The sequence below is a fragment of the Artemia sp. Qi Xiang Cuo genome, chromosome 14 (genome assembly GCF_049724085.1).
Source record: "Artemia sp. Qi Xiang Cuo chromosome 14, ASM4972408v1, whole genome shotgun sequence".
In the NCBI taxonomy this organism is placed as follows: Eukaryota; Metazoa; Arthropoda; class Branchiopoda; order Anostraca; family Artemiidae; genus Artemia; species Artemia sp. Qi Xiang Cuo.
Genome location: NC_142807.1, coordinates 15,545,975 through 15,690,153, shown reverse-complemented (window position 1 = coordinate 15,690,153; position 144,179 = coordinate 15,545,975). Strand labels below are relative to the sequence as shown.

Sequence of the window (144,179 nt, the reverse complement as noted above, 5' to 3'; positions counted from 1 at the left end):
AATTTCTAGCAAAACTTGTTGCGAACAAACTTATGGAAACTTTGAGAAAGAGCCTGAAGCCTCGGGCCATATCCAGGGTTTTGTTCGGGAGATGTGGAAGGGGGGGAGGATGCAAAACAAAATTATAACACGCATCAAAAATATGTTTAAAGGCATTTTTACGCTTTGTTTTAGCACTGAAGACGGCTTGGTGGAGGTCCTTGCCGAAATATCTGCTTTTGTCATTTCAGTTTCTTTTCTGTCTATTGGCTGACATTACCCTCGTTTTCTCGGCTATTTAATTTTGTTGTATTTTCTTATTTTTCGTATGTTATTAATAGCCAGTGTGGTCTTAAAATATATTTAAAACTTAATCAACCAACTTGATTGCGTTGAACCATCAAACGCACCCTTGACGTGCACTTAAGTCATTACTATTGTATAATGCTTGAGCCATGCTATAGTCTCACCTGTCACACCCTTGTCAGACCATACTATAGTCACACCCTTGAATTAGTAGGGCAGTTTGTTCTCTCATGTACAGAACCTAACCAGCTTTTTGATAGTAAATTTAATATTATAGTTCTTTGCTTTTTATAGGTCAGAAATATCTGGTCGTTCATCAAAATCTCCCTTGTTAGGATCCATTCCTGAAGAAGTACCTTCATTGCTCAGTTTTGTGATGCGTCATGCTCACCAATATCACCTTACCTCCCTTCCGTATCCAGATGAGGAATACAACTGGTGGCTAGAAGTTAGTCAAATTTAATTTATATAAATAGTTAGCTATTGAAACAATAATGTAGAGTCAATTAAAGCAAAAAATTGAAAACATCCATAGCTATTACTCTCTTGCAAGTAAGAATTATATGTAATAAAATATTCATTGAAATCACCCACGCCCCCCATAAAAATTGCACAAGGTTTTGATCATTTAGTGCATAGAAAATAAACAAATGGAAATCATGCTTGCGGCTTCAGAAGCAACCTAGTAAAGAACGATCTCTAGTACGTAGTAACCGGAAAGTTAAAAATGCATTTAAAAAAAACAACAACAACAACAAACTGTCAAGTGAGGAAGAATTGTCATTTGAAGCTGACTCAAGAATGGTAACTATTATTTCGATTAATCCCAATGATAAAAATTGATTGTGAGAATATGTATTTGCGAAAATTTCGAAAAAATAGTCTGCTGAAAATATATAAATAAGGGTGTTGGATCGAAATGGAAACTGTACCGTTGGAATCACCAAAGTCGAAAACCCCACATACCGTATGGGAATTACAGTCCCCATCTTGAGCAACAATGAAAAATCTCGAAAAAAAAGGTTTGAACAAAGAAAAGAAAAAGGTTGAGAAAGAGAAGAAAGTCCCGGGGAGTCAATTGTATGTACAAGTTATCCTTGAAAAAAAGGAAACCCAACCTTTTCAGCGCTTTCACTTTGATACAAGTATGGTTATTTTTAATTTAGCAAAACTTGTAATTGTTGGGTCGGAACAGGAGCGGATACAGAATTAGTAATTAGGAGGGGCACCAACGAAGTTAGGCTCCCCCAATGGTATTTTCTGCCCCCTACCCCTTTAATCGATTTAACTTTCAAACTTCTGGGGGGAAATGTCGTTAAAACCACCCCTGGATCCGCCATAGGGTCGGAATTTAGAGAACAAGAATAACAGGAAAAAATCCTTAGTAAAGATAACTGTAATACAGAAGAAAAAATAATTGTAATGCAACAAAATCAGTCCAAACGTAAAAGGGTGGGCAAAAAAAAGAAAAGAAAGAATCACAAAATTTAGAAGTTGTTCATTGTTATGTGAGTCCTGGATCTCTTCGTGGTGAAGAGAATAATAAAATTAAATGAAATGTGAAAATAATAATGAAAGAAAAGAATAGTAGTGAAAAAAAGAAAAGAAAAAGAAAATATATTAAGCAAATCAATCAAGCAGCCTAAGAAAATCAATTGCTCGCAGAAGTTTAGCAGTACTGATACAATTAAAGCAATTTAAAAACTCGACAGCCACAAAAAGCTGCATGCTTAATATTTCCAGCTGTTGCAAAGAAGTTTCAGCTGTATGTGATGAAAGATGTGTCCGCAATCCTGTTTTTGTTCTTTTACGGTGACCAAGATTTCTGGAAGTGGTGAAATTTTAGGCTGTTGCGGAGAATGAAGTTGAGGATGACGGAAAATGTGCTCATTGTGCTGTTTTTGTTCTTTCATGGTGATCAACATTTCTGAAAGTGATTTTCACCAGTGAAATTTTAGGCTGTTGCATAGTATGAACTTCAGTGTGATGAAAATTGTGTCCAGTGTGCGTTTTTGCTCTTTGATGATGGCAATTTTGGGGTGTTGCTTAGAATGAATTTAAGTTTGCCAAAAATGTCCAATGTTCTGTTTTGTTGTCTAATGATGACCAATCTGTGAAATGTCGGGTATTGTATAAAGATCACTGTGTTGCTGAATTGTGATGGTAAATGTTATCAATTTGCTTTTTGGGTCTTTGATGATGACCAACATTTCTGAAAGGGATTTACATCTGTAAAATTTTCGGCCATTGCGTAGAATGAAGTTCAGCGCGATGAAAAAAGTTTCTAATGTGCTGTTTTGTTCTTTAATGATGACAGACCATTCTGAAATTGATCTGTAATCTGCGGGGCCGTATCCAGGAGGGTTTATACAAAAAAAAAACAACTCAAAACGCAGAAGAAATTTGTTTATATCCATTTTTTTTATGTCTTCACGAGTCAGACAAACGTTTCGGGGGGGGGGGAGAGGGGTTTCAAACCCCCTATTCCCCCCTCCCTCGATACGGTCTTGGTAATCTGTAAAATTTCGACTGTTGTGCAGAGTGAAGTGCAGTGTGCTGCTCAGTGTGATTGAAAATGTGTTCAACGTTTTATTTTTGTTCTTTAATAATGACATACATTTTTGTAAAAGATTTTCATCTACGAAAAAAAGAAAATTTCTCCGTACAAAATGAAAATTCTCTTCCGACTGGATCATTTAGAGACGTGTTCTCAGCAATTTTCCGGGGGAAATTTTTCCAGTATTTTTGTCAGTACAATTTTTCAGGAGGAGGTAGGCAGCTTAGAAGATCGGCAGCTAGAAAATCACAATCCTCTGCCGTCTAGGAACAGTTGGAAGAACACACCATGAAAAAGTCTTTTTTCATGCAGATTAGGGCTGTAGTTTTTTGGGCTGTATTAACTCCTTCCCCTCTATTAAAAATCTAATTCCCCCAACCCTCCAACAAATAATCTGCTAAATATTTCACAAGATTGCATTTGTGTATTTCGTGACTCCCGGAGGAGAGGGTTATTATTCCGTGTTTTACCAAGTTGTTTATAAGAATATGATCACGCGGTTGGTGCATGAAACTGGCCCCAATAGCTAAAACATTGTTGATAGCGTAAGCCTGTTTTTAAGCTATGGAATGGATTACACAATAGATTGCGCAAAAAGTGTTAAAAACAAAAAGTTTGTTGCAATCTGCTTTTTTTGGTGATAAGCCGCATCATTTGCTACTAGATATTGTGATCATGGTCAGAATGAAGCACGCAAGCCAGAATTAAAAAGGAGGGAAAAACTAACAAAAATAGTCAAATTATACAGGAAAACCGACGAGCAAAATTAACAGAAGGAGAAGGGTAGTTGTGGTGGTGATAAATTTACAGGGGGGAAGTGGACAATTTTATGGTGAATAGGTCAGATGGTACCAAGGGCGTGTCCGGGAATTTTGGTCGGGAGGGGGTAATTTTCAGGGGATGTTTTTACGAAGAAACTTTAAAAACGCATCAGAAATTTATTTATTTTTGTTGCGTTTTTACGAATCGGAAAAAAATTTCGCAAGGGGAGGGTGGTTCAAACTCGGTAACCCTTCCCCCCTGAACACTGCCTCAGATGGTTATAAACTATAGTAGCCTACTTTAAGTATGTTAATAGGTAATAATAATTCTATTAAAATGAAAATGACTTTCATTTCGGGGGGGGGGGGGTCAGGCGTGTAGATCTCAAAATGATGTTTTTCATTGTCTTCTTTTTTACCATTAAAAGTGCAGAGGAAAAATCGTAAAATTATTCAAATCAAATAATGAAAAATGACATGGTATTTTGACTGGAAAGGTTTTAAACGATGAAAATATCTACAGAGACATCTAAAATGAGCTCTGGATAGCTGTCAAGGAGCTAGAACTTACCTGAGCTTGTCCTGTTATAGCATATATGTATGATACTGGATGTGAAGTTTTTGTCGAAGTGATGTGTATACCCGAGTCCCTAAAGCAAGGCGGCTTCCACTTTCCGCCAACTGATGTTTACCTCGGAACATTACATGTGCCGCACACTACCACCTGGTTTGGCACGTTTCTGCCAGGCTTGGCGCGCGTTACCTGGTGTTATTGTGGCACGTGCCAACAAGGGAAGTGGGCGCCCTCTTGCCCTAAAGTAAGCAAGTTGGATCGCTTGGTTGTCCATTTTGTAATAAATCTTCTTTTCCTCTAGAATACTTAGAGTGTTTGGCAAGGCTGTATCCAGGGATGGGGTTAGGGAGTGTGCCCCCCTCCCCCCAAAATGTTTGTCCGACTCGTAAAAACGTAACAAAAACGCATCAAAATAAAATTTTGATGCGTTAAAAAAAATTGTGCCCCCACCCAAACAAAATACATTCTTAGACCACACTGGCTATACATGACAAATGAAACTCAGAGAGGAGAGAAAGTAAAAAAAATGAAAAATAAAATCAAAAAGAGTGAAAAAACGAGGATTTTGTCAGCCTGCGAACCATGAAGATGACAAAATATAAACAAATATTTCAACAAGGACCTCCGCCAAGTCGTCCTCAGTGCTAAACAAAAAAGAGAAAAAAAAAACGAAAATCTAACCTTTCGAAGTTTCTGCCTTTGTTTAGTAAACTTCGAAAGGTTAGATTTTCGTTTTTTTTCTCTTTTTTGTTTAGCACTGAGGACGACTTGGCGGAGGTCCTTGTCGAAATATTTGCTTATATTTTGTCATCTTCATGGTTCGCTGGCTGACAAAATCCTCGTTTTTTCACCCTTTTTGATTTTATTTTTCATTTTTGTTACTTTCTCTCCTCTCTGAGTTTCATTTACCCGAACAAAAATCCAGGATACAGCCTTGGTGTGGTTCTTCTACTAGGATGTGTTAATGTTTGATGTTCTTGTTTGTAGACATATTAGGATAATGAAGCTTTTTATTTCAAAATAATTTTTTTACTGTCTTGGAGACCCTAGAAATATTCATTATAAAATCATCATTTTATTATGTAATTTTTCGATATTTTTGTATATATACTTTTTCTTGAAGATAATGATGAAATTATTTGGGTCAAAGCCCAACCTAAGCGACTCACTAGGCCGCTCTCTGCCGTAGCAGTGTGCGTTTTCCATTTTTCACCTTGTCAGCCCGCTGCGGCAAGAAAGGCTATTTGGGAGAAGCTGCAGGAATCGACAGATTACGTCCTGAGAACTCACCCATATTTGAAGTAGTAATGTTAGGAGATTCTAATGAACTCGATAGCAAATCGCTAGCCAGGTCACTAAAACTCTAGTCGATTTCCCAACAACTAAGGCGAATACTTCTCTGGATGTAATCCTGACAAATGTTTCGAAATACTACCAGAATCCAAGTAAACTAGCACCATTTGGTGGAAATTATCATTATATGCTACAGTGGAACCCCTTGGAAAAAGTAAAAATTAAATATTCAGTAACCGAAGTTACTTCAAGGCAGATCACTGACCATGGTCTACTGCAATTCGGTGACTGGGGAACGGGAGAAAATTGGGTCGCGGTCTCTTCAGCTAAAGACTTGGATTACCAAGTGGAAGAATTCCATAATAAGGTAAATTAAAAATTTCTCGATTGCTTTCCCGAACGTAATATTAATTTCTGTTCTAGTGATAAACCATACGTAAATTCAAAAATAAAGCGACTGATAAAACATAAATTGCCCCTAATACGAAAGGGTCAAGAGAACCAAGCAAAACAGTTGGAAAACCAAATAAAATGGAAAATTAAAGAGGCGCAAGCAAATTACTATGAAAATGAAGTTGACCATCTTTTGGAGTCCAAGCCTTCGCAGTTCTTCAGTAAAGTAAAAAGTCTGACTGGTAAAAGTTCTCAACCAGTTGACTTCATGAAGGAGGAGCCTCTAGAGAAAACTGTGAATGATTTAAATGCCCATTTTGCTTCAATTGTGCAATCTTACCACCCTCTTCCACCTGAGGATCCTCCAGTAAGTTTAACTAGTCTTTCAGATGATAATTTATTTGCTGATATTTCGTGGGCAATTATAGTCCGTAAACTCTCTTTGTTAAAAAGAACTTCTATTGTCCCTTTAGACATTCCAGTTGCTCTCATTTAAGCATTTGCAAAAAAATTATCATTTCCCCTTCAGATAATTTTCAATAGTGTAACAAAAACAGGATATTTTCCAAAGAAATGGAAGAAAGGATTTATTACTCCCATTCCAAAGAAAGGAGCAGCTAATGATTTCTCTGGTGTCCGGCCGATCACAATTACGTCAGTTTTTAGCAGAATATACGAAAGCTTTGTTGCCGCATGGTTGAAAAATATCTTTTGAAAGTAACTGAAGGAAAGCAATTTGGTAACATCCCTAAGTTTTCGACAGTTCATTTCCTCGTTAATTTAATTGATTTTATTTTAAAACACCTGGATGAACCTGAAAAATGGATAAATTTAATTGCAATTGATTTTAGAAAAGCATTTGACTTTGTCGATCACAAAATCCTTTTAGAAAAAAATGGCGGGAAAATATAAACCCAGCTTTATTATTAAAATCATCAGAGCTTCTTAACAAATAGAGAGCAAACTGTAAAGTATAAAGACCAATTTTCCACTTCTCTGGCAGTTTTTTTTGTGAAATTCCACAAGGAACTGTGATCGGGCCGCTGGGTTTCCTCCTTATGATAAATGAAATTGCTGCTGATCTGGAAGATAGATGGAAATACGTTGAAGACTTGTCCTTAACGGAAGTCGTGTTTGAGGATTCGAAGAGCAATGCTGCTGGTTTCATTGACCAAGTTACCTCAGAGGCGGCTGAACTAAACATGGTCGTGAATAAAGACAAATGCTCGGTCACGACATTTTCTTTTCTTCGGAATACTCAACCGTCTTTCGAACCTCCTATCGCTTCTGAGCTAATAAGTCATAAAATAACTTTGCTTGGTGGCTAAGCTAACGGCGCATTCCAAATGCTAAAAACGCTGAAAAAATTTCGAGTTCCTAAGGACAAGCTGAAACTGATATTTTGCGCTTTCATCCGGCCCTTAGTTGAATATGCTTGTCCGGTTTGGCACTTTGCCCTTACCCAGGATTTAACTGATAAAATAGAACGAGTTCAGAAGAGATCACTGCAAATCATTTATGGCGGTTCCCCTCTACCTTACTCCTTTAGCTCAAAGAATTTAAACTTGAATCCCCTTTTTCCCGCCGAGAAAAAATATGCCAAAGATTTGGCTCCTCTCTCCTCCAACATTCCATCTATCGATCATTCCTTCCCCCATCTTTTGTCCCTATAAGATCTCGTCCCCCCAGGGAAGTGGCTGAGAAGGTTCCGAAATTGACCCCCGTCCACTGTAACACCATCAGTAAAAGCTTTGTGCCAAGCTTTGTGAAATATTACAATGATCTCTAGTGTTTTTATTCTTTAGTTTATTTTATCCTGACGGAAGTTTCATCCGACAATTTTATTCTCAATCTCAAGTGTTTTTATCCTTCAGTTTATTTATCCTGATGAAGTTTTATCAGACAACTTTATTTTGCTATTTATGACTAATAGACATCATATTTAGGCTTTGCCCACGAGAGCTGTGCCTTGTTTTTGAATTAAATGAATTTGAATATCCTTTAATTTTTTTTCCTAATTAGACGTCGTTTGAATTACCTTTAGTAGCACTTGCATTTGAAGTCAAAAACCAGAAACAGCGAAGTATTCCACTTGATGGTTCCTCGAGATGAAACACCAGCAAAGATTATCTAATACTGGTTCATGATGGTATCTCATCGCATCGCTGTGAGTTTGACTGAATGTAAGGAACAAAATTAAAGAGGAAAAGAACAGAAATTATTCCGTAGGTGAGGGGGCTGCACCCTTCTTAACCCCTCGCTCGTTACGCTGAAGTTTTTAGTGCTTTAAAAAAGCTTCTTATTCCAATTCGACTGTCTTTTGTATTTATGCCGTTGTTCTTAAAAATTTGCCGTTGTTCTTAAAGTAAAACAATAGCGTAAAGAGCGTGGGGTTGTGGGAGGAGACAGCCCCTCTCATACACGGAATAATTCCCGTTCTTACTTAAGTTTCAATTCTGGTCCTTCATTTCAGTCGGAAAAACTATTTTTTCAATTTAATTTCTGAGGGTTTTTCAAATTATGCCCAGGCCTAATCAAGATCTGATGGGGGCTACCGGTCAATCAACCGCTGATTTCTTGCTGATAAATTGCATGTATCAATAGTGGTATATTCATGGTAGCGTCACGCTTGTTCAGTTTTTCTGCTTAAGAATTAAAATGTTAGATTGTTGTCAATATTTTGGACAAGATCGGAATTTTTGGTCAAAATTTTCGACAAACAATAGTTTTTTTGAATCAGAACTTGCCCCTCCTCTATGAAATTTTCGTGGTGAGGCTCATGACGCTCCGCGTTGCCTTTTAAATCTCTGTTCCGGCAAGCATATGAATGTAATATTTTATGCTACATAGACAAAGAATCTCTCAATAGGAGGGGCACTATTACCCCTCTCCCCAGCGCCAACTGCAAAGGCATAGACCAAAATACTCCCAGGATCAAGAGGGATTAAATATAAATTTCTACCTCCCCCTCCCCCAATACTAATTGTATCTGAAGGCTCAATGACAGTTAGGATATTTGAGCATTAACATGCAATATTCTCTGAGCCCCACTCAAGCCTACAAAAAGACCCACCACCAGGGCCGTATCTAGTATTTTTTTTTCTAGGGGGGGGGGGGTAAAAAGAATCTTTTCGGGGGGGGGGTTACAAAAAAAACTTCATGGGGATCAAAAACCCTACCCCCTGCAACTGCAACTTAGAATTGCCCTGCAGCTTGACACTTGAAAGTGAAATATTTGAGCTTTACCGATGAATCTCACTTTCAGTAATTCTGTTCACCAGGGGCTGCTTGCCATGTTTTGCGGGGTTTAGCCACGTGTTGTTCGCAGTATGTTATGCGTGGCGTGAAACAGAGCAGATCGGTAGAAGTTTACCACTTGTGTTGAACGGGGGGCGCTTCAAGATGTAAACTAAGTGGTGGAGTGGGGTCCCCCTCACTTTTTCTATCTATAAAATTTGTGCTATACAACTTAACGCAATGATTTATCGTAGCCACAAGTAATTATTATAAAGCAGAAATGTGCTATTGTAAATCGATGTAAAGTAAAACATCTAATTTCAAAACAAAGAAAAAAAAAAAAAAAAAACGCCATTGATAGTAGAAATTACGAGACGAAAATATCACCTCAATGGTTAGATCCTTGGCAGCTGTCAAACAGCTATAAGTTGCACCATAGAGAAAAAGAGAGTTAACTATCCTATACCACGTTAAAAGTTTGCTTTAATTGGATTTCGTTGTAACGTCAAGCGTCAAAATTTTTGAAACGATAGAGGTAGCTCTTAAGGTAACACCAATGAGAACAAGAACTGTCCTATACCTCCGTGTTAGAAAATGCGATTTAATTCCACTAGTTTATTGCAAGACAAGAGAAGTTAAGAACTTAATAGTTCTTTCGAATGCCTTCTTTCACTGTTGAATGTCGATTGTAAATTAAAAAAAAAGTGCTGATCACTTCATTCTGCTTTCGGTTAGAAAAAAAGAAAAATAATGTCTAATTCACCGTGCCTGAGCCGATATGGCTGGGTTTTGTTTCTGTGGTACCGTACAAGCGCTATAAATAATAGCTGGCCTGCCTATTTTAATGTGCAAAATATGTTTTTTCTTAGAATTAGAAAAGATGGAAGGGATAACACCAAGTCTTAACAAGTTTCAATCCTAAGTCCATGTCTTTGATTTAGTCTAGTTCCACACAGGATTCTACGCAGGTGGGGGGGGGGGGGCTACGGGCTCCTCCCCAAAGATTCTAAATTTCCCCCAATTTTTTGGCACTTCTAATTAAAATCATTAAATATTTTTTACCGCCCCTCCCCTGAAGAAAATTCCTGCGTTTGTGTATTGTGCCACAATCATTATTTTTTTTTTTCTTAGCGAACCACTTTACGCAATAGCCATAATGACTAATGACTATTTTCTAAACGTGAATTCTAATATGACATATAGATCCGGAGTTAAAAGTTAGCATGAAACGTTTTGTGATCAGCTTTATTTGACGTTTTGTGATCAGATTAGATTATCACATATCTTATCATAATATGAGATGTTATCGATCACAGGTCTTAGTATGTTATCACACTGTCTTATGAGTCTGGACATTACCTTTTGTTTCGAGAAAGCGATCTCAATCAAATTCGTCTTAACTATCTCCGGTATTTCAAGTTTCTTCTTTATTTGCCACGTTTTTGTCGGAACAGAAAAGTTATCGCTCAGTTTGGTGTTACTGATGTGGTGCCTTTTTTGTCATCATCAATGTGAACTTGCCTCTGGTGATTGCAAACGTTTGAACCCGCGTCACCGCTATATCCTGCTCACCTACATATCCATATGCTCACGGCCATATCCATATCCTGTCGCATTGCTTAATCCTGCTCAATTTTATATAGTTGTAAATTTTGTTGTAATGTCCGTTAAGTTGTTTTCAGGTCGTTAATTTGTACTGAATGTGTCTTTTCTTTTCTAACTTAACTATTCTTTAATTTTATCAGTAGATTACAAATATATTTTTAATTTATGTATATTTTATAGTCCTCGATTTTGAGGGAAATAGATAAATCAATATATATATATATATATATATATATATATATATATATATATATATATATATATATATATATATATATATATATATATATATATATATATATATATATATATATATATATATATATATATATATGTATATGTATATATATATATATATATATATATATATATATATATATATATATATATATATATATATATATATATATATATATATATATATATATATATATATATATATATATATATATATATATATATATATACTATCTTTATAAACTAGAAATAACTGTATATGTATTTGTGTATTTTTCTCGAAAACGGCTTCATATTTTTTCGGGGAAATTGGCCTCATGGGATATTCTGGCCTAAAAAACAATCTAGATAGGTCAATAGTTTGACAAAATTCGTTAAGAGCCTTAATTTTAGAAAATAAAAATTATGCTAGTGACGTCATTTTTATATACATCAGTATTGCAATGACGTTGTCACACATATCACACTTATGTGGAAAAATTGAAAATTTTCAGCTGTTGGGAAGTTTAAAAAGATTGAAGCTTAGTAGAAATCGTTATTAGAAATCGGACTTGCGGTAATAATCAAAGTATCTTTGAATAGACAACTGGTAATTTCAAAAATATTTGTATATATTTTAACAAGGGATTACAAAAATTTAAAAACCTTAAAAAAAAACCAAAAGTTTTAAGCTTACTAGAAATCTTTATTAGGAAAATATCATTACCAAATTTCTTTTCTTATAACTATAAACAATGTCTTTTTAAGACCTGACTGATGGATGAAAGATGAGATAATTGTGCTGGGGTTTGTAGCTTTGCTCAAAATTATTTCCGAAAATGCCCCCTTGTATTCAGATGCTGTAATTTTTAGATATGTCAAATTCTATGTGTAAGCACTTCTGTGGTTAAATTTTTTGTATGTTTCAATAAGACTTTGAATATTCTTTTCAAGATACGTCCAAGATCTGCATCGTATGTTGTTCCTCATTTTGGTTACAGATCTCATTTGTTTCGTCTTTTAATATCCCAAGATCTTGGATACTGGCTAGAAGTACTTGGGGACTGTATCAGTTGGGGGTCTTTGTGTGTAAGTATTTCTATTTAGCTTATTAGTAAAAACTTTTGTTATACTGAGCAGCCTCAATTTGCGAAGATGTGAGGGAAGGGGAAAACTTTATTTTCCAAACCCCTCCCCTCCCAAATTAACCCCATAAAAAGGTGTTTTTCAATGAAAGGGCATTTTTAAATGAAAATCTAGGTAAAGGGAAAATCGAGGGGGGGGGGGTAAACGTCCGTCCCGTTCAATTGAAGCCCCTGGTTACACTTAGTCCGTCATTACATAAAAGATTATCGCAACATCCTACAAAAAGAAAACAGCGTAATTTTCACCGCCAACACTTAAAAAATTATGCAATATTTTAGTGCCTGGTAATTGTGTACATATTTTATTTTATTTTTTTTTTTTTTATTTTTTTTTAAATAAAGTACTATAATAGTGAAGTTTCTTTGAATATAAATAAAACAAATATTGTACCTTAACGTGACGTCAAAAGAAACCTACAAACATTTGGAAGGTTTCAAGTTTGAATGCTCATTTGCGAATATATATGAATTAGGATGATTGAATATTTTTGAGTAACTTAAATTTTCACCCATTTGGTCATTAATGCTTTTACCGGTGTTTATAGTTAATGGTAAGAAAAGAAAAAAATGTTTTTTTTTCATTTGCTGTATTCTCTTTGTGATAAAGAAAGTTTAAACCCTCGCCGCTATTTCATCCAGACAACAAGAGTTTGGATACTGCCCCCTTCCTTAACTGTAAATAAAAACAAAAGCCTACTGCGTCATTGGCGCTTCTCTGAAAACGAATTATATTACAAATATTTTCTTTTCCAGCTCATACAGCATTGAAAATAAAGAGTGAAATAAATTCTTGAACTGAAGGATCTTTCAACAGCTCATATCATTATATATCAAATATTCAATTTGATGTTGTTTATAATTTTCAGGACTGTTCAAGACGCATATAGTTTTCAGTAAAGTGCCAATGATGCAGTAGGCTTTAGACTTTTACAGTGAGAGAAGGAGGCGATACCCAAACTCTTGTTTGTAGTGATTTTTGTTCTTTTCAAGCTGGATTTGCATATTCAATTTAAGTTTCACTCATTTTAAGATTTATTTATTCATTTACATTAATATCTTGAAAGAAAACTCATTTACATTAATTTCCTTTGAAAAACTTATTTTCGTATTCTCTTTGTGATAAAGAACGTGTAAGCCCTCGCCACAATTTTATCCAGAAGGGAACAGGCCTTTTTATTGCAGAGAGGGGGGGGGGTAAGAAAAAGTCTTTGTATTACCATTTTGACCTAAAAAGTAAGTATTTAGTTTTCCATATTTGGATGAATATATAGACTCGTAGACCACCCAGTGGTGCAGGCTACTGCTGATTTTGTGTTCTAGCATTATTTAATATCCTCTGCGAGCCCCCTTATATAACGAATAGTAGCTTTTCAAAGCCTGCAGAAAATTGTTTTCCTCTACTTCTTCTGAATGAAAAAAACAACTTTCAAAAAGGGTCAATAAATCACTACAAGAAGTATTGTCGAAGTGCTAAGTGTACCGACAGACGATCTCCCTGCCCTATGGTATCAGTCGCACTTCCAATGCTGTTACCTGTAATGAAACGCCGTAACTGTATATCAAGGTCTCTTGTTTTTGGTAATCAAAATACTAAGCCCATACTCCTTTGATACAGTCCGCATACAGTTTAAATTATGCGCAATCAATCTTATCCTGTAGATCAAAACTTAACGTACTTTTCTCGAAGCAAATGTCTTTATAATGTATTCATATCAAAGCTTCGAAGCCATATCATGTTCTTTTTGCTTGACCATCCTGTTTCAAAGAATTTTTAATTAACCCTAACTTGCTGAAGCTCCTACCATAGGCAGCGCAATAGCGCTGCCTACGTAAAGAACGATGTTGGCACAATTTATTGTTTATTTTTTTTCTAGACCAGGGCACTTGGTATTGAAGGAGTTGTCGTAGAAACTTCGGAAAGAGCTCATTCGATTGGAAATTCAAAGGACTAGTGTACTTTTTATGATCGAAAGTGATTGGAGGGCAACTAACCCCCCTCTCACGCTCACCTTTCCCCCAAACACATCCAATCAAAATTTTGAGATAGCCATTTTTTTCAACGTAGTTGGAAGATCTGGAAATTAGGTCTTTGAAGGTGACACCCCGCCCCCCCCCCACAACCCTCAGGACAAGGGTTGTAAGTTATGCCCTGGGGGCATATAAAGTTCTTATAGAAAGTTTTGTCATAGAAACTTCAAAAAGGGCTCATTTGATTGGAAATGAAAGGGCTAGTGCCCTTTTTAATAGTCGAAAGTGAATGGGGAGCAACTATCCCCCCCCCCGCTCACGCCCACCATTTCCCCAAACACATTCAACCAAAGTTTTGAGATAGCCATTTTTTTCAACGTAGTTGAAAGTTCTGGGAATTATGTATTTGAGGATGACAAACCCCCCAGAGCCCCCGGGGCAAAGGTTGTAAGTTAAAAAAGGGGTTTTGACCTCATGAGGGGCTCATTCAATTGGAAATTGAAACAGCTTGTGCCCTTTTTAATAGTCGAAAGTGATCGAAGGGTATTCAATCCCCGCTCTCACCCCCACCATTTCCCCAAATACATCCAATAAAAATTTTCAGATAGCCATTTTGTTCAACGTAGTTCAGAGCTCTGGAAATTAGGTCTTTGAGGATGACACTCCCCGCAGAGCCCTCAGGGCAAAGGTTGTAAGTTATGCCCTGGGGGCATATAAGGTTTTTATTGAAAGCTTTGTCGTAGAAACTTGAAGAAGGACTCATTCGATTGGAAATTCAAAGGGCTAGTGCCCGTTTTAATAGTCGAAAGTGATTGAAGGGCAACTAACCCCCCTCTTGCGGTTATTTCGGGCATGTTTCTTTTTTAAAATAATTTAAGTAAAACAGGTTACAGTCAGCATAACTAAAATAAAATATTCCAGTGTTCGAACCTTTTTAATAGTCGAAAGTGATTGGAGGACAACTAACGCCCCTCTCACGTCCACCATTTTTACAAACACATCCAATCAAATTTTTGAGATAGACATATTGTTCAACGTAGTTGAAAGTTCTGGAAATTAGGTCTTTGCCAGCGTTGTCGTAAAAACTTCAAAAAGGACTCATTAAATTGGGAATTGAGAGGGCTAGTGCCCTTATTCATAGTCAAAAGAGATCGGAGGGCAAATGCCCCCCCCGCCCATCATGTCCCCAAACACTTCCGATCAACATTATGATATAGCCATTTTGTTCAACGTAGTTGAAGGGTCCGGAAATTATGTTTTTGAGTATGACAACCCCCTCACAGCCCTCAGGGCTAAGGTTGTCAGTTATGCCCTGGGTGCATATAATGTTTTATAGAAAGTGTTGTCGTAGAAATCTCAAAACGGGCTCTTTCGATTGGAAATTGAGAGGGCTATTGCCGTTTTAATAGTCAAAGGTAATCGGGAGGAGAATCGCCCCTACTCCCACGCTCATCATTTCCCCAAACATTTCTGATCAACATTTTGAAATGGCCACTTTGTTCAACGTAGTTGAAAGGTGTGGAAATTATGTCTATGAGTATGACCCCCCCCCCCCCCGATAGCTCTCAGGACAAGGGTCTTAAGTTATGCGCTTTGGGTATAAAAGGTTTTTATAGAAAGTTTTGTCGTAGTAGCTTCAAAAAGGGCTCATTCGATTGGAAATTGAGAGACTAGTGCCTTTTTTATTTGTCGAAAGTGATCAGAGGGCAAATTTGGATACAGCCATTTTGTTCAGTCCATCAGAAAGGTCTGGAAATCATGTCTTTGAGGATATCAAATCCCCCCCAGCTCTAAGGGCAAGGGTTGCAAGTTATGCCCATTGGACATGTAGTGTTTTTATAGAAAGTGTGGTCGTATAAGCTTCGGAGGGGGCTCATTGGATTGCTAATCAGACGCTCTAGTGCTCTTTTTAAGAGTCAAAGTGATCAGAGGGCAGCTACCCCCTCCACCCTACACACACGTGATATTGTCCCAAAATGCGTCTAATAGAAATTTTGAGATAGCTATTCTATTGAAAATAGTCTAAATATCATATAACAAATCTTTTGAGGTTGAAACAAACCCCAGAGATTAGGGGTAAGGGTTTTAAATTATGCCCAGGGGTATTTAAGGCCTTTTATGGAAGGGGTGGATGTTTAACTTCAGAAGAGGCTCAATCTTTCTCCCTGAAAAAGACTAAGTCAATATAAAACGAACAGAAATTAATCAAAAAAATTTTTGCACAAAATTAGTTTTTCAAAAAAATGTAAAGAACTCCATTAAACCAAAAATGAACAAAAATAGAATCAAATAATCTACCAAGCATACAACTACCACAAATCAGTATCAATAAATAAATGAAACCCAAAACAAACAGAAATTAAAATAATTCAAAGTCAAAATCAGCAGAAATTAATCTGAGTATGGCTCTAAACCCTATGCTTTCTAAAAGCCTTGGTAGTAGATTGTTTGATTTTATTTTTGTTCATTTTTGGTTTAATGGAGTTCTTAACTTTTTTTTGAAAAACTTATTTTGTGCAAAAAGTTTTTTGATTAATCATTAGAAGGAACTGATACGGGCATACTTAAATACATTTTCAAGGCAAACGTTGGCGCGTTCCAGAGCTGAAAAATTGAAGTTCAAATTTTATTTAATCCGATCAAATAGTGGCTTACAAGCCGACGCCTCCCACGAACCAGAGCCGGGACAGGCTGCCCCCTTAGAGCTGTTCCGAGTTCTCAGGGACAAATACAACCATACTATAGATCAATTTTTAATGCAAATGGTTTAACTTAGAACACTAGTGACAAAATATCTGATTGGAAATTAGGTTAGTAACTCACGACCACTAGGCGAGGATCGTGATGAGGACTTCAATGATATTTTCATCAAAATCAGTCCTTCACTTGTTATGCATACTTCAGGGGCAACGGCCTCCCTGTAAGGCTTAGTTTTATTTTTAGTTTGAATCGATTCTTATGCGAGAGTTAACCAGAATACCCGGACCTAATAGAGTAGAAGTTTACTCTATTTTCATTCGAATAAATCGGAACGCAAGTTTCGAAAAAAGTGATTTTGCGTATCTCAAATAGTCGATCCGAATTTTATTCGGACTCTGTTATCAAAGAAATGAGGAATTAATAGTTTAATGATGAACCGAAAACACGCATTTTCTCCCTCGTTCTACTATGTTGCTGATCACGTCTATTCGCAAAATATGAGAACTATTATGTCTTCCAATTATAACAGGACCTCAATGCTTAAACTTGATAGAAACTGGAAAAAACAGCTTTGCAGGGGAGTGGGGAGTTCTGGAAAAGGGATACCCTGAAATTGTTCTGGGACAAAGTTATGTTCAGGGGGAGGGAGGGTTGGTGAAACTAAGCTTTCCCCTGATATCTCGAATAGGCACAAGGAAGGGTCCCAACTCCACGAATCCGAGATAGAATTACATCCCTAATTCAGCAGCCCGATCACACAATGAAAATTCCCACCCCTTCTTTGATTTAATTCCTGGAAGGCTGTCCCGCTGTATTTATAACGCGTAAACTGCTTTATATGGGGAGGAAGACAGTGATCAAGACCAGTGGCATATAATTAAGTTGTTATAACGTACTGAATATTGCCATAAAAATAATAAAAAAGAAACATATTAAGTTGCAAATTACTGTAGGCTTAATTATGATTTGGACCGTACCGGTGGAGGGACATTTTTCTATGATATTTAACAAAAAAATGTACTGAACTTGGATACCTTATAACAATATCCCCCCTTTTTTAAAAGTTCTTTTGATGCCTAAGTATTTCTTTCGTATATATTTTCGTTGACTAAAAAGCAAAAGAAAAACCGGCCGAACTCATACTAAAAATAAGAAAATAAAACAGCAAATAACTTCAATGTAATTTTTGCGAAAATAATATAAAAAAAACGACAAAAACAACTATACTAGTGAGAAAGCAAAACAGGAACACCCTAAGTGGTGAAGAGGCAACGAGAATCAAAAAGGGGAAAAGGTTGAGGATGAAGTACAAATTTGGTGGAACAGAGAAGAACATGTGTTTATATAATAAGCAGTTCCTTCGCAAATCGGATGGAGTATTTCCAATACCTTTCACTGAGGGCGTCAACTGCAAAATGTGAAACCAGATGGGGAAAGTTGGGGAGAACATTATCGTAAAGATCAAGGAAAATAGGCTAGGTGCGAGAGTTGTTCAATGCCAACTCGGTCAACCACACGCATTACTGTCTCTTGTGTCTTTCAAGGTGTGTGATGTTAAAGATAAAGGAATGAGTAATTTTGTCCTCTTAAGACTATAAAACCATTGAAGAAGCGTCCTGAACTAGATTAGAATAAGTTGGGCGATAGCTTGAATTCTAATTTCGTCTTTTCCCAATATTGACGAAAAGAAAATACATCCTCTTTTTTGGGCGAAACGCATTCTTTAATATTTCTTTATTTTCTCGTTACCTTCGTTCTCTAAACTCGGGCTGTGAATCGATGTGATTTGTTAAGCATTGGTTCAAGTGGAATTAAGAAAATAAGAAAAAAAAGTCAGAAAGGGGAGTTAAGGGTAATAAAGTTCAATGTAATCAATGAGCTCATTTTCTTCTACCGAAGTTTGCTAAATCTTTATAAATTAGCAAGATTAATAACTTTACATTAGTAACTCGATTGTGAAATAGGGCTATATACCCTTATTCCCCTTCTGATTTTACTTCGAAAATTATTCTAGTTCTTCTTTGTTTTTCAGCTTCGTCTTTCTTGATCTCTCCCCCTTTTCTTAACCACTTCAGATTTTGATCTTTTTTTTCTACACTTTCTGTTTTGTTTGCACCGATGACGTCTTGTTGCGTATACAGTCGAAATATTTGCGATACATTTTTTCTCGTAACTTCATTGGCCCATTTTGCTTCTAAAATAGCGTATCAGGAACGGGGAACATCGCCCTCACCATTTGTCAGTATTTAGGAGGATACTAATTTTTAAGAACATTAATTATGTTAACTGAATCATTTCCAATATTTATCTCATAATTTTGTGCATATTATATTAGGTTCCTTAGGTGATCATTTTTAATATCAGATGTATTTATTATTTACTTCATTTCACAATCGCCCGGTTTTTTATTTCATTTAATTTATTTATTTCATTTTAACATTTTTGTTTCAGAATCACCAAGGGGATTTGGATGTTGCCAAGCTTGATAGCATATTGGCATCAATGCGGTCAGATTCTGTTTGCACTGGAACTAGTGAAGTGAACACTAAAAGTAGAGACCCCAATGAGGTGAGCTATTCTCACCTTTCAGACCCTCCCCCCTCTCTACTAAAAAATGAATTGAGGTTTTATGAAAAGCAATTAGTGATCAATACGTCCAGACCCAGCCGTCGCTTTGGAGGGGGGGGGGGGGAGTTACCCAGTTTTAACCATCCCCCTGAAGTTTTTGGCTGACTCGTAAAAAAGTAACAAAAATGCATATAAACAAAATTTTGATGCGTTTTATATAATTTTTTGCACCCTTCCCCATGAACAAAAATCCTGGATAAGGCCTTGCGTCCAGACCTGGTATTTAGGTAAACTTAGTTTCGATACAAAAGACATAAAAAAAAGAACAACTCAAAAACACTTCATAGAATTGATTCAGGATAGCACAGAGTAGCAATAAGGTCTTTTGAAAAATTATTAGTGAATGTTTATTTTCAATAATAAATAATCTTGTAATTATCATTAGGGAATTTAACATTTATTTTCATATGTCACTAGTGTTATATTTACTAATAGGTATAGTAGGATATAGAGGAGGGCTTTTGATTTCTCCCGCATCAGACAAATAAGTATATATTATCGTTTAAATTACTTTTTTAAACTTTTTTAAACAAAAATTTTGTGCAGTGAGTTATGCGTGCCACACGGAATATAAAGTGTGTCATGGATGGCATAGTGTGGCGGAAGTGTGTCATGCTTGGTGGAACAAGACAATTTAGATTAAATAAGAACACTAGTTTATTCTAGGTTTATTCTAGGAACCCTCGTGTTTTTTTGTCTGAGGAATGTACTTTCTTTGTTGTCATTAATTAGTTCAGTTCAGTACAGTTCATTTTATTTAACATCAAAATACATTTAACTAATATGCCAATACCCGCCCCAAGAAAGATACCAAAAAGCACTTGCGACTGGGCGGGTACATACAACTCATTTACTAATTAATGATTAACTATAAACAAAAAAAAACTTAATAATAATAATAATAAAAAAAAAATCAATTTCTCATCAAAAAAAAAAAACTATGAACCTTGACCTAACAAATATTTTTTCAATTTATTTTTAAATAACCCAGCCGCCCGGGTGCTCAGCCGCCCGAATGCTCTCCGGAATAGAGTTCCACACATTAGGTCCTGAAAATCTAGTATGGAAGCCGGCCCTGGTTCCACTTCTGTTCGGAACAATGAAATCACTAGCATGACGAGTTTCATAATGGTGCAAAGACCTATTGTCATTAAAATAATCACGAAAAGTCAAGGCCATTTTTAAACTTAAGCTCAGCAGATACAGATAGATATGCTCGTATAAACTTCGGAGAGGGCTCATTTGATTTGAAATTGAAAGTTCTTGTTTACTTTTTAAGAGTCAAAAGAGATCGGAGGGCCACTAGCTCCCCCCCCCCCCCTTTTCTACGCCCTAAATGCATAAGATAAAAATTTTGAGATTGACATATTGTTAAAAATAGTTCAAAGTTCTGCCGGGGGTAGGCGTTGTAAGTTATGCCCTGGGGGCATATATGGTTGCTATGGATGGGATGCTCGTATAAAATTCCTAGAGGGCTCATTTGATTTGGAATTGAAAGTTATAATTCACTTTTTAAGAGTCAAAAGTGATTGGAGGGTAGCTAGCCTCCCCCCACACTCCATTTATTTTTTTTCCCTGAGGTACTTCATATAGAAGGGGTCGTCGTTTAACTTCAAAGGGGGCTCATTCGATTGGAAATGGAGATTTTTAGTGGCCTTTTTAAAAGTCAAAAGTAATCAGAGGGCAACTGCCCCCCCCCCCAAGCCCTTTTTCCCCAAATACATCTGATAAAAAGTTGGAGGTAGCAATTTTTTTAAAAATAGTTCAAAGATCATATAAAAAAAACTCTTTTACGTATGGTAATTTCGTTAAAAATAATTCAAAGTTCAGATAAGAAAAAAATTCTCTGTCGACACCCCCCCCCCCTCCCCGGGCTATATCAAACTATATGGAAATAGTTTGATTCTTTAACCAAGGTTGTGCTCGATTTGGAATCTGTGATCCCAGGAACAGTAAGGAAACATAGTTTTCAATTCTTCTCATATAATTTGTGTTGAAGAATAGATTTATTTAATTAGAGTTGCCTTATAACATTATTACTAATTTATGCTCCTTGCTTGGAAGCAAAACAGCGTCATCTATAATAATTCTTAATAGCGGATTTAAGAGTGCGTTCATATTATGATATATATATACAGAGTCTTTGAATAGCGAATTTTACCTACAATTAAGTGAAGATCTGGTGCTGGAGTTAAGAAACGTCTTCAGGACACGGTTCTCTGTTGTTCAAAATTAAAATACCCACCATTAACCAAAATTTCCAGTATCTCTACAACGCCAAACAATAACAACTTTAAGTACTTTTCTTCCACATCGAAATCATTCCTGTTTCATTCACCTAAGGTACACCGCTTCTACGCAGGCCTACATCGGAGCGTCATCTGGAGGTCAAAGCACAAATCAGTATTTTATTGTATTAGCGGGATTTAGGGTTTTTTTTGGGAGGAAAACGAGCAGAAGAGGGGAGAGCACCTGCTGTAACGGTCGGAGAGGTACCTGCCGGGTCCTTTGACTCTTAAATTCTTGGGACTAGGTAGTGGGGCTCAATGCTTCCCTCGTTTTCCTTGACGTAAAAGCTCCAAAGAATTTCTCCCGTGCGCAGGGTTGCCGGTGACCATTTTGAAATTTTTGCTGAGCGACGTTGCCGGTGAATATTTTACGAGCGACTTCTTCCTTGGCCAAGATGACCACTCCAAAAAAATTGGTCTGGAATGCTGTACTGAACTATGTGCTAAGATCAATGCTCAGTGGTGTACCAAAAGATGAGATAGCTAAGACGTGCACCGACTTCTTTGGGAAAGAATCGATCAAGGCGGCTAAAATCCTCATCTACTCTATTGTTCATCCAAACGTACGCCCCTCCATAAAACCTATTGAAAGTGAAAATGTTCTCGACATAATGAAAATGTTAAAAGAATGTGATTTGAAAAGTGTGGAGCTACCGACTTTTGTTATTGCCAAGCCCCAAGAAGTCCCTTCTTGCGGTAGCCAAATCAGCGCATTTGTTAATAAAAACATTAACGAGATAAATACTAAGTTAGATTCACTGATTGCCCGAAATAAGGACTCAACAACGCTTAGCCTACCATCACAGGCACCGACAGGTTCCACCTATGCTGTCATTCTTAAGAAGCCGGCAAACCCGCCACCTTCCGCTGCTGGGAGAAAAGCTTTTATTGACAAACTATGTAACAACGATTCAAGCATAACAGATCATGTTGGTGAGCTGAAGCAAACCCAAACTGAATGGCGTATAAACCTGAAAGACAAACAAGCGGCCTAAAAACTGAGTGTTGCTATTCTAAACGGTGATAATGCGACTTTGGACCCCAAAATGAAAACTCCTACCTTTTCTGGTATAGCTAAACTTGTACCCACAGAAATTGATGCTGATACTCTATTAGCCGTGGTCCCGAATTGTGTTAAAGCAGAGCAAATCCGAGCAACCAGGTCCTTCAAACTGCAGTTTTCCCTTAAAAGTGATCTGCAACATGCAATGCGGAACCCGCCCTTGATAGGATACGAAAGAATTCATATTGATGAGTTTATTAATGTCCCACGCCGTTGCTTCAACTGTCAAAACTATGGACACCTAGCGTCGAAATGTGAAAACTCTAAACGTTGCACTAGATATGGCGAAGAAAGGCATGTTTCTAAAAAAGAGAATCCTTGCAAAAATCCTATTTGGTGCGTACTTTGCAAATCCGATAAGCACCCCTGTTATAGCATCCGTTGTCCCGAAGTCCTCAAAGTAATGAAGAAACTGCAATAACAAGAGCCACCATTTCATCTCTTAAAGTAACATCTTGGAATATGAACGGAAATCTGCGTGATAAGGTGCCAATTATAAAACAATTTGCCAATGATCATGACATAGTTTGCATACAAGAACACTTCTTAAGCAAGGATAGTTTGGATTGTATCAAGTTCTCTGACAAGCATCGGTTCTTTATTAGAGAAGCGAAATCAAGCTGTAGAGGAAGGCCATCTGGAGGCATTGCTATTGTAATTAAAGATCACATCTTCGCCAAACTTGTCGAGCAGCAAGACAGTTTTATCGCAGTGGACGTCTATGGTATTGTTCTGATCTTTGTTTACCTTCCTACTAATTACAAGACTGATCGATCAGAGAGAACATTCAACCTATCCTGTGAGAAACTTGCTAAATGTGAGTTGAGAATAAAGCACTTGGGTCATGAATATTTAATTACTTGCGACTTAAACTGCGACCTTACTGACACTGAAAGTCCCAGAACACAAATAGCCTTAGGAGTCTTACCAGATGGCTTCAAGGTTGTGGATAAAGATATAAACTTCGGTTATTGTCATAACAGTGGCTCAGTATCTAATCTAAACCATGTTGTTACATCATTCAGTTTCCAGGATGAATTTTTGTTGGCATTAATAGGTGGTCCACTTAGAGATGACTTACCTATATCCTTGAGTTTTTCTTGCCCGTTCTCTGAAGTAAAAAAAAGCGCAGCTCCAAAGCTCAAAGTTGTGCAAGATTGGAAGCTCGATGATGTTGCGTTCCAACAGTATCAACAAGTGTGTAATAGCATTCTTGAAAAGATCCAAGTCCCTTTCCCGCTACTGATGTCCAACAGTGACATCCCGGTCGAAGAGCAGAAACTTCTGTTGAACATTTACTCTGCCTCAATATGCCATGCCCTTCGGTGTGCTGAATCAGCAGCCGTACCCTCTCGAAAAGCTCGAGTAAACACTGAAATTAGAGGATGGTCCGCTAACCTAAATTTAACAGAAGCATGCCAGACTGCAAAGTTCTGGTTTCGCCAAGATCTGGGCAAGTCTGGAAAGTGAAGAATCATACTAAACGTGCCTTTGCCAAAGCCTTGTCTAAGCACCGTAGACATAATTGACAAATACAGCAAGAAAAGCAAGTCCGATCCCAAATTCTTTTGGCGGAAATTAGTGAAGCCCTAAGAATCGACCTTTGAGGCCCTTCTAATAAAAGAGGCCTGGAATAGTTACTTCACCGATCAGTTCAAAAGTCCCGACCAAGCGCTACGGAATTCTTACCGGAGTGAGCTAGATGAAATGCTAAAGTTGTCAATAGAGAACATGGTAGTTAATAGAAGTGTAATACGTGAATGCCTGAAAAAGCTAAAAAAGAAACTTTTGAGAGGCTTCGATAAAATTTGTGGCCAGCATTTACTCTATGGTAGTGAACAACTTCTTGAACATGTATCATTATTATTCCAAATTATCGTTACCAGAGGTATCGTCCCGGATACCTTTTGCATTGGTGTAACAACACCTATTCTCAAACCAGGGAAGCCTCCCTCCCAGTGCTCTTCATATAGGCCCATTTCTGTGTCGACGACACTATGTAAACTATTTGAGCTTCTTATTCGTGACGAAATTAGAAGCAATGGCTTGGTTCCCTCAGGCCAGTTTGGGTTCCAGCGATTACTTTGATGTGAACAAACCCTTTACTCGCTGGAGCCTATACTGACTGACGCTGAGACGAACAACAATTCCTTAGTTTTAGCAGCCCATGATCTTGCCCGTGCTTTCGATTCGTCTATCCACGAACATATTTTACTCTCTGCAGCAGAGAGAGGCGTAGAAAATTCGGTCATCGGACCCCTTGATTCAATGTATAGTAATCTTCGTGTTAGGATAAAGTGTCCTGGTTGGGATTGTGATGTGCTTTTAGAAATTGATATACCAGTGAATAAGGGTATGAGGCAAGGAGCAGTAAATTCACCAGATTTATTCAATAATTCCGTAATCGAAGTACAACATGAAGCACCAACAACGTGTATTTTATGTGGAATTAATTTGTCGCTCATAGGTTATGCCGACGGCATTTTAAACATTAGTAGAACCCTAAATGGAATAAAGAGTTGTTTTAGTGCATCAAAGGTAGAATATGTTCGTGTCGGCCATACATTTAATCCATCGAAAACTGAATTGTTATTTTTCAATTATAAAGTGTCGGCTGAGGAAATATGCATTATGCTAGATAATACGGAGATCAAACCTGTTTTATCTCTTGCTTACCTTGTAGTCCCGATTGGTGTGTCACTCAAGGACACACGCGTACTTATTATCGCCGATACCCTTAGAAAAGTTCGTTCTGCATATGGAAAGCTTGTCCTGAGCAAGGCGAGATTTAGTCGTGATATTTTAGCCCGATTGTATAATGCATTTGTTTTACCGAGTTTTCTCTACATCTCTCCGTTTTGGAGTTGCTTCACACAGACAGAGAAGAAAAAGTTGCGTACGATTTATTTTAAATACGCTAAGTATCTGCTTGGACTACAACCATGGTCCAAAAACTGGTATTTGATCAGTAGATTTGGATTGATAGACCCTGCCTTGGCAGTTCCTGCCAGAGTAGCGAGTTTTCATAAAAAGTTCATGACTCTAGGTCATCCTTGGGTAAATCTTCAGGGACAGAATTGAGTTGAATGTGTTATTTGAATGTCGATGTTGCGGACCCTTTTCATTTTTTATATTCGTGTTACACCGTACTTTTTTGTTTGTCTTTTCTTTTTCTTTTTGCATTTTTTTCACTTTTTTATACTCTGCCGCCCATTGTATATTTTACAGTTTTGGCAGGTAATAAATCTATATTATTATTATTATATTATATGGTTCTTATGGAAGTTATGCTCGTATAAACTTCAGAGAGGGTTCATTTGAATGGAAATTAAAATTTGTAGTTCATTTTCTCAGAGTGAAAAAAGATTAGAGGGCAACTAGCCCCTCCCGCCCTCCACGCCTTTGGGTGTATCGGATGGATAAACCCATCCGATGAAATTTCAGGTGACTATTTTGTTAAAAATAGTTCAACCATCATATATTAAAACTCGAGGGTCGACGCAACCCCCCTGGGCCTAGGGATAGGCGTTGTAAGTTATACTCTGGGGATATATATGGGTCTTATAGAAGGGATACTCGTATAAACTTCAGAGAGGGCTCATTTGATTGAAAATAGAAAATTCTAATTCAGTTTTAAAAAGTCAAAAGAGACTTAAGCTTAATCTAGTCCCCCCACGCCCTTTTTCCCCAAACCCATCCGATAAAACTTTTGAGATAGCCATTTTTTTAAAAATAGTTCAAACATCAGATTAAAAAAACTCCGAGGTTGACACAAACCCATTTTTTTCACTTTGATATTGTTACTTTGATATCAGTTTTGTTACTTTGATGAATATTTGATTTTTTTTTAAGTTTGATTTTGAAATAAGGAATTTTTAAAAACTTGAAATTTTTTGCAATCAAAAACGAACAAAAATTAATTTAAAAAAAATTTTCCAAAAAAATAGGTTTTTAAAATAAATTTAAAGGAACTTTTAAAATTAATATAATTATATAAAATTACATTTAAAATTTAAAAATAAACACGACCAGAAATTACTATTAAAGAATAAATGAAACCCAAAACGAACAGAAGTTAAATAAACAATCATAGCAAAAACATACAACAAGTAATAATATAAACTAATAAATAGATCTTAAAGCGAGTAATGCTTAGACTGAATATGAATATCAAGCTTAAAACGAAAAAAAAAATCCTGTTGAAGCATAAATGAAACTTAAAACGAACTGAAATTAAATAAACAATCAATGCAAACAAACATAGAGTAGATATTAATGTAAATTAATAAATAAATCTTAAAACGAGGGAAACAAATTGAATATGCAAATCAAGCTTGAAACGAACAAAAATCACCACAAACAAGATTTTGGGTGTGACCCCCTTCTCTCTTTGTAATAGTCTAAAACCTACTGCGTCATTGGAGCTTTACTGAAAACTATATGCGTCTTTAACAATCTTGGAAACTATTAACAACATAAAACTGAATATTTGATGTATAATGATATTAATTTTTGAAAGATCCATCAGTTCAAGAATTTATTTCACTGTAATTGTATATTTATTTTCAATGCTGTAATAACTGGAAAAGAAAATATTCGTTATGTTACCCGTTATCAGTTAAGCGCCAATGAAGCAGAAGGGTTTTGGTTGTTATTCATAGTTAGGAAAGGAGGCAGTATCCAAACACTTGTTTGTAGGAAAACTCTATTCGTCTTTAACAACTTTAAAAAGAGCTAATGTATTAAAATGAACATTTTTTGTATAATGATATTAATTGCTGAAAGCTCATCAGTTCAAAATGTTACTATAATTTTAAGGTTTATTTTCAATATTAAGTACAAAAGAAAATGTTTGTCATAAAATTGGTTTTCAGTAAAGCGCCAATGATATCGAGGGCTAGCTGCCCTCGGATCTCTTTTGACTATTAAAAAGTGAGCTCGAACTTTAAATATCCAATTAAATGACCCCTCTCTGAAGTTTATACGAGCATCCCTTTCTTACGAACAATATATGCCCCAGGGCATAACTTACAACGCCTGCCCCCCGGGCCCTGGGGGGTTGTGACGACACCTGAGTTTTTGTTATCTGACGTTTGAGAAATTTTTTAGTTAATGGCTATTTCAAATTTTTATTGGATGCATTTGGGAAAAGGGGGCGGGGGGGGGGTCTATTTGCCCTCCAATCTCTTTTGACTCTAAAAAACTTAACTAGAACTTTCAATTTCCAATCAAATGAGCCATATCTGAGTTTTTTACGAGCATCCCTTCAATATGAACCATATATTCCCCCAGGGCATAACTTACTACACCCGCTCTCGGGCCCTGGGGGGCTGTTTTGACCCCTGAGTTTTCGTTGTACGGTCTTTGAACTATTTAAAAAAAAAGCTATCTCAAAGTTCTTATCGGATGGGTTTAAGGAAAAAAGGACGTGAAGGGCGGGGGGGTGAAAAAGTGAACTAGAACTTTCAATTTCCAATTAAATGATCCCTCTTTGAAGTTAATACAAGCATATCTTCCATAAGGCCCATATATGCCCCCAGGGCATAACTTACAACGCCTGCCCCGGGCCCTGGTGGGTTGTATCGACACCGGAATTTTTGTTATATGATCTTTGAACTGTTTTTAACAAAATAGGTATCTTGAATTTTTTATTGGATGTATTTGGGGGGGGGGGGGCTGGTTACCCTCCAATATTTTTTTACACTTAAAAAGTGAACTAGAAATTTCAATTTCCAATCAAATGAGCCCTCTCTGAAGCATTCTTTCCATAAGAACCATATATTCCCCCAGGGCATAACTTATAACCCTTGCCCCTGAAGACTGTGGGGGGAGTGTCCTGCTCAAACATGTAATTTCCAGATCTTTCAACTACGTTGAATAAAATGGCTATATCAAAATTTTGATTGGATGTGTTTGGGGAAATGGTGGGCGTGGAAGGGGTGTCAATTGCCTTAGAATCACTTTCGACTATTAAAAAGGGAACTAGCCATTTAAATTTCCAATCGAATGAGCCCTTTTTGAAGTTTCTACGACGACGTTGTTTATACAAAACATTATATGCCCCCAGGGCATAACTTACAACCCTTGCCCTGAGGGCTGTGGGGGAGCTGTCATCCTCAAAGACCTAATTTCCAGAACTGAAAACTACGTTTAATAAAATGGCTTTCTCAAGGAGGGTGAAGGTGAAGGTGGGCGTGAGAGGGGGAGGGGGGGGTAGTTGCCCTCAAATTACTTTCAACTTAAAAAGAGAACTAGCCCTTTGAATTTCCAATCGAATGGGTCTTTTTGAAGTTTCTACGACAACGCCTTCTATAAAAACCTTATATGCCCCCAGGGTATTTTGATTGGATGTTTGGGGGAATGATGGGCGTTGGGGGGGCTAGTTACCCTCCAATCACTTCCGACTATTAAAAAGGGCACTAGCCCTTTGAATTTCTAGTCGAATGAGCCTTTTTTGAAGTTTCTACGACAACGCTTTCTATAAAAAACCTTATATGCCCCCTGGGCATAACTTAAAACCCTTGCCCTGAGGGTTGGGGGGAGTGTCCTCCTCAAAAATATATAGGCTATCTGGAAATCAACTACGCTGAATAAAATGGCTATCTCAAAATTTTTATTGGATGTGTTTGGGGGAATGATGGGCGTAGGGGGGGGGGGCTAGTCGCCCTCCAATTACCTTTTGATTTTTAAAAAGGGCACTAGCCCTTTGAATTTCAAATCGAATGAGCCTTTTTTGAATTTTCTACGACAACGCCTTCTATAAAAACCTTATATGCCCCCAGGGCATAACTTAAAACCCTTGCCCTGAGGGTTGTTGGGGACTGTCCTCCTCGAAAATATATTGTCTATTTGGAAATCAACTACACTATCTCAAAATTTTGATTGGATGTGTTTTGGGGACTGATGGGCGTTGGGGGGGGGCTTGTTGCCCTCCAGTCACTGTCGACTATTAAAAAGGGCACTAGAACTCCCGATTTCTAAACGAAAGAACCCCCTTTGAAGTTTCTACGACGACCCCTTCCATATGAAGTGCCTCTGGGAAAAAAAAATAATAATAATAATAAAACATTTGAGCCATATGGCCTTTACTATTCTTTGCCTTTACTTTATTATGATTTCGGGACCACGGTAAAAACCCCATAAATACTTCCAGGACATGTTAGGATTTCAAGGATAGAGGGTCGGGCCCCGACGCCCAAGAATTAAAATAATTACCTTTGTTTTTCGAAACTTTGTCCACTTTGTAGCTTTTTAAAGTAATGTTTTTATTCTTTTGAGAAAGGAGAGAGGAGAAGAATTCTAGTGGGTCTTGTATTCAGTTGGATTATGAATCATTTCCTCCAGATAAAAGAGACATTATTATTATTATTATTATTATTTCTAGTTCTTTATTAATTACTAAGTAAAGCCAAAAATAAAACAACTCAAAAGCTGTTCGAATTTCACTTTGAAGTGCCACGAAAAAGACAAAGAGAGATTATTATCGCATACCTCTGTGTTAAAAGCTTTAATTGCATTGGTGTTTTAGTAATTAAAATCTTGGTTATTAAAAGTTTGTTTAATTATTGAAATTAATTTAATTTTGTAATCAAAATCTAATTTGATAATCGAAATGTGATTTAGTGATGTAATAGCTTGGTTAATTAAAACCTTGGTTAATTTTAGTAATTAATTTAATTTGATGATTTTATTCTGGTAATTAAAATCTTATTTGGTAATCGAAACATAATTTGGCAATTCTGGTAATTAGTTTTATTTGGTAATTTTACTTTGGTAATTTTTAGCACACTTCCAACACTCTTGACATGCGCCACATTATTTCTCATATCAGTTGTACGTTATTTCTGAAAGTGGGCGTACCCTCGAAAATCTGTCAAGTCGTAAAAATAAAAAGGTCTGAGCAGGGGATGCCGGTAGGGTGGCCTCTCCTCCCCCCGGAAAACACCCTCCGGATAATACCTCCCCAGTAAATACTCCCCCCATCGTGGAAAAAAAGGTTCTCCAATTTGAGAATTTTATTTGAGTTTTGTTTTTATTTTCCGTAGGAGGAAGAAATTTTGGTACTTGTATATTATACGCCACTCACTCAAGTTTACGCTGCGTAAAACTCGAGAACAAACCGGTTTCTTTCAGCACAGCGTGAGACAAGACAAAGACAAGTGACAGAATAGATGGGAAATGTGTGCAAATTAGTAACGAAGAAACCGGTTTGTTTTCGAGTTTTACACAGCGTAAACTTGAGTGAGTGACATATAATACACAAGTACCGGAAATTTCTATGGAGAGATAGCCGGATTTCCTTGTATTATTTAAAAACGATCAGAAATTAAATTTAAAAAAAGTTTTCTCAACTGAAAATAAGGAGCAACATCGAAACTTAAAACAAAAAGAAATTATTACGCATATGAAAGGAGTTGTCCCTTCCACAAGACCTTGCTCTTTATGCTAAAATTTTGACTTTTTGCCTAATTCTTCAAGAACGATTCCTGAAACACAATAATCGTTTACTTACAATAACAAGCTATGTTTTAAACTTCTATAAAAAGAACTTTAGCGTAAAGAGCGAGGTCTTGAGAAGGAGGCAACCCCTTTCATATACGTAATAATTTCTGTTCGCTTTAAGGTTTGTTGTTGCTTCTGACTTTCAGTTGAAATACTTATTTCTTTATTTAATTATTTACAGATAGTATTTGTTAATGGGAAACGTACGGAACAATCTTTTTAAAGAAAAGTAAAGAGACTTATTAAACCAAAAATGAACAGAAATAAAGACAGAGAAAAAACAAAAAGATATAAATTATTTTTCTATGAAAAAGACTATGTAAAAAAAATGAACAGAAATTAATTTAAAAAAAGCTTTTTCCGCAAGACAAGTTTGCCAAAGAATAGTAAAGAGCCTCATCAAGCCAAGAATGAGCAAAAATACAGTCAAATAATCTTCCAAGCGTAAAACAACTACAAATCACTATCAGTAAATAAATGAAACTGAAACCTTATTTTCCACGGGGAAGGTGGTATTTTACAAGAGGGGGGGGGGTTCTGGGGGGTAAACGCCTAGAGCCGCCGTATGGTCCCGTAGCCATGATTTTAAGGCGAACTCTATTCAATCTGCGGGAAGAAATGAGACTATTGTATTGCAAAGTTTGGATATATATATATATATATATATATATATATATATATATATATATATATATATATATATATATATATATATATATATATATATATATATATATATATATATATATATATATATATATATATATATATATATATATATATATATATATATATATATATATATATATATATATATATATATATATATATATATATATATATATATATACATATATAATGGGGGCGTTAGGGGGCAGGAGAGTCAATTGGGGACAATGCCAACCGCCTTCCGCGATTTTGAACAATAACTTTTTTCGGGATTTCATTGAAAAATGTCTTTTTGGGGGAATTTTCATTCGAAAAAAATCGAGAAAGAAAAATTGCCGCCCTTGGTTTTGGAAAATATATTCCTCCCCCCTCCTGTACATAGTGCACGTATAGGAATGACATAAGTAAATATTTTTGTTTGTTTAAAAAAAGGTTGCAGAATTTTCTATAATAATACTCTACTGTTAAATAATAAGGAGCTAGGTGTCATCTTTTACGGCTCAAGAGGAAATGATTTGAAATTTGGAAAGAACAAAACGCATCGAGTGGAGTGTTGACATTCTACCTCACAAAGTAATCGACACGCATGAATTTACCACTAGATTATCTGTATCGGTTTTTCTAGTCCGGTTTTCCACATCTTTTTTTTTTCCTCCAAATATATAGGAGTTGCTGTTCATTTATGTTTTAATGTCTTTTCTCATTCTCAGTAGCTGGAAAACAAATTTTCTTTTAATCAAATTGACTGTTGCCACGTCTTAATCCCCCCCCAAAAAAAAACAAGGTATAGATAGATAGATGGATAGATCGTGTATTTCAAAAAGCCCAAGAGCCATATACACACAAAAAATATGAAACTAGAAAAATTACAACAGAGCAAATTACAAACACACATTAACATGAATACATAGCGAAAAATACCTTCTGGTAAAATACCAAGAAAAAAAATAACTTTAATTCCATATAATTAATAATAATTAATTGTAAAAACATTTCCTTCTTTTCAATCCCTTCTCTATGTACGCACCAATACGAAATATTGTGGTTGGATTACTACTTTGTAAGATATGTTGGTATAGTTCTGTTTTTTCTGCTGCCCTGTAATATTTATAGTATACAGCGTTTCCACCTTGAATATTTCAGGATTTCGAATGAAAATTGGTTTCCCTGAAATCTTCCCAAAAATTAACATGAACGAAAATGAATCATTTGTTTTTCATTTTAACGTCCATCTATTTAGGAATGTTAATTTTAGGGGGACTTTAAGGAATCCAGTTTTCTTTTGGGAATATTCGGGGAAACAGCAGAAAAATCGGGGATTGCGGAAACACGTATATAACATCCCACCTGCTGAATTACCCCGAATCTGGGTTGTTTTTTTCAAAATTCTCCCCCCCCCCCCGAAAATTGCGGTCTCTGAAATCTCATTGTAAGTTAACGTCCATAAATTCACAAACATTAAAATGAAATACAAATCGTTAATTGAACAAAATTAATGAACTGTATTTCGTTTTAACATTTATCTTTTTACAAACGTTATATTTGAGATTTTCTGCTTGCTTGTTGAACCCTAAGAAAAGATCTATCGCTTGCACCAGACATTACAACAATAAAACATTGGATAAATCCAACTGAACCATTATGCAACTTTACGTAAAAGGATGTGCCTTTAAAAGCGTTATAATCAGGGTTTATTTTAGATATGAACCTTCATAGTGTTGCAACTCTTATAATTGTTACAAAATTATTATTGCGAAAAAAATTGACCATGCTGTAAAAAACATGGTTTAAAATTGCGAAATAATCCCTAGGGACATAAATTTAAGCAAATCACTACTTTCCTGAAACAATCATTCTCCAAACGCATGCACAGTATATAATTTTTAATCATACCCTTTTTAAGTAAAATTTGTACAATATTACTCAACTATGTTCAAGGAATCACGCACATCCGAAAAAAAAGTTTATTAAATGTCTGAATCTAATATTTTTTGTCAGTCAAGTGGTTATTGTTTGGAAGGAGGGTAAGCAGAAGTTACCTTTGAAAAGAAAAATTTAGGGTAAAAGTTCTTAAAACCACTTTGAAACTAACCTAAATAATTAATTATCTCTTTCCTAAAGGGGCGTTGCTTCAATTGACCTCCCTCTTAGTGGACCAATATATAGCCCGCTTTCAGGCCCGTATCCTGGATTTTTGTTCAGGGCGGGGGGGGGGGGGGTACAGAAAAACTTTACAAAACGCAACCTAAATTTGTTTACATGTATTTTGATTACCTTTGTACAATTCGGACATAAGGTTTGGTGGGGGGGGTCAAACCGGGTACGCCCTCCCCCAGGATACAGCCCTGGCCCGGTTTGTATGTTTGTCATTATATTTTACAACAGCGCTATTCTTTTCTTCTTTATTATTCTAACAGCAAACGCTAATCAAGCGACGAGAAAAAAGAGCGCTATTGTAAACATGTCAATATATAAACTGAGCTGTATATTGTTTAACCATATAGGGGGGGGGGGGGGTGAAATTGAAGCCAGTGCCTTTAATAATTATATAAGTAAGTATTTAGGATAGTTTCAAGATTTTTAGGATTAGATTTTTAGATTTTAGTTTTAAGATTTTTTACGGGGGGTGGGGTGGTTCTTTCAAATGTTCCCAGGGTCTTGAGCATTGTCTTAAATTTTCTTTTCGAAATGTGCTCCTCGATCCAAACAACAATAGTCTAAGTATTTAGGAATGTTTGAAGTAGTTTTCAGTATTTTTAGGGTTTTCTTCAAACGGTCCTAAGTATTAACCAATTCAGTTTAGGCCTTCATGATATGAGTAAAGATTTTGCAGCGAAAGCTTTCTTTCCAAAGATTTTTAAAAGCACGAAAATGAGGTGTATTAGAAGACGTTTATGCCATTTGGGAAAATCGTAAATGTTGCTCTTATTTAAAAAAAACATGATTGAGAGTTGCGAAATCATCCCTTGGGGTATAAACTTAACCAATTAACTGCTTTCTTGAAGCAATCATTGTATAAATGCGTCCAGTATATAATTTTTAATCATAGCTTTTTTCAGACAAGTTTGTATAAATATTTGTGGTTAAGAATACACGTATATTCTAGTATCCTTGAAAAAGGTCTGAGAAATTTTAGTTTACAAAACTCAGGCTTAAATGAACTTCTACTCTCAGCCCGCGCCCCTGTGACACCAGAGCCCGGGTAATTTGACTCCTTTACTGAAGGACTGAACGTCATTTAAGTCTATATTATTGAGGCCTGAGGTCGTTATTCGCCAAAGCCCAGAGTGAGGAGGGGCAGAGGAGGCGCTCAAAACTCACGCAACAGATTTCTTTTCTAAAAAAGTCTTTAAATCAGGGTTGCCACTCCTAGAGATTAATCACTATTTATAGTGATTTTTATGTTGCCTAAGCGAGAAAATCACTAAATCAGCACATAAATAACAAGATAATTGAAGAAATTTGCTAAAAATCCTTAAAGTTTAGTGATTTTTTTTAACGCACCGCAACCCTGCTTTCAATGCATTTAGCACTGACCTGTGCGCAGAATTTTGTTTGGGGGGTAGAGGCCCATATTTGTAAAAAAAAAAAACACGCCAAAATAGTCAAATCATCAAAATAGGCAAATCAAGTAAAATCCTCAAAGCAAAATTGGAAAAAAAAAGCATAAATTATTTACTTAAACTAAAGATTTTATCTTGCGCAAAGTGAATTATTTGGTAATGTATTATTTTGAAAATGTTTTGCTCATTTATCGAAGAAATAGTTTTGTATTTATAAAACTTCCGGTGGGCCCATCAAATTTTGGGTCCCTAGGCCAAGTCTATTAGATTTGGATTATCTACCTCAGTTCTGCCCTAGGAATGAATTATGGATGGATGATAGATAGACTTATCTGTCAACAAATTAAATGACATATTTTTTTTTTTACAATCCTAAAAAGGGCTTATCCCAGATTTGCTTCTCAATTACTCGGACTATCTGTCTTGGCTTTTTCTAAAATTAGCCATGTGTTGATGCCTGCAAAATACTTGATTTTAATTCAAAATACTGCAAAATGCTAAATTTTGACTACTTGCCTATTAGACATTGTTTTTATACAATCCTAAAAAGGGCTTATCCCAGATTTGCTTCTCAATTACTTGGACAATCTGTCTTGGGTTTTTCTACAATTAGCCATGTCTTGATGACCACTGCAAAATACTTGATTTTAATTCAAAATACTAAATTTTGATTATTCGCCTATTAGAGATCATTTTTATTTCAATCCTAAAAAGGGTTTATCCCAGATTTGCTTCTCAATTACTCGGACTATCTGTTTTGGCTTTTTCTACAATTAGCCATGTCTTGATGCCTGCAAAATACTTAATATTAATTCTTGATTAGAATTGAAAATCAAGTATTTTACAGGCATCAAGACATGGCTAATTGTAGAAAATGCAAATCTGGGAACTAGTAATTCAAATGCCCTTGCGTGATATTTTGGCCTATTGAGATTACTGCGCAAATCTAGAAGTGAACACGCGTTTATTACCTGTCTTGACGAAAAAAAAAAAATATCTAAGGCTTCCTAGATATGGTCAAAAAATTTTTTGCGAAAAACCAAAATTGTTTTTCAAGAATTTCTGCAATAACGCGTAACACCCTCTAAAAACCCAAAAGTTCTTTAGTAGTTTAAAAACCAATTAAGATATAGGAGAAAAGTGAAGAAAATCCTAAAATTGAGAGAAATAAAAGAGATTTACAAGACAAATATGCAACTATTGCATATATCGTGATTTAAAGTTGTAATGAAAATTAAATTCTGTTTGCGGTAGTAACTTTTTCGGAGCAACCAAGATAAATTTTTGCGTATGTATTTAAAAAGCTACCTTTCTTTTGTCACATATTTGAGGTCATGTGTATCTAGCTTACCTTTTGCCGATACTTTCGCCAATTTATATATATATATATATATATATATATATATATATATATATATATATATATATATATATATAATTCCTTAACTTACAAAAGGAAATTCTGCTCCGTTTAATCGAAACAGAATTCACATTTTCTAATGACGCAATTTCTATCTCCAGCACAATACGGGAGAAATTACATGGTCTTTCTAAGTTCTCTGGCAAAGTAAGTGTGGGCTTTTTTTTACTTTTTTTAATTATTAGTTTTCGGATCTCTTTTCCAAGCTCTACAAGCTATGGTAACACCGTTCAATCAATTCTAAATAGTTTGGCCACACAAACTAGAATTAATAAGGAACGAGATGGGGCGATTCTTTAAGGTACTGTATCCTCTAAAGCTACCTTCTCTTTGTCTATGGTTATAGCGCTAATATATTAATATTTGTTTTAGGTGCGTTTCGCCACTGCTTCACTATTATCTACGGGTGCCTTCATCTCTAGGCCAGATTTTAGGTTTCGCTCATTCAATTGTGCCAGGCTTGTGCCTAATTCGAAAAATCCTGTGGTATGTAGACAATGCCTTAGCCTCTCGATAGACCCAAGAAAAGTTGACCCCATAAGAAGCCACGACTTCTCACACCAAAGCAACGTTTGTTCAAACAGTCACGAGGATAGGCTATCTCCATCAAGTGTGGATTACTCTCACCCGAAGAAGAAGATGAAAGACTTATATTCGGACGAAGTGGCAAAAAATCTTGACTCTAATTATGTTCAGCCAGAGCAGTCTGGTGTTATAGTGCCGAACTATTCCCCAAATTAAAGCCCTAACATGTGATTATTCAAACTGTTTTAACACAGAGGATGTATTGGTCGAAAAACCCACACTTTTATCTATTTCATTTTTTAATTTGCTGCTCTGTTTTTAGCTAATACGATGTTCGTTAGGGAGGGACCTAAGACCTATTAAGCTAAGGAGCCTGGGGTACTTCCGAACACAAATTTTGGGTTATACAAAAACATCCGAACTCCTTTGAATTTATTCAAACTAATTTCAAAGAAATACTTCAAAGCGTTTTATTGTTTACATTTAATTGAATAAATTAAGTTTTACTTCCATGTTTTAATTGATTAAACATGAAAATATGGAAAATATGTTTCCATGCTTTTTATTTCCAGTTCAGATGTAATTTGAGAATTTAATTTGAGCTTTACAGCACCTGAATTTTATATAATTTCCTTGGATATTTAATCATTATATAATTCCGTTTACGAATAACTTCTCATTCTTCCTTGTAAGTTTTTCGGCGATTTGAACGAATTCACAGACTAGTTTAAAGGTGTATTGACTGCCAATTTTTTTTCATTTTGTGAGATAGTAAGTGTCTTGTCTTTGCTAGTTAAATATTGTCCATCTGCATGAGAAGAGGTGCAACATATCTGATTGTCATGCTGAATCAATTGGTGGCATATAATCCTTCAATCAGTCAAATTCAAAAGGGGACAATTTTTAGTTTGTTTGATCTTTATTGTTATAACTTAGTACAACAGAAATGTCGAAATTATTTCGGCCCCACGGGGAAAAAGCGCAAAATAAAGGTGAATTATACGTATGACTGATTTTGTTGAAACTTCATATTTCAATGAGAAGGAAAAATAATACCTCAAGAATTTTTTTGTTTCATGTATTTTTCATATTGCCTTTCCTTAAATTCATTTTGAAAATAAAGCATTTTAGCTTTCTGTTTTACCGAATTCTAAATGTTCCTAGTTTTTGAATTTTGTAAAATTAAATCTCGAACGGCCCTTTAAATAATTTGTATAAAAAATTTTTTCTGCACTGCAGATTTTCACCCTCTTTGGAGGACGTATTCCCTTCATTAAATTTGTCACTATAACGATAATGTCATTATAACTTGTCCAAACTGAAAGTGAACAGAAATTATAACAAATAAGATTTGGACCCTACTCTAAAACATCAAGAAAACGAATTTTTAGACGGGTTTTTCACTTTTCTGTAATGTGTATGTATGTTTCCTGACTATATGTGTCCTCGTCCTCTATGTGTCTCCATATTGCACGGACAGGGCGGTATGATTTTGATTGTTTTCTTTTTCTCTGTTCATATATTGTATGTGATTATACGATTGTGCTGAGATAAGTTTGTGACTTTTTGATCCAGGACTTGATGTGATCTCTATTACTTTAGATGGCATTACTATCCTTTTAAGAAAGAGTGTCGTAAGGGCAAGATTATACATTTTTATTATAATATTTACAAAATTATATAGTATTTATTATCATCGCACCAAAAACGGCGCACTTGAACAATGACCTGAGCTCATGTTATGTTCTGTGGTCTATGGAATATTTTTCATAACTGGAAGGTTTTGTATTCTCGGTAATCTCTGTTATTTTAGATGGCATTACGTTCCTTTCAAGAAAGTGTCGGAAGGACAAAATTACATTTTTATCATAACACTTACAAATTACATAACATTTAATATCATTTTATTAAAGAAGGGTGCATTGGAACATTAACCTGAACTCATGTTATGTTCTGTGGTCTATGGAATATTTTTCATAACTGGAAGGTTTTGTATTCTCGGTAATCTCTGTTATTTTAGATGGCATTACGTTCCTTTCAAGAAAGTGTCGGAAGGACAAAATTACATTTTTATCATAACACTTACAAATTACATAACATTTAATATCATTTTATTAAAGAAGGGTGCATTGGAACATTAACCTGAACTCATGTTATGTTCTGTGGTCTATGGAATATTTTTCATAACTGGAAGGTTTTGTATTCTCGGTAATCTCTGTTATTTTAGATGGCATTACGTTCCTTTCAAGAAAGTGTCGGAAGGACAAAATTACATTTTTATCATAACACTTACAAATTACATAACATTTAATATCATTTTATTAAAGAAGGGTGCATTGGAACATTAACCTGAACTCATGTTATGTTCTGTGGTCTATGGAATATTTTTCATAACTGGAAGGTTTTGTATTCTCGGTAATCTCTGTTATTTTAGATGGCATTACGTTCCTTTCAAGAAAGTGTCGGAAGGACAAAATTACATTTTTATCATAACACTTACAAATTACATAACATTTAATATCATCATATTAAAGAAGGGTGCATTGGAACATTGACCTGAATTCATGTTATGTTCTTCGGTTAACGAAATATATTTCAAAACTGAAAGGTTCATGTTCTCTCTAGGGAACGTGATCTCTATTACTTTGGATAGATGGCATTACTTCCCTTTCTAGAAAGTGTCGCAATGGCAAAATCATACATTCTTATTATAATTAAGTGACAATATTTACAAAATTATTTGATATTTAATGTAATCACGCTAAAAAAGACAGCGCTTGAGCATTAACCTTAATTCACTTTATGTTCTGGGGTCTATAAAACCCAAATTAACTGGAAGGCTAAAGCTCTGTGATTTTAAGTTAGATTTTGTACATAGATAAATAACAAAACACGGAGATAAAGCGAATTCTATCCTAATAGATTCTACAGCCCTTGAGCGTTGATACTGCAAAAAAAGTCTCAAAAAGTGGATAATTTCTTCAGGGACAGGCGGGAGTAGTGCCATGATAGATCCTATGATAGTGCTGCCACTAACTAGCTATATAAACAAAAATGAATAATTAAGAGGTGAATATTTTTAGTGACATTTAGACACATTTTTGGTTATGATTTTAATTTGGTGATGGACAAAAAAGAAAAAAAAGAAAATAATACATAATGGTTTACAAACTACTGTCGAGGCTTTCATCTTTTTCATATTTATTTACCCGTTTAGTCGCAAAAAGCACTCAAGTCCTCTATTTTTACTTTAGCGTTTCGACATATTAACTTTTCTTTATTTTAATCTAAAGAGCTTGTTGATCAGTTAAATTAAAAGTTTTTTTAACTGAAAGTAAGCAGCAACATTAAAACTTAAAATGAATAGAAATTATTCCGTATGTGAGGGGGGCTGCCCCTTCATCAGCCCTTGCTCTTTACGCTAAATTCTTAAAGTTCTTTCAAAATACTTGTGATTCAAATTCAACGACTCTTGTGTTTAAGCAGTCTTTCTTAAAGAACTAAAGTCAGGCTTTAACGCAAAGAGTGAGGTATAAGGCAGGGGCAGCTACCCTCATATACGCACTAATTCAGGTTCGGGTTAATTTCAATGTTACTCCTTTCTTTCAGATGAAAGACTTTTTTTAGTTTAATTTCTGATTGTTTTTCAAATCATCCACACCCCCCTGTAAAATTTCCCCTGGAAAATTCCCTTCATACCCCTCTCCTATCCTCGAATAAAATGCCCTCCCCAAAATGTCTATATTTCCCAATAAAAAATACTATATATACTACTATGGTAACTATGGTAAATTACAGCCCTTTCCCCAGGGGCTGTGGTTGGTCATGTCATCCCCACAGGCATAGTTTCTGAACCTTTCAACCATGCTGAGTAAAATGGCTAACTCAAATTTTGACCAGATGTCTTTGGGGGACAAATGGACATGGGAGGAGGGTAGTTTCACTCCAATCTTTTTGGTCGCTTAAAAAGGCACTGGAACTTTTGATTTCTGTCAGAATGAGTTCTCTCTCCATCTCTAGGAACATTGGCTTTATAAGATTCCCCATGGAAGAATAACTATCCGTGATAAAAAAAAAGAACATACAAAATTCTTGAGAGAGCTGTAGAGCTTGAGAACTCTACAGCAAGGTTCTCTGATATTCTGAATCTGATAGATTTATTTTTAATTAAGATCGATTGACTTTTTGGAGTTGTTTCTGCCCTTTTGCAAAAACCCGGCAAATTTTGCAAAAATCCGGCAAATTGAACTTAATGAATTGCATATATTTGGAATTAGTATTAAAAGCCGATTAGTTGATGCATTAATTGATATCAAATTCTTTTTTAGAGTTTTGGCTACTATTAGTCCGAGTCGCTTCTTACTTATACCACGGACTATTTGATAGTCTCTTGATCATGATGTGAGGTCAAGGTCCTAATGTTTCGTTAATTCTTTTTTAAGTACAATCCCGTTCGATAGGCAAAACATTAATTAGGCTTTACTAAGGCTTTTACTTTATCCTGCTTTTTAATCTCTTTAGCCGCAAGATGTGTTCGAGTCACATATTTTTATTTTAAATTTTTATTCTAATTTTAGTATCAATGGCTTTTTTATGTTCATATCATGGATTACATATTTCGTAGATAATGGATTTTGATATATATCAGCAGATACTAAAACATGGACAATCAGCTTTAAATTACTAAACATAAAACTTCCTCTTGGCTCATTTCCAACAATCCGTGCACCATTGAAGATGCATGAAGTTAGGTCGATAAGTAAGATAAGGCAAATAATTACATCTTCATGATGTAAGATCAACGTTCTGATGTTTCGTGTGTTACATTTTTTGTACAAGCCCCTTCGCTAAGAAAAAAAATGTCAGCTTTTGCAAATAAGCGAAATAATTTTCTGATTAAAATTTAGATATAAATAAATGAAATGAAAGCAAATAAACAAAATTAGTTAGTCAAATTTGACAATACTTTTCATCTGTAAAAAATAAAATATTAACAGTCTTTGGCATTCCCAAAGACATCTACACTTTCTTAAGCGGTTTTCATTAACAATTGAATTTCTAACTTTTCCCAATTTTTTAAAATTTACATGGTTGTGTAAACTCACACTTACCCAGTAAAAAAAAAAAAAAAAAAAAAAAAAAATCAGATTTAATATTCACAGTTCTTGATAGTTTTAAGCAGATGTTCTAAGATTTTAACTTTTACTGCCTTATTTCAGTAGTTACATATTGAGTGAAAAGTATTATCAGAAGAGAAAAAATTAAACCTTTTTTAAAATAGAGATAATGCTTCTTTCGTAATTTTCTCCGTTGTTGCGTGATGATGTTAGTCAGTTTGGACTCTGAGTCACTGATTGTCGACTCAAGCCCTAGAGGACAGGAATTTCTGAGCCATATTCTGTTTTTTTTGTTTTTTTTTTAAGTTGCGTACACAACTCTTGTTTATAAGGTCGGACTAAGATTATATTTTGTTGTTGTTTTTATAGTATTTGTACGTTTTTAATGTAGTGAACGTGGCATATAAAAAGAAAAGTTGGTACCAATGGAGACCCCTTTGACTAATAACGTGGCATATAAAAAAGAAAAGTTGGGACCAATAGAGACCCCTTTGACTAATTCTATATAAATAGACTAATAAATATATGACTGATTCTATTTGACTAGTTTTAGGTACTACTATTTTAAAAATTGCACAAGAATTTCAACATGGATGAACTTTTATTAACAGGGAATTCAACGTGATCTAATCCTTTGCGTGACGAAATCACATATCGTGATTTAGATTTTAGAATTTAAACATGGCCTCGTTCAATGAATTAACTGTGATTTTGTAATTTTTAGCGTTCAATAGTCAATTACAATTGTTGAATTGTGCTCAAGAGCACTTTTAGCACCTGTTGCAACAAATTATTTGCTTACTGTGCTTCAGAGTACTGGCAAACCCAGCAGGGACCCATCCCCCCCCAAGCTTTTTCCTGGCGCCCTCATTCCTTTTTTTCTGTAGATCCACCCCGGCTTCGGAGCTCTTTAATCTGCAATTCATCGTTTTATAGATAGAAAATTCTTGGAATATTTATCTAATAGTTTATGCTAACGATATTTTCAATTAGTTTCAAAAGCTCTATGGGTTTGCAAGCTTTATTTGAGTTTTTTTGTGGGAAATTTATTTTGACGTTCAAACCGCGTTCAATAGAGCATGATAATTACATTTATTTAATTAGATATTGTAATTAATTTTAATTAGTTGCAATGAGCTCTGCTGAACGCAGGGCAATTACATCTGTTGTAATTCAACACCATCTAGCAGGGAAGGTTTAAAATTTTTGTAATTCAACAACATCTAGCGTCTTTGCACTAAATCGCATAAGAAAAATAGTAATATTTGCAGTATAAAAGAAGGAAATATACTGAATATTAAAAGTTCTCACACTGTAACCAGAATGAAAAAATTCACGATAAATTCTGTGATTTTTTATCTTACCTTTTTCTTGCAATCCATTATCACGTAAATACCTCTTAAAAATAAACGTATGTTGAAAATAAGTATATAAATATATACAAACAAAATAAATATGGTAATGTGCCTGCTTACCATGAGGTATGTACAAAATATAGTTTGACGCAAAGTAGAACAGGTACATTTTCTCAAATCTTAATAAAATTAAATAAATAATCAAGGTTGTTAAAAAGACGTATCTGCAATATCTCAGGGACGGAATGGGGTTGACTTAAAAAAACGATAGTTTGACGCTCAGTGCAATAAATAAATTTTCTTTAATCTTAATAACATTAAATAACTAAATAGGATGTTCGTTTTCTAATGGTAATTTTATTGTGAATTATCAGTGGCAATATTTGTAACTATACTCAGTATAGTAACAGTATGTCAACATCAAGGGAGCCCTTAGGGGGGGGGGGTAGGTCAAGAGGGGGAAGTATTTTCTTCCCAGAGAAATGTTAAATCCATCACCAATAGTAGCAGATTTTAATCTTTTGCATATTGTTAGTCTCTCGTGGGAGTGGGACATGGCAAGTCCCCTACACTAATAGATAAATATACAACGCCATCTCCATTAGATGTTTAAAGAGTGTGATTATGCTAATGGAAAATTGTATTATAAAGATAGTCAGGAAGATTCAAGTATAAAAAAGAATCTCTATCATCTTTATTGGTCAGTTTCTATTGCCATTTTCTATTTATTGCCGTTGTATTGTTTTTTTAAAGTTTTGTCGTTGTTTTATTACATGTTGTGTATTTCCTGTACTTTTGAGAATCTTGCAACATTTTCATCTAAGTGATTCAAAAGGTGTAAAAAAAAAATAATCACAGTTGCAATTATAAAGAGTTTCAAAACAGTACTTTTTAGAATCTTGCAACATTTTCATCTAAGTGATTCAAAAGGTGTAAAAAAAAAAAAATAATCTCAGTTGCTATTATAAAAAGTTTCAAAACAGAGGGCAGAATTTTTGTTTTTCAAAGTTTAAAGTAAAAAAGTTTAGGAAATGTATACTAACTAGTCCGTTCCATAATAAGTAGGGTAATTCCTAGGGCAGGTGTCGTCTGAGGTAAAGCTAGCCTTGGTAGCCCCCTCTTGCTGGAAAATTTTTCCGTTAATTTGCAAATAACTCACGCAATCGCCTTTAGCAAATATTGTCGACCATCCTTAGACCAGTCCGGATAATAAGCTAAATTTTGGAAAATTAGCCTAGACAGAAAATGTCTGAATTTTTTGCTGTTTTTGTTATATTTGTCAAATATAACGTATGCAGAAACGTATTCATTAAAAAAAAGTATTTTGGGCTAAAATTAAAACATCCATAACTGATAAGATAAATCAAGTTTTTTAGTCAATATCAGTTTCTGTGATATTAAGCATTCCCCTGGAAACCTTTGTGCTGAAATCACACACATATATAGTCACATTGTTCAAGAATAATAAAATAGAATTAGGGACTTCAATTTTTGTTTAAGTCTTGAAAGTTGGAACCAAAATTTGTTGATGTTAATGCTCAATAACATTTGTTGTTTCTGTAGAAGAAAATAAGACCAGGTATCTAAAAAGCTGTATGACACATGTGTAAACGATTTTTTTATTAGGAGGGAAGTACGTTCTAAGGCCACACTGGTTGTATGTGACGTTTGACAAAAAGAAAAAAAATAAGAAACTATAATTAAAAAAAATAACCAAGAAAACGAGGGTAATTTCAGCCAGTAGACAGAAAGAAGTGAACAGACAAAAGCAGATATTTCGACAAAGATATTTCCACCTAGTTGCCAAGATATATCCGCCGAGTCTTCTTCAGTGCTAAAAAAAAAAAAAAAGAAGAAAAAAACTACCTTTTTGAAGTAAACTCTAACAGAGCAGAAGAAACACGAAAAACACGCTTCTTTCTGGCCTCTGGCTGAAATTGACCTCGTTTTCCTGGTTATATATATATATATATATATATATATATATATATATATATATATATATATATATATATATATATATATACATATATATATATAATTCTTGATTTTTTCGCGAGAAAACTAGATTTCTTTATTAAAAATAAAGCTTCTTATAATGCAAGGTATCTTAATAGTGTGGCAGATTTCTTCATTAAATTCTTGCTATTGTTGGTTTGTCCCAACAACCGATTATTGCTAATTAGCTCTCAACAATTATTCTTCGTTTTTATTTTGCTTTCCGATAAAATCCAGTTAATGTAACCTGGGCTGTAATTTGATATGGGGCAGGGGAGGGGGCAGCCCCCAGTTTGCCGCCGCCTCCTCAGCTGAAATTTAGTTTCTTCAATACTATTGTCAAAACTAAGATAAGCCTGTATAATTTAAGCATCCACAGAGACGAGTCAGTCTTCTTTAGTATGTCTTTACCTTTATGGTAGTACATGGGTAATTTTTCAGTTTTTGCTGTCATTTTCACTTGATTTGGTAAAAATAGCTCTGACCGCCCCCCCCCCCCCTACCCCTCCCAGGATTTTAACAAAATTACGCCACTGTGTGTAACATACTACTTTTAGAACTATCAATGCTAAAAATCAGTGACATCAATTGGGAGGGGAGGGGTGTTTCCCCCTAGAAATTTTCAACCCTCCCTTTGAAATACACTTTTTTGGTGTTTTCGCTGAAAAAGGCGTTTTTTGGTATTTTCAGTAAAAAATGACAAATCTGTTTCACTCCTAGATTTTAAAAGATGTATTTTGCCCCCTCCCCCCACTCACACTAAATTTTTGTGAATTTACGCTACTGCTGAAGTGGCTTCTAGAATACACTTTAAAAGTAAGAAATTCTTGGAATACGTCTTTTACGCCTAAGAGACTGCTGCATTTTAAAACTTTGTTTTCTCAACCATTAAATTAACCTTAGCCAGATTTAGTATCCCTTGTCTTGTTATTTACTACTTGGATAATTATCCTTGTTTTGTTATAAGTGCTCTTTTAGCTCACAATAATGAGTGCTATTTTAGTGCATAAACCTGATGACCGAGATATAAAGTTACTGCTCTGTGTCTTAAATTAGCTCAATGATTCTATTTTGTAATATATTTTTATTGTGATTATGTATTTATATTAAACGTGAATTTCTATTTTGGACGTAATTTTGGCTTTTAAGTTGGTTTTGGTTCAGACGCAAATAACAACAAAGACCACACTGTCTTTCCATCATAAACAAAAACAACAAGTAGAACAATAGAGAATTTATTCGTAAGACAGTGGAACTACCAACAAATGAATATTTCGACCCAGTGGCGTCATTTCATTCTGAACTAATGGTGGGGGGGGTTAAACAACCTGAGGGCCCCCTAAAGTGGCCGGCTCACAGCTGTTTAAGAGCAACATTCCTTCACAGTGGTTAGCATAGGCCTCTCCAAAAATCAACTAATAATAGTAAGAAACAATTTAAAAGTGTTTAATGAATACAGAAAACTTAAAATTACTGGAAAGTAATTCACAGTTTTATTGCATGACTGGGAATCGACGAGGTCTCATTTTTCCAATAATACCAACCATAGCCTCGAAATCGAATGATTTTAAACAGTTTATTTTCACTAAACATCAAGATCAGATCACTGAGCGTTTCATCGCCCATTGTTGATCTTAAATAGGTTTTAATCAGGCTTAATGTTGAAAAGAATCTCCCATTACTAGTCGTTGTGTTAGGCAGAGTAATCAAGATTTGTATAATTTTCAAAACTTCGGAATACGCTGTCGACATTCAGGGTTGCCATCAGACCAAAATATTTCGTAACGTCCAACTCTTAAAAACGTAACTTTTGATAGGAAAGTCTCTTTTCATTTCGCTATAAAGAGTGGTACTTAAAGATGGGATGGGACATTTGTTGCCTGTATAATTTGAAAAGTATATTTTTACGTTATCTCATTAAAATTCTTCCCTCCAACTTTTAAAAGGTGCCTAAAAAATATACAATAATAACAATTCAGGCTTCTTTACCTTCAGGAAATTCCTATTTTTTCAACTGCAAGTGCTGCTTTCAGTTTAACTACATAACCGAAATGCCAACCCCCCCCCCTGATGTGTGTATAAAACCCCAGCTACTATTTTGCTTATTTTGTTGTTGCTGTTTTTAATTGTCATTATTGGCATTTTAAACCAAACGTTTATGAGCAATAGGCCTACGTAAAAAATAAAAGGCAAATCAATAGACACAGGAAACTTTAGAGTTTTGAAGAAAAAAAAGAAAACCAGCTAGATTTTTTTTTATTGTTAAATTTCAATAATAACGATCTCAATAAATCTGGCTTCTTAAAAACGTCCAAAAAAATAGTTTTAATCGCTCCCTTCCCGTCTAATATTTTAGATTGGCTCAGTCTCAGTCTCACCTCCTCTAGCCTCAAATTTGCAACGCTTCACCATGAAGATTTGAGCAATTCCGAGTGACAGAGTTTTTGTTTTGTTTTTATTTTATCGAACAAAAAAATATTTTAATCGTTGTCTTCAGTTCCTATACGAAACAACAGTTGTTTTGCATAATGCAAAAAACGAAACGATTTTTGCCCCGAATATGCAAAACAAATCGATTTTTTGCCCCGAATTTTCACTTATATTTAATATTTTCAAATTTTTAATTTTCACATTTAAAAAAATATTATGTCTCATCCAAGATTACAAACTAAGTTAAGACAGCCTCGGGTTGTGCTCTTACCGTTGTGCTATACTGATAAAAGTGGGAAGTAACTGAACATTCGAAAGTGGTTGAAAAATAGTTCACAAATTAAAAATAAATTGTGTGACAAAGAACTAAAAGAAAGATGTAACAAAAAGATCAGTGAGTTAATAAAAATGAACTGGAAATGATTTAATTAAGAAAATTGAGGGGGATAATAAAAAACCTATAATTTAATAAAGAAATGCCGAAAAACTTACGTTTTCAGGGGGCTGGGGCCCCAGTCCAGCTTGCATGGTCCCTATGAATCAGTTTTTCAGTAAACTGTAAGCCTACCCTATACAGATACAAGACTGTTATCTTCTTCCTAAAAATGGGCATTACTCTAGTTTTTGTTTTCTAAAGTCAAGTATTTAGTGATTGTCCCTTTCTGAAGAAAACATGCTAAACACACAAGCAGTACCATTAAATTATTTATTTTGTACTATTTCCAGATATCATGGTCTCTTTTCTGAAAATACCCCCCCCCCCCGGTTTGTCTGGGCTATATCCCTAGGAATACATTAAAAAAATCGACTAAAAAATTCTTACTTTACAATATGAAAAAACACGAAAGAATGTAACAAGAAAGAATGTCATCGCAAGATTTGCCACAACGATGAAATGTATTTATACAGTTATATATGGGACCGCAGATGGGGAGGGGCGTATAATGTCAAAAAAGTGACCATGATATTTGGAAAAAAGTTTAGCATAAAATTGAAAATTCCGGCTCAACTAACCCATCCCCCTCCTCAATGCTTAGATATAACCATAAAATGACTCATTTGTCAATACCAGCTGTTCATAATCCCATATAAAAAGAGCAACTTTTGTATATAACCTGATATTATGTAAAGCCAATCAGAAGGGGGGGGAGTGATGTTGTTACGGAAAGAATAATACAGGCATGACCGATCTAGTCAATTAGTTGATACACACGCAAAATAGATGCTAAAGGAAACTAGTGAAACGAGTATCAGTTAGTAGAGAATTGGATCGCAAAGCGTTGTTTTGTCATTGCGTTCACAATATTTAAATTATTGTTTTTTGGGGTTTAGGGGGAAAAGTACCTCGATTAGGTTACGTATTTAATATATACTATGCTTTAGCCCCCCCCCCCCTAATGTGCAAATATATAGCCCAAATTTGGTTCTAAATTTTTATATTTTCATCAAATTTTGTTTTATTTTGTGAGCATTAGGCTAACTAATGAAAGTAGCCCCTTCTCCTTATAATTTTAGCATGACTATTGACGGAACAAGATTCAAAGTCAACTGATCAAATTGAAAGTTGGTGAGGTGACTAACTAACTATTGTCACTTGTCACTAAAAAAATGATAATCGTATGCTCATGAGAGAGAATGTGTCTTAACTTACTATGCGAGTAAGCGAAGTGGATATTTTCTTATCCTAATAACTGAGTGATTGTTTGAAAAGATTAAATGCCCGCGATGTGAAAAAATGTTGATACTCATGTCAGTGTAATTAAAAAGGGAACAGCTGATTTTTTCACGGGGGATAAAATGGATTACTCAGAAAATGTGAAACTTCCTCATTAATCAAAAGCGTAACATAATTGTAACATGGATTCAAAAACGTAACAAAAAAGTAACGTTTTTAGGACCGTAACGTAAAATGTACCGTTTTATTTAAAACGTACCAAAAATGGTACGAACGTAACCTTGGTGGCAACCCTGTCGACATTTGCTTCACACAAACGTGAAATTCTAAGAGATCATTTGGCCTGTTGGCCAAAGAGTCGATATATTTTCTCACAAACCCGTTTGCGAGGCTAACAGGGTTATGTCAATGCAAGCTTCTTTGTAATGCGCTGCCATACTAGCTAGTCGGCTAGTATCGAGAAAGTGCGGTGGATCAACATTTAATGCAAAGATTGACTATAACAGTAAAAGAGTATTCGCGAAGTGGCTTTAAAACTCACATCAGAATCTGTCAATCATAAGAAAATAATCCCTTCTGAAAGCCTGTTTGGTTGATCTGTTCCCTTCAGCATGATCGCTTTTTCCTAAAGTCGACACGGTTACAAAATCAGGTAAGCGGAAAGTTATTTACTGTGCACGCTTTGGTCTTTTACATGAGGAGCCGGAATTCTGAAAATTTTGCAGAAATTTTCTGCAAAAACCACTGAAGGTCTTCAGTGAGGCCGCACTCACAAGAAAATTCTTCTGCTGTATGAAAGATTTCAGCAAAAGCTTTTTCAGTTTGCATGTGTAGCATGTGTTTGCGTGTGTATCTCGTGTAGCTGCAGTAAGACCAGTAGCTCTAGAGAAGGTCTACCACCTGCAGCTGCTCAACCCACAGAGTTCGTGGCAAAAAAAAAAATCCGCTAGATGGGCGTAAATATAAATTCAAATGTCTGAAGACTGATTGCGAGTCCCTAGGCCAGAGCTGCCAATTCCCCGTCACTAGATGTTTTGGTAATTGAGGAAACGGCCAAAATACAGTTGTATCTATTCAATACTTTGTTTACCGATCTATATCAGTATGCAAGCGGCTTTCTGAGCATTAATGAACAGCTGGTAGCGCGTATTTTGAAGCTCTTGAAGCACAGGAAGATGCAATTCGTCTCAAGTTCTAAATGCAATCACTCAAAACAAGGTTGAGTCTATAAGCATGTTAGTGAATGCAAATTGCATTTGATGCAACTGCTTTAATACCGGCTTGCATACCTGAAAAGTGGCCGCTCATGACACTGGCTTGGTATTTTCATAGAAAAAACAACAAATTTGCCCCCCTCCCCCTGGATGTCAAACAGTAAATTTACCCCCACCCTTTTAACATAAGAAAACAATAAAACATTTTAAAATTAAGAGAAACATTTAACCCATTTTTTTTGCGATAAATCTTTTTGAAACTTTGTAAAAACTTGATATTAAGGCAAGGGCGAATCCAGGATTTTTTTAGGGGGGGGGGGGCAAAAGAGGGTGATACGATAAACATGCGTAAGGAGCAAGTTTAATTAACGCAAAGAGCTTTATTTGCTGAAGAAGAGACTTTATTCCAAAGTTCCAGCTAAAATTAAGTTATGGTAATTGAAAACGCAGCATATTACACAAAATGAATTTTACAAGATTGCCGAAAATTGGAAAATGTATTTCCAGATTTTTTTTTTAATTTAACAGAGGAATTTTAATTTAACATTGACAAAAGCACTAATTCGTTGTATGGAAAGGTATTTTCATCTAAAAAAACAACAAAAAACAAACATGGAATTTAAAAATAAAAACCGCTTAGACATATAAATTGCCCCCCCCCACTCCATTTGGTGCTCCTGTCTATTAAACGTTATAGCTTTCTTCACAGATTCTATTCCCAAAGCAAGCAATTGTAAAATTTTTTGACCAACATTTCAATTTACCTTAAATTCGACTATCGATTGCCCAATTTTATTTTAATACCGACAAATTAGAATCTTTATTAAGTGAAAAAGTACATTGTTGATGCAAACAAAACCATAAAATGTATACCAAACAATAATAGTCCATTACTATTAATAAAAAAAAAATATTACTTTTAAGTTTGTCGAAATTCAATTCATTACCTACCAAAAACCTGAATAGCATAGATACAATTAGTTTTAAATTGTAATACTCTTCTTTCAATTTTTTGTATATAAATTATGAATTCTTCCAAATAAAACTTTAAAACTATATAGCAAGCGAAAAAATTCTGGTAGAAATCACTAATGCATTTCTTTTTTAACGAAAATCCAAGATGGTTACTGAACAACCCTGCTTGAGGTAAATTGGGAAGTAAGTAAAGGTAATACAGGTAGTGAAGATCCTGTTCTTAATTAAAAAACTTTTTAGAGCAGAAGTAGGCATAGACGTGCTTCAGTACTTCTTCAGTAAATCACTTACTAATTATTTTTATTAAGTATATTTTCTATATTATACATACTAATTAAGTAGTACCAGGGGACTGAACTTCAGTCGTTGAAAAGAAAAACAATTTTTTAAATCTATTACGCAAAGCAGCTTTGATTTAATTTTATTCGCTGTAGAAAATAAAACCATTAGGGTGTTGGACGCTTGGATATTTGTAACGTCATTCATATAAAAGTTCTTCAAATTAAGGCCCTAAACGTATTTTACCAAAGTCGTGACCGTGACCTATCTAGATCGTTTTTTTCTTATATCGGATAAATGATAGTATGCCAATTTTCAGAAAAAAATATATTACCGTTTCCGAGAAGAATTCTTGATATGCAATTATTGGTCGTTTAATATAATAAGATTTACGCAGTAATTTTTTTTTTTTTTTAGAAAATGATGCTTTCACCAACTGTTTTCAAACCTAATGCGTCTTGAGAGGTTACCCTGGACAGATCAAAGTCATAACCATTAAATACCAGATCTATTTCACATACTTAAAAACGAAATAACCAACTCTCAATAGCAGTAAACTAGACAAAACAGGTATAATAAATTTTGGGGACAGTGCTGTCTTTACTGTGCTTGACAACACTGCTAAAACTTCTTTAGGTGCGTATTCTACGCTGATAGGCTCCCCAACCATCCAAAATTTTCCTGCTGATACTATTTTCACCTTGACCATTTGACCCATGAATTCTTGCTCCATTGGTACAAGGACCTGCAAAAATATAAACTATTAAACCTCCTTATCTATCCATCTAGGTTTTTCACTGACAAAATATATTGTAAATCCATAATCCGGAATGTAAATATATCGTTCTACTGGCAATCTAGATTATAAAATCGCTGTCTTACTGACGTGAATCCATAATCCTGATTTGAATTCGATCGCTTTGCTCGAAAGAACGATCGAGGATTTTGCCGGTTTGTGAGTCTTGAATTGCAGGATTTTTGATTTTGCTGTTCTCCGGTTTGCATGTTGATAAAATCTGGACAAAAATCTGCGTCCAATTCAACAAATTGGCATTGCTTGTTTATTTTCACACTTTGACGTGGCAACGCTGACAAAAATTTGGCCACGCCCCAAAACTTCATAATTTTGTAACAACCAAAAGAAAAATCCAAGAAAATCTCGGTCTTCAGACACGAATAGAAATTGGCCCAGGGATGGGGGCAAACAATATTATGATTTTGATGTTCTTGGCACTTTAGTTTGCCATCAAAATAGCACTAGACATAAAATCACACGATAATCATTTATATTTTCTTTAATAGACAATTAAAATATTTTGTTTAAGACGATCCTAAATAAAGATGCATGAATTTTGTTTTAAATTTATCTTTCATGGCAACCAATCATCAACATTTTAAGAACAGTTAGGGAAGGGTGTCAAGTTCAAACATTCAGAAAATGTTGAGGAAGGTGGGGAACTTAAAGACACTATTTGCGCCGCAGCTGTTAATAGGCGTAGCTGCAATATCTTAGGAACGGCTAAGATTATTAAGCTGAAAGTTTCAGCAAATGTAGATTGGCATATTAAACCAAATCAAAAGACAACATATACACTAAAAAAAAACAACGTTACTGAATGTGAGTCTTAGACCATATGAACATAAGAGGAATGTAAGGAAAGTAGAGAAAGCATTCAAATATGAATTAAGAATGTGTGAAGTGGAGGTCATGAATAAGGTTGCCGAAGATCTGGTAAAAGCAGGCAGACGGCACAGACGGCCGAAGAGTCTGGGTGTGTCCGAAAAGGCTAAGGATGTTAAGGTGAAACTTCAGGGAGTGTTGAAGGGTATATTAGACTAAATCAAAAGAAACTACATGCATCCAGTTTATAAGAAAGGTGTATCTGCAATATCTTAAGAATGGATAAAACTGCCAAAGATCTGGAAGATGCAGCCACATGGCATGATAAAAAAAAGAGTAAAAAGATATTGCTATAAACAATTTATTTTTTTTGCATAAAAATTCTTCGTATAGAATTAATTTACTGATTCATAGAATAAACGTATATCACTAAGAATACAAGAGTACGAATCCTAAATTTTGAATAATAAAGGGTTTAAAAACGCCATTTTGTTCAAAATAGTCAAAAGGTCAATAACTACGCCTCCGAGGATGCCATTCCCCCACGGCCCCTGGGATAAGGATTGTAGATTATACATTTTCCTCATTGTTTACATGCAGAATTAATCACTGGGAAAAGGGGAATTTTGAGGAGTATGTTATATTAAATCAAAATCCACTATGTACATGCACTTTATAAAAAAAAAACATATCTATAATATCTTAAGAACGGTGGAATTGAGACTTTCGGGTTATATTGAGGGGGGTGCTAAAAACTGGTCGGAAGACAACTGGTCTGAAGACATAATCAAACACACTGCTGCATGCTGGTAGTCAAAACGGCATATCAACAATATTTCAGAGACAGCTGAGAGTATTAAGCTGAAATTTTCAGGGGATGCTCAAAAGTCCCCAGCTGCCAACCCCTTCCCCACTTGCCATATTTAGGTGGCCCTTCCCCAGCACTGATCAAAATTTCGGGAAAAAACCCTGTTTGTTCAGAATAGTCGAAAGATCAAATAAATTTGCCTCCAGGGATTAAGAGCCCCCAGAGCAAGGGTAGTAAATTACGTAATTTGCCCATTATTTACATAGAATCTATCATTGAGAAGGGGGAATGTTTTATCCTGTGTGCGTCCGAAAAAGCTAAGGGCTTCTAGGTGAGACTTCAGGAAATATTGAGGGGGATGCTGAACTAAATCAAAAGAAACCACGTGCATTTAGGCCAGTAACAGGGGCAATCTACAATATCTTAGGAACGGCCAAGTTTATTAACTTGAAACTTTCAGGGCCACTACTACTGCGGCTACAACTGCGACTAGTTGTGACTGTAGCTGTCGCTACTTGGGACAACTAGCAACTGTGACTACTTATGCCTGCGACTATTTTTACGAAATATAGTGGGGGATGTTGAACAAAATCAAAACACACTATGTGCATGGTGAATTTCAAAAGAACACACCAGCAATGTCTCAGGAGCGGCTGAGGGTGTTCAGTTGAAAATTACATGGCATGTTGAACAGTACTTGGAGGGAAAAGACTAATGTTAAGGTGAAAATACAGGGAAAGTTGGAGGGGATGTCAAAATAAATCAAAAGACACTATGTGTATCCAGGTTATCTAAAGGATGTATCTGCCGTAAAAGTAGTAATTTTTGTTCGTTTAAAGTTTGACTTGCATATTTAATTAATTTTTTACTCGTTTCAAGATTTAATATTCGTATATATTAGTATTTGTTATTTTTACGTTTGACATGATCATTTATTTTGATTTCTATTCGTTTTGGGTTTCATTTATTCTTTAATATTAATGTCTGGTCGTTTTGAGTTTGAATTATTATAGGACTTTATTTCAGCTGGTCTTAAGTTTAATATGGCTCTTTATTTTTCTTAGAAAAACTTCTTTTTCGGATTTTTTTAATTAATCCCATAAAATGGACAGTATAAGTGTAACAAAATCTATCAAAGTCTTGAAATTAAAAACTTTAAAACATAAATTAAAAAAAAAAATGCTTAAATTTGAAAAAAGGAATGCGAAGCAAATAAATCCTAAACTTGAAAACTAAGCCCTAGCTGCACTTTGCATTTCGGTTTCCCGAAAACCTCCCTATTTGTTATCCTTTTCGCCAAACCCTCAGAACAGGGTTGGGACGAGTTCGTAAGGAAGGATTTAATGAATACTGGAACTTCTTGGTAGGGTGTAAAGAGGGAGGCTTTGAATAGATTGAAATGAAGCAGGAGCGTACGTAGCTGTGTTGGCCTGAGTAGCTTGGTGACTGCAGTGAGTTTTTAGAAATAATAGTAGTAGTAGCATAAGTGTAAACAGAGGTGAAGGGGCCTGGAAGGAGGCATCCAAAGATCATTCTTCCCGAAAAAAAAACTGGTACCAAAATGCATACCATTGTGCACACCTGGGCATAAGTCAAATTTGTGCTATTTTTATATTGAGACAAGACAAAAAGGAGAACAAACCATAGATACCTGTGCATATTGTTTATTGTGCCCAACGTAAAATTTGTGCACACCTGGGCATAAGTCAAATTTGTGCTATTTTTATAATGAGACAAGACAAAAAGGAGAACAAATCATAGATACCTGTGCATATTGTTTATTGTGCCCAACGTAAAATTTGTGCACACCTGGGCATAAGTCAAATTTGTGCTATTTTTATAATGAGACAAGACAAAAAGGAGAACAAATCATAGATACCTGTGCATATTGTTTATTGTGCCCAACGTAAAATTTGTGCACACCTGGGCATAAGTCAAATTTGTGCTATTTTTATAATGAGACAAGACAAAAAGGAGAACAAATCATAGATACCTGTGCATATTGTTTATTGTGCCCAACGTAAAATTTGTGCACACCTGGGCATAAGTCAAATTTGTGCTATTTTTATAATGAGACAAGACAAAAAGGAGAACAAATCATAGATACCTGTGCATATTGTTTATTGTGCCCAACGTAAAATTTGTGCACACCTGGGCATAAGTCAAATTTGTGCTATTTTTATAATGAGACAAGACAAAAAGGAGAACAAATCATAGATACCTGTGCATATTGTTTATTGTGTCCAACGTAAAATTTCCCGTCAGTTGAAATTTCTGTTACTAAAACTGTTTCCATTTCCCCGATCTGGTCACGGAAAGGTTCGTAAGTATGAAATAAATCTGAAAGGCGCTTAGTTCGACTTTTACCCTGAAAAAGAAAATGTACTACTAAAGCAAAATAGAATAAAAAGGACAGGGACAAAGGACAAGTACCAAGGACCAAGGATAAAGTTTTGCCCCTGGATTCATCTTAGGTCTATTTATACCTAAAGACTACGATTTATCTTGTTCATCTAGTTAAATGCCTGTCCCCCTTAACACTGATCAAAATTTTTGAAATAGCTATTTTGTACAAAAAAGTCAAAAGGTCCAATTTATCAAAAAGCTACATCTGCAATAGCTTAAGAACGGCCGTTGTTATTAAATTGGAACTTTCAGGGCAGGTTGAAAACAGGTCAGAGAGAAATCAGCCTTTTTCCCATGCTCTTTTCATCTTCCCTCCCTCCAAAGACAGCCGATCAAAATGTGAAATAGCTGTCTTGTTTAAAATAATCTAAAGGTCAAATAACTATTCCTCCCGGGATGAAATAAACCTCACAGCCCCCTAACAGGTGTAAAACTTATAACCCTTGCCCCAGGTGCTGTAGGGCTTATTTCATGTTATGAGGCATTTGACCTTTAGACTATTTTAAAAAAGATTATTTTCAAGATGAATCGTGACCATTTTCTACGAATTATCATTTGCTTGTTTGGTAATTACGAAGTTTTTAGGGCAGTACCACATTTGTGTCAGTGTTGCCATGTTAAACCGTGAAAATAACTAAGCAAAGCGAATTAGGCAAATTTGACAACGTCCAAACAAATTCAAACATTAACAATCGGTTGACTCCCAAAGACAACTAATCCAAACACCTGATGAAATTTTGCGGTAATGTTTTTTCCGTTCTTATCCAGTTAAAATTTATTAGAAAATGCAAAACATCCAATGCAGCTTTTTACTTGCAGACCTGTGTAGTAAGAAAAATAGTAAGGCAACCGAGAGAAAAAAAGAGGAAAAGAAAAAGGGAAATGGAAAAAAAGAGAGGAGCAGGGAAAAAAGAGAAAGAATGATTAGTCTAATAAAAAAATAACGCAAAAACGAAAATAGGAACAAGAATTAGATGGGGAGCACAACCGCCCACCTCATCCCTCTAAAAAACCTTTAGCTGATTTTTTATCCATATTTTTTTTTTTTTTTAATTTAGAAAACTGCATAACTCAATACGGAGATCTTTTTCATTTAAATTTCCCCATTTTCTCAAATTTTCAGAAAGCTACATCTTCCTAAAATTTTCGGTGCTACATGTTTTTACATGTAGTACATACGATTTTGCCAACAAATAAATTAACAAGTACGAAATTAATCTGATTATTGAGTCGGACATTTATAAGATAATAAATAAAAGACATTTATTAGAATTAAAAGATAATTCAAGATAATAAATTGGTTTGCTTTTGATTCTGAACACGGCAGAATGGCAAAACCTTTTAAAAACTGAACGCCGTTAAATAAAATTAAAGTTAACGAAAGACACCAATATAATCTGGTTGTATCAAAGCAGTAAATGCACATGATTTCAAAATATAATCAGTTTAAAATGATAAAATATAGTAACAAAATTTAACAAGCAAATAAAAACATATTAAATATATGATTGTGTAACACATCAAATATATCATTTAACTTTTTAGTATGCTTTAGCTCTCCATTAAATCATCCCAATAACCCCCGTAAGAGAGTAAGAAAATAAATTGTTGAAAAAAAAAAGTCATTTCTCCAACTGGCAACATCACCTTTTAAAATAAATGGGACATTTATGATATATAAGATTTTATTTCAACATCTTTTCGATTATACAACTACTTTTTTTTTTTTTTTGACAAAATTACCCCCTCCCCCATCATCCCTAAAATTAAGGAATGGTAGGTTTTTATCAATGTTTATTCTGCCCAACTTAGCATTTCCCATCAATCAAATTTTCATTAATACAACCTTGTGAAAGATCCCAACTTAATATTATATATTCCATTCATATAATATATATTGTTTAAAAAAATTGTTGAAAAACAATTTTCAACACTGTTGAAAATTTGAAAAAAATTGTTGAAAAAAATCATTTCTAAGACTGGCAACATCAAATTTTAACATTTGATGCGCGCCCCCTCGCCCCTCCCCTGGATCCGCCACTGGTACTATATGACTTATTTTTTAGTTTTCACTGTCATTTTCACTTGATTTAGGATAATTGGCTCGAACTTATAGCTGGGACTAAGTTCTATCCATCTACCGAATTATAATTTTAAGATCTGGTGTGCAGGATTTTTTTAGACTTAAAATACGTTGAAAAAGGACAATTTCGCTTTCCTCAAGGAAAATTGTAAGAAATATCACAATTCTGTCTTGGTGAATGGATAGATCTGAGATTAAAGAATCCAATAATATAAGTATTCTTTCTTTATTTGTACAATCTACAACTACTGGCTTATCATAAAATCCCTTTTTTCAGAGGGAACATATACATTAAGATCCACATACATTAAGAAAAATCGAATTTCTATATTTTCTTCTACCCAAAGAAATTGCTCCAAAAGGTGCATTTCCACCTACAAAATAACGGAATTCAACTCAAAGTATTCCATTAAATTAAGGCATTACTTGAACGAGATAAGACGACGGAAACGGGGGAATTTCTAAGACGGTAGAAAATTAGTGAAATGCATCGCATTACTTGAACGAGATAAGACGACGGATATGGGGGAATTTCAAACACTGTAGAAAATTAGTGAAATGCATCACATTACATGAACGAGATAATAATAATAATAATAATATATTGCGAAAACAGGCTTGCGCCTCTATCTACAAAAATTTAAATAATCAAATGCTTTATCACAATAATGTTTGTCAATTTTGTTCTTAAATGCATTGACTGAATCTGAGTTAACAGTGTCTGATGGTAGTGTATTCCACTCGGAGACAATGCGGTTGCTGAATGCCCATCCCCCAACATCTCTTCTGAAACGTTCTTCAGTTAGCTTAAACTCGTGACCTCTCAGGTTATTATTCTTGAATGTTATTATCTCTTCTGGAGAGATGTTGTCGTAGTATCTGTTGCATATTTTGTATACTTCAATAAGATCTTCTCTCAAAAATCGGTATGAGAGGCTTGGGAGCGACAGTTTTTTTCAAACGGTCTTGGTATGATAAGTCTCTAAGTGATGGAACAAATTTAGTAGCCCTCCTTTGGATTTTTTCTATTGCATTGCTGTCTTTTTGAAAAAATGGTCTGGTTGTTGTATGACCGTATTCGATCATTGGTCTCACTAACGATTTGAAGAGTATAGAAAACAGTGTTGAGTCAGTAAGAGAGAAATTTCTTCGAATAATTCCCAAGACTTGTGATGACTTAGAGATGATTGACTCGTAGTGCTTGGGGAAAGTCATATCACTGTCTATTGTCACTCCCAGGTCTCGAGCTTCTTCTTGTATAGGTATATGTTGTCCTTCAAAGCAGTAGTGCCGAGAAATGTGTTTCGGGCCTAGCCGTATGTGACAACTTTTTTCTGTATTCACTTCCATGCTCCATTTTTTCATCCATTCTGCTATTTTGTTTAAGTCTTGCTGTAGTATTTCTGTATATTCAAGGCTTGTTATTACGCGAAAGATTTTCGTGTCATCTGCATAAAGCAGTATCTCTGAATCTATATTATTTGGGAGATCATTTATGTAAATATTGAATAGTAAAGGCCCCAGAAAACTACCTTGAACCACTCCACTTGTGACTTTTGTCTCATTGCTGCTAAGATATCCCTCCAGTTTCACTCGCTGAGATCTTCCTTTCAGAAAGTTGAGAACCCACTTTAGAATAGTATCGCCAACACCGATAGACAGTAGTTTTCGAAGAAGTTGACTTTGTGAGACTTTATCAAAGGCTTTTCGGAGATCTGAGTATAAAATATCTACCTGCATCCCACTATCCATATATTTTCTCCAGGTGTTTGTAGCGACAAGTAGCTCGCTTTCTGCTGATCTTTTCTTGAGGAATCCAAACTGTGCGAGTGAAATGAGGCTACTTTCAAGTAGGTATTGTAATGTATTATCGTGGAGTAAACATTCTAGTATTTTGCATGTGATACAGGTTAAACTGATAGGTCTGTACTTACTTGGATCTGATTTGCTTCCTTTTTTGAAGAGGGGTATCACCGTTGCTTGCTTCCATGTATCAGACAGGTTCCCTGTTTGTAGATACTTGACAAAATTGTAGTGCAATGGCGCTGCATTTTTTTTTGTCAGCTCTTTGAGTATGGTACTCTAGGATGTAGGGCATCTGGACCTTCTGATTTGTAAGTGTTTAGATTTTTTAGTTTTTTGTAGACCATTTGTCCTGTCAGTTCTATTTCTTCAAATTTGCCTGCGTCTAGTGGCTAACATTTCTCTTGACTTTCATCTTTGTCCCTCTCTGTTGTAAAAAATGTGGAAAACTGCTGATTTAGTAGGTTGGCTTTAGCTATTGGGTCGCTGATTGTTAAATTTGTTGCTGAGTTTCTAAGATCGGGAATAACCGGCTGTTCTTTTCTTTTTGAATTTACGAAGTTCCAAAACGCCTTGGGGTTGATCTTTGAGTTTTCGGCTACTTTCCTCTCCTTTTTATCTTGCTTCTTGTCTAGTGGCTTTCCTGACTTTGTTGGCGATTCTGCGATAATTTCTACGATTACTTTCGGTATCAGTCTGCTTGAGCGTCTCCCAGGCTTGCCGCTTGATTTTTATTAGGTCAAGGATGTCTCGTTTTAGAGGCGGTCGTGTAAATATTTTTACTATTTGTACATGCATCTTTGTGAGGTCTATTATTAAGGATGCAAATTTTATGTACATGCCATCTACTAGATCTGTGTTATTTATTATTTCAGTCCAGTTGAAAACTTCTAGCTCCGTTCGCATGGTATTGTAATCACCTTTTGAATACATCCACTTCTCTTTTTTCTCATAGTTTCGCAACTTATAATCACCTCTAAGTAAATTGTAGCGTGGTCCGATTTTCCAACAGGAGGACCTATAGTAAGTTCTTTTATTAGTTCCGTATTACTGCATAGGACTAGGTCCAGTAGTGTTGGCTTGTTGCTTCCTCGGATTCTTGTTGGTTTTTTAATAAGCTGTTCTAGGTAATTATCATTCACTATCTTCAGAAATTCCCTCTGTGAGGGTGACCCGCTATGCTCTAGGACGTGTGGAAGGTCCCAATCTATGTTAGGGTAATTGAAATCTCCAATTATGAGAGTTGGTTCTGTTAATCTTTGACATATAGCGTGAATATCTTTAAAGAGTACTTGGTCATTCACGGCTGTGCTATTTGGACTTCTATATATTACAGCCAAATTTAGAGTTGCTTGGTTTGTGTTTGATATCTGAAGCAAAATAATTTCCTGTCCATTTGTTTTTGATGACACTTTCTGGATTGATAAATTGTCTAAGACGTAGCAAATAATTTCCCGGCCTTCTTCTTGATCTCTGTTCAAGGTGTAGCTTTTGTAGCCGTTGATGGCCAACTCAGGTAAAGTTGGGAGATATCGACAGTGTTTAGGCTTAGCTTCGACCACTGCTACTATGTCTGGGTTCTTTGCCGCCATTTCTACTTTTAATTCTGATAATTTGTTTGGTAGTGAATCAGCATTTAAATGTAATATCTTTAGTGTTTTTACTTTAGTAGCTTTTTTTTTGGCTTGAAGGATGGTGATATTTGTTTGGCTTTGGTTATTCTACTTCATATTTGCCATTGCTCTTCGTTGGAGTCTTTACCTCGCTCCCAATGGCTCTGCGTCTCCATTTGACGATCGCACTGGGTGCGGGTATTTCTCTTCTGTTGTCTCTTCACGGCGAGCATTTGTCTCTGCATGGGCGTGAGATCTGGGTTTATATATACCTTGGTACGAGTTTCTTCATTTGATGATTTTCTTAAGATTTGGAGCTGTCCTCAGGATTGTTTGCCTTTTCATCTCAAGCTCTTGTGATTTTTTTAGCTTAACTAACAAAGTACGTGGACTACCATCTTCTTTTCGTCTTCCAATCCGGGCAGTTTCTAGTATCTCCCCTTCAGTGATATTTGCACCGAGCTCGTTTTCTTGAGTCAATTTGACAACCTGTGTAATGTCATTGACAGCAGTAGATTCAGGCAGCCCCATGACTACAAAATTCATCTTTTTCTGTTCTCTTAATTCCTTTTCTACTTCTACCTTGAATAATTGCATTTATTGTCGGCTGGATGTCGTGAGTCGAGGGTTTTTCGCTATAATTCGAAGGTGTTGCCTCATGAGGTCTGTGAGGTTGAGCTTCTGTTAGCTGTCGCACTTGAAGCTGTAGAAGTGCTACTTTTCATTTGGAGCAGGAGAGGCATTCGTATTTAAACAGGAGACACTCGCTGTCTTCTCTCTTCATGACCAGCACGAGATCTGCATTTATACCTCGGCAAGCGGCATGTTCCCACTCGTTGCAGAAAAAACAGAGGAAAGAGGTGGTAGTGTCGACATCTTTGTGACAGTAGCTGCATTCTGTGTTGTTATCTGGGAAACTAGTGCCCAAAGGAATCTCTTTGGGCTCCGTAGGCTGGCTTACCGAGGGACCTTGACTGTTGGTGGATTCTTCTCTCGGAGTCCCTCTAGTATTTTGTGCTTTTGGTGGAGGAGTTGCTTTATATTGGTCGTTGCTAGAAGATTTGCAACTATAGCATTGCCATTGTCCTCGGAGTTTGTCAGCAGCTTCCTTATTATACGCAAGACCTGCGCAACCAAAGTGGAGCCATTTTAAGCAGTCTCTGCACTGACTTCCTCCTTGAGCTCTTGTTACATTTTTCTTGCACCGTGGGCAGAGTTCTACCATATCTATGTTATTTATTTTGGCAAAGATTTTGTCAGCAAAACCTTCAGTTCAATTTGGCAACACCGGCGTTACAAGCTTTAAAGATTTAGCAGTAGATAAGACCCTTGGGAAGTGCAACACACGAATCACCTTATCCCAGCAGTTTAAGGATAAAAAATCCCGCTAGTACTGTACGGCCTCTTGAATGTTCGTTGTTGCTCACTTCTGCACAGGCTATCTCCGAAAAATTCAGCCCGAATTTTATCGCCGAAAATGGCAAAATATACTGTCTAAATTTGGCAGCTATGCAATATTTGGCAACTATGTAACTTCACTTATTCAGAAGAAACAGTGAAGACAACAAAGATGGCGCTATATGAAAATAGCAGAATAGATGGCGTGCCAGTCTATATAAAAAAAAGAAGAAGATGGTGCTGGTGAGAATACCAATAGAGAAATACCTATACTAAGAATTATAGAAGGTCCCTCAAATACTACTCAACTAAAAATCTAGAATTAGAGTGTAGAAATCAGTATGGAAATAACCTTAAAGTAATGCAGAAGCTTAGTGAAATACATCACATTACTTGAACGAGATAAGACGACGGATACGGGGAAATTTCTAAGCCGGTAGACAATTAGTGAAATGCATTCATTACTTGAACGAGATAAGACGACGGATACGTGGGAATTTCTAAGACGGTAGAAAATTATTGAAATGCAGATAATTCGACCAGGATCTAGTTTAACCCGAAAGTTTAACTAGTTTAACTACTCCAGTAGTCCTCCAAGGTAATATACAATTTCTTGGTCCAAAACTTTCTGGACCAAGATGCAGGTCAACATGGACGACTCCTCAGGTCCAATATGTGAGATTTTACCAGATTTTGAAATAATTCTAACTTTGGAATGACATAAAATAATTTGCTATTTTTTGTATAATAATTACCCAGATTGTTAAGACACCCTTTGTTTGGAAAAACCCGACTAGATTCACGTGCTGTAGCCTTCTGAATTTTTCAAAAAGCCGAAAATCATTGTTTTCCAAAAACACTAATCCTAAAAAACGGACGTTCTCTTGATATTGATAAGAATCACTCAGTAGTATAATCCTTGAAAAAGAGACCTCCACTTTTGATTTTTTTGGATTTATTACATATTGAGGAGGGACCTGATCGGAACCTCATATATTACCACTAAGGAATTCGGAATTCGACCTAAATGACTCTGGGACACGAGAATTGGAATTCTAGGTCCATTAGTCCCAGTCTAGTGTCCAACAAGTCGATCCCAGAGTCCAGAGGGTGTAGGAATGGAGTCACGATGTTGGAAGACCTTGCTAATATCTTATCAAAACGAGAAACTAGAAGATGTGAGGCCTTGTTTTCAGCATATGTTGTTTTTGGAAAAATGATTTTTGAATATTTCTTAAAAAGATCTCAAAATTGAGATTTTAGACATCTCCCAGATTTTAGACATCTCCCAATGCAAGGATATAATTTAACTCGCAAAATTATTCAGTAACAAAATAACCAAAATAAAAAAAAAAAACTGGATCTGACCCAGTAAAAAAAAAAAAAAAAAAAAAAAAAAAAACCATTGATATAATACGCCTTCACCCATGAATTTTAGCATAAGTTAAACTTTAACGTAGCTTCAATATTTTGAAGTTTTCGGAGGTTTGAAAATTTTTAAAAAGTTTTCATTGATGATTTGAAAATTTTGAAAACTCATAGCTGTCAAATATTTAACATTGCACCATTTAATGAACAAAAACATCGGTCAATCTTTATAAAGCTACCTATTAAAAAAAAAACTAAGTTTATTTATTATTCCAAGTTATTTGATTTGTGTGGAACTGCAGATCCTACAACCTCTTCGAAGTTATTTAACTGATTTATGCTTTTAATAAGAATTAATTTGCTTTTTGATTTTGTTATACTTTCTACTTTGTTTTTCATCTCTACTCAACTTTACTTTTTATATGGTGATTTATAAGTAAATGATTACTTGCACTAAATAGATTGTATTGTTGTAATAAATTATTATTACAGGTGGCATCCCCTCCCCTTCCAGACTGCATATCTTTCACGCTTGTATGACAAAAAAAAAAAAAAATAAATATAGAAAGAAAAATACTTGCCACTTGGGTGGGTAGGCGTGGTGGTTTGTTCCAGGTCTTAGTTAAACTGGTTAATAAACAAACTAGGGACTACCAAAAGAATAAAACCCCCATAGACTTAATTTAACGGTGCCGAATATTTTTTTTACCTGCATTTTTTAAGCCCAGTTTACGAATCAGAGAAATACTTTTTAGCTTTTTAGGAGAAATATCTTTCTATCTGCACTATTAAGAGCCGGAGAAATATTTTGGGGAGCTAGTGGGGGATTGAAAACAAGTAGCCCCCCTCCCTTGGATAAGGTCCTGATTATGAAAAAAATATGAATTTACAATTATTCGGTTATTGCCGGGACCCCTTGGTTGTGTGCGCATATCAAAATACTCATATCCCTCTTTCAATTAGGCTATTAGCCAGTTCTGTTTATTTCACACTTGTATGACGAACATTAAATAAAAGTAGAAAGAAAAATACTTGCCACTTGGGTGGGCAGGCGTGGTAGTTTGGCAGCTGGAGTTCCAGGTCTTGGGTAAAACTGATTGATAAACAAACTGGGAAATTTGTATTCACTGCACAGTTTCATAGTCTCTTCAAAGTCTTCATCTGTTTCTGTAGGAAAACCACAAATTATATCGGTTGCCACATATAATCTAGGAATTCTAAAAAGGATTAAATTATTATTTCAAAGAATACTCAGAAAATTGATGATATTAAACAATAAGTGGGTATTTATGCCGTGAGGGGTGGTAATAAACCCGTATTTATATAATTTATATTAATTTTAGTTTCTGTTTATTTAACTACTGTGTTTTTCAAGTTTCATTTCTGCATTTGGGATATTTTCAGCTCAATCTAAGTTTGACATCTTGTATGGCTTAATTTATGCACCTTTTAAGCCTTAAATTAAATCTCAACAGCTTAATTAGCTTAACAGCTTAATTAGCTCAATAGCTTAACATATAATCATCCAAAACCACTCGCTAACTATCCCTGAACGATCATGAGTCAAAAAAGATACATGTCTTCATAATATCATTAGAGCTTTTATTAATAATTAGTCACGTGTGTCAATTTAAAAACAAATAAATTTGATACAAAAAAATTTTTTACTTATAAAAGAAAGACTGAATGTATGCTCCTTTTAAGCCTTAAATTAAATCTTAACAGCTTAATTAGCTTAACAGCTTAATTAGGTCAATAGCTTAACATATAATCATCCAAAACCCCTCGCTAACTATCTCTGACCGATCATGATTCAAAAGAGATACAACATGGCTTCATAATGTCATTAGAGCTTTTATTAATCATCAATCACGTGTATAATTTAAAAAAAAATAAATGTGATACACAGAAAATGTTTTAGTTATAAAAGAAAAAATTAAGAAAACGATAGATGGCGCTTCTGATCTCTTAATTAAGATGCTTCTGAACAATGAATGAGTCCGTATTGGTACATACTGGTATGTTTTGGTACATACGTACCAATACGGACTCAGTCATTGTTCAGAAACATGTGAATTAAGCGGTCAGAAGCGCCATCTATCCTTTTCTTTATTATTTCGAAGAAAAAGAAGAAGAAGAATGACGAGTTTGACACAAAAGAAGAAAAAAAATGGTAAGAAACAAGAATAATCTGATATGTCTTCAAACCGAAACTAATAAGCACACTCGAGCCAAAACTAAGAGGGTAATGACAACAATCTTTTCGCGGTGTCCTGAGAATAGTAGGCACAAATAGGGGTCTACTACTACTAGGTTTAGTCACTGTCAAGGTGCCAGTGGCCTCGCCCGTCTGATCATGAAGGAGCCGATCCCTAGCGAGGATCGATCCCTTTGAAAATATAAAGCAGCAACCATGAAGTAAGAAAAGGTCCCTTGAGGATTTATCCAAGGCGGGGGAAAGAAGTTTTCTTGCTAGCAACGGCCGCTTGCTGCTGATGGCTAACAAGTACCGAGTGACCTTTCCCCCCCCTTTTTAGACACGAATGTTGTCCACCTAAGCCGGTCTAAAGCTGGCAAGATGAGGGAAAACAATAGTGTACGCCATTTCACCATTACAACAATGGTGAACACCAGAAACTGCCAAGGAATACTCCTCTACAAAGAACGAAAAGAAAAGAAATAGACAAACCCTATCTAAAAATACCGCGCCTAATTTTTGTGGGTTTGGAATCAATGGGCCTTTTTAGCATAAGACTACACTCAGTTTTCCAAGTTCGCCATAATTATAGCAATAATAATTACCAAGGAAAAAATTGCCACGGTTTAGACAAGTTTTCTATGCAATATTCCAGGCCTTAGGAATGGGGGATAATTACGTATAGGCGCTTTAAAATCACTTCCAAGGATATCATTCCTGAAATCCATTCCTTAAAGTTTCATCCCCCCCCCCCCCCGATTCAATTATTTCCAAGATAGCAAAAGGAAAAATTCAACGATTTTACCAAAAAATTGACATATGACAAAATGATACCAATTCAATTTGTTATACAAAAAAAAAAACTACCTAAAAAAAGAAAAAAAGGGCGGAAGAAAGAATATACAACAAACCTTTCTTTAAGAAAGTCAACAATTGTTTTGAAATCAGCAATGTAGTATTCTCGTTTCATATCATTAAGAACGGAATCACTAGCAGCTTGAACTGGGACATGCAAAAATGAATAAACACGTGGGTGATTCAGTATCACAGCCATTGCCTAAAAAGAATAAAAAATCAACTTTAGTTACAACTATAAAAGCCAAGAGTGATTCATGGCCATTGTCTATGTCCTATGTTAAGTCAGCAGATATGCAAGTATGAGTTTCTCATTCTCTTGGGCTAAAATTTTACAAGAAAACATAGCGTTATATAATTTGGCGGTCTATAGTTGCAACTACAGCTATAAAAAACAAGGGCGATTCATAGCCATTGCATATCCTCCAATGTTGAGGGTAGGGCTGGACACCTTCCCGTGGTGGCCCTGAGCGTACCAGGATTTTAGTGAATGCCGCAGGGTGGGTGTCTTGGTCTCAGGATATGCGTGGTCTGGGAGTGGTGTTGGAGTTTAGAGGCTGCCAGGTGAATTTTGAGCCCGGAGCCAGGGATGGCGGAGACGATCCTAAGCCCGGAACTAAAATTGGTGAAGGATGATGGAGGGGATTTTGAGCCCGGTGCCAGAAATGGCAGAGGGTAACAAAAGTGTAACTGGACCCGGAGTGCAGAGATATCAGTAACGCTGGGGCTGATGTATTTTTTGACGAAAGTCAAATAGTCCTTCCTGCATCTTGGCCACGTGCGTCTTTGGGCCGGTGTGGACACTCAGGGACAGCCTCAACCTCACGAGCTTGCACGTGGGCCTGATAAAGCTAAGTTAAGCCACCCGCACATTGGGCAATTATCTACTTTCTGTTGGCCACTGAAGTGGTGCATGAGGAACACTGTTTAGGGTGGAAGAGCCAAGATAGAAGTAAGCCGTTAGTCAGAGCAAGCCATGAGCAGGAAACTTCACTGAAGCTGCAATACACTAATTGATGTGGCGAGTAGAGCAAGCCTTTAAAAATAAGAAATATGCGATGGGCAATTTCCTAGACATTGAAAGCGCAGTCGATAATGCCACTTTTGAAGCCAAAAAGATAGCTATGGAAGAAGGAAGAATAGATCAATCCGTTCAGAAGGAACTCCCAGATGCTCAGAAATCAACAACTGATAGTAGAGATGAAAGGAGATAAAAAATAAAAACACTGTTCACGAGGGATGCCCTCAGGGGGATGTAAGCTCCCCATAAATGTGGAATATCGCTATGAATATTGAGGCTTTTAGTACATCATTCCGGATATACCCAGACGCATGTTGATGATCTAGTATTCCTCCTGAAAGGGAAATGTTTGAGAACCCTGTTTGAAGTAGGACAAGATATGTTGACTGAAATCCAAACATGGTCACAGAGACATAAACTACGATTGCCTCACGATAAGAGTGAGGTAGCAGTTTTCATAAAAAAGAGGAAATGGCAAGTCCCTTTTACTGGAAAAATTTATGACCATCAGATCTTCCTGACAAGACAGGTGAAGAAGCTTGAACTTATCTTTGATCATTAGTTAGTCTGGAAAGCTCACTTTACACAGAAAACTCGGAAAGTTACAGTTTCCCTTTGCTTCTAGTGAGATAATGTACCTTTACAAGACCGAAACTGATATTGTCATATGAAAATGTGGCATGAGTCAATTTGACTCACATAATAAGCCACGTCACCTCTTCAACAAGGGTGCAAAGGCAAGCATGCCTAATGATAACGCCAGAATACCATGAAATAGCTCCGGTCTTCATGAAGCTAATTCTAAGACTTAAGCCACGATTTAAGACAGTGCTGTCATGCTGCAGATTAGTGGCCAATGAACGAAAAAAAACCCAGCAGGTACGAAATGGAAAAATTAAAATCATGTTGACGTCTGTAACTCAATGATGCGTAAGTGCAAGGAGCTGCAGATGCCTTGGTATAACATCTTTTCACAAGTAAAACCCGAAAAGCATTTCCACATCACCACAAAGAATAGAGAAGAAACAGACTAGGAGGTAAAGATGCTCCAAAAGAATAACGCGATAATTTATTCCACAGATGGCTCGCAATTTAATGGGAACAGGAATAGTAATACACCAGAGCACACCTAATTTGGAGATGGAGATAATTATCATCTAGGAAGATTTGCTATGGTTTTCTAGGCTGAAAAGTTTGGAATAGAACAGACAGATAGAATACTGATGCAGAAAGTACAGATAGAAATATATGCATTCTAACTGATAAACGAGCATGCCTTAATGCTCTTCAGAATAGGAAGAGTCAGTATAGAAGCGAGTTGAAATGTTTTGAAGTATTGAACAGTCTAGCATCCGAAGGGAATAAAATTACTTTGATGTGGGTCCTTGGACACTCAGGGATTGAAGATAATGAGATAGCAGATGAAGCAACCAAAGCTGGAAAGTCGCTGACAGGTTATGAACACGGACCTTTCATTCCCATCTCTCGAAGTTGCTGGAAAGCGGCGGTAAGGAGGTGGAGTACTGGAAGAGTGGAACAGAATTGGCATAAGAAGGCGAGATGTAATGTGACAAAGGAAGTGCTTCCGAAGTTTAACCCAACGCTGAATAAACACATACTTCGGCTAAAAAGGTCAGAGATAAGTATGGTGACTTAAGCCATAAGAGCAATTGGCAATTCTGAAAAGCACCTTGCCCGTATGGGGACGGCTGATTCTTCATTTTGCCAAAAATGTAAGATGGCCGTGGAAACAAGGAGACATTTGGTAGAAGAATGCCCAGTAAGGAATAGACATCGCCTGAAGATTTTTTTTTATGACTTTTATGTTCGTCCGGAAAGAAGAAGAAAAGAAGAAGAAGAAGATTTTTATTTGAATAAATCAACATAACAAAAAAACATATACCCCCAACAGAGAGCAAAGCTCGTAAAATTGGGTATTAATAATAAAAAAAAAAAAAAAAAAAAAAAAAAAAAAAAAAAAAAAATTCTCATCATAACAAAAGAGAGAAAGAAAAAAACCTGGTTAAAGAAAAAAACAAAAAACATAACAAACATAAAGAAAGCAAACGCTGGACAAGTGAGGCATGGAAGGCTATCCCAACATGGGTAACAAATATAAACAAAAAAAATAATAATAATAATAAAAAAAATTTCTATTCCACCATCACAGGTCAATACATAATTTTAATATTTTCTTCCTTAGAACTGATATTTGCCGAAATGACTCAATTTGAATTCTATCTTTCAGCCTATATTTATTTGAAATAAATGGTATTTGGTATCTAATTGAAAATCTAGATCTTTCACAATTAACAAAGGGAATTCGATATGTTCCAGAACACCTAAGAGCCGTAGGAGGGGGCAGAATCAACAGAGATTTTTCATAAAAATAACTACTAGGATCTTGTATTTTAAAATGCCATATTGATATATTAAGTTCTCTTATATGTTTCAGATCTAATAAATTCAAGAAAAGAAATAATGTTTCAGTTTCCGATGCATCTCTAAGTTTTGATGGACGATGTAAAAAATTTCCAAGTATTCTCACTGCTTTATTTTGAAGGATCTGTAGGGGTTTTATATGCGTCCAAAAAGTATTTAAATAAATAATTGTGCAATAATTTAAATAAGGAGCAATCAAAGAATGATAAATTATTTTTAAAATTGAAAATGGAAAAACATGTTGCAAACGATACATAGACCCAATATTTTGCGAAAGTTTCACCCTTAAATGATCAATATGAGTTTGAAATGAAAAAAGGGGATCAATAAAAACTCCTAAATAACGATACGATTGAACTCTACGTATTTTATGCTCACCAACTTGAAGCTCCTGACATGAAATTTTTTTAGTAGCACGTTTTGAATGACCAAAAACCATAAATTCAGTCTTCTTAAAATTCGGTACTAAATAATTAGATACAAACCATCGATTAACTGAACTAACAGTGTTAAACAGATTTTGAATCAATGTAGATGAATCCTTCGCTTTAACAGAAACAGCTGTGTCATCTGCGAATAAAATTGCAAGACCATTATTTCCCTGCAAACATCGTGGGAGATCATTAATATACATCAAAAATAAAAGCGGACCTAATACCGATCCTTGTGGGACACCAATATCTTCAAGATCATTTAAACTAGACAAATGTCCATCAACATCTACCACGATTTTACGTCCATAAAGGTATGATCTTATTATATCTAGTCCTTTCCCTCTTATACCGGAATTTTCCATTTTATCAAAAAGAATTTCATGGTTTAAAGTGTCAAATGCTTTTTTAACATCATAAAAAACAGTAGATACATGATAATTACTATCTAAGCAGTCATTTATTTCTAATACAAGAGCTGCAACTGCTTGTTCCGTCGAATGGCCTGCCCTAAATCCAAACTGATGTTTGGTAAAAAAATTTATTTTATCTAGATAATTAGTAATCCTTCCTTTTAAAATTTTTTCCAATACTTTAGACAATGGTGATAAAATTGCAATAGGACGATAATTATTTGTATCAGATTTATCTCCTTTTTTATGCAATGGTATTACACGTGCAATTTTCCATCTTTTAGGAAATGTACCTGAGAAAATACATAAATTTAAAATATGAAGCAATGGTTCAAAAATTTCACCTGCAATATTTTTTAGCAAATTAGTTGAAAGTTCATCATATCCCAATGAATTACCATTTTTTAAATTCTTAATGACCTTTTGAAATTCTGCAAAAGTAACCGGGGCCATAAATATGCTCGTATCTTCAGTGGGCGGTAGATATTTTTTATGCGACCTTGGGGAAGAAAGGTCAACTTCTCCTGAAACAACAGATGATCCAACACTAGCAAAATATTCACTAAACTTCTTAGCAACAGCTTGTGGTCCTCTAAATTCTTTACCATTAATATCAAATAACACTTCAGGGTGTAACAACTTTTTATTTCTTCCAATTTTATCTTTAATCAAACTCCAAGTTTTTCTAGGGGAATCTGAATTTCGAAAAGAATTTTCATAATAAAGTCTTTCACTTACTCTAAGGATCATTACCAGCATATTCTTATAATTTTTAAAACGAGTTATATTTATTTCCGTGGGATATTTTATTCTAATTTTATATAAACGATTTTTCTCATTAATAGATCTCAAAAGTGATTCATTTATCCAAGGTTTTTTTGGGGTAAGTTTCTTTCCTCTCGGGCTTTTATATGGGCAAAAAAGATCAAGCTTTTCATTCATAATATAATAAAATTTATCTAATGATTGGTTCGGATCCTTCTCATCAATTACAGGACTCCAATCAACATCACCAAGCCCTTCTTTTAACCTTAACACATTTTTATGTGAAAAATCTCTACGCTTGGTTTGATTTTTTTTATTATGCGGAAAATTTATAAGAAAATCAGACATAATTATACAGTGGTCAGATGAATCATCAGGAATAATAAATGTATTAACAGCACTATAAGGTGAAAAAATATTATCAATAAGTGAAAATGATGTATCAGCTATTCTAGAGGGAACAAAACATACGGGGTTTAGTCCATAAGATAGTGGGCCCTCCAAAAACTGCAAAATATTTCTATCTATTCTATTCTGATCTGCAGATAGGAGTTTCATTAAATCAATATTAAAATCACCCATAACTAAATAAGGAGTATTAAGACTAGCTAATTTATCCAACATACTTTCAAAATGATTTTTAAATTCTATCTGGCTGGATGACGGAGTACGGTAAATAACTGCAATTAAAAGCTTCCGATTATTTGGAAAAGAGCATTAACTACACAAGATTCAAAAATCATTTCAATATTCATTGGCAAAAAATCAATCCTTATACGTGCTGGTATGCAATTTTTAATCAAAACACCTAGACCCCCTTGTTTTTGTCTTTTCCGACCGATGTGAAAAAATTGGTAATCTTTTACATGTATATTTTCAATTGAAAAATCATCTAAAAAAGTTTCACATAGGCCTAATATATCTGTATCTGAATCCGACAAAAAAGTTTCAATCACATCCTGCGCAGTCCTCCAACCCCGGCAATTCCAAAACGACATCCTACTTGTATTTACATTTTTTCTTACCAGCTCATTCATAAATATATATTGATTTTTTGGGATATCAAAATTACTAGAAGTATCTTCATCATCACCAGCTACAATAGTTTGAAAAATTGACTGAAATGAAAGAGAATTCCGCTCAAATTCTTTTAACCTTGATGATGGAATTTCACGATTATCTCTATCCATTATCAAATATTAACCCCACGTTAAGAGAAACCAAACCATGCCCTAAAAGACCAGCAAACCATAATAAAAAATAACAATTAAAAAAACGAAACAAAAAAAAAAGTAATCTCCATTCCAAGTCGTTTTCCCTCAGTACGACTAATCTGCGCAAAAATATTTACTCTTTTTTTTTGGGGGGGGGGGGGGCCCGGGAAAGAGGAGGGAGTGGAATCAAAGAGTCTGTTAGGCCTGAGCCTCGACCCAATGTGTATGAGTCCACTCCCACCATTAAATTAAAAAAGAATAAACAATCGCCTATGTTTGAACAGTTAAATAAACTATGCTAAAACAGTAGAGATGCCACTGTTATAAGTTTACCATTCTCTTTGACTTAGATGTTTACAAGAAAACACAGCGTTAAATCTATTGGCAAGATATAGTTGTAGTTACAGGCATAAAAGCCAAGAATGATTCACAGCCATTGCCATTCTTCCAATGTGAGATTACCGAAGATTTTTTTTTGAAGATGTTTACAAGAAATCATAGCGTTACATACATTGAGGACCCTTAGTTACACTTACTTTTACTCGGTTAATAGGGAAACTAGGCAACTTTGAAATACATCCGGTGTAATCATAACGCATAACTAAACGTCATACAAGATTGTACACATTTATTACCCATGAGATATAGTTGAATGTATTGGTCCGTAGCTTTGATCCATGTATCACAGTTGCGATAAGACTCCACGGGGTCTTGGTACTGGAGATCTATTGATTATTATGGATAGAATCACAAAAATGAGTCGAGACTGAGACCACAAAGGATAATTGCCCCCCCCCCAAAAAAAAAAACAGTGACATAGCATCAATAGCGGCTGGCTCATTGGCGACCCCAAGCGTGGTATTTTCGGATAGAGCTTTTCTATCTCCCCCCCCCCCTGGCTAGAAGTGTCACGATGTCCAATATTATTTTTTCCCAGCCCTAGAACCACATTTGTCAGCTTCAGACAGGCAATACTTGTCCTCTCAAGGAGATCGAAGAGCCACCCATCACACACCAGTCTTCAACGGTAAACGGCACTTGATCTTAGGAACCAGTACTAGCAAGAGAACTTCTTCATCCGACCTCAGATTGCTCCCCAAGGAATTTTTTCTCGCACCATGGTCGGCGCTTCATATATCCAGGCAGATCGAACCCTCCGGCAAATTTAGCACCCATTACTGGCTTAAGTCCTTCCAATCTCGGCAACATATTCCACAAAATATCTACCTCATGGTTAGACATTGAGCAGGGCTGCCGGTGGCTGGACGGTGACAGGAGTTAGGAGTAGCAGGCAAATATTTGTGCCCAAGACACCAGGGGCACCACAAGAAGGTTGTCACCACTACCACTGTTTCTGAGTTCAACGAGTTTATGTGAAAATCTGCTTCTCTGTAATGCCCTGTTACAGGTCCTGTATCATGAAACTGCAGAAACGGAGCATCTAATAGACGTTAATTGATAGTTAAGTGAAAAGACGCTTCCTTGTTATAATATAATAATAATATATTGCGAGAACAGGCTTGCGCCTCTATCTACAAAAAAATAAAAATATAATTAAAATGTACATTAAAAATGTAATGCCTTGCTGCACTGGCTATTGTGCCAGGGAACTGCAGAACACCAAGATCTAACACAAAGACTAACTTCAAGAGTAGATGTCTATCTGTGAAGCGTTGTTAAAACTCATAACACAGTCTTTCTAAAAAAAAAAAAAAAGACTTCCAAAGAAATGCAGCATACTCTCGGAAACTCGACCACCTACTTTTTAGTAAAAACATCCTCTCTGAATAAGAAAATACTTGAATCATGAGTGTTTGTGAAAAAAAAAAAACACTCAAACATTTCGATGCCTATACGAGTAATAAAAACAAAAAACCACCCACGCCTCTCTGAATTACAAGCAGTTGATGGCATTACTGGGTTACAGATATGCAAGAGTACATATTCATGCTGCGTGGTGCTGGGCTTCTCATGGCATCAAGTGACCTCTGAAACTTTTCAGGGGAAACAGAAGCCCCATGTATGTGCATATATGTATATACAATATTAGTGACATTTATTACTTATTATGTGACATTATTCATACTCACCTGCCTGTGATTGTGCGCCTGGAAGCCGATTTATAATACATTATTTCTATAGGGGTGACTAAGGTTTAAAAAAGACCTTTTTTTGCCAAACTGCCGAACCACAACTTCATATAATTATGGTCTTCTAAGAGAGAACAAATACATGACATTACCCCTCCCCCATTCTCCTTTAGGGTGCGTATACTGTAGTTTCAACTAAAAAGTACTTACTTCTAAATGCTCCAAGATGTAAGGCGGGTTGGTCATACCCAAACGAAGCATACAGCCTTGTGGTATAACCTCACATAAACTGGTTAAAAGTTCTGGAAGTGATGAGCCAATATCCCTTCCATAAGCCCCAGTGTCTTCAGAAGTCAACCAGATTTCCTTTACTCCTTCAGTAAAAGCTTGCTTAGCCCGAGCTACGATTTCATCTAAAACAAAATTAGTGTTAATTAGTGTTAAATTCCAAGAAAAACAAAAATTCTAAGAAAAGTGCTCGAACAAAAAAAATGTTAGTTCATTCGCATCAAGGTCATTGAGTGCCCAAGCCACATACGGCCTCGCTTCTGTACCGAGGTAACTTAATAGGCAACTTTAATCTGTCATATAGGAATATCGTACCGAAGTTTTAACATCGGGGCTAATTTTTGACGCAATACTAATTTTGAAAAACAAAATCACTTCTTTCATATTTTTTTTAAACTTATCACCTTTCCACCCGTTCTAACTTGACGAAACCAGCTAATCTTTTCTGGAATAGTGAAAACCAAAGTTCAAATACGAGTCTAGGATTTTTCAGATCATCTTAAGTACTATTTAAATGTGTCTACGAAGAAAATTTTAGCATTAAAAAGATTAGACTTTGTTCATGACTATTTTTATTGTTTTTGAAAAGAAATTAGCTTTGCCAGAAAATGAGGTAACCTAGAGAAAATTTCAGACCTGTTACAGGTCTGGGGACCGACACTCACTTAAAGTCAGAATCAATTTTGGCCAATAAAAATAGATAACAAAATAAAGATCATCCTGAGCCATTAGTGACTCACCAGGGCGTCGACAATCTTTTACGTTGCAGTTACTGGATCTTTTTTACAGGGATAGGTAGCAATCCTGTCGTCCAGCCCTGATGGAGCTTGTATAGACCCCCGGCCCCGTATTCCCAAGCAGAGATCAATCCAATGCGCTGGCGCAAGTTTAATAGAAAATGATTAACGCCAGAGCCTTACCTGATATTGTGAATACGGTTTGAGTCTGGCATTTAGGTTCAGTTGGGTAGCCCATCCCTGTCAAAGGTCTTATGGTAGCAGAAGATATTACACAAGTAATGTTTTGCACTTAGGTATATCCTTCACACCAATAATCTTAACATAGCAAACACATTCGCATGTGTTGGTGTCTAAACAACTCTTATTTAATATTTAAAAACAATTTCTTACGAAAAAAAAACTCACATTCGTAAATTTAAAATGCTAACTCACGATTTATAATGCTAACTAACTGACAGGAGGGTGTAAGAATGGTAGATTTAAATAGATTGGGATGGAGGAGGAGCGTGCGTAGCTGTGTTGGCCTCAGGAGGCTTGGTACAACAGTGAATTTTTAGTAGTAGTAGCTGACGATTTTTTGAGTTAAGAAGGGATTACCAAGAAAAGAAGCAGAAAAAAGAACCATCAAATAATTCTCATCCGAATTCTCACAATCAAATGATATTCCTTTATTTATTTAAAAATTCATCTTTCAAGACATACGAAGTTTTTTTTCATCCGACTTCTGAATTGTTGTTTGTTGATAGTAAAATAATCCTCCAGTCTGAATCAGAGGCAACTGCATTAAGGTATAGTGCACAATCTGAATGACAGTATTTGAATTATGAAGAGGGTTGCCACCACGTTTAGTTCCTAAAGTACTGCAAATGCCAAAATGTGCGTGCTACAGAGCGATTTTCGGTGTTATAGTAAAAAAAAATTGACTGTAATAGTGCTAAAATAGCACTTTCGTGCTATTTTAGCAACCATGAGCACGTGCTACACATCATGAAATAGTGCTAAAATAGCACTTCCGTGCTACAGGTGGCAACCCTGACTGTGAAGCTCTCAAACAAAACCAGTTAAACCCATATACGGCTATACTTCATGATCAACAATACGAATCATATTTTTTAAACTCCTGGGTGTTCACAATAGATCTAATAGTTTTTTCTTCAACATTAGAAGTTACATAATTTTGGCGCAGTTCTTTGTGCCACTGCCCTTGTCTGGCAGAGGTCAAATCTGAACATTAGCCATAAAGCCAAAATAAAGATTTAAAATGCACCAAGGAGTAGAGGGGCTGTTAGTTAAAGTAGATAAAAGGGTTTATTTTCCAGATAAACATCATAATTTCGTAAATAAGATAGTTTTGTGATTTGTGCAAAGTTTTGATCGATTTTCTACGTGACCAGGATTGCATGTATAAACTAATCCACTTATTTTCTTTTTATAAGCCAGTTAATGCAATTTAGCAATTTACACACAAGTAAAAAAAGAAAAAAAAATCAAAACAAACCAGCCAAAATCATGCCGAACCAAACCAAAAGTTGCCAGATTTCCTTGGTCTTTTTTTTTTTTTTTTTTTTTTGTATTTTACAGAATATAAGAGGTTAATGACGAATTTTCTAAAAATAATGATTAAAATATAACCTAAGCGAATATTCGGAATCCGGCGTAATCCCCACGTCAACAATAAGTTCAGGCACTTGGACTCTAGAACGCGGTATAGAAATGAACACGAGTTTTCTTATTATTTTTTCCTATTAGACTAGCAGTGTTGGGCCAGCTTTAGTAGATCTCCAGGAGGACCTTCGCAGTGATTTTACCGAGTTAACGGACAACTTCAAGGACACCTATATAGGTCATCTAAGAAGTATCCAAAGGGTCATCCCCGCTCCCATTTCCTTCTGACCTATGGAATACTCACAATCGATGCGCCCAGATCCTCCCTGCAGCCTAAAACTCAATGGCGAATTGCCACCATCTGAACTTCAGGAAGTTCTTGGAAATCCTGAAACATGAACAGGTGTACATGAGTACTGCTGTCATTTAGTTAACCTCCTGACTCCCTCTTCCTCCCCCTCCAATAAAACGTAGTTTGACTTCATGTTTTTTAAATAAAATTAGGAAAAACCTTAAATGTACTTCAGACAGGAAAATCTTCTGATGTACGCCCAGTGGACAATGCCCATTACTTTTTGTGAACAGGATTTGATGACTTTTTGAAAACTTTCTTTGCTTAAACTATTGCTTGCTTATTTGGAAGAAGAAGTTCTATGTTTTTTCTGACTTAACAGCTTGACTCCGTGTTATTTAAACTAAAAAAAAAGAAAAAAAAAGAGACAAAGCCCATTAAAGGTACTTCAGACGGGAAATCCTTCTAATGTACACCTATTGGACTCATTATCGATCGTAAGGAAGGTGAACTGGTATCATGTGCTATAGTTTCGGTACCAAACAAAGTCCACGAAAAAAAAGCCCATGAAAGGAGCTTCAGACAGGAAAATCTTCTGATGAACTAGTTGACCCGTTTTCGATGGGATGGGGTGAACTGGTATCATGTGCTATAGTTGTCGTTACTAGACCAAGTCCACAAAAAAAAGGCCCTTAAAGGCACTTCAGATGGGAAAACCTTCTGATAGTGGAAAACCTAGTGGAATAAGATTCGGTGACATCTTGAAAACTTTCTTTGCTTAAACTATTTCTTACTTATTTGGAATAAGGAGTTCTGTTAATTTTAAATTTGCTTAGTTCTAACTAAGACCTTGACTCCATGTTATTTAAATTAAATAGAAAAAAGAACTAAATATGTCCAATAAAGATACTTAAGACGCAAAATCTACTATTTTGCGCCCAGTGGACGAGTTCTCGACTTCAAGGGGTGAATTGGTTTGATACACTATAATCGTCGTTACCAGACCAAGTCCACGAGTAATTACTCGTTCTTCTTAGATTGCTCGTTCTTATACTACAATCGTCGTTACCAGACCAAGTCCACGAGTAATTACTCGTTCTTCTTAGTTTCAACCTGTTAATTTTGTGCGCTTCTACCATAGGGCAGTCCTTCTACAATTGCCACTAATTTTATATTGTCAATTTTCTTCTTTAGCCTTTATATTACCCTGCTCAATTTTGCATGCGATTGAAATTTTCTGGGGGGGGGGGGATTGACCGTGGCGGAGGAGGGAATGTTCCCGGGAGAATTTTCGAAGGCAAAATAATCTGCAAGGGAGAAATTTTATGGGAGTATGTTCTAGGGTGGGAAATACACCTAGTTTTTAAGAATTGATCAAGTTGGCCAGTGAGCAGTTCATTTCTTGGCAGCTCCAAAAAAGATACTTATTTAAGGAAGGGAATCCCTAAACTGGAGACACTGAGCAAGCAGCTAATTTTTTTCAAGCAGCTATAACAATCACTATTTTAGGTAAGAAATCCCTAATATGAAAACACTGAATGAGCAACTCATTTTTTGAGCAGCTAAGAAAAAAACTGTTTTAAGTGGGACATCCCTAAAGTGGAAACACTGAGTGAACAGTTCCTTTTTTTGAGCAGCTGAAAAAAAATCCTTATTTAAGGGGAGAAAATCCTAAAATGGAAACACTGAATGAGAAGCTCATTTTTTGAGCAGCTAAGAAAATATTATTTTAATAGGGACATTCCTAAAGCAGAAAAACTGAGTGAGCAGCAGATTTAAGAGTGTCAAAATACGATAAATACTAGCTATATCGATTGCTATGGGAATCCTATTTTTTGAAAAGAAAAAACAAGCTCAAACCCGGATTATAAGAAAAAAAGAATAGGAAAATCCAACTATCAAAAAAACACTCCAATGAAAAATTCGACTACTATCTGTATCGAACCCATCAATTTCGGAAGAATAGTTCAACGTGCTATCCATTGTGCTAAGCAGGTTTATAAGGATGAAAAGCGAGTATTTTATTTCAATCCCAACTCAGTGAATACAGTGATGCATAACAATTTCACATTTTCTTAAATCCTCGCAACAAACACAGACCCCTTTGATATTTAAAGAGGAATTTAATCGGAAGCCGGCAACAACCAAAAAAGCAACTTGTGCACCGCAAAGAAGAAGGAAATATTTCTTTTATAGGACCACCAGTCGGGTCTTACTGAAAACAGATCCATATTTCGAGATCTATTACCTTGCATATAGAAATCGACACAACTTAGATAACGCTTTGTGAAGTCTCACTGAAGCGCCAGTGAAGTCTTACTAAAAACAGACTTATCTTCTGGTTAGATATATTACGTTGCTCAAAGGGATCGATACAATTTAGATAACGCTATGTGAAGTATCACAGAAGCGCCAGTGAAGTCTACTGAAAAAAGACTTATCTTCTGAGTAGAGATATATTACGTTGCTCATAGGGATCGATAAAACTTAGATAACGCTTGGTGAAGTCTCACTGAAGCAGTAGTGAATTTTTACTGAAAAAAGACTTATCTTCCGAGAAAAGATCTATTACCTTACTCATAAAGATCGATACAACTTAGATAACGCTTTGTGATGTCTTATTGAAGGGCCAGTGAAGTCTTACTGAAAATAGACTTATCTTCTGAGTAGAGATATATTACGTTGCTCATAGAGATCGATAAAACTTAGATAACGCTTGGTGAAGTCTCACTGAAGCAGCAGTGAATTTTTACTGAAAAAAGACTTATCTTCCAAGCAAAGATCTATTACCTTACTCATAAAGATCGATACAACTTAGATAACAATTTGTGATGTCTTATTGAAGGGCCAGTGAAGTCTTACTGAAAATATACTTATCTTCTGAGTAGAGATATATTACGTTGCTCAAAGGGATCGATACAATTTAGATAACGCTATGTGAAGTATCACTGAAGCGCCAGTGAAGTCTACTGAAAAAAGACTTATCTTCCGAGTAGAGATATATTACGTTGCTCATAGGGATCGATAAAACTTAGATAACGCTTGGTGAAGTCTCACTGAAGCAGCAGTGAAGTTTTACTGAAAAAATACTTATATTCCGAGCAAAGATCTATTACCTTACTCATAAGGATCGATACAACTTAGATAACGCTTTGTGATGTCTTACTGAAGGGCCAGTGAGGTCTTACTGAAAATAGACTTATCTTCTGAGTAGAGATACATTACGTTGCTCATAGGGATAGATAAAACTTAGATAACGCTTTGTGAAGTCTCACTGAAGCAGCAGTGAATTTTTACTGAAAAAAAACTTATCTTCCGAGCAAAGATCTATTACCTTACTCATAAAGATCGATACAACTTAGATAACGCTTTGTGATGTCTTATTGAAGGGCCAGTGAAGACTTACTGAAAATAGACTTATCTTCTGAGTAGAGATATATTACGTTGCTCATAGGAATCGATACAACTTAGATAACGCTTTGTGAAATCTCACTGAAGCGCCAGTGAAGATTTACTGAAAACAGACTTATCTTCTGAGTAGAGATCAATAACCTTACTCAGAAGGATCGATACAACTTAGATAACGCTTTGTGAAGCAGGGGCATAATTTCCTATGGGGCAGGGGGGCAACTACCCTTCCCAGACCTCGTTTTGCCCCCCCCCCCAGCTGAAATTTAGTTTCTTCCAAAAAATTTTTTAAAAACTAAGAAAAACCTGCATAATTCAAGCATCAACAGAAACGGATCAGTTTTTTTTAGTAAATATTTATCTTTATAGTACTATAAAGTATCTTCATAGCACTTAATAGTACCATTATGGTACCAAATGGCTTATTTTTTAGTTTTTACTGTCATTTTCACTTGATTTTGGAAAATTGGCTCCAAATTTGCCCCCACCCCAGGATTTTGACTAAATTACGCCACTATTGTGAAGTCTTACTGAAAACAGGCTCATCTCCTTGGTAAAATCTATTACCTTGCATATAAGGACCGACACAACTTCGATAACTGTTAGTGAAGTCTCGCTGAAGCGCCAGTGAAGTCTTACTGAAAACAGAATTATTTTTTGAGTAAATGTATATGACATTGTATATAAAGATTGATGCAACTCAGATTAGGCTTTGTGATGTCTTATTAAAGCGCCAGTGAAATCTTACTGAAAGCAGGCCCATCTTTTGAGTAGAAACCTATTACATTCCATATAGGAAACTTCGATAACACTTTCAAGTTGGCGAAAACCAAAAGAAATCCCTAAGAAAACAGGAGGATTCTAAAATCCCTAGATACCCCCAAATGAAGAAGTTCAAACCTAAAAAATCCCTAATTTAGGAGTACAATTCCTAAAGCAAAAATACTGAGTGAGCAGCTCATTACGAGTTTTAAATCTTTTACCTGGTGGATAGCTTCCTAATTCACCACGAGCGTGCTTTGTTTTACAATAGGTGCATTGATTCAAGCATCCTGTACTAATGGCAATAATTTCTATCAACGGGTTTCGACGGATCTTTGGCAGTTCCAATGAAGCACCACCTACTTTTTTCCCTTCGACCTTCTTTGAGCCCAGGAGACGAACTGTATTACCTATAAAGTAAAAACAAATTTACAAACAATTCATGAAGGACGTGACCCAACTGTCCACCTCAACAATTTCGGTTACAATTGCAAATTGTATTCTTCACAGTGATATTAATAAAAATATATATATGAATAAATCTTATCTATCTAAACGACGTTACAAATTACAACGTAAAAGGAACGCTAGAACTAAATCTTAACCCCACAGATTCAGGGGAGGATCCAGGATTTTTTTAGGAAGGGTAGGGGAGGGGGGGGGGCAAAATATTTTGATCCGATAAAAAAATTTAGGGGGGGGGGCAAAATAGGTTGATACGATAAACTTGAGTTATGAGCAAGTTCAATTAACGCAAACTTGGGTTAATTAAGTAAATTACACTACTTTAGACTACGCTAGGGGGGCACGTGCCCCCCTCGCCCCCCTGGATCCGCCACTGCACAGATTTCAAATCACTTACAGATCGTATATACAAAAAAATGTGAAAATCCTTCAATACTTTCATATTGAAAAAGGTAGCTCGTCGTCAGAGTCATTATAGCCCCCCCCCCCCTCCAGACTCAAATATAAGCAAAAAAAAAAAACCGGATCAAAGTGAGAAATTGGATCGAAGTGAGCAATTCTCCAGCCGTTGCACCTCTCCCAAGCCACGGTGCCCGGGGCAACTGCGCCCCTAGGAACGGCTCTGATCGTGGTTTACTTTCAACTTTTGACTAAATGCTAATGGTTCACTTACATTGCTCAGCAATCAGGTTAAGGTGTAATTTACACGATCAAGAAGGTTGAACCGAAAATAGTAAGAAAGGTGGAGAAACATGTTTACAAATTTTAAAAGGTCCAAACCATTATAATAAATGTTGCTACCTAATGGTATAAATAACAACAACTCAACGCAGTACCAAGCCGCCTGAGGCCAACACAGCTACGCAAGCTCCTCCTCTATCCCAGTCTATTCAAAGCTTTCCTCCTTACACCCTCCCAGGAAATTCCTATTTCCCTTAAATCTTTCATTATGACATCCTCCCACCCCAACCACGTACGACCTTCTTTCCGTTTAGCCCTAGCCGGTTGGCCGAAAAGCACAATCTTCGGCAATCTGTCATCCTTCATTCGTAGAACGTGCCCTAGCCTTCTCAACCCTTTTCTCATTACAGCCCTAGAAAGCGGGATTGAGCCACAATCTTTGCACAGCCTACTCTTCAAAATACGGTCAGTCAGCCGGGTACCCAGAACAATCCGTAGGTAATTTCTCTGGAAAACATCTGGAAAAAAAAATCATCCGCTTTTTGGAGCACCCATGCTTCATAACCATATTTGACCATTGTTATCACTGTAGCTTCAATATTCTAATCTTGATTTGCAGACTTATCTTACTATTCTTTCATAACTTTTTCAGTTGTGAAAAAACACTCAGAGCTTTGGCTATTATACTTCTAACATATTCACTGCTCCCACCGTCTTCACTAATAATACCACCAAGGTAAGTGAAGCTGTTACTAAAGTGTAATTTGTCACCAAAGTTTGCTATCTGGTCTACCAGGCATCCACTGCCACCAGTTGGAGGAGGGTATTCTTTTGGCCGCCCTAGTTTTTTAAAAACCACTTTTCTGGTATTCTCATTGAAAAACACCTTTTTTTCATTTTCACTAAAAAAAACGAGCAAAATTCTTCTAGACTTAAAAAAAAAACATTTCGCCCCCCCCCCCAAAAAAAAGAAGAAAAATCAAGAATTGGCGCCACTACAGTCACCCTAGCACAAGTTTCACTAAAATTGCATTTAAAAAAAATCATTTCCAATCCTCGTTCTGTTTTGGGCCAAAGGTACTTATTATTCGTCCACTATCGGTGATCTTATGGAGCAAGGGATCACAGAATTTCCAGTGAAGGTGCTTTCGAAAAGAAAATCAAGTTCTATTCTTCTTTTCAAGTAACAAAAGAAAATATCGCGAAATCAAAACTATCGATTTCTGGCATTCTATGCGGCAAAACAAACATGTTTGCCTGCCTTGAGAAAAAAGCACAACCGAGCAAAAACGTCTGAGACAAACGATCGATTTAGTAGAACTGAAAACCCACTTACACTGCCGATTAGTTTCAGAGGGTTTACTACCACGCGGTGAACATTCGTCTATAAACACATCTACCATTACATCAAAAGGGACAGTAATTATAGACAGTTTATTAGTATTGCTAACGATTATGGGTATTCCTTAGTTACACAACAAGTATTAGCCAGGAGAGTCAGTGGGTCGTTTGTCTGGGGAGGGGATAAATGACATTTAAAAAGTATAACTTAGGCATTCCACCTTTTCGTCAGGTCCTTTAGATAAATATGGAGAGGAGGGTGTATTATCTTCCCTTAATTTGAAAAAATGCATATGGGAGTAACATCTGTCAGGTGAACCCCTCTCCTCATTCAAAATAGTACACAATAATTTATAAAAAAGTAATTTTGGTATTTGGTCCTCCCCCTCCCCAATAAATTGTTTTAGCAAGTGCCTATTTTTAGGGGTGATTATCATATAATAATAATAATTGTCATGCAACAATTCAACTTCCGTATCAAAAGCAAGGATAGAGAGAACAGCAGACCCTTTCATATCTAGGATGATCCTGAGAACGATACTAAGAACAGATGTAAACTAAACATAATAAACTACAAAGTTTTTATATGAAAGTAAATAGCAACGTTAAAATTTATATATAAGGTGGAAGCCACACACTTATGTCCTTCACTCTCTCAACATAAATGTAACCAATGCTTTATTAACAATATGATTAGTATCTATAAAAGGTTGAGACCTTAGTAGAAAGAGTGAGGGATTATGGGGCACAGCTCCCTTTCATATATATGATCATTTGTTTTGATGTTTAACGTCCGCTCTTTCCTTCACTTGAAACGTTTCTCTTTCTACTTAATTGCTTACAGTCATACACGTTTACCTGATATTATTTAATCTACTTAATTGAGATTTAATCTACTAAATTGCGATGAAAATTCAAAAGAACTCTCCCAGAAGAGCTTTGTTTTTGTTGCTACAGAAAACGGGAGGGGGGTGGGGGCGGTACTTGTACCGTCAGAAGTCACACAAGAAAGCAAATCAAATGTACAAAGCGATGCAGAAAATACCACTACAATCAGTATAAATGGTGAGTGTGACGGTGATGTTGAAAAGGTTAACAAAGCCAAGCGAAGAAAAGTTACAGCGAAAGAAATATCCCGTGGTATAACTGGGAATATAATCTACGTATCAGAAGAGGAAAAGGGCGAAAAGTAAAATTCTACTTTAGGCCTAAAAAAATAAGCCTATTGTATGCTATGATAACCTATAAAAGTTTGCTGGTTAACATAAAGTAATTCCTTTCAAACTATTATTTACTCTTAGCTATAGGATCTGTTTGACTTCATGAATTGGTTCAAGGCTGATTTGAATTGATAATTATGGTTGGTGGTTTATGGCTTTCTAGCACTTTATTTACGTCCTCATAGTTTCTTCTATTAAAACTAATATCTCATAAACCACTGCTACTGCTATTACTGACAATTCTCTGCGGCACCATTGGTTTCATGGTTTATGGCTTTCCAGGACTGTATTTACGTCCTCATAGTTTCTTCTATTAAAACTAGTATCTCATAAACCACTGCTACTGCTATTACTGACAATTCTCCGCAGCACCATTGGTTCGTGGTTTATGGCTTTCCAGGACTTTATTTACGTCCTCATAGTTTCTTCTATTAAAACTAATATCTCATAAACCACTGCAACTGCTATTACTGACAATTCTCTGCAGCACCATTGGTTCGTGGTTTATAGCTTTCCAGGACTTTATTTACGACCTCATAGTTTCTTCTATTAAAAATAATGTCTCATAAACCACTGCTACTGCTATTACTGACAATTCTCTGCGGCACCATTGGTTCGTGGTTTATGGCTTTCCAGGACTGTATTTACGTCCTCATAGTTTCTTCTATTAAAACTAATATCTCATAAACCACTGCAACTGCTATTACTGACAATTCTCTGCAGCACCATTGGTTCGTGGTTTATAGCTTTCCAGGACTTTATTTACGACCTCATAGTTTCTTCTATTAAAACTATTATCTCATAAACCACTGCTACTGCTATTACTGACAATTCTCCGCAGCACCATTGGTTCATGGTTTATGGCTTTCCAGGACTTTATTTACGTCCTCATAGTTTCTTCTATTAAAACTAATATCTCATAAACCACTGCAACTGCTATTACTGACAATTCTCTGCAGCACCATTGGTTCGTGGTTTATAGCTTTCCAGGACTTTATTTACGACCTCATAGTTTCTTCTATTAAAACTAGTATCTCATAAACCACTGCTACTGCTATTACTGACAATTCTCCGCAGCACCATTGGTTCATGGTTTATGGCTTTCCAGGACTGTATTTACGTCCTCATAGTTTCTTCTATTAAAACTAATATCTCATAAACCACTGCAACTGCTATTACTGACAATTCTCTGCAGCACCATTGGTTCGTGGTTTATAGCTTTCCAGGACTTTATTTACGACCTCATAGTTTCTTCTATTAAAAATAATGTCTCATAAACCACTGCTACTGCTATTTTTTTTTTTTTTTTATTAACAAATGGGTCACAAAAAAAAAACAACATACAAATCTCCATATAATGCTAACAAAATAAAACTGCATATAATACCAACAATATCAAAATAGGTCCCGATGCATATTAGTGTGTTTGGGATGACCCAAAAAAAAGGATCACTTCAACTACTTAGGCACTAATGAACTCCCTTGGGTAGTGTCTGACTCTCTAACTCCTCCTCTCCTCCCCGACCCCTACAAAACAAATAATAAAAAACATAAGGATAAAAAATTTTTTTATTTTACATGGAACATAAATGAATTCAAAACTCATATTCTATGATTCATCATGCTTCCTTTCATATACCGACAATCAACACACTCAACACACAAGACAAATTTTCTCTTTTAGCACTCACAAACATATATTCACTCCCAGATCAATCACCTTATCCATGTCTACAATACTGGTTAAAACAAATACATCGTAAAGCAGCACGAAATTCCACAAGAACCTTCTTACCTTTTACTTCCGCCGGAAGCCTGTTCCATACTTCAGGACCAATATACCTAATAGAAAATTTAGATCTGGTAGTAACTGGAACCGGCGTTCTAACTAATTCAACATTTCTAGTTTCATAACTATGATCCCTTTCATTATAAAGTGACAATTCTCTGCAGCACCATTGGTTCGTGGTTTATAGCTTTCCAGGACTTTATTTACGACCTCATAGTTTCTTCTATTAAAAATAATATCTCATAAACCACTGCTACTGCTATTACTGACAATTCTCTGCAGCACCATTGGTTCGTGGTTTATAGCTTTCCAGGACTTTATTTACGACCTCATAGTTTCTTCTATTAAAAATAATATCTCATAAACCACTGCTACTGCTATTACTGACAATTCTCTGCAGCACCATTGGTTCGTGGTTTATGGCTTCCCAGGACTTCATTTACGACCTCATAGCTTCTTCTATTAAAACTAATATCTCATAAACCACTGCTACTGCTATTACTGACAATTCTCTGCAGCACCATTGGTTTGTGGTTTATGGTTGGTGGTTTATGGCTTTCCAGGACTTTATTTACGTCCTCATAGTTTCTTCTATTAAAACTAATATCTCATAAACCACTGCTACTGCTATTACTGATAATTCTCTGCAGCACCATTGGTTTGTGGTTTATGGTTGGTGGTTTATGGCTTTCCAGGACTTTATTTACGTCCTCATAGTTTCTTCTATTAAAACTAATATCTCATAAACCACTGCTACTGCTATTACTGATAATTCTCTGCAGCACCATTGGTTCGTGGTTTATGGCTTCCCAGGACTTCATTTACGACCTCATAGTTTCGTCTATTAAAACTAATATCTCATAAACCACTGCTACTGCTATTACTGACAATTCTCAGCAGCACCATTGGTTCGTGGTTTATGGTTGGTGGTTTATGGCTTTCCAGGACTTTATTTACATCCTCATACTTTCTTCTATTAAAACTAATATCTCATAAACCACTGCTACTGCTATTACTGACAATTCTCTGCATCACCGTTGGTTCGTGGTTTATAGCTTTCCAGGACTTTATTTACGACCTCATAGTTTCTTCTATTAAAACTAATATCTCATAAACCACTGCTACTGCTATTACTGACAATTCTCTGCAGCACCATTGGTTCGTGGTTTATGGCTTCCCAGGACTTTATTTACGACCTCATAGTTTTTTCTATTAAAACTAATATCTCATAAACCACTGTTATTGCTATTACTGACAATTCTCTGTAGCACCATTGGTTCGTGCTTTATGGCTTTCCAGGACTTTATTTACGTCCTCATAGTTTCTTCTATTAAAACTAATATCTCATAAACCACTGTTACTGCTATTACTGACAATTCTCTGCAGCACCATTGGTTCGTGGTTTATGGTTGGTAGTTTATGACTTTCCAGGACTTTATTTACGTCCTCATAGTTTCTTCTATTAAAACTAATATCTCATAAACCACTGCCATTGCAATTATTGACAATTCTCTGCAGCACCTTTGGTTCGTGGTTTATGGCTTTCCAGGACTTTATTCACATCCTCATAGTTTCTTCTTTTAAAACTAATATCTCATAAACCACTGCTACTGCTATTACTGACTATTCTCTGCAGCACCAAGCTGCTTTTGGTCAGAATAGTCTTGTAAATTTGAAATAAAACGAATATAAAATTGAAGTAAATTCAACAGTAATTGAGATTTAACATTTATTCGTGAAATAAAAATTGAAATAAAACAAATTAAACAAAATAATATTCTCTAGAATTTCGGCCATTTTTCGTACACACATACTTGTTATTTTTTTCATAGTCCAAATAACATGACAAAATTTTTTCAAATTTTCCTTTTCCATTCATATTTCTATTTTCTTTGGTCACATTTTGTTTTACCTTGTCTATAGCCCATTGCATTCCAAGGATACCTTTTTGGGCGTTACTTGAAATAGTAGAAGCCAGGGATGATTCCATATATGAAGACAGAGGGAGACCCTGAACAGTAATGACAGTCTCTTGCTTCAAGTCTGTTTTGGTTGGATTGGCCGGGTTTACCGTGTATGACAGGTACTCGTCTAGTGAGAGAAAGTTTTTAAAGGTCAAATTGGTCGTATGCATTGTGATTTCCTTCTTTAATGGGTCGACAGTGGAGAGTTCTCTGGCATAGGAGAAACCTGGATCTCCCACAATTTTCATTGCTAAACTTGGCATTTGCCATTTTGTTGTAATCAAACGGGTGGAATGAAGCATGCCATCTGGTTTAACGGCTCTCTTTAGAACATCAGTCGCTAATACTCCTTGAGTATGAGGATTTGGGTATTTCTGCCACATAGCTTGTGCAACAGTTTCCCATGAATGGTCGAAAGTGTGTTCTGAAGTCCAAATTTTCATTTTTGTGACGTATCAATAAGTAACCATGCAATAATGAGTAATATTTGAGTTTACACGTACTTTTATATTGGTAATGACGTCATATGGTAAATGACGTCACACTCGTTTATTATATCATGATAATACAAAAGGAGTATTCAAAGTAATATTTTTTTTAGTATGACGTCATTTTCTACTTTCAGAGTCGCTTTGCTAGAAGCCTAATTTTTCAATATTATCCAATATATGGAAATACAGTTTTCGTAAAAAATAGGAACTTAGTTTTAATAAAATGTTTTGTTGCTTTCATAAACCACGAAGATATGGCAATATCCTTTCAAATAAATAACTTCTTTTTATCTGTAATTCATGAGAAGAAAATATTTTACTTGTTGCTCAAGATACGAATATTTTGGCCCCATGTCCGGGAACCTTTCTCAACGGAAAAAAAAACGAAAAAAAATCAAAGGAAGGGAAAAAACAGTTGTTTTTAATAATATCACCAACAAAAAACTTTAAGTTAGAGAAAAAACACAGCTGTTTTCGAAAATAACACGAAAAAAAACACGAAAAATAAATAAATAAGTAAGTAAAACTCACATTACAAATAACTTCCAGCACTGATGTTACTACACAAGAATAAAACCAAAGCGAATGTCTATAGTGAAAAAAATGGGTCACTCTCCCCTCAAAATTCAGTAGATAAATGGGAACCTTTTAAAAGTGAAAACTATATTTACTCAAACAAACAAAAAAGGTCACAAAACCCCAGGTCCATCATCCCTAACTAAATTTCCCAGGTTAATGAGCAAACTCATGAATTCTAAATTAAATGGATTTTTTATTTGACAAAAGGAGTCAGCGAAGTGCAGCTATGCTATACTATAACTGCAGCAAATAAAAAAATCCATTTAATTTATAATTCATGAGTTTGTTTATTAACCTGGGAGATTTAGTTAGGGGTGATGGACCAGGGGTTTTGTGACCTTTTTTTTTGTTCAAGTAAATATAGTCTTCGCTTTTAATAGGTCCCCATTTATCCAGTGAATGTTGAGAGGAGAATGACCCATTGTTTTCACTGAAGACATTAGCTTTGGTTTTATTCTTATGTAGTAAGATCAGTGCTGGAAATTATTTTTAATGTAAGTTGTACTTACTTATTTTTTTTCGTGTTTAGTTGTGTTTTTTTGTGTTATTTTTAAAAACAACTTTTTTTTCTTGAATAAAGTTTTTTCGCTTTTATCCCGTTGAGAAAGGCTCCCGGACGTGGGGCCGAAATATTCGGAATCTTTTTCAATTCAAGTGTTGTTTTGTTTTTATTTTTTGTTCACTGCTTTGTTGAAATTAAAACCCGTTTTTCTAGCTGAATTTTTCGTAAATGGAAAAGCAGAGTGGTCTAAGAAATTATTTAGGCGTAGTTTTCAATTCGATCTGACACCATTTTTGGGCGGTTTAAATTTTTTTTTTTTTAACTTCAACAAATTTTTTTCGCAACGAACTTTTATCGTTGAGGTTAATCGAAATAATAGTTACCATTCCTGAATCGGTTTCAAATGATGATCTTCCTTACTTGACACTCTTTTTTTGTAGCATTTTGAACTTTTGATTACTATGGGCTTTCGTTCTTTATTACGGTGCCCCTAAGCGGACCAAAATGATTTGAGGAAAATAGTCTTTCGATTGGATATTGAGAACGCTGATTAAGGAAATGGCAAAATAAATATAAAGGCATCTTGGACACTTTCATTTTTTTAATTATCATTTTTTTTAAATTAAAACAATTATGTGCAACGATTACTTCCATTTATCTATTTATTTTTTCCCTGAGTTTGTTTGTAATAACAAAAATTTTGTCTTGTTAAAACTCGTTTTCAATAAAAATAATTTTTTCGAGAATATATGAATATCAGCGGCAACGCTAAAGTGTTCTATAATCGCTATGGTTTTCCTGTCTTTTGGTGCACTTTCCTATAAAAACAAATTTTTATTAACGCATTAAAAATTGAATTAATAAACTGTAGGAATTTAAATTAATTACCAATAAGTATAGTACATATGTATGTGTGTATAGTAAGGTATAGTACAATAAGGCCCATAGCATGTATGTATGTGTATATGTATGTATATATATATATATATATATATATATATATATATATATATATATATATATATATATTATATTTATGATTTTTTAGTCTACTTTCCCAGGCCGCTCACCGTGTGCCCAGGTGGCGATAGGGGAACACCCTACAGATATGTAGAGTACCTCTATAGGAGGCAGGGACCATGAGGAGACCTTGTCCTTGGAGGTCCATAATAAAAACTGGGGCACCCTCCCCCGGGGCTGTAAGTAAAAGTGCAGGAGGAAGAGGGCTCCTCAATTTTACACTCAAGAGGGACCGTTGTGTGTACATGTCCCATGATTTACAAACTTTCTCCCAGTAATGGCTTAAATTGCATGGTGATGCAGAACACCATCGTGGGAGGACACTCTCATGAGTTGGAGGTAATAGGCTTGTGACTATCTGTGCAGAATTTCGACTCTTGTTGATAGAAGACCATCGCCAAGTGCTGAAAACCATGTTTTGACCAAGCTAGGCCAGGGATTGGACAAAGCCTCCATTCATACTGGAGGTCCCCGGGACTTCTTTCTGTCCGGTTCTAAGCCGGCTTAAGCGCTTTGGTTTAGACTTGTGAAGATGTGCTGGTTCCCGTCCTGCACTGGTATCCGGGAGCTTTGCTTTTCCTGAGGCCAAAATAATTTCGATGATTTAAAGAAAATGAAAACTGGACTTGGTATGTTACGACGTTAAAAAATGACTATCGTATCGACATTTTGACTGGCAAATTCAGACAATTCGAACTGCACTTATTAGGAGTTTCAGAAACTCCTATCCCAGGGGTAGAAAGCATGAAATTAGGTGATAATTTTAGGAATTTATTTAATCAGGCAGGAAGGATAGGGTACATAGAGGCAGTAGAACTCATGATGAATAAGGTTTGTTTTAGGCTGGAAAGGTATTAATAATATAATACTAGCCGCTCATTTTATGATTAAAAAGTTCAGGATATCAGTTATAGTAAAATATGCCCCTGTAGAACCGACTGAAGAAAATACTATTGACTCAGGTGAATTTTATTTTCAGTTACAGGAGCAAATAGACAGGGTCCCAGGTAGAAATACGGTATTTTTATTAGAAGATTTTAACCCTATGTCGGTAGAAATAGGGATAGAGGGTATACTAGCCTAGGTAAAATTGGTGTACGAAATGAAAACAGTAAGTACGACAGACTGCTGCACTTTTGTAGGTACAACAATCTAGTTATAACCAATACAGTTTTTGATCATAAATGGACCATCAGTTAACTGAGTATTAATATGATGGTAAGACAGCTAATCTTAGTAATTATGTTATTTTAAGTTGAAGACTGGCAGGATCAATACAAGATACTAGGGTATATACGAGTGTTGTTATTGACTTTAAAAGTAAAGATCACCATCTAGTAGTGTCTAGGGTTAATTTAGAGCTGTAATTTCGGAAGGGTAACTGCCTCCCCGTAAGTTATGATGTTGGTAGACTTCAGGATGAAAGTTTGAGAGAAACTTCCCAGGAACAGTTGAATACTAAACTGGAGAGTTTAAAATTTGACAATGTAGAAGATGGATGGAATAATTTTAGGAAAACAATTTGTGAAGTTGCTGACGGTGCCTTAGGGAAGAAATTTAGGAGCGAAGCTAGGAATATTAGTGAAAAAGCTTTATGTTTAATAGGCAGGAGAAAGGGCTTGTACAAGAACTATCTGAGTGATAGGTCATATGAGAACAAAAGGAATTGAAAGAAAGTGGATAAGCATTAAAATATGAACTAAGGAGGTGTGAAGTGCAGGCCATGGATAAAATTGCCGAGGATCTGGAAGATGCAGTTAGACGAAATAATATAAAACTATGTTCCCGCATGTTAATCAATTGAGAGTAAGTAGTCTATCCGGAGTCCCACTTATTAAAGATAGACACAGGGCCACAATTAGAGATAGGGAAGAGTTAAAGAGAGATGGGCAGAACATTTTGAGATTGTTTTAAACCGAGATAGGGTTGCAGGAAAAGATATAGAGGGAAACGAAAAAGTTTGTGATGCATTGGACGTGAAGGAAGATTTGTTTTGGCAGGAATAATTAGCGACAGTACTAAAAGGATTAAACAATAATAAGGCTCCAGGAGCTGATAGTTTGGTAAATGAGTTTCTTAAATATGGTGGCTCTGAAATTATAAGTAAGTTACTGAAGATTATGAATATGATTTTTGAAAAGGGAAAGTACCTAGCGATTTAGGAAAACTTTAATTAAACCACTGTATAAGGAAGGTGATAATAGTGAGTGTGGTAATTATTGAGGCATTAGTCTGGTCTCTGTACGAAGCAAATTACTTAGTAATATGATACTTTTTAGACTGAGAGATGCTATTGACAAAGTTATAAGAGAAGATCGGTGCGGTTTTAGCAAAGGTAGAGGATGTGTTGACCAAATTTTTACTCTTAGGTTGATAATTGAGAAGTGCCAGAGCTATCAAACAGCTTTGGTCCTCAGTTTTATAGGTTATGAGCAAGCGTTCGATTTTGTTGATAGAAGAGCTTTAGCGAAGATTTTATCCTTGTATGGAATACCAGACAAATACACTAAAGTGATTAGTGCTATGTACGCCAATAACACTGCTCCGGTTAAGGTAGGAAATGAGTTTAACAGCTGGTTTCACATTAAATCAGGAGTTGCGCAGGGTTGTGTTCTATCCCAGTTTGTATGGATCATTTTGATGAATCTTAACTTAAGGAGCATAGGAAAGGCAATGGAAGACCACGGAATCAAATGGGGAGGAAATACTCTCCTGGACTTAGATTATGCTGATGATTTAAGCATACTAGATGAAAGTGAGAGTAAAATGAAGGAAATTTTAGGGGTTTTGCGAGTTCAGGGTGCTAGAACAGGTTTAAAAATTAATGTAAAGAAGACTAAGTCACTATGGCTAGGAATAAGTGAAGATGAAAAGGTGACATTGGTAACGAACAGATTGACCAGGTGGACAACTTCACTTACCTTGGTAGTATCATTAGTAAAGACGGTGGGAGCAGTGAAGATGTTAAATTAGAATAGTCAAGGCTTAAGGCTCAGGGTGCTTTTCACAGTTAAAAAAGTTTGGAAGTTTAGGAAAATAAGTCTGCAAACCAAGATTAGAATATTGGAAGCTACAGTGATGACAGTGGTCACATATGGTTCTGAAGCATTGGCGCTCCCAAAAGTGGATGAAGATTTGCTAGATGTTTTCCAGAGAAATTGCCTATGGATTGTTCTGGGTACCCGGCTGACTGACCGTATTTTAAACAGTAGGCTGTAAAAAAGTGTGGTTCAATCTCGCTTTCTAGGGCTAAAATGAGAGAAAGGATGAGATAGCTAGGCCACGTTTTACGGATGAAGGATGACAGATTGCCAAAAATTGTCCTCTTCGGCCAACCGTCTAGGGCTAAACGGAAAGCAGGTCATCCACGGTTGGGGTGGGAGGATGTCATAAAGAAAGATTTAAAGGAAATGGGAACTTTTTGGGAGGGTGTAGAGGGAGGCTTTGAGTAGATTAGGATTGAAGAGGAGCGTGTGTAGCTGTACTGGCCTCAGGCGGCTTGGTGCTGCGGTAAATTGTTAGTAGTAGTAGTAATTTCGATTAATTGCAACTTGATCTACTTAATTGCAATTCTACGTAATTGCTTACAGAGTCATATACGTTACCGAAGCTAATCTGCGTTAATAATAAATCAGACAACGTCCTTGTATGTTACGTTCAGGTTACAAAAAAAAACATTTCAAAAATGCATAGAAATTTGTTTATATTCATTTTTGTTAAGTTTTTACGAGTCGGACGAACATTTTGGGAAGGAAAGGGGGTGTTCAACCCCCCCCCCCCTCTCCCCCAGATACCGCCTTGTTTACGTTACAAATATTTAAGGCAAGTTACTGATTGGTTGTCATTGACTAAATTTGAAATAACTTTATGTACAAGCAAAAGCATACAAATATTTGTATGCTGCCAATGGATAAAAAAGGAAAAAAATATTAAAAAATAAATTAACCGAGAAACCACAACTAGTTAAACTTTGTCGGCCAGCAATGATTAAAATTCTGATATGCTCTCTTAACTCATAAATCTCTCTTAACGAAAAAATGCATAACTTGTAAGATCATACTAACACCCAAGAACTTTTGACAGAAACAAAATGTAAGATCAGTGAATTCAACAAAATCTACGATGAATCGGTGTGACCCTTGACTTAAACACTGAGATCGCCAGTTCAAAATAAGGATACATCCTCATGTGAGCACCAAAACTCAAATTACTACTACTACTATTACTAACAGCTCACTACAGCAACAGGTCACCTGAGGCCAACACAGCTATGGAGGCTCGTCCTAAATTCCAATCTATTCAAAGCCTCCCTCTTTTTAGCCTTTGAAGAAGTTCCCATGTCCCTTAAATCTTTCTTTACGACATTCTCCCACCCCATTCGGGAACGATCGCCTTTCGTTTGGGCCTAGATGGCAGGTCGACAAGGACGATCTTTTGTAATCTGCCATGCTCAGATTGTCAAAACTCAATTTATCAAGTCCAAATTTAGATTAATCTTCCAACAGATCCCAAAATTTGACAAACCTTTCAAAGTTTCTTCCACTACTTCAGTAACTCGATCGATCTGCTGAACACCAATCATGCTAACGCCTTTCAAAAATCCTGCTCTAGGTGCGCCCTGAGGTATGCATCCAGCTACCACAATTGGACGACCAACGCGACGACAAGCTTCAATCTCATTTCTAAAAAGTAAATCAAAATCTCACAGTAAAGGTTAACTACACAGAGGGAAAATAGGAGGAAATTCTCATTATCTTTTTCCTCGAAATAAGTTCAACCCCCTTCCCCACCAATAAAGGGGTAAGTTGGAAATGCCGTAATCAAGTTTTTAGCAAGGGTTTCACAGAAAATTAAACCAATTTTGAAAATAAAATGAACCACAAAATATTTTTCTTTTTTAGAAGTTCTTGAGTTTTCCAAGGAAAAGGGACATTTGGAACCCAAACAGCAGGTAAATCTTGTCTAGCGCTTTCCTAGTTCAAGTTTCCTAGCTTCGTATCCTTCCTTTTGGATCCTTCAGTAATAACAGGGGAAACATTTTTATTCTAATATTTTGTATTCTAAGAATCAAGACCTTGAGTTCAAACAACCACTGCAGATTTTTTAAAGCAAATTGACTGAACAATACTTTTGTTTCCTTTTTAGCGTATCGAGTACCTTAAAAAATATACGTTATTCAAACGAAATTTTTTTTTTATTCAATATTTGCAATATAACATATTTTCATTTAGGTTTTATTAATTTTTTGAAAATACCAGTGGTAATCACCAAGAAATTTAGCAAAGGAAATCAGAAAAGTGTTAAAATGAAAACAGCTGTTTCCTCTAGCCCAAGGACCGAACTTGCATGCAACTATGATTACAGATATACCTACAAATAGGAGGCCCCCAGATTAGCCCAAAGAGCCCATATCTTCCCTGGCCCAAAGGAACTCCACTAGGTCAGACCAAAGAACCCCCCTCCTACCGTGAAAAACAACTGATCAGCTATATCATAGACATAAATCTAAAAAGAGTAATAGTCACCTATAAAGCAAGAAATAGTAGGTTAAGTTTTAGGAGCTAATTAAATTAATAGGTTAAGAGGTTAAGTAAATTAATAGGTTAAATTATAATTAATAGGTTATAAATATAAATTATAATTAATATAATTAATATAAATTATGATTATTAATTAATATAAATTAAATTATAATTAATATAAATATAATAGGTTATTAATAGGTTAAGTTTTAGGAGCTAAAGAAAGACCTGACTCAACCAAGTACCATAAATAAGCACAACGTAACAGTTGGTGGACATATCCGGTTCGATATGTTCTATAAAAAAAAAGGTCTTGAGCTGACTCTTTTTTAACTGTTCAAAGTAGCAGAGACTTGATACTGCGAAAGCAACTCCAACGGCTTTGACGAGAAGTAATAAAATTATAGTTTAGCAAGAAGTTTGTTCAGTTTTTTTAATCCTATATCCGACAACCATTTGATAAATACCAACTATTTCCATCCATTGTAGTATGACATGTACCCTTTAATTTTGCCCTTCACTTCTCGCTGACGTGTAGTTTACATCCTTTCAATTTCCATATGCATTCATGCGCAAAGGTGGTTTTAGGGAGGACAGAAAAGGCACCTGCCCCTGCCACAGAAATTTTAGGGGCACAAAATTTCAAATAATCAAGAGGTTATGATCATTTTGTAGTTTCTGTAATTTTCTTTTATTAAAATAAAGTAGAAGGTGCAGTTAATACATTAAAATAATTAATGAATTAATAAAATAAAACAAATTGAAAAATAATAATTAAAATAATTTAAATGATAAACTAAAAAATTATAATAAAATAAATTATTAATTAGATAATAAATTGAAAATACTTTTGTTAATATAAATAAAAATTATGGAAAAAATTTGGCCTGAAACTTTTGTAGGTGACAGAAGGGGGGGGGGGGCTAGTAAAGATTTTGTCTCAGGCACAAAAGAGGCCAGAACCACCACTGTTCACACGAAAATAAGAATATACTATTCACAACAATTAAGCAAATACACACTTACAAGCTGCAAGATTTTCTATCCACCTCCCCGAATGTAAAGAGAAACACATTATACTACATTCCTCCTAAAATCATAGATTAACCATTGGTCCTAAACAACAGACCAGCACAGGGATATGGGCTACCAAATACTTAACGTCATTTTTATATATTTGGTATTTCAGGGGAATAGTTCCTTGAACTATTCATTTCGGTAAATAAGGCCATTAAGGCATATCAGGACGTATTTGATCCTTAATAAAATTCCCCTAAATGAATTTTTGGCTGTGGTGATTCCAATGGTGCAGTTTTCATTCCGATCTGACACCATTTTGTGGGGTTTCAGGATGTTTTTTGAAATTCCCACAAATCTGCTTTAGCAAAAACTATGATCTTGAAAATTAATCGACACAATAATTATCATTCCTGAATTAGCTTCAAGTGATTAATCTTCTTCACTTGACAGTTTTTTAATGCGCTTTCGAATTTTCGATTACTATGGGCTAGAGTTTGCTCTTTACTAGGCTGCCTCCTAGAGAAGAACCATGATCCAAAGGATCCCTCTTCCAACATTCTACACCCACCGGTTCGGTACACAGGATGGTTAACATGACAGTACTGAGGAGAGGGGAAGGAGACAATAGTAATTAATAATATAATATATGACAACATTGCAAGTCAACAGTAGCCGTAAGCCAAGAGAAAGGGTTCTTGGACACAAGACATCAGGGAACTCTTTACCTAGTTGGTAAGATAAATAATCATACAGACTCTTTAATAATTAAGTAATAATACTTAAGGGGGGGGGGTCATTAACGTTTAGTAATGAAATGCATAACAACACTACATGTCAACGGCAACCGTAAGTCAAGAGAAAGGGTTCACGAAACAAGACATCCGTGAACACTTTTGCCAGTAGGTAATATAAATTAATTATGCAGAGTGTGTTATAATTGGTAATGATTCTTAGGAAAGAGGCCAATAGTGATTAATAATGTACAATAAGAAAATGTTTCAAATCAAGAGTAGCCGCTGGTCAAGACAAATAATTCATAGGATTCTTCTCACTTTAAATTAAAAATTTCTGGTAAGTCTCGGAGCGTGACTCCCGTATCCTTTCCCAGACATACAGTCTTGTTCCTCTGTCAAAGAGTAAACAATGTCTTTGAAGTTTTCAAGATCCAGTCTAAACAACGCCCGATTTTTCAGCTAATGAGTTTATTGGTTAAAGGAGCGATGGATTGGGACAACTAGATGACTAGCCCGCTGGGCAACAAAAATCCTTTGAAGTCGGATAATGGTTCCGTGACAACTGACAACTGAACAACTGACAACTAGGACAACTGAATAACAGGAGTCCTTTAAAGTCGCATTTTTGTTATTCTTTGGACCGTAGGTCTAATAAAAAACAAATGAAGGAACTAACCTAACAATCTAAAAATGCTAAAAATTGTTTAAGGTAATAATTGTTTAATTGTTTGATATTTCAATCTCCGATTCGTAGACGACTGAATATTTAATCCTAATTAACGGATGCTTCTCTTGAAAAGGTTCAAAAAATACATCCGCAGAAAACGCACGTTGGATCAGGTTAAAAATTTCACTGAATTTGAAAATATTATAACTGGTAAAAAATTAAACTTAGGATTCATTCAGTAGACTTGAGAAGATTAGGAAAACTAAAATGCATGCATTTAGATTTCACTTGAAACAGATACCACGGGAGTAACAGTTAATTCGACATTTGATTGACTTCTGAAAAAAAAAACTTAAGTCGTGTTAACAGTCCAAGCAAAAGAAAAGACTCTACTGGAGAAGCACTTGGCGCAGTTTATCGTGAAGTGAAATCTGAGCGTTAAATAAAGATTTTTTTTTTGCTTTGCTTCAAATTTTCAAAATAAATTTGAATCGATATAGATTAGAATTGAATTAGATTTTTTCATTATGAAAGATATATCGCCGAACCTTAATTTCTTTAAATTGTTCAGGTGGTGGGACAAATACTTCTTTTCCTTCCAACGATTTATCTAGTCCAAGTTTTTTATTTTCGAAGGTATGGTAGGCATTGATGACCTTATTCATGTCAAAATCAAAACCTAATAAACATCGCTATCATTTTCAATTTGTTTGGTTCGTTTTACCTCGGCTTGTATTTCGTCATTATGAAATACATATCGCCGAACCTTCTATTTTTTTTTTTTAACAAAAGTATGGTAGGCATTGATGAGCTCATGCATGTCAAAATCCAAAACCCAATCATGATCGCTATCATTATCATTATTTGGACACGTTTTGATTCCCATTTTCCAGGTTGATTTCAGTGACTCATTCACATGTTTGGTGTCACATGTCTTCTAACTGCGTGTGCCTTTGCTTTTCAATATCAATTTTGACTTGCTCATATGCTCGGTGTCGAATGTCTTCTAACCGCGTATGTCTTTGCTCTTCATTTTCATTTTGGACACGCCACTGTTGTTCTTCTAACCACGTGTGTATTTGATCTTCATATTCATTTTTGACTCGCTCACATGCTTGGTGTCGTATGTCCTCTAACTGCGTGTGTCTTTACTCTTCATTTTCAAGTTTGACAAGCCTCCGCTTTTCTTCTAACTCCAGGTGTCTTTATTCTTAATTTTTATGTTTGATTCGCTCACTCACCCGGTGTCGCATTTCTTCTAACCGTGTGTGTCTTTGCTCTTCATTTCCTTTTTTGACACGCTCTAATTGTCGTTTTCACATGTCTTCTTACCGCCCGTATCTTTGCTCTTCATTTTCATTTTTGACACGTTTTGGTTTTTGATTACTTAAGACAATTTAGCTATGGCTTTTGTTTTAGCTACCCGTGTTGGTATTGGTGCAACTGATGGTCTAAGTTGTCGATTTTCAAATCTTATCACGTTCGATAGTTCAGGTGTTGGTTCCAAAGAATCATCATTTATAGTAATTGCAACTACAAATTTTCGTTTTTTGGCCTTTAAACAACCTTATATTATATGAATAATTGACGCGTTGGAAATTCAACAATCTTATGCTATGCATGCCCTCATATCAGATACTGGTAAGTCTAATTCATTGATCAGCTGACTATTATTGCTATTTTTATCAGTTTATCTTTACTTTTCTAAAGAAGTGTCAAATATTCACTTGACTTTTCTCACTCATTATGGGCCCTTGCCTTTTCTTACAATAGTTTCAGGAGAATCCATTAATTAAATAAGTTTGAAATTGATAGCTGTGCAATTCACATGTTTCAACTTTGAGAACACTTGCTCACATGAGTATTAGTTAACTTTCAAAGGCTCAAGAAGTTTATGCCAGGGCACAGAAAATCAGGAATGTATAAGTCTTATAAGAACTAAAGTAATACTGGAGACTGGATTGAAAATTGAAATAGAATGAAATTTGTTCGCAGAAATAGAAATGCAAAAGGAAATGCATCCAGTCATAGATGTATGCTGATTCAAGATTATACAGCAGTAGAAATCGTTAAATACATCCTTACATAGATTTAGGTTGTTTCAAGAATGTAAAACAGCAATTTTTTTAGCCTTTTCCAGTCGCACTAAAGCTTTATAATATTAAACATAACTTTAAAATTTTTAATCTATGATAAGTTTACTTAAATTTGCTCCTTTTTTATGTTCAAATACAAAAAAATATACATGGTTTGACCCCTTTTCTTCGTGGACCACCGACATTTTCATGGACCGCCAGTGGTCCATGGACCACAAGTTGGCGATCGCTGGATTAAAGTATTCCATCAGAACAGTCTTGACTGATATATTAGTAGCCGGGGTAGGGGTATGGGATTCTGCTGTGGAACATAAAATTCAACATTAAAGTTTTTGTAGTGGGCTCCCTTAAGGTTTGAACCTGGGGAATGTCAAACTAAAACTATACTACATATGTTATAAGTCTTGTCTTGGTTCTTCTCATTCACTCCCATGTATATGCCGCTTTTATGAGAGAATGTCCATCCAAAACCAGAGGGTATTCTCTACGATGTATAAGCAGTACTGACCAGGGTCGTTCAAGGACTTCGGAATTTTTTTCAGTAGAGAGGCGTTGGGGGGGGGGGGGGGTTACAAAAAAACAATAAAAAACACATGAACATTTTTTGTATATTCATTGTTGTTACGTTTTTACGAATTAACGAGTTGGACAAAGATTTCAGGGTGGAGGGGAGGTTCAAACCCTCTACCTCCCACTGGATACGGCCTTGATATTGAGATTTGATTATGAATATCGAGGGCCGAGACATATTAACTGACACCGAGTGGGGATGTGGGCAAGTTCCCCCTTTGGTTGGTTCAAGAGACCCTCTGAGAAAAAAAAAACACTTTTCTCGTTATTAACCCCCACCACATAAATATAACGTTCCATATTACCAAGACTCAGACATGTGTGCATCTATGTTGGTATACAGTTCTTGAGGACGATCCAAAAACTGCGTAAATACTTACTTAAAATGATCTTCAGCGGGAGTTTTTACAGTGCAGCTGTTGAGTAGCCAGAGGTGTGCCTCCTCTTTGTTTTCTGGAAGAAGCAATAGGCAAACTTAAAGTACAAAGAACAATGAAAATGAAACCTGATAATTTTAATTGAAAGTAGAAACTTGCACAGCCCGAGAAGAAGAAGAAGATTCAAAACTGTTTCTGGAAGAAGCAATAGGCAAACTTAAAGTACAAAGAACAATGAAAATGAAACCTGATAATTTTAATTGAAAGTAGAAACTTGCACAGCCCGAGAAGAAGAAGAAGATTCAAAACTGTTTCTGGAAGAAGCAATAGGCAAACTTAAAGTACAAAGAACAATTAAAATGAAACCTGATAATTTTAATTGAAAGTAGAAACTTGCACAGCCCGAGAAGAAGAAGAAGATTCAAAACTGTTTCTGGAAGAAGCAATAGGCAAACTTAAAGTACAAAGAACAATGAAAATGAAACCTGATAATTTTAATTGAAAGTAGAAACTTGCACAGCCCGAGAAGAAGAAGAAGATTCAAAACTTTTTCTGGAAGAAGCAATAGGCAAACTTAAAGTACAAAGAACAATGAAAATGAAACCTGATAATTTTAATTGAAAGTAGAAACTTGCACAGCCCATATATATATTTGAAAATTTGAGGAAAAAACAAAATTCAAGTTTCAATGAAAAAACCTCCACTTGCAGTGATGCACTTTTGGCAGTAGCAGGAAAAAAAATATGGTACCAAGCAGGTTAAGAATGTTTACCTTTCCTTTGAAGGCTTAGCCTTCTTTGAGAATCAACAGATGGTTAATGTTTGAATTTTTGGTGACGAAAAGCATTATCAAATTGAACAAATTAGTTTTGCTTGTTTATTTTCATGGTTCAACGTAGCAACGTTGACGAACAAGGTTTAGTTGTCTTTGAGAATCAACAGATTGTTAATATTTGAATTATTAGACACGAAAACCATTGTCAAATTTAACCAATAAACAAATTAGTTGTAATTATTTATTTTTATGAATATTTACAAAACCAACATTATCTCATTTTCAAAGATAATGTTGGTCTTGTAAACCGAATTTAACAATTTAACATGAACAGTATTTTGATAATTCCAAAGAACTAAAAGAAAAATCTAAAAAAAATCGCTGATTTAGAGAGTGAATTGATCTTCAATGGATGAGGGGAAAAATTTTCTTAGTTTGATGTCCTTGGTTCTTTTAACTATTAACACATTTTTATAATTTCAATAACCATGTCCCTACATGTTTGAATCTATAAGAGGCTCATGGAGGCTCTAATTCATTTTTCAAAAAAGCATTTTGGCACCTCCAGGTTGCTGTTATTTAGAAGTTCTTCTTTTAATATTTTTTTCAAAATATTTTCTATAAAGATTAATAGGAGATGCAGACCTAGGTTCTGGTCATATGGAGCAAACCTTATCTAGACTGAGAAAAATAAATAAATACAAACAAAATAAATATAATTTCCATATTAACAAAACAGTTTAAGCTCTGATGAACTTTTTTTTACCACTACATTGATGCAACAGCATTGATAAAGAAAAGAGTTGAAAAAAGGTTTATCATAGCTATTGTCTCCGTTCCTGTTTCTCTTAAGAACAGAAACAGGCTACTTTTTTTGCTACTTTTTTTATCGTTATTTTATTTTTTATTTTTTATGGATTAGCAATATGGACTCAAATTGCAGTTTGTGATATATGTTTTCCAATAGATATTATTTAATAATAAATTTCCAGTTCAAACTAAAGTTCTGAAATTGGTGAAAATGACAAAATCTTCACCCTTATATTAAAAATTGACTCCTTTAGTTCTCATTTTCAAAGATTAAGAGCATGTACTTGATTTCACCAATAGAAAAGCTTCAATAAAGTTTGTATCTTTGTACTGTATACCATTTAAGTAAATCAAAGCGATCAGTGCAATTATATAACAGAACAAAATTGCTGCGGTTAAGGTAGAAAGTTATGTTGGCAGTTGGTTCGGTGTAGTTAAGCAGACAATATACTGTCCCCGTCTACATGGATTATTTTGGAGGACTTTGCCCTAAGGAACCCGGCAAAGACCTTAAAGTAAAAAAGTAAACTATTTTTTTTGTGAGTTTTCACTAATGATTAATCTGTTATGATTAATTAATCACTAATGATTAATTAATATCTACCTAATTATCCTTAGAACAGATATTACCTGTTATAACATTAAATATTACCTGTTACAACATAGTCATAGGATGGAGGTTGACTAGCCATATATTCTGAATCTGATGAGTTATGAGCAAAACACCAAGTCTTCATACACATTTTGGCAAATCCATGGTAAATGGTAGTATATATGGTAAATTAGATAGAATTTCATATTACCTTTTATTGCATAGCCATAGGCTGTAAGTTGACCAGCCATATATTCTGAATCTGATGAGCTATAAGCACGACCCCAAGTCTTCATGTATATTTTGGTAAATGCATGGTAATATATATAGTTAAATAAGACAGAATTGCATATTATCTGTTACTAAACAGCCATAGACTGCAAGTTGACCAGCCATATGTTTCGACTATAATGATTTATGAGCACAACCCCCAATCTTCATAGATATTTTAGCAAATTAAATAGAATTGCATTTTAACTGTTATTACATAGCCATAGGCAGCAAGTTGACCAGCTATATATTACAAATCTATTTGAGTTATGAGCGCAACCCTAAGTCTTCATGTATATTTTGGTAAATGCATGGTAATATATAAGCTATAGTTAAATAAGATAGAATTGCATATTATCTGTTATTAAACAGCCATATGCTGCAAGTTGACCAGCCATATATTTCGAATATGACGATTTATGAGCACAACCCAAAATCTTCACATATATTATGGTAAATGCATGGCACATGGTAATAAATATAGCAAATTATATAGAATTGCATTTTAACTGTTATTACACAGCCATAGGCAGCAAGTTGACCAGCTATATATTCCAAATCTACTTGAGTTATGAGCAAAACCCCAAGTCTTCATGTATATTTTGATAAATGGTAATATATAGTTAAATGAGACAGAATTGTATACTATCTATTATTAAATGGCCATAAATTGGAAGTTGACCGGCCATATACTCCAGATCTGACAAGTTATGAGCACAAACCCAAGCCTTCACATATATTTTAGTAAATGTATGGTAAATGGCAATAAATATGGCAAATTATATAAAATTGCATATTATCTGTTATTTCATGGCCATAGGCTGCAAGTTCATCAGCCAATATTTCGAATCTAATGAGTTATGAGCACAACCCCAAGACTTCACATATATTTTGTTAAATGTATGGTAAATGGTAATATATATGGTAAATGAGATAGAATTTAATATTACCTGTTATTACATAGCCATAGGCTGCAAGTTGACCAGCCATATATTCTGAATCTGACGAGTTATGAGCACAACCCCAAGTCTTCACAAATATTTTACCAGTTCCTGGTATATTCACAGGCAGGTCAACTTCCTCATATTCATTATTCAGTTCCCCTTTAGTCTCCTTTTTTGGCTTTTTGTTACGCTTTGCACGAAGAGTAACTTTATGGGGTCTGATTCTTTTAGTATCATCTTCAGGCAAAATATCTTCAATGTCATCTAATATGTCACACTGGGGAAGATCTGGAGTGAATGCTTCTGGCATACCGTTATTAAGTTCTGGAAAATATGTAACAATAGTTAATATATGTCAATAGTTGAATTTTCAGTATTTAAAGTACCAAATGCATCAAAGAGAAAACAATCTTAGCCCCCTGGCTCCATCTTAGATATATTTACACCTGAAAATCGTCATTTTCTGCAATTTTTCTTTTGGTTGGCATATAATTACTAAAATTTTTGCTTTCTGTAAATTGTCTCCTTTGTTGCCACTTTGAATAGTAAAAGGAGAAAACGAAAATTTTCTTGTTTACAAATAAGCCTGGCAAAATGGCTATAATACCATTTTATCTATATCTGATTGCTGAGCACTAGAAAAATCAATAGAGTTGTATGGTACAACTGTCATATGTTCAATAGGGTTACCAAGCAATACAGGGTAGTAAGAATATTTTAAAATTAAGTAATAAAAAGGACTATTTTTTAATCAGAAGAAAATAAGGATTATATTAATAAGCCAATAGTCAAATAGTCAAACAGAACAGGATAACCTAATTAGTCTTTCTAAAAAGATCTTTTTGCAGGTGTCAATTAATTAATAATTTGAAATGTTTAATCTTGAGTAATTTTAATAATATCAATATTAATGAATAGCTTAGATTTACGGCAGTGTCTATCTTTTGCTGTAGCAATCCATTATGATATCTTCTTCTTCTTCTTCTTCTATTTAACAGCAGGCGGGCTTTTCAGTAACACTATTTAGCCCTTTTCCTTTTGCTTCACTCTGTGGGCTACAGAGCTACTGGCTTGATTGCCTCATATTTATTAGATATATTCAGATATCTTTCAGCAGATCTTTCGACTCTAGGAGTTCAAATATAAGATGATAGATGTCGATTTCTATACTCTGTGTGCAGGTATAGTTGGCTAGGCTCTTGGCTGATAGTGGGATTTTGTGGTGTTTGAGGTATTTTAACAGTTTAGAAAGAAAGGTATGTTGTGCAGACGTCATCATATTACATTCAAATAGGCAATGGTCAATTGTTTCATTATTCATATTACAATGCCTGCAAAGAGCGTACAGTGTAATTGAACCACTTGAATTAGAAAGCTTATATGAGAATGCAAGCAAATTTAGTCCATTTGTTCCAGAACGAATTCTATGATAAATTTTAGATAGATACTTATTGGGAAAGGGGGAAAGGATAGGATTAATCTTATTAAAATTAATATCTGATAGCCTCCATCGGTAAATATCTCTAATTGGGATTGGTCTCCCACTTGGCTGGTCAATATTTATAGCATTTTTTGCTATTTCATCAACCTGATGATTACCACTAAGGCCAGAGTGGCTAGGAATGTACTGAAAGTAAGTCTTTATGCCACTTGAAGCAATATTCTCAATAATACTGAGACACAGATAAGTGTCAATGTCCAACTTATATTGAGGAGCTGAGGCCAGCAACTCAAGGCTTGATAAAGAGTCGGAATAAATGATAATATTATTCGAATTTTCAATCAAAGATTGGTTTTGCTTAAGGTGTTCTAATGCCATGATTATGGCATTTAACTCAGAAGACATTATAGATAAATTATTAAATAATCTCTCGCCCATTGCAATTTTCAGGTGAGGAAGGAAAACACCACTTGCAACCTTCTCATTCATTTTTGACCCATCAACAAATATTTGGAAGTGATTTTTATAGGTAATTGTATTAAGTTTTGCAAATTTTTTCTGAACAAAAGCAATGGGGGTTAAATCTTTATTCCATTTTGAAAATTCAGTATTTATTATGGGAAATGACCAATTCCATGGAGGGGATTGGGGGAAAGCAGGTGCAATAGACTTTGCTGGTACAGGGAACTTCTTTTGAATATTGGCATGCTCATTTGCAATACTTCTATACATGGCTGGATTTCTTAACCAATTATGTAATGTGTGTGAGCTATTTGATTCAATTTTTGTAAGATGTTTTATCAAGAGAAAGCTACGTCTCTCCCTTATTGTTGTTAATCCACTCTCCATAAGCAGAAACTTGGTGCTTGTGGGTTTCCTAAGACCAATTATGAGACGTATTATATCATTTTGTGTTGTTTCGATTTTTTGCATCTGGGTCTTTGCACATGCACCATAGACAATGAGCCCATAGTCAATATGGGGTCTTATATGTGATTTATAAAACTGGAGTAATGTTTTCTCCTTACAACCCCAGGGTGTGGAAAGAAGTCTTTTTAGTATATTTGCTTTCCTATAACATTTTTTTATTGTGTTTGAAATGTGGAGGTGGAAATTAAGTTTTTGGTCAAGCATGAGACCTAGATAATTAATATTATTATCCTCTGGAATAGTTGTTTTATTTAGATTTAGTTTTTCATTAACATGGTTTCGCTTCCGGTGAAATTGGATTATTTTTGACTTGGTGGGTGCAATGGGTAAATCTGAATGTTGAGAGAATTTTTCAAACTGGAAGTGACTTTTGCAGATTTGACTGTGCTATCTGAAAGGTGTTGCCAGATGACCATAGCACGAGATCATCAGCATATTGTAGATTCGTGTGGGGTAGGTTCATGTCCCAGAGATATAGGGCAAATAGGAGGCAACTGAGGACTGCTCCCTGAGGTAGGCCTTTGGATATTGTCTTTTGGGGTGAAGAGGCTGAACCAACACAAACAATGAAACTTCGCACTTCTATGAAGGATTTAATAAAGGATACTAGCTTGGGAGGTACTCCAAGGTTTGCAAGTTTATTTAAAAGGATTTGGTGGTTCACATTGTCATATGCTCCTTCAAAATCAAGGATAGCTGCCACTAGGATATTATTTTTTGAGAAAGATTCATTTATTGCATTTGTTAGCAAAATGAAAGCATCTGTTGAGGAGTGGTATTTCCTGAATCCAGTTTGAGTGTGTGGGATCATGTTATTTTTCTCAACAAACCAGAGGAGTCTGTGATAAATCATTTTCTCCATTATTTTCCCCATCACAGGTGTAATCATTATGGGCCTATAAGACTCAGGGTTATCTTTTGGTTTATTTTTCTTTAGTATTGGTAGGAGGGACGAACATTTCAATATATTGGGGAACCTAGAGGATGCCCAATCGTGATTATAACAATTTAGCAGTTCTTATTTGTATGAAGGTGTGAGATTCTTTATCCATGTGGGGTGTATATTGTCATAGCTGCTGCTAGTTTTGGACCTAATATGATGTATTGCATTATTCAATTCCTGGATTGAAAATGGATTAGTTATGTACTCGGATCCTGGGCGTGGTTGGTAACTAGGGTTCATAGTAATTGTGGACAGATTGCTTTGATTGTTTGATGTTAGCTTATTAACAAAAAGAGTTGCAAATAGGTTAGCCTTTTCAATATCATTGTCATAATGGGTATTATTATGTATAAGCTCATACAGGAGTGGGTTGGGAGAAGTCTTTTTCCCACATATGTGGCTTATGACTTTATGTATAATTGGCTCATGCGTTTCTCTGGAGAGATTATTTGCAAAATTATTCCAGTGTTTATATTTAGCATCTATTATAATCCTTTTTAGATTATATTCTGCTTTTAATTTTTTTAAATATGTAGTAGGTGATGGTTTTTTTTTATGAATTCTGTCATAGCTGACTTTTTTATCTTCCATTTATTTAGGCACTCATTTGTCCACCATGCTTTAGGAATTTGTTTAGGGAATGTTTTCTTAGGTGTTGTCCTGGTGATAGTATGATTAGCAGTATTTATTAGTAAAGATGTCAAGGCTTCAGCATGTGTGTCAACTGTTGTATTAGAAATGCATGAACTTTTGGTGAAACTTGTAATTTCATCATTTAGCTTATTTTGGAAAATAGACCAATTTGCTTTAGTGTTGATATATTTGGAAGTATGAGAAGAAGTTTCAGCAGGTTCATTTAGGGAGCAAACTATAGCAAAGTGGTCTGTACACAGACTATCAATTTTATTTATGTAAATTTTGTTCAAAAAATTTAAAGACACAATTTGTAGGTCAATTGTGGAGAATTTGGCACTTTTGGGGTTAAAATATGTATTTAGGTTTGGAGGGGTAGCAACAGCTAATTCATTATTATTTGAAATCATATGCTCAATAAATTTACCAGCTTTATTTGCTGGTTTATTCCCCCACAAAAGGCTGTGGGCATTGAAATCACCACAAATAATGATGTTTTTTAACATATTAGAATTATTTATATAATTAAAGAAATCCTTGGCATCTGAAGTTTGGCCATTAGGGTTATAAAAGCTTATTATGTAGGTTTTTAAATTATTCAGCCAAACACTTATACCAATTACATCAACATCATTTTCAAAATCTGGAAAATTGATGCCACAAAATTTTATATTATTATTAACTAATAAAGCTACACCACCTCCTTTTTTCTCTGAAGATCTATCCTTTCTCAGGATAGTGTATCCCAGAGACTTAATTTGTTGATTTTGGGTTAAATGAGTTTCCTGGAGGCAAGCAATATTAATGGAATTATTATTCATACATGATATTAGTTCATTTAGCTTATTTTCTGTGAGTGATCTTACATTCCATTGGAGTATTGATAAATGTTGTGTTGTTGATTTATTCTTTATATGACTGTGTATCAATGTTCAGCTTTGTTAAAAGTAAAGCAATATCTTTTTTTGCTTGAATGAGCATATCATCTGGGATGTAGATTTTTGCCAATTCTGCAATAATTTTTATTTTCTGTAGTTGATGTATGTTCATGGCCTGAACTGCATTACAGTTTAGAATGAATAAGCATATATTTGGGGATTGCATTTTTGGTAGTGCATCCTGTTTGTTGGTTAAGGGATTGATTCCAGGTAGTGTTTCTGGTTTGTTTCTTCTTGGGAGGGAGGGCCAGGCTGGCCTCATCTCACTGGAAAACAAGGCTTGCTGGCTTGGTGATTCCTTGTGATAGGGATTTGAGCTAGGGGGCTTAGAAGATGTTGTTTTATATGGGGTGCTTGATGCATTTGGGGCATTTGACTTGGGGGTTTTGGTTGGTTTCATTACAGGCTTTATTTGGTATTGTTGGGCAGCATTTGCTTCCATTGCTGCAAAGGGGTATGGGATGGCCTTCTCTGTTGATATTTGGAGTGTTAGAGCTCTTTTCTTGTATGCAGGGCATAATGATTTATTTGTAGATTCATGTGGACCTTTGCAATTGATGCATGTAGGCTGGGTGTTTTTGCAAGTTGTCAGCTCTTTAGGATGGAAAGATTTACAATTACTACACTCTTGGAGAATTTCATTGCATTTGTTTGTCGTGTGTCCCAGTTTGAAACACTTCTGACACTGAATAGGCTTAGGTTTGTATTCCTTGTGTGGTTTGATTTGCCCAAATAGGAATAATTTTTCTGGGATATCAATTTTATCCTTTAGTGTGAATAAGAAGGATCTACTAGTTTTTAGGCCAGTAGAGTTAGGTTTTCCAAGTTGGGTAACATCCTCAACTGGGATTGTGTTTCCAGCCCTATCTGAGAGGCCTTCTTTTAACTCCTGAGTAGATATCTCTGGGGGAACATTATAAACTACAATTTTTGTTGGTGATTGTTTTGGGTTCCAATTAGATGCAATAATTGGGATATTCAGAAGGGATTTAAGGTTAATTATTGTATCTGCTGATTTCTGATCTTCTACAGCTATAAGCAGAGATCCATCACGGTTAATGTTAAGAGAGAACATTGATTTTAGCAATTTAAAAATTGCAACTCTTATTGCAGTGATATTGCAAAGATATATTTCTTTGCTCATTTTCTGCTGACTTCTTCGTTAGAAAGCGCTTGGACTTTTCACACACGTTGCCAATTTTCATACTTGGTGCCTACAAAGCGTAAACTTATATACCTGGATTTGGAGGTCTTTGCCATTAAAAACTGAATGTCCAGGTTTTCCTAATTCTTACAGACGTATATGGTTGCATTGGTTTCTGCTTAGCCAACTTAAAAAATCGATTTCATTCATAATGCCCTTGGTACTTTACAATTAAACCAAAACTAACCCAGATTTCCCAAACATGCATAGTTTTCTCTAATACAATCAACATTGACTAAAATATAATGTTGGCATTTGTACAAGTGATATCCACAGTTGAACCACTGGAAAAAAACTTTTGGGAATACTCCTGGCATAATGTCATTTAGTTCTTGAATATATAGAAATTTAATTAAAGAGTATTTTCAAATTATTTAATTCCAGCCTTAAAATTGTCAATAACTGAACGTTAATTAAACTAAAATTAAATAAGATTTAGTTTTAGAAGGTGCCAAAAGTCATGTCAACAGTTTAAGATGTCACAGAGAAATAACTCTAAAAGGACATAATTGAATTCCAGAATACATTTAAAACAGCTTAAATAATGGTTGATGTTATATTATTTTGTGTTGAATTCGACTATTTAATGTTAATTTAGTTAAGATTAAGTGAGATTTACTAAATAAAGAAATATTATTTTGATTAACCAAATTAATATTAAATACAATTCCAGCTTAATAATTCCCAGTTATTGTACAGATTAATATAGGGAAATATAAGAAGTGAAAACTTCTGTTTATAAGGTCATTCTGTTCTTAAATGTACGTAGAAGTCTCAGTAGAGGTTGATGTCACAATGCTAAAGTCAGCAGTTAAGGCCCTGAAGACGCCTCAATTAAGGTTTCTTTAACCTAAGGGAACCACAATTTAAAAACAAATTTGCTTACATTAATTCTTGAAATTCTATTTTAAAAGTAACAGATCAGAAATAATTTAATAGTTGAACCTAAAATCAACTTAATTAAACCAACAAGTAGTTAATTGACAAATTGTTAATTATTCTATTTGTCCATACTCAAGGTTTCAACATGATATGGGCCAGAATGGTTTCAGCCTATAGAGGGCAAACAATAATGCAGACTTTCTATCCATTTATTTGAACATTATTCTCCTATCCAAAGTTCATTAGTACAACTGTCATTAAGACTTTCTGAAAAATTGATTTCAAAATATAAATGGCAAACCAAAGCCTTGATTCTTAAAGAGAAAAAATTAGAAAAGGCTTTAGAAATATTTGTCTTATTATACACTAAAAAAACAATTTCAATTACAAACAAAAAGAAACTAAAAATAGAGCATACTAACTCAGCCTTCTGACGACCAGAGCATCGTTTGCACTTTACTGAAAACAAAATATATTTAAAAGTTTTTTCATTTGCAATATTAATAAATCCAAAGTGCCAAAACTTGTAGGAAAACAATGATCAAACTGTGAATCTGCATTCATTAGTTCTTTCCAATAATATTGATTATCTTGGTGATTTTCTTCCTTTTTCTGTTGATGTTATGACAAATAAAAACATACTGATTCGTATTTTTCTGTTTCTTTGTCCTTTTATGAAAACTAATTCCTCTTCCAACTGATTTAATTACAGCCTAGTTAGATCAGCCAGTAAATCACCAACAAAAAAGATCTAAAAATAACATGCAAGATCAGTAGTGCAGGATCTACTTATTTGCAAAAATCTTATGCAAAAAATTTGGAATAAAAAAAATAAATAAATAAAAAGCATAAATGTCCAGAACCTTTTGCCTAGAAAATTTAAACAATACAAACACTAAATAGAGCAATCAACTGCAGAAATAGAGATACAAACCATATTAAATTTAATCAAAGTAGCCAAAAAGTCGACAAACTATTTAAAATTCAGAAACGATTTTCCCTCAATACAGAAATTTGCCAATAGGAGCAGCTTTAAGTCCATTTCCAGCAAACATTTACATTGATTTTAAACAAACATTAACAATTGAAACATATATTTTAAATCCTGAAATTTTAGAAAGATAATATCTTACTCAAAATTCAGGATTTAAAAAATATATGGATGACATTTTGGTTATTTGGAATTTTGAAGAATCAGAAATAGAAGATGTTCTGGAATATTTAAATCACTCACGGGAGGTATTAGTTTTTAAAATAGAAAAAAATAAGTACCCTTTTTTAGATATGTGTGATAAAAATGAATTAGTATTTTCACTATATTGCAAACCAAAAATTAATTATTGTTACTTATCATTTACATAAAATCATTCTATCCATTACAACAGGGGAATAATTATTTCTTTATTTGATATGTATTATAATTAACATCACTAAAATAATTAAGGAATACTCATCCCCATTAAAGAAATTTAACTACAGATGGATCAGAGGCAACACTGTAGCATTGCCTATAGTAAAGGCCATACGGCTCCAATGTTTTATTATAATTTTTTTTTTCCCAGAGGCACTTCATATGGAAGGAGTCGTCTCAGAAGATTCAAAAGGGGCTAATTCAATTGTGAATCAAGAATTACATTACGCTTTTTAATAGTCGAAAGTGATTATAGGGAAAATAGCCCCCCCCCACGCCCATTCTTTCCCCACAAGTATCCCAGCAAAATTTTTATAAACTAATTTTGTTGGACGTAGTTGATTTGCACATAGAAAATATGTTTTTGAGGAGGACACTCCCCCACAACCCTTAGGGCAAGGGTTTTAGGTTATACCCTGGGGGCATATAAGGTTTTTATAGAACGCGTTGTCGTAGAAACTTCAAAACAGGCTCAATCGAAAGGAAATTAAAGGGCTAGCTCCCTTTTTAATAGTCGAAAGTAATTGGACTGTAACTAGCCCCCCCCCCCCCCCCCCAAGCCCATCATTCCCCCAAAAACATCCAATCAAAATTTTGAGATAGCCATTTTGTTCAGCGTAGTTGACTTCCAAATAGAAAATATATTTCTGAAGAGGACACTCCCCCGCAACCCTCAAGGCAAGGATTATAAGTTATACCCTGGGGGCATATAAGGTTTTTATAGAAGGCGTTGTCATAGAAACTTCAAAAAGGCTCATTTGATTGGAAATTAATGGGCTTGTGCCCTTTTTAATAGTTGAAAGTGATTGGAGGGCAACTAGCCCCCCCCCCTACGCCCGACATTCCCCCAAACACATCCAATCAAAATTTTGAGATAGCCATTTTGTTCAGCGTAGTTGATTTCCAGATAGAAAATATATTTTTGAGGAGGACACTCCCCCACAACCCTCAGGGCAAGGGTTTTAAGTTATGCCCTGGGGGCATATAAGGTTATTATAGAAGGTGTTGCCAAAGAAACTTCAAAACAGGCTCATTTGATTGGAAATTCAAAGGGCTAGTGCCCTTTTTAATAGTCGAAAGTGATTTGAGGGCAACTAACCCCCCTCTCACGCCCACCATTTCCCCAAACACATCCACTCAAAATTTTGAGACATCCATTTTATTAAACGTAGTTTCAAGTTCTGGAAACTAGGTCTTTGAGGATGACAACTCCCCCAGGGCAGGGCAAAAGTTGTAATTTAAGGATTCATTTCCCCAAACACATCCAATAAAAATTTTGAGATTGCCATTTTGTTCAGCATAGTTGATTTCCAGATAGAATATCTTTTTGAGGAGGACACTCCCCCACAACCCTCAGGGCAAGGGTTTAAATTTATACCCTTGGGGTATATAGGGTTTTTATAGAAGGCATTGTTGTAGAAAAAAGGCTCATTCAATTGGAAATTCAAAAAGCTAGCGCCCTTTTTAATAGTCGAAAGTGATTGAAGGGCAACTAGCCCCCCCCCATGCCCATTATTCCCCCAAACGCATCAAATAAAAATTTTTAGATAGCCATGTTGTTCAGCGTACTTGACATACAGATAGAAAATATTTTTTTGAGGAGGACACTCACCCACAACCCTCAGGGCAAGGGTTTCAAGTTATGCCCTGGGAGCATATAAGGTTTTTATAGAAGGTGTTGTCGTAGAAACTCCAAAGAGGCTCATTCGATTGGAAATTAAAGGGCTAGTGCCCTTTTAATAGTCGAAAGTGATTGGAGTGCAACTAGCCCCCTTCCCCAAGCCAATCATTTCTCCAAACACATCCAATCAAAATTTGAGTTAGCCATTTTGTTCAGCGTAGTTGATTCCAGATAGAAAATACGTTTTTGAGAAGGAAACTCCTCCACAACCCCCAGGGCAAGGGTTTCAAGATATGCCCTGGGGGCATATAAGGTTTTTATAGAAGGAGTTGTCGTAGAAACTTCAAAACAGGCTCATTCGATTGGAAATTAAAGGGCTAGTGCCCTTTTTAATAGTTGAAAGTGATTGGAATGCAACTAGGCCCCCCCGACGCCCATCATTCCCCCAAACACCTCCAATCAAAATTTTGAGATAGCCATTTTGTTCCGCGTAGTTGTTTTCCAAATAGAAAATATTTTTTTGAGGAGAACACACCCCCACAACCTTCCGGGCAAGGGTTTTAAGATATGACCTGGGGGCATATAAGATTTTTATAGAAGGCGTTGTCGTAGAAACTTAAAAAAAGGCTCATTCAATTGGGAATTCAAAGGGATAGTGCCCTTTTTAATAGTCAAAAATGATTGGAGGGCAACTAGCCCCCCCACGCCCTTCATTCCCCCAAACACATCCAATCAAAATTTTTAGATAGCCATTTTGTTCAGCATAGTTGATTTCCAGATAGAAAATATATTTTTGAGGAGGACACTCCCCCACAACCCTCAGGGCAAGGGTTTTAAGTTATGCTCTGGGGGCATATGAGGTTTTTTACAGAAGGCGGTATCGTAAAAACTTCAAAAAAGACTCATTCGATTGGAAATTCAAAAGGCTAGTGCCCTTTTTATAATAGTCGAAAGCGATTTGAGGGCAACTAACCCACCTCTCACGCCCACCTTTTCCCCAAACACATCCAATCAACATTTTGAGACAGTCATTTTATTAAAAGTAGTTTTAAATTATAGAAATTAGGTCTTTGAGGATGACAACTCCCCCACAGCCCTCAGGGCAAGAGTTGTAATTTAAGGATTCTCCGAATCCTTCCCATTATTTCTTATGGAAGGGATGGTTGTATAAAATTTGGAGAGGTCTCATTTGACTGAAAATTGAAAGTTCTTGTTCACTTTTTAAGAGTCAAAAGAGATTGGAGGGTGACTAGCCCCCCCCCCCCTCCTCCACGCCCTAAATGCATCAGATAAAAATTTTGAGATTGACATTTTGTTAAAATAGTTCAAATTTCTGATAACAAAAAACTCCGGTGTCGACACAGCCCAACAGGGCCCGGGGGGTAGGCATTGTAAGTTATACCCTGGGGAATAACTTATTAAAGCGGGTTTTTAACTTATGGGAAGGGGTTTTGTATGGGAAGAATACATAGGAAATCTATTATAATTATCCAATTATAAGGTTAAAATACATACTCTGAGATAAATGTAAAATCACTTTGGCACACAAAATCCTATTAAGGTCAATTCCAAACAGTCGTGATCCCTTTGTGTCAGCAAGTGAAATGGTCTAAACCCCCTTAATGGAACTATTTTTTCAATCCATTCATTGTTGTCAATCGCTGTCCATAAGTTATGCAAGCTGTTTATTGTTCATATATAAGGTTTTTGTCAGAGAGGTAATTGTATAGACTTTGAAAAAAGCCTCATTCGATTTAAATTGAAAGTTCTAGATCTGTTTTTTAAAGTCAAGAATAATCGGACAGTAAGCACCCCCCCCCCCCATGTCACAAAAACTTGAAACTTTTTGCAATGAAAAACAAACAAAAATTAATTTTAAAAAACTTTCTGAAAAATAAGTTTTTCAAAGAAAAGTAAAGGCCATTTTAAACTTAAGCTCAGGAGATACAAATACCAGTTAAAATTCAAGCTCAAACCGACCAAAAATTACTATTATAGAATAAATGAATCTCAAAACAAACAGAAATTTAATAAACAATTATGGCAAAAAACATACAACAAGTACTAAAATAAATGTATAAATAGATCTTAAAGCGAGTAATGCTTAGATTGAATATGAGAATCAAGCTTAAAACGAAAACAAATATTTTGCTACTAAAGTATAAATGAAACTTAAAACAAACAGAAATTAAATAACAATCAATGCAAACAAACATACAATATATATTAATGTAAATGAATAAATAAATCTTCAAACGAGTAAAACTTAAATTCAATATGCAAATCAAGTTTGAATTGAATAAAAATAACTACAAACAAGAGTTTGGTTATCGCCTCACTGTAGAAGCCTAAAACCTACTGCGTCATTGGCGCTTTACTGAAAACAAATTATATTGCAAATGTTTTCTTTTGTACTTAATATTTAAAATAAACATTAAAATTTTGAACTGATGAGCTGTTAGCAATTAATATCATTATGCATCAAATATTCATTTTAATTTATTAGTTCTTTTCAAGATTTGTCAAGAAAAATATAGTTTCACTACAAACAAAATTTGGATACTGCCCCCTTCTTTAACTGCAAAAACCTAAAGCCTTCTGGGTCATTGGCGCTTCACTGAAAACGAATTACTTGTATATTACAAGTTTATTCTTTTCCAGTTCTTACAGCATTGAAAATGAAAATTTCAGTGAAAAAAAAATCTTGAACTGATGGATCTTTCAACAATTAATAACATTATATATCTAATATTCAATTTGATTTTGTTCATACTTTCCAAGACTGTTCAAGACTCATATAGTTTTCAAATCTTGGGTTTTTTTAGGGAAGGGGGAGTTGGCTTTAGAAATATTTCCCTTGAGATTGAATTGAATTGATCCCGTTCTTTAACTGTAAAAGCCTAAAGCCTTCTGCGTCATTGGTGCTTTCATTTATATCATTATATATCTAATATTCAATCTGATTTTGTTTATACTTTCCAAGACTGTTCAAGACTCATATAGTTTTGCCATTTTTTTTAACTCTGCCATTTTTTCTAACTAATCATGTTAGTTTTTTATGAAAACATTCTATGCCTTCTAGGCATTTCTATTTGAGCGGAAAACTGCACCTCAAACTTTGTGGAACATGCATTTTCTTGCATGAAACACCAAAATATAATAAAATGTCAAGTTTCGGAGTGTTCCACCACTCGCAAGCAAGTGGCATTGGTATTTTTGAATCCGCATGGTCAATTTAGGGGGTGGAGGGTAGGCTAATTCTTGTAGCAGCCCCATTCCGTCGTGGTATGATTTACACTTTCAACACCTGGCGTCTAGACTATCATATAATCTACCAAGCATACAATTACCCCAAATCATTATGAATAAATAAATGAAACCCAAAACGAACAAATATTAAAATAAATATTAGAGTCAAACTCAAAACGAGCATAAATTAATATGAGTAGGGTTCAAAACCCTTATGCTTTCTAAAAGCCAGAATATAATTTGTACTTCACTGAAAAAAAATCCAAATAAGTTTACTGAAAAAAAATGTGCATTGTCAATTTAAAATACATATGCTGATATTTATTCCCTAAAATCTTAATAGAATTGTTTTCAGTAAAGCGCCAATGACGCAGTAGGTTTTAGGCTTCTGCAGTGAGGTGATACCCAAACTCTTGTTTGTAGTTATTTTTATTCGATTCAAACTTGATTTGCATATTCAATTTTAGTTTCACTTGTTTGAAGATTTATTTATTTATTTACATTAATATATATTGTATGCTTGTTCGCATTGATTGTTATTTAATTTCTGTTCGTTTTAAGTTTCATTTATACTTTAATAGCAAAATATTTTTTTTCGTTTTAACCTTGATTTTCATATTCAATTTAAGCATTACTCGCTTTAAGATCTATTTACTCATTTATATCATTACTTTTTGTACGTTTTTTGCTGTCATTGTTAAATTAATTTCTGTTCCTTTTAGGTTTCATTTAATCTTTAATATTAATTTCTGGTCGTTTTGAGTTTGAACTTTAAGTTGTATTTGTATCTGCTGAGCTTAAGTTTAAAATGGCCTTTACTTTTCTTTGAAAAACTAATTTTTCGGAAAGTTTCTTTTAGTTAATATCTTTAAAAGACGATGTCTCAAAGCATAGAAGAAAACTGAATGAACTCATAGTCATAGAAGAAGACAAATAAGACTAAAAATACAATTACATAACTCTACCCTCTGTTCCCAGTCTATTACAAAAATTAAGGAAAGAATTGAAAAAATACAATAAAAATCACTTATAAGTCCCAACTAGCTCAATGATCTTTACTAAATAATAGGAAGGATGTAATACCAAAAAACATACAAAGATGGGTATAGAGAATGCCTTCTTGTTGTGAGAAATTCTATGTGGGCTGGACACAGCAAAATTTGGAAAATCCACTCCAACAACATGAAATTGCAATAAATTCCACTTAAAATGTAACAAAAATATACAGAGTTTTGACTTGGAAGCACTGGAACATTTATACTAACATATTTTTGATCAATATAAGCATTATATTTTCTGTTTGATAAAGTAAATGTATCATTCTGGTTCCTGTTTATAATTGCTGGCAGGCGTTGCTGGTGAATAATCCCTATAATTAATAAGATACATGGTAGATGGCTCCATATTATTTTAATCTTGCATGCCATGATGCCCCCTCCCATATTAATTTATTTTAGAGTTATCCTTTTTTCTATTTTATTTGTTTTTATTATCCTTATTTATCTTTTAATATTTTATCTGATTAAATTTCTAAATCTGGAAGTATGTGACAGTTATAATTTAAAAATATATTATTTATTATAATTGTGTTGTACATGGACTTTAATTGCTCTATGACAAAGCATAGTTGCATTATTTTTATTCCTGGTTTTCAATGCAGGCAGTTGCTGCAGGTGAAAAACCCCCTTCCAATATCAAGGTAAGTGATACATGATCAGGTTCAGTGAATATTGATTGAAGTGACACCCAGTCAAGCTAGTGATTACAGAAGGTAAAGAATAAGCGACTGATCCGAAGGCATATGACCTATTCATCAAACACATCAAACCCAAAACAACAACAACAATCACTTGGTTATTCACATGAAGGATGAAATTTCTGCTTCTAGTGTCAAAGCCACGATTCCCGAGGATCTCTATATTCGTTCGAGAGTAGTCAAGAAAGAGTTTCTGGGGATTGTAAACATTGATAGAGATTTCGATGTACTGAACATTGTGATTGCAGTCAAAAGTGTTGTTGGTGCATGGCGTTTTGGATAGTCACCAAATGTGCAGCTAAGCTTTTGTTCACAAGAGGAGTTGGAAGCAGCACTTATATATGGCATTAAGATTGAGTTTCCAAACACTTAGAAAGACCAAAACAATGCTTTAAGTGCCAAGGTTTCGACCATATAGATTTTAACTGCACTAATCTATTGAAATGCAGTAAATTTGCCAGTGAACATAGAAACAGCCATGAGAATCCTTGTCCTGAGCTAAGTATCAAGTGCGCAAACTGCAGTGGCAGCCATATGAGCTCTAGCTTTCAGTGCAATGAGTTGAAAAAACAACCATCAGGGGGTCATAGTGATATGGCAATACAGGCAAGGCATTAATAGCCGAAGTTTCTATATGGGCTAACGTTTTTTGCCTGAATGTTAATGGATCAAGAAAAAAGTTAGACATTCTACAGTTAGCTTTTTGTGTATCTGACATAGTTTTTATTATTGAGCATCTTTTTAATTTTGATAATTTGAAAAGTTGTTACTACAAAAGAGAGTGCATAGAAAGCTATATAAAAAAACATTTAACAAGCTTTACTTGAAAAAGTCTCAAATATTCTTTTGTTTTAATGAAGCCTTCCTTTGTTTTGCCATGTGATCTCATAGACACCTCAATGTCAGTTGCTCAGCAGACAATGTGTTGCTTTGTTTCTCAAAGTAATTCAATAAATTATCTAACATTGTTGTTGCTTTGCCATGACTTGGCCCAGCACATTTGTCTGTACCAGCATCTTCACCATCCAAACTGTCCACAATTTCATTTGCCATGTTTGAAGTGCAGGCCTCTGTGCTATCATCCTTACTAATAATTTCATGACCAATATTATTATCATTGTCTATCCATTCTAATACATCATTCTCATCTGTGTTGGCACAACTCTCCAACCATTGAAACACTTGTACAAGGTCTTGTGAAGTTGGTTGAGACTCCTCTTGCTCCTGATTTTCTTGTGAAAAGATCCAGTTCCAGCTGTTTTGAAGAATTGTTGGCTTGATTTCTTCCCATGATTCTGCAGCTAAGTAAATTACAGTCTGTATGGTCACCTTTTTAAGATGATCCATCAAGCTTGCTGATGGGTCTGTCTCTTGCTGCTCCAAAAGAGATGCAATTAATTTTTTCATGTAATGCTGTTTTATCCCCTCAATCACACCTTGATCAATAGGTTGAATCAGAACTGTTATACTAGGGGGGAAGAGTTTCACAAAAATTTCACCATCTTGTAATTCCTCTTCACTTGGGTGACACTGTGCATTATCAATTAACAACACAGCCTTTGCTGGAAGGTTTTTCTCTCTTAAAAATGATTTTGTTGTAGGAACAAATTTTTTGAAAAACCAAGATTTGAAATTTTTTCCATCTATCCATGCCAAATTTTGTGAAGTGCATTGAGCTGGAAGTGCATTTTTATTAAAACCTTTAAGAGCCCTAGGATTAGCCAGTTTGCCTATAATTAGAAGTGGAATTTTCAAATCTCCAGAAGCATTACTACTGGGAAGCAAAGATACTGTTTCTTTCTTTACCTTATGACCTTTGGCTGAAGAATCCAGCTTTGAGGCTAATGTTTTTTTGGAAGCATTTTGTAATTTAAACCCATTTCATCTGCATTAAACACTAGACAAGGCTTCAGGTCTTCATCTTTAATATTTTTTTTTATTTTTGTCTTAAAGTCCTCACTTGCACTATTATTGCCTGACAAAATTTCACCACATACACTTACTTAACAAATACCATGTCAAGCTTTCCATCAAGACAACCATCCCACACTTGCAGTAAAACCAGGGTTGCCTTGTAATTTTGTGTTCATTTTTAGAGTGATAGCTTGTAATGTTATGCCCAAAATTAGAAGGCCTTTCTCACATTGTTGGCAAAACTAAATGTACAAAGCATCATCTAAAGTTTCAAATTTGGGTTTCTTCAATGTCCTTCTGTTACCAAGCCGGTCCTTACTTGCCATTTTTGTGCAAACATCTTGAATTTCTTTCCTTAGTTCTTGGAAAACTTCTTTCCAAGAACTAAGAGCAAATGGATGAATTGTGATTCAAAGATCTCAGTGTGACCTGAGAAAAAAATAAGAGCAACAAGGGTTCATAACACTTGACAACAAAAAATTTAAGAAGCCAAGCCTCAGCCCATTGGATAAAATTCTAGTTTAGCTACTTTTTGCTATCTTGGAAAAGGACAAGGTAATAAAAATGAAACTTATGTGGATGGGTCTACAGAATAAAGTATGTCTACAGAATAAAAGGTATTTTGAAGTGCATACCTCTGCTCTTCTCCCTTAAGAGGGCAATGACATTTGACAATCTTTGAATTATGGAAGTAAAACTTTGTATAATAGATATTCTGCTTAAATGAAGTACAAGGAAATTGTCTTAAGCTTCACAACTTTGCTCAATCCCAATTTATGAGGTTTTAACAATATGAAAATTCATTTCCTAAATTTTGAAAAAAACCTATATGATATGGCTTTAAATTCTACTGAAATAACAGGAACTGTATATTCAGAACTAAAACCAAAGAAAAAAAACTTATTACTGAAAATTAAAGTAACTTGTTGTTTTGCCAAAATTTTAATAGGTATTGACCAGTCATGTAGTTAAAATTCTAAGACTTAGAAATCAAAAGAAGGTTAACAAGGAAGCTTGGCAATATCTTCCTAGAGTATGTCTTTGGGCCTGGATTCATTACTGGAAGTTTTGTTATCCCTAACCTAACCCCTTTCCAAGATTAGCAAAAAGTAGCTAAACTAGAATTTTACTGTCAATTCTAATGTTTTTAGCACTCTATCTATTAGTGCTTTAGAAATATTTAAAAAAGCTTCTGAAGTAGAATTTTGGAAAATTTTGAGTTTGGGGGGAAGGGGGACTTCAAAAACATCTTCCCACAATATAATTTGTCCTCTGAAGTTAATTCTGATATTTTTAGCGCTCTATCTATTAGTGATTTAGAATTATTTAAAAACCTTCTAAAGTAGAATTTTAGAAAATTTTGAGTTTGGGGGGAAGGAGGATTTCAATAACATCTTCCCATAACATAATTTGTCCTCTGAAGTTGATTCTGATATTTGTAGCACTCTATCTATTAGTGCTTTAGAAATATTTAAAAAGCTTCTAAAGTGGAATTTTGAAAAATTTTGAGTTTGGGGGGAAGGGGGATTTTAAAAACCTCTTACTGTGATATAACGTGTCCTCTGAAGTCGATTTTAATGTTTTTAGCACTCCATCTATTAGCACTTTAGAAATATTTAAAAAGCTTCAAAAGTAGAATTTTGGAAAATTTTGAGTTTGGGGGGAAGGGGGATTTCAATAACCTTCAATAGCCGGTTAATTAGAATAGACGTCTCGCCCTCGCGAGTTCCAGTTTCAAGGCCCTTATGCCCATATGGCGAAGCAAGGATTTGTCTCTGCGGCTTAAGACACGACTTTTTGATACCCTGATCATCCCCATCGCAATCTACTCATGTGAAACATGGACACTGAAGGCAAATGACAACCGTAGACTTGCAGCATTTGAAACTAAGTGCCTCCGCTGCATCGGCGGGATCACTTACCTTGATAGAATCTCTAAGGTCGAACTTCTCGAGCGCCTTAAAGTACAAAAAACAATTCTCATGAAGAACCAGCTCGAGCAACTTCGATGGCTCGTCAGTCAACGGATGAGTTGATCCCGTCTCCAAAAAATCACCTTCAAAGGCCAAATTCACGATTGTCGTCCTCGTGGTCGTCCCCCAAAAAGGTGGAAGGAAAACTTTGCACCTCACCACCTCTCGGACCTTCTTCGCCTAGCAGAAGACCGTGAAGCATACAAAAGGAACATCAACGCCGTTACGAAGAAAGAGGCCCCAAGACGACCTTCAAGGACGGATGGGACTTAAGTAAGTAAGTAAGTAAGTAAGGCTATGTAGCCTATTTTCATTTTGGATATGAGGAAAAGACAAGAGTAGAAATTCCACAGTTAGGATACCAGCATAATGACTTTAGGATTTTAATTTAATAAATTTACAAATAACTTTTGGCATAACACCTGAATAGTAAAGTAGTAAGCTTATACTCCTTTCCTAAATTACAATGTTTTTTAATTTTAAATTTTTTGCGTCTTCTTTGAAATCCTACAGGGATTAATCTTGCAGGGTTGCCACTCTGACCTGGAAGAATTTACTAAATCGGAGAGAAAAAATTTACTAGATCGCATCTGTTTTTACTAAATGCTCAAAAAAATTTTTCGCGCGTGCGGCTACGCCGCACTAGCACCATCAAGCATCGATTTTTACTATAGGAGGCTAATCAATTTCTTTTTTTCTTCTTTTTTTTCCTTTCCTCTTTTCTTTTTTCTTTTTCTTCTTTTTTTCTCCTTTCCTCTTTTCTTTCTTTTTCATAGTATGATTGAAACTTATATATATATATATATATATATATATATATATATATATATATATATATATATATATATATATATATATATATATATATATATATATATATATATATATATATATATATATATATATATATATTTTTTTTTTTTTGTATATATATATATATATATATATATATATATATATATATATATATATATATATATATATATATATATATATATATATATATATATATATATATATATATATATATATATATATATATATATATATATATATATATATATATATATATATATATATATATATATATATATATATATATATATATGTATGTATATATATATATATATATATATATATATATATATATATATATATATATATATATATATATATATATATAACTGTCTGTATATAACGGGCACGTAAAAGTCTGTATCATATACTTTTTGTCTGTGGTAGTGACGTATCTCCCTGTTTTATTCTCCTCCTATTTTTCTTCTTGTTTTTTCTATCTTCGCTAGTGGGGCACTTAAACATGTTTTAGGGAATCATTTGAAAGAAAATTGACGTAGCTATTTTTTTTGTTACTAGTGTAGAATAGCACACCATATCAAAAAGATCACATAAAATTCCATGAAGGCTAGGTCAGACTTTCTTTTAAATCATAGTAAATTTTTGGTGATGAAACACATTCACAAATTCCTATTATTGTTTAGCCATCAGAAACTATTTATATATCGAATTCCTGCAAATATTTGTTACTTTCCATATTTTCATTTTAATTCGGTAAATATGGTTTCTTTAAAACCAAGCTGCTACAAAGAGAAAACTTTTGCTCAGAACCATAATAACATCGTTATTTCCAACTTTCCAAAAAATGTATATTTGACATCAGCATCAACTTGTTGTTTATTGTTATAAGATCCAAAATCCCTTCATTGAGTCAAATAGTTATATCAGAATTAAAAAGTTAAGATGCGATTGGCTTGCGGTTTTAGGTTGCTATCGCTTAAACTTTCTAGAGTAATTGTGTTGCAGGAGCAACACTGTGGCTTTATTTTTTTTCCTTTCTTGTCTGCCAACTTAAGCTTATTGCTAAAATGTGGTAAGGGTATTTGTGTCTTTTGTTTTTTTTTTGGATAGCTTTTTACAGTGGGTGTTGAACCCAGGTTTGTCATTACTGGACACTTGGATCTGCTTCGATGGAATATAGCTGTTGTGGAGTTGACAATGGCCTGCTGGTACTTATCTGCAGCTTTCACAAAGGTAGACTCTCAATTGCTGAGATGCAACTAGGTCTCTCAAACCATACTAATTTTCTTTCTGTATTGCAAGATCAGTTACATGTGTCTTATTGCTGATGAGAAATACAAAGATTCCTACTCGCAATGACGGTAGCTTTGTTACTTCTGAAAGGATAAGCGTCAGTGTTAAAAGAGTCTGGAAGGTCCATAAAGAAAGAATTGAGATGAGATGAGCTATTTCGGCCGTGAGAGGTATTGAACTCAACAAATTATAGAAGCCGATTCTGAAGAAATGAATAATATTGGTTGGCCCCTCCGTATCACTATTTTTGTTAAGAAGCCATGCATTATAATGGTCGTTTAAGTCTTCATGACGGATGATGGCAGGCTTAGCGTATTTTTTCTGAATGTAATCGCAGAAGTTTTTAAAATAGCTAATAGTCTTGCAGGTTACGTCTTGTGGAGTGCCTATCCCAATAAAAGCAGGGGACTTCAAAGGCAAGTCCATTTCTCAGATGACAGACGGAACCGCTACATCTTATACCGATTATCGGCACTAAAGCTGGTGCTCCGGCATACGTTATCTCTAAATAAGATCTGATGCGGTGCGTTCTTATGAATTTTCCGGCAAGCTCTAGGAATAAGAAAACAAACTTGCGCAAACCAAGGAAAAAGCTTGAGAAAAATCATTTGTTGAGAAATTTTTCAAAAAAATTGTGACAAATTTTTGCTGACGAGCAATAAACTTACCCGATTCTTTCAAATCTAGCTTTTCTTTATCACATGAACAAAAAGGAACATTTGCTTGGGAAAAATCTACCATCATTTTCCCCCAAACTTTCCACTCAAATGATACGAATTTCTCTGCCCAAATAGAATGTGATCATCACATATTTTTTTTTCTTTTGCTCAATGCGGCTTTGTTATATCACCCTGTCTTAATAAAAATGGTCAATTTCTTGTCATAGTTTAAGCATATTTATTTAATCGTCGGTAAGAAGATTTGTTAGTAAAAATTGGAAATTACAGTGTAATTCCAGTAGTCCGTTGTCCATGTCTACTATTATAGTCAAATTTTTAATTGGCTTTTGGCATTAATTTTTCGCGTGAGAATTTTCTGTGGCCTAAGGTCGGCGTATATAAGGATGTCAAAACGTTAAATCTGAATAAATTGTAATTAGCAACCATTTGTCAAATGTAGATACCACTATTTTATAGGCGTTGCTTCATAGATGTGGATGAATTCGGTATACTCAAGTAGTTTGCTACTACTTCAGATTTTGGGTTTTTTGGAGATTTTTCAAAAAGGTGATTCATTTTCGGCTTGTGTTGCAACCATAAACACACATTGAAAGCTAATTTTCTTCTTTGAACCGTCAAATCTACCTCAGAAGCATGGAAATCCATTGCATGGAGTTATACAAGGGCTAATATCGTCTGTAACTAAGGACTCAATGAAGATTTCATGCCTGCAAGACAACAAACTCCAGAAAGTCGGTTAGAAGACACTATAATTAATATATAAACCAATCCAGTTTGTAAGAAAGAAGATGCACCAGAGGTCAAACGAATTTGTTTGCTGAATACTTCCATTGAAAAATATTAAATTTTTGACTTTTCGAAAGGGTGATTAATTTTTGGCCTGGATCGCAACCTTAAGCAGAGATTGAAAACTCAGTTTCCTCTTTGAACCTTGAAGTCTACCTTAGACTCTTTTAAATCCATTCCATAGAATTATACTAAGCCACTAGTCCCTGTTGTGGCCAATAACGTTCGGAACTTGGATTTAATGAAGATTTCATGCATATAAGACAGCGAATTCCAGAAGTTAATTTAGAAGAAATTGTAATTAATAAAGAAACCTATTCCATTTGAAAAGGTGGATCTGCCGCAGGTTAAAAAAATGTTTGCTCTATACTTTGAGTGAAAAATTTAAGTTTTTCAACAATATTTCACAGATGGGTCTAAAATATCACTGTTATTATTTTTTGAGTACCCTTCATACAAACAAAAACAAAAAGATGGAGCATAAAGAAAAGAAAAGAGAAGAAAAAAAAACAAATACAACTAATGCTTCGATAAGTTACTGTGATAGCGCCAGGATGGTTCAGCTTTGAATGACGCGTAATTCCATACAGAGACTTCATTATCTGCTGATATTAATTAAAAAAAACTTTTTCCACAAAATAAGTTTTTCAAAAAAAAGTGAAGAACTCCATTAAACAAAAAATGAGCAAAAATAAAATAAAATAATCTTCCAAGCTCGAAACTACCACAAATCAGCATCGATAAATAAATGAAACCTAAAACGAACAGAAATTAAAATAAATAACCGAGTACAAACTCAAAACGAGCAGAAATTAACATAACATGGGCAAAAAACCCCTATGCCCTCCCAAGGCTAGAACAAAATTTGCACTTTAATGAAAAATAAAAATGAATGTGCATTGTCAGTTTAATATACATATACTGATATTTAGTAATCAGAATGTGAAAATTATTTGATTTATTAAAGTTATAAAAGTAAGAACAGTTATATTTTTTTTAGTAAAGTGCAAATTTTGTTCTTGCCTTGGGAAGGCATAGGGGTTTTGTACCGTGAGTAAAATGTGATATATTTAAAATACAAAAAATAAATTCCTTTTTTTTAAAGATAACTCCGACAGAAATTAAACGTCCCCTAATTGAGTTCAAATACCGTTTCCAAGAGTCTGAATTCTTAATCAGCATAAAGAAAAAATGCCTTTTAGTTCCAGCCAAAACTCGGCGCAAATCGGGAGATGGTTTTGAATTTCGCCGAGAAGATTACTAATAAAAAAAACTACTAAATGCAATGTTTCGCAGGAAATCTAAGTTATAAGAGTGTGTGAACGTTGGAACCATCAGAAATATTTAAAACAAATTATTGGACGAACAGTCCGCAACCGAATAAGTCGCAAAATTTAAATTAACTTTTAGAAGGCCTAAATTTTGACTCGTGAGGAAACGTTCTAGCAAGAAAAAATATCACAGCTTGACAGTAAGTCTTTTTTTGCAGGAAATTGACAGCAAAAGGAAAATCATGAAACCTTCCACGACGAATTATAAAAGTGTTAAGAAAAAGATATAGGAATAAGAATACAATGGTGCCCATGCCTTTGTGAAATAGATGACACTGAGAAACCTGATAAATTGGCAAAGGAGGCTACCCTTCTAGGCTCAAGTATAATTTTTATTCAAAGTATCAAAGAGTTATCTGGTTAATAAAGGAATCAGAAATAACTTTAAACCATGGAAAATCTAGCAATCGAAATGTAAAATATTTTAAAGGAAATGCGCCAGATAAGAAGTATTTACTAATAACAAGGAAAGCAGCAAACATTATATTTAGATTAAGATCCCAATATGCAGCAACAAAAGAACAAATGAAGAAATTGAATTCAAGTGAAATCTTTACTGAAACAAATTTATGACTAGTTATACTTCAATTCAACAAGGATGAAATGTCTGTATTATTCCACCCACAATGTGCAAGCGACTATGACAATTTAATTAATGGAACAGCAAATATCCTATCCTATCATCCCCACAACATGAAATGATTTAATTTGGATTGTTGAGATCCTAAGAAGAAGAAGAAGAAAGGAAATCAACCGAGATTATTAAATAAACAACAGCAACAGCAACCTTATAAGAAAATTAAAATATATTTTCTTGTGTATATTATCGCTTCTAATCAGCAGTTGTACCAAACCAATCCTGCTCAACTCATCCTCAGGGCTATACTGTGGTGGTTATCCTCCCCATAGTATAGTGCAGACGGTTTGATATCATTCTATTTTCCCCTTCTTTTTTTAGTTTTATTTTTGTGTTTAAAGCTTTTTCAAATAGGCAATGTTTAGAAGTCCTCAAAAAAAAAAAGTCCCCCCAGATCCCAAATCAAATTCCACTGAAAGTGTCATAGTGAAAGATACCCATCCTGGCTGGTCAAGCACATTATCTGAAAGTTCTAATGATAGCTCCAATTTGGAGAATAGGACAATGATAAGTGTAGGGACTAATGTAACAATAAATGATGATAATTATGGGTATCAAGAAGACCTCTCTAGAAGCTTTAAAAAAAGAGAAATAATCTTCCCAATTAAAAGCATTTCCCCTCTCTCTGCCCAAGATCCTCCCTCCAAAAACTTAGGAATTTACCTTAAAATTAATCCCACTACCCCCTTTGAAATAAAAATGATCACTGCAATAAGAGTTGCAATTTTTAAATTGCTAAAATCAATGTTCTCTTTTAATATTAACCGTGATGAATCTCTACTAATAGCTGTAGAAGATCAGAAATCAGCAGATTCAATAATTAATCTAAGATCCCTTCTGAATACTCCTATTATTGCCTCTAATTGGAACCCAAAACAATCACCAACCAAAGTAGTAGTCTATAATGTTTCCCCAGAGATATCTACTCAGGAGTTAAAAGAAGGGCTCTCAGATAGGGCTGGAAACACAATCCCAGTTGAGGATGCTACCCAACTTGGAAAACCTAACTCTAATGGCCTAAAAACTAGTAGATCCTTCTTATTCACACTGAAGGATAAAATTGATATCCCAGAAAAATTATTCCTATTTGTGCGAATCAAACCACACAAGGAATACAAACCTAAGCCTATCCAGTGTCAGAAGTGTTTCAAACTGGGACACACAACAAACAAATGTAATAAAATTCTCCGAGAGTGTAGTAATTGTAAAGCTTTCCATCCTAAAGAGCTGACAACTTGCAACAACACTCAGCCTACATGCATCAATTGCAAAGGCCCACATGAATCTACAAATAAATCATTATGCCCTGCATACAAGAAAAGAGATCTAACAATCCAAATATCAACAGAATAGGCCATCCCATACCCCTTTGCAGCAACAGAAGTAAATGCTGCCCAATGATACCAAACAAAGGCGGTAATGAAACCAACCAAAACCCCCCCGTCTCTTGCCCCCCCTGCCTCAAGCCCCCCATAGAAAACCCCCTCTTCTAGGCCCCCCCGCTCAAATCTCTATCAGAAGGAATCACCAAGCCAACAAGCCTCCTTGTCCGGTGAGATGAGGTCAGCCTGGCCCTCCCTCCCAAGAAGAAACAAACCAGAAACACAACCAGGAATCAATCCCTTAACCAACAAAACAGGATTCACAACCAAAAATGCAATCCCCAAATATATGCTTATTCATTCTAAACTGTAATGCAGTTCAGGCCATGAACATACATCAACTACAGAAAACAAAAATTATTGCAGAATTGGCAAAAATCTACATCCCAGATGATATGCTCATTCAAGCAAAAAAAGATCTTGCTTTACTTTTAACAAAGCTGAACATTGATACACAGTCATATGAAGAATAAATCAACAACACAACATTTATCAATACTCCAATGGAATGTAAGATCACTCACAGAAAATAAGCTAAATGAACTAATATCATTTATGAATAATAATTCGATTAATATTGCTTGCCTCCAGGGAACTAATTCAACCAAAAATCAACAAATTAAGTCTCTGGGATATACAATCCTGAGAAAGGATAGATCTTCAGAGAGACAAGGAGGTGGGGTATTTTTATTAGTCAATAATAATATAAAATTTTGTGGAATCAATTTTCCAGATTTTGAAAATGATGCTGATGTAATTGGTATCAGTGTTTGGCTGAATAATTTAAAAACCTACATAATAAGCTTTTATAACCCTAATGGTCAAACAACAGATGCCAAGGATTTCTTTAATTATATATCTAATTCTAATAAGTTAAATAATATCATTATTTGTGGTGATTTCAATGCCCACAGCCTTTTGTGGGGGAATAAACCAGCAAATAAAGCTGGTAAATTAATTGAGCATATGACTTCAAATAATAATGAATTAGCTGTTGCTACCCCTCCAAACCTGAATACATATTTCAGCCCCAAAAGTGGCAAATTCTCCACAATTGACCTACGAATTGTGTCATTAAATTTTTTTCACAAAATTTACATAAATAAAATTGATAGTCTATGTACAGACAACATTGCTTTAGTTTGCTCTATAAATAAGCCCGCTGAACCTTCATCTCATACCTCCATATATATAAACCCCAAAGCAAATTGGTCTATGTTCCAAAATAAGCTAAATGATGAAATTACAAGTTTCACCCAAAGTTCATGCATTTCTAACACAACAGTTGACACACATGCTGAAGCCTTGACATCTTTACTAATAAATATAGCTAATCATGCTATCCCCAGGACAAAACCTAAGAAAACATTCCCTAAACAAATTCCTAAAGCATGGTGGACAAATGAGTGCCTAAATAAATGGAGGATAAAAAAGGCAGCTAGGACAGAATTCATAAGAAGACCATCACCTACTACATATTTAAAAAAATTACAAGCAGAATCTAATCTAAAAAGGACTATAATAGATGCTAAATATAAATACTGGAATAATTTTGCAAATAATCTCTCCAGAGAAACACATTAGCCAATTATACATAAAGTCATAAGCCACATCTGTGGGAAAAAGAATTCCCCCAACCCACTCCTGTATGAGCTTATACATAATAATACCCATTATGACAATGATAATGAAAAGGCTAACCTATTTGCAACTCTTTTTGTTAATAAGCTAACATCAAATAATCAAAGCAAACTGTCCACAATTCCTATGAACCCAAGTTACCAACCACGCCCAGGATCCGAGTACGTAAACTAGAAGCAGCTATGACAATATACACCCTACATGGATAAAGAATCTCACACCTTCATATAAGCAATAACTGCTAACTTGTTATAATTACGCTTGGGCATCGTCTAGGTTCCCCAATATATGGAAATGTTCGTCCCTCCTACCAATCCTAAAAAAAAATAAACCAAAAGATAACCATGACTCTTATAGGTCCATAATGATTACTCCTGTGATGGGGAAAATAATGGAGAAAATGATTTATCACAGACTCCTCTGGTTTGTTGAAAAAAATAATATGATCCCGCACACTCAAACTGGATTCAGGAAATACCACTCCTCAACAGATGCCTTCATTTTGCTAACAAATGCAATAAATGAATCTTTCTCAAAAAATAAAATCCTAGTGGCAGCTTTCCTAGATTTTGAAGGGGCATATGACAATGTGAACCACAAAATCCTTTTAAATAAACTTGCAAATCTTGGAGTACCCCCTAAGCTAGTATCTTTTATTAAATCCTTCATAGAAGTGCGAAGTTTCATTGTTTGTGTTGATTCAGCCTCTTCACATCAAAAGACGATATCCAAAGGCCTACCTTAGGGAGCAGTCCTCAGTTGCCTCCTATTTTCCCTATATCTCATGGACATGAACCTACCCCATATGAATCTACATTATGCTGATGATCTGGTGCTATGGTCATCTGTCAACACCTTTCAGATAGCACAGTCAAATCTGCAAAAGCCACTTTTCCAGTTTGAAAAATTTTCTCAACATTCAGATTTACCCATTGCACCCACCAAGTCAAAAATAATCCAATTTCACCGAAAGCGAAACCATGTTAATGCAAAACTAACTCTCAATAAAACAACTATTCCAGAAGATAATCATATTAATTACCTAGGTCTCAAGCTTGACCAAAAACTAAATTTCCACCTCCACATTTCAAACACAATAAAAAATGCTATAGAAAAGCAAATATACTAAAAAGACTTCTTTCCAGATCCCGGGGTTGTAAGGGGAAAACCTTACTCTAGTTTTATGAGTCACACATAATACCCATATTGACTGTGGGCTCATCGTCTATGGTGCATTTGCAAAGACCCAGATGCCAAAAATTAAAACAACACAAAATGATATAATACGTCTCATATTTGGTCTTAGGAAACCCACAAGCACCAAGTTTCTGCTTATGGAGAGTGGATTAACAACAATAAGGGAGAGACGTAGCTTTCTCTTGACAAAACATCTTACAAAAATTGAATCAAATAGCTCACACACATTACATAATTGGTTAAGAAACCCAGCCATGTATAGAGGTATTGCAGATGAGTATGCCAATATTCAAAAGAAGTTCCCTGTGCCAGCAAAGTCTTTTGCACCTACTTTCCCCCAATCCCCTACATGGAATTGGTCATTTCCCATAATAAATACTGAATTTTCAAAATGGAATAATGTTTTAACCCCCATTGCTTTTGTCCAGAAAAAATTCGCAGAACTTAATACAATTACCTATAAAAATCACTTCCAAATATTTGTTGATGGGTCAAAAATGAATGAGAAGGTTGCAAGTGGTGTTTTCCTTCCTCACCTGAAAATTGCAATGGGAGAGAAATTATTTAATAATTTATCTATAATGTCTGCTGAGTTAAATGCCATAATCATGCCATTAGAACACCTTAAGCAAAACCAACCTTTGATCGCAATTTTGAATAATAGTATCATCTATTCAGACTCTCTATCAAGCCTTGAATTGCTGGCCTCAGCTCCTCAATATAAGTTGGACATTGACACTTATCATTGTGTCAGTATTATTGATAATCATGCTTCAAGTGGCATAAAAACTTATTTTCAGTACAGTCCTAGCCACTCTGGCATAAGTGGTAATCATCAGATTAATGAAATAGCAAAATATACTATAAATATTGACCAGCCAAGTGGGAGGCCAATCCCAATTAGAGATATTTACCAATGGAGGCTATCAGATATTAATTTTAGTAAGATTAATCCTACCCTTTCCCCCTTTCCCAATAAGTATCTTTCTAAAATTTATCATAGAATTCGTTCTGGAATAAATGGACTAAATTTCCTTGCATTCTCATATAAGCTTTCTAATTCAAATGGTTCAATTCCCCTGTCCCCTTTTTGCAGGCATTGTAATATGAATAATGAAACAATTGACCATTGCCTATTTGAATGTAATATGCTGATGTCTACACAACATACCTTGCTTTGTAAACTGTTAAAATACTTTAAACACCACAAAAACTCACTGTCAGCCAAGAGCCTAGCCAAATATACCTGTACACAGAGCACAGAAATCGATATCTATCATCTTAAATTCGAACTCCTTGAGTCAAAAGATCTACTGAAAGATATCTAACAATCTCTAATAAATAAGAGACAACCAAGACAGTAGCTCTGTAGCCCACAGAGTGAAGCAAAAAGAAGAGGGCTAAATAGTACCAACTGAATAGCCCGCCTGCTGTGAATTAGAAGAAGAAGAAGAATTAAATTTGGCAGATGAGTATGCCAATATTCAGAAGAAGTTTCCTGTACCCACAAAGTCTATTGGACCTACTTTCCCCCATTTGTCATAATAAATAAGAGACAACCAAGACAGTAGCTCTGTAGCCCACAGAGTGAAGCAAAAAGAAGAGGGCTAAATAGTATCAACTGAAAAGCCCACCTGTTGTGAAATAGAAGAAGATTAACTATGCTACTTATACTTTATCTTGCGGTATAAAACCATAATTTCGAAAGAAATACCGGAACATCTTCTGATGATACCGCATACTGCAATTATATAGTGAAATAACTTTGATCAACACATTTATGTGATGGAATAACTTTTATCACTGCATTTAGACCTAGTAATATCGCCCTATGGGAGAACGGGGACAGGTTTACTCTTAACTTCGAATAATAGATGGCATGTTAGGTCACTAAGGAAGTGGCACGGAATTCAAACTAGTAACAAATGTGCAAGAGTGTGTTTCACCTTAGCTTGGTAATACAGGACACAGAGATCAAATCCAGCTGTAGCAACATACTCTACGGGTGACGCAGGAACCTTAATAGCCAGGAAGTGTTATTTATCTGATCATTCACACTCACACAAAATAAAACAAGGGCAAATATTTTACATATCGGACTTGTGCCTGATCAAAGACAGTATACTAGAAAGGAAGAAATGAGTTGTCTTGGGCTATCCTATCTTGCTTCTTTTGAGCAGCAGCTCTTCACTTTTACAGTAAAATAGATTGAATAGCATACAGTAAAAGAAAGGTGATATAAATCTGTGTGAAATTTGGAATACATGATCGTAAAGAAATTGCTAAAGAATAAACATACTATTTGATTCAGAATTTAATGATGTATCTAAATATGGACTTTCAATCATTTCCTCCAAATTTTTTTTCCAAAACTTAGAAAATTATTTGTTATTTAATTTTTGCCTTTTTTCTCATTGCATGCTATTCAGTCAATTGGGCTGCAAATGCAAAGTTACAGAGATGTTGCACAAAGGAAGCAGGTTAGTATTTCTTGTTGTAGCCTAGGTTTTATTCTATTTCCATTAATCAGCCCCTCTGTAACCTTTATTATATTAAACCCTCGGATGATGAAGCCTCCACGAATTGTACCAAAAAAATAGAGGATCGAAAGGAAATCTGGAGATCAAAGATAGGCTATAGGTCTGGTTGAGAAATGAACCTAACTTTAAGGGCTGGTTATTGAGAGAAAAGTTGCAGAGTAACCAAAGTCATTTGTATATAGCTCATTGTCTCTATTGTAAAAAAGACTTTTTTAAGTAAGGGGAGACATAATCTTAAAAGGAACAAATACACCAAAGTCCACGAAGTAATTGAAAAAACAAAGATTTCTTCGTTTTCTAAGCCTATGCCTCTTGTTAAAAAACGAAAGGGTGGTCAACGCTGAAGCAGATCTTGTCTCATTATCTAGTTGAGCAAAATCTACCTTGTTCTCTCACTGAAGACTTACTCAAGCTTGTTAAAGTATACCAGGCCTGGATATGTTGAGCCGTGGCAGTCTGAGTTGAACAAAAGCAACCAATATTGCTCGACAGGCTGTGGTACCTTATTTTCATTTAAAACTTCTTTCCTACCTAAAAACTAACCTTTTCCCTGTGGTTATTGACGATACAATTCAGTCTGTAGCCAAAAAACTCGCTGTTTGTATGAGTTTCTATGGTAAAAAAAAATGAATCTACAGGTCAATTTGCTTGCTCTGATAGAGTGTACAGATGGATCAGCATCAGAACTTTTCAGTCAGCTGGTCAGAGTGAAAGATGATAACAAGAAGGCGGGTGTTCTCTTATACAACTGGATTGGGATTTGCAGTGACAGCGGCAATTCTATAATAGGAATAAATCACTCAGTAAAGAATTTTATTGAAGAAAAATATCCATTGAACACTGTTGTGAAATGTAGCGGCCATTTATGTGCCCTGTTTGCAGGTCACGTCTGTAAAAACCTTTCTAAGACTCTGGAAGACTTATATAGAGTTTTTTGGAATCATTTTTGATACGGTGTGCAACGACAAGATACATATAGGAAATGATTTCAAGTCTTCAATCAAGTGGAACAAAACAGATTCCTTGCTTTGGTTCCCACTCATTGGCTTTTATTTGAAAACTCTACAAGGCGTGTTCCCGAACAGTGGAATACTCTTACGTTGTATTGGCACTCTTTGGTTCTTATTGATCCCTGTTATGCAAACCACCATGTACGGATGACATTGAGCAATCCATACTCAAGAGTTCAAAAGTATTTTGTTGAAAATGGAATAGGAGAATTGATGAAATTTAACACTATGTTTCGCGCACAGAAATCCTTACTTCACCTTTGGAAAAACTCTTTAAGAACTTCTATCTCTTTAAACCTCTAGCTTTTTTCTACTTCTTTAAAGAGGTAGAAAAACTTTAGAAATTCGGATTTAAATTTTATGAAGCCTTCATATGTTCTAGTACCTATTCTTTTGCCACCGATCCGCATTATCGGGCATACTATTTTTTCGACAACGGTGTGTAAATTGGATATAAAGGACAAGATTTCCTTGTGGGAACTGAACCGTAAAAAAATCATTGGTGGCCGTCTTATAGCTGAAAGTTGTCAATGTCATTGTTCTGCAAGAATTTTTTAGGTAGAACCCATAAAACAAATTCCTGTCGTTCCCTTTTCTGAAAAGATCAATGAGTACCTCCACTTTCTGCTCCCAATTATCCTGTTATAAGCTAAAAATTCTTAGTTTCTTATCAATTATTTGAGTACTATAATTCTGATATATAAGGCAAAGATATAAGTAGAATGGTGGCAGGTAACTTTACATGAAGGTTGGAATTTAGAAAACTCAGACGACTTCAATGCAGTTGTATATTAGCCCTATATACTTACCCTGAAATCTCCTGCTGGAGGAGCAATGTTTCCAAACGTTGTAAAAATGATTGAATACTTTTTTTCCTTGCAAAAATTTAATGTCATTGCTGAGCGTCTTTTTAGCATTTTTAAGAAAATAAAAACTATCAGACGAAACCATCTTTGTTCAATACCTTTTTCTTGGACATTAAAAGCCAAATGCGGCCTGAAACAATAGCAAAAAAGCGATTGTTGCCAAGGCAACGTGCAGCTAAATCTGGGACTTGCTAAGTGGGTCCTTAAAGTGAAGGCAAATGCTACTTCGACTGAGTGTACAGTTATGATCTGTATAGTACGTTATTTTCCAGACAACACCACATCTCAGGGCTGATGTACACTATTCATTCCATAATAGTTGTAAATGTACTTTTGATATGAAAAAATGGCCATAAAATTACCACAAACCCAGTAGTTGTATATGCAACTAGGTTCTAACTATTTATGGTTTGATCCCACGTCTCTAAGCATTTTAAATGTACAGTGTTATTCTGTGCCTCAATACTTTTGACTTAGAATCCTCCAGTGGTGGAGTCAAGCTTTAGGAAAGGATGGGGATACATTAAAAAGCGAAGTTACAAAACTTGTGACTTCAGCACTCGTAATTGTAAACAATGGTGTCACTACCTTTTTTCCTTTTTGGAGGGGGAGGAGGTTAGAGTAGACTTAAAATATTTTCCTTGTGCTGATCAATAGTCTGCGTTGCACAGGTACCGACTGCCTTCGGCTAGGAGTGCAATGCGTGGTTGGGGGCAAATCATCTGACGCCTCCTGTGTTTGTCCCAAAGATTTCTCTAGGTGCCCATTTACAGCTGGGTTGACTCTAGCTAAATTTACGAAGTCACATCATTGAGCTTTGCTACAAACCAATTAAGCAGCACCACGGGGACTCGAGCCCCTGTTTTCAGGATTTCAAATTAAGTGCGCTAACCGCTTAGCTAGGACGGCTCAAACAAATAAAAATCTGAACCATGGTGATGATTTTTATTAGCAAGTAAATCAGATCCTCTCTGGAAAACATGAAGGATTGAAAAGAAAACTATCACTAAAAATTTAATTGTTCTTTATCCTTACTTCTTAAAAACAATTTTTAAGAGAATAGGTTGTGTAAAATCCGGTTTTGTGAAGCAAAGAGTCTAAAATTTAAAAAGGTAAAACAAATATCAGCATTCAAGTCGGGAATGACGTTTTGCAAATTTACAGAGCCAGGAACAATTTTTAAATAAAAAATTCATATCTTTTTGAAGACATCCATTTTCTCTAGTGAGATCCCATGTTGCAACTTAGTGAAGCTACTTGGCCTATGGATAGAATCTAAAATGTCATGTTCATATCTTTGAAATCCATTACCATTCAGAGACTTTGCGTTCTAAAGAGACTTGTCGCAAGTAAATAAGGATAGCACCCACAAGTTACCTTGGATTTTTATAAATTATATATTGGTTCTTATTTAGAATACGGTATCCAATTTTTCTCAATTCGTCCCCAATCTGCATATAAAACCTGCAATCTTTACAAAATTCTGCTATTCGAATTGCTTTGTGTTTGCACAAGTTACTCCTTTGTCTAAATTAAAACAATTGTCAAGTTTGGTCCTCTTAAGTGAAAGAGTATCCAATTAAAGAAAAAAATACTTCTCATGAATTCAGGCCTATGGAATCAAGCATGTTGTGCATAAAAATACTTTCCCTTTAAGGTCAGCTTGCACTAATGCCCATTCATCTTGGAACCAGTTTCAATTGGAATCAATATTCCATTATGCATATCTCTTTGCTGACACTCCGCCTAAGGATATGAATTCACCTATTTGCCAAGCAGAACTTATTTTGATTAATAAAAACCTAATTCCCAATGATGAGATCTAGAATATTTTGGATGAACAGATTTTAAAGTTGTACCCTAACCACAGAAAAATCTATTCAGATGGATCTGTCCAGGGTGAGAGAGCTGATCAGGAGTATTTGTTCCATCATTGAACCTTAAACTTTATTCACCCCTTCCATTGGGGTCTTCCATTTTGTCCACTGAGCTTTGTGCCATTCACCTAGCCCTAAATGTTCTTATAAGCTATAGCATTGTAGCTAAGAATATTCTTTGCCTTTCTGACTCCAAATCGGCAATACTATTGGTAAAAACTATTAGAATTGCCAATGAAACAGACTTATTCAGTATTAGAAGACAGGTTTTGAACCTTTAGGCCAAAGGCAACCGGATTTATTTACAACATATTCCAAGTCATAAAGGCATACATATACTAAAACTACTGATTTACTAGCAGCTAAGGCTTCATTGTTAAACCTAAGTCCTCCCTCTTACCTCAATTCACGAGAAATTATTAGGTAGAGATCTAATGTTAATCACAGCAAATTGATCTCATCTTCCTTTCAGATTAGATTACATCCAGTACTATATTACCGTCTGAAATCAGGATCCCTTCTATTCAATGGTTTGTTATTTAATTGGAAGTTATATCATTCCCATCTATGTCGTAATGCTTCTAAACTGATGAAACTATTCATTATGTCTTCTTTGATTGTCAGCCACCGAGTGTAGAGACTATTTTTCTTAAGCGCTTCTGCTACACGGCAAACATACCATATACCTATTCGGCCTTGGATAATTGATAGAAAGATATCTAAGACATCTTTTGATATCTT

General features: G+C 35.2%; 2 protein-coding genes and 1 pseudogene across 8 annotated transcripts in view; 1 reads left to right on the top strand and 2 right to left on the bottom strand.

The window, feature by feature from the left end:
• Positions 1-40,745, top strand: part of LOC148944197 (uncharacterized) — a 167,097-nt gene extending 126,352 nt beyond the window's left edge. For all 3 annotated transcript variants that reach the window (XM_089100607.1, XM_089100605.1, XM_089100606.1), the window contains 4 exons: positions 580-733; positions 11,876-12,010; positions 19,186-19,302; positions 37,240-40,745. In XM_089100607.1, coding sequence (XP_088956733.1) covers positions 580-733; positions 11,876-12,010; positions 19,186-19,302; positions 37,240-37,608 — 775 coding nt within the window. In that variant the 3' untranslated portion in view covers positions 37,609-40,745. The remainder of the gene's footprint in view (positions 1-579; positions 734-11,875; positions 12,011-19,185; positions 19,303-37,239) is intronic.
• Positions 40,746-52,912: 12,167 nt separating this feature from the next.
• On the bottom strand, positions 52,913-127,872 carry LOC148944195 (threonylcarbamoyladenosine tRNA methylthiotransferase). 5 transcript variants are annotated; one of them, XM_089100703.1, is made up of 10 exons: positions 127,805-127,872; positions 108,494-108,811; positions 105,100-105,172; positions 98,635-98,792; positions 84,280-84,468; positions 77,174-77,376; positions 68,644-68,789; positions 66,572-66,752; positions 57,086-57,232; positions 52,913-53,180 (listed from the first exon to the last, which is right to left on the bottom strand). In XM_089100703.1, the coding sequence occupies exons 2-10, from the start codon at positions 108,795-108,797 to the stop codon at positions 52,944-52,946; spliced, it is 1,638 nt and encodes a 545-aa protein (XP_088956829.1). In that variant the 5' UTR covers positions 108,798-108,811; positions 127,805-127,872; the 3' UTR covers positions 52,913-52,943. The 5 variants fall into 5 exon arrangements, with proteins under 5 accessions (XP_088956829.1, XP_088956830.1, XP_088956833.1 ...); XM_089100704.1 differs by lacking the exon at positions 127,805-127,872 and adding an exon at positions 122,835-123,103; XM_089100707.1 differs by lacking the exon at positions 127,805-127,872 and adding an exon at positions 116,101-116,120.
• Positions 91,317-91,961, bottom strand: LOC148944196 (PRELI domain containing protein 3A pseudogene; annotated as a pseudogene).
• Positions 127,873-144,179: the final 16,307 nt, after the last annotated feature.

Coding starts and splice junctions, on each gene's coding strand:
- LOC148944195 (XM_089100703.1), bottom strand. CDS start 108,797: ATGCCAGAAGCATTCACTCCAGATCTTCCCCAGTGTGACATATTAGAT. Junction 68,790..77,173: donor ACATCTTGGAGCATTTAGAA/GTAAGTACTTTT, acceptor TATTCTTTTTAG/GCAATGGCTGTGATACTGAA. Junction 57,233..66,571: donor CACGCCTGCCCACCCAAGTG/GCAAGTATTTTT, acceptor TTTCTTTTTCAG/GGTAAAAGTCGAACTAAGCG.